Genomic DNA, 127,374 nt, shown 5'->3' on the forward strand with positions numbered 1-127,374 from the left:
GAACTCCAAAGGCAGAAGAATTGGACCAGGGGGTCCAATTCTATGAGCTCCCCAAAAAGGCACCCCTATCCTTCATTATTTCCTATGGAAGGAAGGCATTTTAAAAAGTGTGCGGTCCCTTTAAATGTGATGGCCAGAACTCCCTTTGGAGTTCAGTGATGCTTGTCACACCCTTGCTCCTGGCTCCACCCCCAAAGTCCCCAGATATTTCTTGAGTTGGACTTGGCAGCCCTAATTGTCTGCATTGTAACTATCTGGAAAATGTGGTGGGGAATTGTTTCTATCGCAGCTTTTCTCTAATAAACCCAGCCAGCCCTATCTGTTCTGAATTTATACGCTCTGTTCAGTATTCCTCCTTAAAAAAAAAAAAAATCAGGCTCCTAGCCAGTCTTCTAACATGCTCTGCTTTTGAACCCCATGCAGGACAGACTGTTGCAAAAGCATCAGGCAGCAAATGGAGGACAGCAACACGCGACAGGTGTTATAATGGGGAAGGGGAGGAATGCTCTCCAATGGGAGAACAGATGTGTTACAAGTGCGCCTTTGTTTTCATTTGTGGAATGTTCATGGGGATGGATGAACCTCCAAGGCCAGGACCAAAGGGCAGAAAAACCCTCCATGACAGCTGCACTGTAAACAAAAACAGCGGCTGAAAGGGACTGAGAAATGGCTAACACGAGGCAGAGGAGGGGGTAAAGCGTGAATGGGTGCTGGTAATGAAAAGCATTCTGTGGGATTCCATCCAGGCTGGGGTTCCCAACGTGACAGTCCTAAGCTCTGCTCACAACCTGAGTTCGATCCCGGCGGAAGCTGGGTTCAGGTAGCCGGCTCGAGGTTGACTCAGCCTTCCATCCTTCCGAGGTCAGTAAAATGAGTACCCAGCTTGCTGGGGGGGGGGGGGGGAAGTGTAGATGACTGGGGAAAGCAATGGCAAACCACCCCGTAAAAAGTCTGCCGTGAAAACGTGAAAGCAACGTCACCCCAGAGTCAGAAACGACTGGTGGTCGCACAGGGGACTACCCTGACCTTTTTAATCGAAAGCAGACGAAAAGCCCGTAGCACCTTCAAAACCAGCACACCGATTGCAGCATAAATGTTGCAGAGGATGGGAGCTGGGTGAAAAGACATCGTGTTGTGGAGGATCGTTATTTCTATTGCACTGACAGCATACCGTGCCTTAGGACATGAGAGAAGCCGTGCTGGATCGGACAAGAATTCATCACATCCAGCATTCTTTTTCAAGCAGCAGCCAAGCAGAGAGCCAATTTGGTGTAGTGGTTAAGTGTGCAGACTCTTATCTGGAAGAACTGGGTTTCATTCCCCAATCCTTCACATGCACCTACTGGATTGACCTTGGGTCAGCCATATGTCTCCCAGAGTTGTCCTTGAAAGGGCAGCTTGTGGGAGAGCTCTCTCAGCCCCCCCCCCCACCTCACAGGATATCTGTTATGGGGGTAGGCTTCCCAACCCTCCCGCCCTGGCGGGGGACCCCAGGATTTCCAGCCTCTTCCCCCGCTCCCCAAAAAAACGGAAGCGGGGGGAGGGGGAAACGGCACCAAGGAGCATGGCGAGCCGCCCCATCCCAGAGCGGGCACCACCGCCACGACGCTGCCGCCCCCTCCCCGCCCACCGCAGCTGCTCCTCCGAGATGGGCCCAGGCTGAGCCCATCTCGGAGGAGCAGCCACGGCGAGCGGAGAAGAGGCAGCAGCTGCGCAGCGGCATCGCCCGCTCCGCCTCCGAGGCAAAACCAGAGAAGGGGAGGGCGGAGGCAGGCCAGGAGCATGGCGAGCCGTGAATCCGGGCCCTTCTAGGACCTGGACTCACAGCTCGCCACGCCCCCGGCCCGCCTCCACACACCCCTCCGATTCCACCGCAGCTGCTCCTCCGAGATGGGCCCAGCCTGAGCCCATCTCGGAGGAGCAGCCACGGCGAGCGGAGAAGAGGCGGCAGCCACGCAGCAGCGTCACCCGCTCCGAGACGGGGCAGCTCGCCACGCTCCCCTGCGCCGTTTCCCCCTCTTCCCCCTAGCTCCACCCCAGTGTCTCCTGGCTCCACCCCCAAAGTCCCCAGATATTTCTGGAGTTGGACTTGGCAACCCTATATGGGGGAGGAAAATAAAGGAGATTGTAAGCCGCTGAGAATCGGAGTGGAGGGCGGGGTGTAAATCCAATATCATCGCCATGTCCCTGAAGGCCTACAAGCAGAGCACGGAAATCAAGCTCCCCCTCTGCTCTTGCCTCCAAGGACTGGTATTCTGTGGATTACTTCTTCCAAACAAGGGGATTCCATCCAGGCCAGGGTCCCCAACATGGCACCCGTGGTCTCCATGGTGCCCAACAAGTGTTCATATAAAGTAGGTGGGGCCAGGTAACCCACTTGTCCAACAGGGCTTCTGACTGGCCACTGGAGAGTTGATTGACTGGGCAGATTGAACGGCAGCTGTTCCCCCTAAGCTGAGTTAGGGTGACCTAGCTCACAGTTCTTTTGCCTCCGGCTCACGCGTTTGTGTCTTCACTCAGGAAGGAGGGCCCCAGAGGAAACTAATTGATGCAGGAACTCACAACTTGAATGCCAGTAGCTCACAAAACAGAATTTTTGCTCACGAGACACCACAACTTAGAGAGTTGTGTTGACGCTTTCCAGTGTGTGTGTTTTTTTTAATTATTCCCCTTTCCCCCTGAACTTGGGCTTCCTCTGTACATGTGGCTCTGCCTCCTCCAGCACCCTTGCTGTGGTCGTCTCCACTTTCCGTAGCAGCCATTTTGTGGTTGCGCCCACTACCCAGAATTCCAAAAGTGCTCACAGGTTCAAAAACCTTCAGAGCACTGATCTAGGCTTTGGTTTTCAGAAGAACAAGGAGGAAATAACGGGTCCTTTCCCCAATAAGCCTACAGCCTGACTGATGCCATAGCAACAGATAGGGATGCCAGCCTCCAGGTGGGACCTGGGGATCCCCCTGTCACGAGCTGGGGCCAGGCCAGGCGAAGTCCAGGGGCAGTCCAAGGTCTGTAGCTGGTGAGCAAAGAGGGTTCAAAGTGCCAAAACCAAATCACAGTCCAGGTATTGCAGGTCAGAGGTCCAGAAGCTGAAGTCAGGGGGTCCAGAAGTCAAAGCCAACGTTAAGAGGTCCAGAAGCCGATGTGGATGCTAGAACGTCAGGTGAGTGACTAGTTGCTTCCACAAAGCCTTCTCCCAAAGCCCACAGCTATATAGCTGTCTGTTGCCCATTTGGACTAATTGCTGACTCAGAGGGCGGCCAGGATCCTGCTGAGACTCAAGCATCCTCACTCCTAGAAGGGCCAGGATCCTTTTAGAACTCAGGGCTCAGGGAGCGTCTTGCTCGTGAGCGTGCCGCCCTCCTCCGATCCCTGAGGTCCTGACGAAGGCGGTCACGCACACGAGCCACCCGAGAGGGCGAGGCAGGGGGGCTTGGATCTTCTCCAGTAGGAGGCAGGGGCACTGGTGCCGGTGGCAGGGGCACAGTTTCTTCTGCAGGGTCCCAAGCATCCATGACACCCCCTGGAATTACAACCCATCTGCAGACTACTGAGATCAGCTCCCCTGGAGAAAATGGCTGCTTTGAAGGCTGGGCTCTATGGTATTGTCCCTGCCCTCTCCTGGATCTACTTCTAACATCTCCAGATGTTTTCCATCACAGACTTGAGAACTCTAGGCTTTATACTCCACTGAGATCCCTGCCTTCCACAGACTCCATCCCTCAATCCCCAGGAGTTTTCCAACCTGGAACTGGCAGCCCTAGTCCCCATCTCCCTCTGGTGGTCGGGAGGACCTGGCAAATCTAGCAGCAGATGTTATTTGCTGCAGGGGTCATTTAGTAGAAAAAGAGGTTCTGGAGCTCATTAGCACAACTCATTTGCATGACTCATTTGCATATGCCACACAACCCTGACACCACCGGAAGGTGTACTAAGTTATATTAGCTCAGCATCTACCTTAAAATGCTTCTTGAATTATAACTATAATAATCTTCCTCCCATCATACTTTTAAAATGACTTTCTCCAATGTGGCCACAGTGGCATGATGAAGATTTCCATCTGTCTGCTTTCTATGTTTTGGTTATTTTCCCATTTTCTGTAGGGAAAATATTAGAAAGTTTGTCAAATCTTAAGAGTTCAGCAAAATTCTCACAGGGGGGTTGAACAAGAGAGCCCAGAAGCAAGTATTTTTTGGGGGGTGGGGGGTCGCAAGAAAGAAAGAAAGAGCACAGTAAAAATTTAGAGGTTCCAGCGCTCTGCTCCTGTGAGCGCTTGCCCAAAACAAGGCCTGATTTGCTGCAATAGTTACAAAAATAAGAGTGAAAGATCACTGGAAAATACTAAACTCAAAGAGGAATTAGTGCCCAAAACGCACTCAACTAAACAAAAGTTGAGTCCAGTGGCACCTTTAGGAACAACAACATTTTATCTGGGTGGAAAACTTGCAGGATCCACAACAGAGTTTCTCTGGGTACCGTTTTGGCTTTGTTAATCTGTTGCTTGGCTTCATCGGGAAGATATCTTAGTTCCAAAAAGGTTTGTTGTAAATTCCTAAGGTCTTATCAATCTGCTTCATCCACTCTTAGCTATATTAACTGCCAGAGCTCTTTTGGGTAAAAAAGAAAAGAAAAGAAAAAAGCCCAGCAGGAACTCACTTGCATATTAGGCCACACCCCTGACATCACCATTGTTTCACACAGGGATTTTTTTTTTTGTAGAAAAAGCCCAGCAGGAATTTATTAGCCTATTAAGCCACACCCCTGATGCAAAACTAGCCAGAACTGCATTTCTGTGCATTCCTGCTCAAAACAAGCCCTGTGCTAGTTACTTATGCATGTTAACTCCAATTGGCTCTTATTGGCAACACCCTCCTCACCCACCACCTATATGTAATGGTGACCTCAAGGGCATTTTTTGTCACAGGGACTCCTTTGCATATTAGGCCACATATTAGGCCCCTGATGTAGTCAATCCTCCAAGAGTATACAGTAGGCCCTGGAAAAAGAGCCCTGCAAACTCTTGAAGGATTGGCTAAGTAAGAGGAGCACAGGACTTGTTTTGAGCAGGAATGCCTAATAGGGTTGCCAATCCCCAGGTGGGGGCAGGGGATCCCCTGGTTTGGAGGCCCTCCACCCGCTTCAGGGTCGTTAGAAAGCGGGGGGAGGGGAGGGAAATGTCTGCTGGGTACTCTTATTCCCTATGGAGATTTATTCCCATAGAAAATAATGGAGAATTGATCTGCGGGTATCTGGGGCTCTGGGGGGGCTGTTTTTTGAAGTAGATGCACCAAATTTTCAGTACAGCATCTAGTGCCTCTCCCCAAAGTATCCTCCAAGTTTCAAAATGATTGGACCACGGGGTCCAATTCTATGAGCCCCAAAAGAAGGTGCTCCTATCCTTCATTATTTCCTATGGAAGGAAGGCGTTGAAAAGGTGTGCCTTCCCTTTAAATGTGATGGCCAGAACTCCCTTTGGAGTTCAATGATGCTTGTCACAGTCTTGATTTTGGCCCCACCCCTAATGTCTCCTGGCATCACCCCCAAAGTCTCCTGGCTCCACCCCCAAGTCCCCAGATATTTCTTAAATTGGACTTGGCAACCCTAATGCCTAATATGCAAAGGAGTTCCTGCTACAAAAAAAAACCCTGGCTCTCTGGATGTATTTGAAGAACTGTGTGTGCCTGCAAAAGCTTATACCTAGAAAAAAACTTCATTGGTCTTAAAAGTGCCACCAAACTCGAAGTTCGTTCTGTGCTTCAGACCAAACACAGCTGTGGTTGCTATCAAACACACTAGCTCTGTTCAACTCCGTTGCATTGACTTAATTCCAAATAAACAAGCAGATTACACTGTCTTCCCTTCTCCTCTGCTTTATCCTCACAACAACCTTGTGAGGCAGGTTAGACTGCGAGTGCGTGAGTGGCAGAGTGTGGATTCAAACCTGGGTCTCTGAGATTCAGCACTCTGACCACTGCACCGTGCTCTCATCAAATACTGTCCTTAATTACGTAATTTACTTATTAAGAGCCCCATGGCACAGAGTGTTAAAGGTGCAGTACTGCAGCCCTAAGCTCTGCTCGTGACCTGAGTTTGATCCTTGGTAGAAGCTGGGTTTTCAGGCAGCCGGCTCGAGGTTGACTCAGCCTTCCATCTTTCCGAGGTGGGTCAAGTGAGTACCCAGCTTGCTGGGGGGAAAGTGTAGATGACTGGGGAAGGCAATGGCAAACCACCCCATAAAAAGTCTGCCGTGAAAACGTCGTGAAAGCAATGTCACCCCAGAGTCGAAAACGACTGGTGCTTGCACAGGGGACCTTTCCTTTCCTTTTCTAATTTGTTTTGGAGAGAGATGTAGGAAACGTTTTTCAAATGTTGCGGTGTGTATATGCCACAAATCGTCGAGTTTTAATGCCCCCACCCAGTAACTCTCTAGAAGAGAAATATTTGGCAGGGGGAGGGAAATGCAGCTGGATTGTAGACACATGTCTAAATGCGCACACATGGCCAGCAAATGCTGATGCACGGCTTTCCTCTTCCCTTCCCGCTATGACCACTTCATATCATAAATAATAAATGTGACTGAATGTGTGTGAATTTCAGTTCCTCAAATAACAAGTACAACCCAATCCGGGATGAGACTAAACGTTACTCTCAAGAGAAAACTGTTCTGGACAATTTATATGCTGATCTACGGTTGCTAACTTCCAGGTGATGGCTGGAGATCTCCTGTGATTACAACTGATCTCCAAGTGACAGAGATCGGTTCACATGGAGAAAATGGCCAGTTTGGAAGGTGGACGCAATGGTGTCGTGTCCTATTGAAGTTCCTCCCCATCCACCCCACCCCTTCTCGGTCTCCACTCCCAAAATCTTCAGGTATTTTCCAGCCTGGAGCTGGCAACCCCATTTATATCAGAAGCCAGTTCAGGAGAGGCAACATAAATACAATATACGTCGCAAACAGCAGCTGGAATATCCCAGATGTGGCTGAACTCATCAGAGCTAGGAGGCTAAGCAGAATCAGCCATGGTTAGCACCAGTGTTCCCTCTAAGCTGAGTCAGCATGAGCTAGCTCACAGATTTTTAGCCTCCAGCTCATACCTTTTTGTCCTAGCTCAGGAAAAATGGCCCCAGAGCACAATAATTTATGCAACCGCACCACTTTAATGCCAGCAACTCACAAAGTAGAATTTTTGCGAGGAAGAGGAAGGAGGAGGAGGAGGTGGATATTGGATTTATATCCCGCCCTCCACTCCGAGTCTCAGAGCAGCTCACAATCTCCTTTATCTTCCTCTCCCACAACAAACACCCTGTGAGGTAGGTGGGGCTGAGAGAGCTCTCCCAGAACCTGCCCTTTCAAGGACAACTCTTGCAAGAGCTATGACTGACCCAAGGCCATTCCAGCAACTGCAAGTAGAGGAGTGGGGAATCAAACCCAGATAAGAGTCTACACACTTAACCACTACATCAAAATGGCTCTCACACATGGACTCTGCAGCTTAGGGGGAAGACTTGTTAGCACTTGGATGGAAGGCTGCTTTGCATAAAGCAGAAATGACATATGACTTTCCCATTTTTGCCATGAAAACCCATTGACAGGCTGCCATAAATTGGATTGGTGGGGCTGTGCCTCAATGGCAGGCATCTGCTGGGCCTGCAGAAGGTCCCAGGTTCAATCCCTGGCATCTCCAGAAAAAAAGATCCGGCAGCAGGTGATGTGAAAGACCTCTGCCTGAGACCTCTCCCAGCCAGATTGGACAATACTGACTTGGATAGACCACGGATCTGATTCAGTATAAGGCAGCTTCCCGTGTTCATGGGTTCCAATTTGACGCCACTTAAGTACACAGTAAACAGGGAAAAATCTCAAAACAGGTGAGGTCGCCAAATACCTACTGGCCATTAAGAAGAGGGAAATAACCTGGCCTGAACATGTCCCTTAACTAAGATCCGATCTGTCAAAACCAGGGCTTTTTTCAGTGTGGAGAAAGCCCAGCAGGAACTCATTTGCATATTAGGCAACACTTCACAACACCACCATTGTTTTGCACTGGCTTGCTGTCAGGGGTGTGGCTTAATATGCAAATGAGTTCCTGCTGTTCCCCCCCAGCAAAAGCCCTGCAGGAACTCATTTGCATATTAAGTCACACACCCCTGACACTAAGCCAGCCAGAACTGCATTCCTGTGCGTTCTTGCTAAAAAAAAGAAAAAAGCCCCGTTTTTGCAATTCGGAGTTAAACATGATCGCGGCTTGCTCCTTGTTATATAGAACAGGCTGCGGATGTTAAAGGGGCTCCTGCTAGTTCAAATTGGTACATCGTAGGCCCTGGGGTGTATGCACTATCAGGCAATCAGAAGGTGATGTGGGGCCGTGATGGGTTTTCTCAGTCAGTCGTAGCCCCTCACCTGTATTTAGAACAAATACCCTCTCTCACTTGCTGCACATTTGGGGCCTGCTATTAGGATTTTTTTATAGACCCCGTGGCACACAGTGGTAAAGATGCAGTACTGCAGTCTGAATTCTCTGCTCACGACCTGAGTTCGATCCCGGTAGAAGCTGGTTTCAAGTAGCTGGCTCACATTGACTCAGCCTTCCATCCTTCTGAGGTTAGTCAAATGAGTCCCCAGCTTGCTGGGAGGGAAGTGTAGATGACTGGGGAAAGCAATGGCAAACCACCCTGTAAAAAGTCTGCAGTGAAAACGTTGTGAAAGCAACGTCGCCCCAGAGTTGGAAACGATTGGTGCTTGCACAGGGGACTACCTTGACCTTTTTATTAGGATTTTTAGGGTAATAAAGCTATAAGGGTAAAGGACAGAGGAAGCCATGCCCAGTGGTGCTTTAGATCCAGGTGGGCAGCCACGTTGGTCTGAAGCAGTAGAACAAAGTAGGAGTAAAGTGGCACCTTTAAAGACCAACACAGTTTTATTCAGAACGTAAGCTTTCGCACGCATGCATACTTCTTCAGACAAAGGAACCAGGTACAGTGAGCAGAATTACATATAGTTGGTGGGCAGCGGTTAAGAATTCAAAGTGATATGGTTAGGATCCAATGGCAAAATAGTGAAATAAACAAACTGAAAGAACATTTTGTCTGGAATAGCATTTGCGTGGGAAACCAATCAAAGGTAATAAAAGCTGCTTGTTAATTGCTCTATCGCTACAAGTCAAAGTTAAACAAAAGGACTCGTTTTAATTCTCCCAGGCCCTGGCTGATGAGGATGGGCAAGGTGGGTAAGTCTGAAAACTTTTATTTGTGGTCTGCTTTAGGCTTGGTCAGATGGAGCACAGAACGATGTGGCAAAGTGCCAAGATGGTGGAAGACTAGGGTTGCCAAATCCAATTCAAGAAATATCTGGGGACTTTGGGGGTGGAGCCAGGAGACATTAGGGGTGGAGCCAAGATCAAGGCTGTGACAAGCATAATTGAACTCCAAATGGAGTTCTGGCCATCACATTTAAAGGGACGGCACACCTTTTCAATTCCTTCCATAGGAAATAATGAAGGATAGGGGCACCTTCCTTGGGGGCTCACAGAATTGGACCCCTTGATCCAATCTTTTTGAAACTCGGGGGGTATTTTGGGGAGAGGCACTAGATGCTATACTGAAAAATTGGTGCCTCTACCCCAAAAAGCAGCCCCCCCAGAGCCCCAGATACCCGTGGATCAATTCTCCATGATTTTCGATGGGAATAAATCTCCATAGGGAATAATAGAGTTCCCAGCAGATATTTCCCTCCCCTCCCCCCGCTTTATGTTGACCCTGAAGCAGGGGGAAGCCCTCCAAACCGGGGGATCCCCTGCCCCCACCTGGGGATTGGCAACCCTATGAAAGACTGTACTTCTTCCTTCTGCAGATGGGTGCTGTGAGGCCAAGCGTCCTGCTTTCCCCTCATGGGTTAACATGAATATTAGAGGGCCTAGTCTGGCTCGCAGGTGTTCCTTCCCCTACCGTTCTGGTCGTACCATCTGTCTCAAAGCCAGACTCAAGGATGTGATAACTGGTTAATCCTAGCGACCTGTTCTCAGTCGTATAACCAGATGGGAGGGGGGGGGGGAAGGAACAGTTGCCAACATCGGCAGGATCCAAGAGACCACCTGATGCTAAACAGTAGAAAAGCTATAATAAGGGTAAAGGACAGAGGAAGCCACGCTATGCCCAAGGTAGCTTGCCTAAACATGTTATGCTTAATTGCAATAGACTGCAGCCTATTCAACACTTGATGCTATTTTTGGGGATGTTATGCTGCAAGAAGGTTTGCCATCCAATATCAAGTAGCACACATTTAAGACCAACAAAAGTTTATTCAAGGTATGCGCTTTCACGTGCAGGCAAACTGTATCCAACTGACTATCCTCATCCCACCACATTTCTGAAATGCCTGTAATGTCTATGTTCCCCTCGGACACTAAGCATTCCAGCTCCCCCCATTTTATTTTTGACACTTCTAGCATTTGCATATCAACATCTCTAATTCCCCAGACATATTAGGCCTGCAGCCTTCCTCCTGTGGCCTGTAGGCAGTCAATATTATCTGTCAGTGGCCAGTTCTGATCTACTTCCTTCTACAACAGCAACACCTACCTCCTTCAACTTCGGCATCCTGGTTCTTTCTTGGGACAAGAGGAGGCCTGTTTGTTCCAAAAAGCAACCCAGTGCCCAACAAACCTAAACCCTTCCTCCCTACGCAGTGCCGGATTAAACCCTGTGGAGGCCCCTAGCCAGTCAAAATCTTGGGGGGCCCCTCGCAAATTATCTCAAAAGTCAAAGTGCCCACTCCACCGCCCACGGCCCCCGCTGCAGCCAGCAGGCATGCTCTCCAAAGCCCCTTTGACAAAGCTGTGGGGGAGAGGCAGAGAGAGGCAAACTTGGCAACAGTGCCAGCAGTAGCCGCACCACACAAGTTGGGCAAAGAGTGGCTCAGTTTCTGGCTGCATGTGCAGGCTGGGAGGGCTGCATGCAGGGGGGAAAGTGGGGGGGGACCAGCCCGGGGCCCCTAAAGTAGGGCTGCCAAGCCACTGGGCCAGACAGGGGTTCTCCCCCCCGGAGGTTCCCAACCCGCCAGCCCACATTGGGCCAGTGAGAGGAACCTCCCTCAACGTTGCAGGCACAATGACGTCACCCGGAAGTGACGTCATTGTGCTGGTGACACTGCGCACCGGCTGCTCTAGGCATTTCTAGGAAAACTCTGGTTTTCCCAGATGCTCTAGCAATTTGTGAGGGAAAACTCTATGGTACCATAGAGTTTTTCCCTCCCAAATTGCTAGAGCATCTGGGAAAAACATAGAGTATTCCTGGAAACGCCTAGAGCGGCCGGCATGCAGAGTCGCTGGCACAATGACATCACTTCCGGGTGCCGTCATCATGTCTAGAGCAAGTTGGGCCAGAGGCCGTGGAGGACTTGGCAACCCTACCCTAAAGGCGGTACCCTACTTGGCCCTGTCCCTACACCATCATCTCACTCAAGTTTTTTTTTGAGCAGGAATGCACAGGAACACAGCTCCAGCTGGCTTGGCATCAGGGGGTGTGGTCTAATATATAACTGAGTTCCTGCTGGGCTTTTTCTACGTGATCTCATCCATTCACTGAAACTCCTAATTTGTGCTTGTCTAGCCAACCCTGCACGTGGAACAGGCATCACTCTGCAAAGGCTACCTTAGAGGCCGTGGCCTTGAGTCTTAGCAGGCCTAATTTTTGCCTCCAGGATCACACAACTACATTCATGGGTTGGTGCCAACATGTACTGTGACCACGTGGCTCCTCTCCAGCACTGTCTACCAGCCAATCCAGACCACGTATAATATCTACTACCTTCACACCAGGCAGGCAAGTCACCATGTGGTCAGTATGCAACCCAACGAAATTGCCTAAGGTTCGAATCACTATCAAGAGTTCCCCTTCTTCCCTGCCCAGAGATGGTTCCTTGGTGTGAGAGGATACCTGCTCCCCAACTTTAGAAGGGGTCCCCTCTGAGGGAACATTCCTCCTTTCTTCAACACACTGCCCTGTTCCCCCATCTTCCCACCATTCTTGGAGTAGGACGCATCTAACAAGTCCGCAAGAGTCTTATCGGTGTGCCTGTCTCTGCTTCTCCACATCAGATATCTTAGCCTTGAGGGTGCAAACTTGTTCCCTAACCAGGAACTCCTTGCACCGAGCACACACCCATGACTTCTGTCCAGCTCACAAATAGTCATGTTTTCAGTGCAATACACTGGATAGTCCTCAACCCCCTGCTTGCATTCCATCTTTTGCTCTTTTTAAAATCCCCTTTGAAATAAATTTCCTATTTATGTAGATGTGCGTGTGAAAAAGCATGCTTACTCTTTTAGGGATGTGAAGAGACTAGTGCCCTAGCTTCCACCCTCTCCTGCTGCTGAACTTGCATATCCGCTAAACTCACCAGTTTATTCCCTTGTTCCAGACACTTTGTCAGTGCAGCTGGGACACTCTGGCACTGGTAGGGTTGCCAAGTCCAATTCAAGAAATATCGGAGGACTTTGGGAGTGGAGCCAGGAGACATTGGGGGCGGAGCCAGGAGCAAGGGTGTGACAAGCACAATTGAACTTCAAAGGGAGTTCTGGTCATCACATTTTAAAGGGACCACGCTCCTATTTAAATGCCTTCCTTCCATAGGTAAAAATGAAGGATGGGGCACATTCTTTTGGGGCTCATAGAATTGGAACCCCTGGTCCAATCTTTTTGAAACTTGGGGGGTATTTTGGGGAGAGGCACTGGATGCTATACTGAAAATTTGGGGTTTCTACCTAAAAAAAACAGCCTCCCCCAGAGCTCCAGATACCCATGGATCAATTCTACATTATTTCCTATGGGAATGTCTCCATAGGGAATCATGGAGTGCCCAGCAGACATTTCCCTCCCCCCTGTTTTCTGATGACCCTGAAGCGGGGGGAGGGCCTCCAAACCGGGGAATCCCCTGCCCCTACCTGGGGATTGGCAGCCCTAGGCACTGGAGTGGGGCCTGCTAGGATAACTGAAGTGTGGGTGGAGACTCTGAGTTCCTTCACCAATTTTTCTGCTGAAAGGCATTTTGTGATGGCACCCAAATCTCTATTCCATTTCCTTTTTACATCTGGTGCTGAGCAAACCATACTGGCTTCCTCTTGAGTACAGGATCCGTTTCAAGGTGCTGGTCCTTATCTTTAATGCCCTTTATGGCCTGGGGCCTGCATATCTTCAGGACTGCCCGTATGAGCATCCCCCACCCCCCGGCTTTGAGATCATCCACACAACGTCTTCTTATGATCCCTGGTCCTAAGGACGCCCAATTGGCCTCAACGAGGGCCAGGGCCTTTTCAGTCTGGGCCCCTACCTGGTGGAATTAGCTCCTGTTGGAGATCCAAGCCCTGCAGGACTTATCTAGGTTTCACAGGGCCTGTATGATGGAACTCTTCTGCCAGGCTTTTAATTGATCTAATGGGCGCCCACTGAAATCCTTGCCTCCCCCAGCACCTTACCATCTTTGTGCTTAGGCTGTGCCATTGTGGTTGGAGATACTGTGCCAAAACACTCTACCCATTGAGCTGAAGCTATACCAGCTGTTTGAACTGTGGTGTTAGGCTGTGCCAATCGTTTGAGTTACGGTCTTTTCTATTTAAGCTGCATGTATTATATTTACGAGATAATTTACTCTTGATATGTTTAATTGATGCCTTATTTATTGATATGTTTTGATATGTTTACTTTATGCCTTATTTATTGTTACTGTAAAGTTTTAATGTTGTAAGCCACCCTGAGCCTGCTTTGCGGGATAGGGCGAGGTGTAAATTGCAAATTAAGTTAAATTTTACACGTTTGAAAATTCATACAGCGTCATCATGTCTGTCCCAATGCTGTTCCCCCCCTGCAGGATTGCCAACCTCCAGTGTGGGCCTGCAGATCTTCCAAAATTACAACTGATCTCCGGCAGAAAAGGGCCAGAGTCCAGAAACACCTTAAAGACTAACACTATAGTCTTGATATGCTCTGCAGTATAACATAGAGTTTAAGAAAAAAAGTCCTAGAGTAACATCACCCCCCTACCGAGTTCCATCCCAGAGGAACTGCTTCCCCAGACTCTGGCCCTAAATTTCCAGGAATTTCCTAAAGCACAGCTGGGAATACTATCCATTACTTCATGGCTACATGAAGCTAACTCCACTGCAACCTCCATCCCACTCAAGCAAACAAGTATCCAGTTAGAGCCTCTGGGGGTACTGGTGGATGAACTTGGGGCCTTCTGCATGCCAGGCAGATGCTCTACCACTAAGCCACAGCCCCTTTTCCTGAGAGGATGTACTGTCCCTCTAGGACTTCTATTTATTCTAGACTCTATGGTACACTTAGGGTTGCCAATCCCCAGGTGGGGGCAGGAGATCTCCCAGTTTGGAGGTCCTCCCTCCCCCCTGCTTCAGGGTCATCAGAAAGCAGGGGGGGAATGTCTGCTGGGCATGCCATTATTCCCTGTGGAGACTGATTCCCATAGGGCATAATGGAGAATTGATCAGCAGGTATCTGGGGCTCTGGAGGGGCTGTTTTTTTTTGAGGCAGAGGCACCAATTTTTCAGCATAACATCCAATGCCTCTCTCCAAAATATCCTCCAGATTTCAAGAGGATTGGACCAGGGGGTCCAATTCTATGAGCCCCCCCAAAAAGGTGCCCCTATCCTTCATTAGTTCCAATGGAGGGAAGGTATTTAAAAGGTGTGTGGTCCCTTTAAACGTGATGGCCAGAACTCCCTTTGGAGTTCATTTATGCTTGTCACAACTTGCTCCTGGCTCCACCCCCAAAGTTCCCAGATATTTCTTGAATTGGACTTGGCAACCCTAGGTACACTGGAGAGTACGCCCTTTGAAGCTGCCATTTTCTCACAGAACATATCCCGTGAATCGTAATGTAATTCATAATATACATATATATTCAAATATTCCTAGGCTGTTGCCCAAGGCTGGTTCAAGATATTTTGTCACACCAAAAAAGAATACCCAGCCTCACGCAAGCAGTCACTTGGGTGGCTTGGGCAGAGAACTGCCCTAGCTGTGCCAGTCTCTGGCATCTATGTCTTTAAAAATAAGAACCCTTTCTTTGAGACCGCACCCTCTTTAAAGAGGTTTGCTTGGCCAGTTCTTATTTGACGGGCCTTTTGCTACAGCCACAGTGCGTTTCAACTGGCAACTTATTTTGTGATTTCCATGTTTGCTTTAGTGAATTTTATATGCCTGTTAATGAACTGCGTGTGGGCTGCCCCTGGCTGAATGGCAAGGTAAACATTTGTGGAACTAGCAATTACACATGCGAAAACCTTCTGCCTTCCAACTCTGCCTTGCTGGAAGCCTAAATGGATTTGAACTGTCCTAACTTATCCTGCCCGCCTTGAAATCTGAGGGGTTTGGCTTAGCATGGAGGCTAAAGATTTTCTTCACTGAATTATTAGCACCTCATGGCATTCTCAAAGTTCCTTAGAGAATGCCATGAAGAGAAATCTAGTTGGCAGCATTGATAGTACATTGAAAACACTGGGAGTTATAGAAGACCCAGGAAATGTATTCATCTTCTAAGTATGTTTATAACTCCATTAGAAACAAAAACCAAAGAGAATCTCGTAACTCTAAAGAGGGGCTCATTTTACCTCACAGCAGGAGTCCAGCGTCTTGTCTGGAGCGGAGCATAGATGTTCTGCCTCACAGTGTATTAATTCAGAAACCACCAGACTTCTATATCATAAAACAGCACTCTTGTTCCCATTACTGCCAAAAGTTGTAGTCTAACTGTTTCTGGAAAAGCTCACTTTCTCAGTGCACTGGTAGACTACCGCTCGGAAATGCTTAAGGGGGTTTGGTCACGATTGCACCCCTCACAAATGACATTAAAAAAATAACACGTCTTTATTGGAGCTGAGCTCAAGGATGTTATCGAGATGCAAAGCAGCCAATTATCAGCGGGACTCTTTTTACAACCATCCTATAAAAGTAGATTTTAGGAAAGCAAAGATCTCCTGTGTTAGTCCCTTCAAAAATTATTCAGTCGCTCCGCTGGTACAACTTCCCCACGGAAATTAAATATAAAAACTGAAAGAGAAGAATTGCTGGAGAGTTAAAACATTTCAAAGGAGATTATCGTCTCTGTATTTGATAGGTGCTAAGCTGGTGCTCTAGTGTTGTTTTAATAAAGCAAATTAAAATACTTTTTTAAAAACTGTACTCCACCCCCCCTACAGTTAGATGCATATAGTGCTTTTATCAGTCTCTTTCAGAGGCTGGGTTCTGGGTGGTCCCTGCTCTTAGAACAGGAGTGGCCAAACTGTGGCTTGGGAGCCACATGTGGCTCTTTCACACATATTGAAGCCCCCACTGCCCCACTGGCCAGTTTGGAGAAGGCATTTCTCTCTTTAAATCCCTTATCGAAGCCAAGCCAGCCACCCGCTTGGAGAATGCATTTAAAGTTGCTTTCTTTCCCCTTCCCCATCTATTTGCTTTCCTTCCTTCCTTCCTCCCGCCCTCCGTCCCTCCCTTCCTTCCGGCTCTCAAACATCTGACGTTTTGTTTGGCCACCCCATTTTAGAAGAAGGCAGGTGAATACCAGAGATAGTCCTTTTAGTGTGTGTGGTACCAGGGCTCTCTCCCCACACAACTTTGCCTGGCACCAAAACTGCAGTCTTTTTGACACCGAAGCTTTGGAACAACCACCCTCCCTCTGTTACAGTGTTATTTTGTTTTATTGCTGATTTAATGACAGTTTAATCTGCTGCCATTGTTTCATGGTTAGGCTTTATGGTTAACCACTATGCTACAACATTAATTGCTGTGATACTGTTGGCATTCCCTGATTTTGCCCAGAAAGGCCTTCTTGGAGGCATTGGTGGTGGATATTTATTTATCAGATTTATGAATCACCCATCCCTGCAGTATTACGGCTGTGGGCGTTGTACAACAAGAAATAAAAACATCAAAACTTAAACAAACGGTTTAAAACAATTATTTACAGTCTAAAATAGGTGAGAGCCTGTGATTTCGGCTGCAGACTGCCAGTCCCTTTGTGGGCAGGGAGGAAGAGGATGGGACACACACAGAGAGCCAAAGAGGGTGATGATGATGATGATATCGGATTTATATCCCACCTTCCACTCTGAATCTCGGAGCTCTCAGAATCTCAGACCTCTGCCAGAGCTATGGCTGACCCAAGGCCATTCCAGCAGCTGCAAGTGGAGGAGGGGGGAATCAAACCCGGTTCTCCTAGATAAGAGTCACACACTTAACCACTACACCAAACTGGCTCCCTTCTCTGTATTTGATAGGTGCTAAGCTGGTGCTTAAGTGTTGCTTTAATAAAGCAAATTAGAATAGCCCGTTGCTGTCCTCAACCAAAGGCCCAGTGCCTTACAGGCCCTGCGGAATTGTTGAACCTGCAGGTAGGGTTGCCAATCCCCAGGTGGGGGCAGGGGATCCCTCACTTTGGAGGCCCTCCCCCCGCTTCAGGGTCACCAGAAAGCAAGGGGGGATGTCTGTTGGGCACTCCATTATTCCTTATGGAGACCAATTCACATAGGGAATGGAGAATTGGTCCTTAGGTATCTGGGGCTCTGGGGGGGCTGTTTTTTGAGGTAGAGGCACCAAATTTTCAGCATAGCACCCTGTGGCTCTCCTCAAAACACTGTCCATGTTTCAAAACGATTGGACTAGGGGGACCAATTCTATGCGCCCCCAAAGAAGGTGCCCCTATCCTTCATTCTTTCCAATGGAGGGAAAGCATTTAATTTATTTATTTATTTATTTATTTGGGATTTATATCCCGCCCTTCCCACGAATGGCTCAGGGCGGCTTCCAACAATTAATCAAACTTAAAAGTAAACAATTTCAAATATAAAACAGTTAAATAATTTAAGCAGTTAAAACATTAAAACAGAGTAATTCAGTTTCCTATGAACAGATGGCTGGCAAGTTTCCTCAAGTTGTTATCCTAGCTAAATGTAGGCTAGGTATAGGCTAGCCGGAAGAGGGTCGTCTTACAGGCCCTGCGGAACTGCGCCAAGTCCCGCAGGGCCCTCACCTCTTCCGGCAGCTGATTCCACCATACGGGGGCCATAACGGAGAAAGCCCTTTCCCTGGTGGCTTTCAGACGGGCTTCTTTTGGCCCGGGGATAGTGAGGAGATTTTGTGTTCCTGACCTCAGTGCTCTCTGGGGAACATGTGGGGAGAGACGGTCCTTCAGGTAGGCAGGTCCCAGGCCATATAGGGCTTTAAAGGTAATAACCAGCACCTTGTACCGGACTCGGTATATCACTGGAAGCCAGTGCAGAGTCCGGAGACCCGGCTGGATGTGTTCCCACTTTGGGAGACCCAATAACAGCCGGGCCGCGGCATTCTGCACCAGCTGCAGTTTCCGGGTCCGAGACAAGGGCAGCCCCATGTAGAGGGCGTTGCAGTAGTCCAACCTTGAGGTGACCGTAGCATGGATCACTGTTGCTAGGTCGTCGCGCTCCAGAAAGGGGGCCAGCTGCCTTGCCCGTCTAAGATGAAAAAATGCAGACTTGGCAGCGGCTGCTATCTGAGCCTCCATCTTTAAAGAAGGCTCCAACAGCACCCCCAAGCTCCTGACACTGTCCGCCGCAGTCCTTTTAAATGCGATGGACAGAACTTCCTTCAGAGTTCAATTATGCTTGTCACAACTTTGCTCCTGGCCCCAAAGTCTCCTGGCTCCACCCCCAAAGTTCCCAGATATTTCTCAAATAGGACTTGGCAACCTTACCCGCAGGGCCCTGATAGAATTCGGCAGAGAGTTCCATCAGGTTGGGGGACAAGTAGTTCCAAGATCCTCTGCTGTGTTTACCGTCGCAAGGGTCTCTGTGAGACACAAAACAGTTGGCGTTTTTTTGTGTGCCTCCTAGGACTTGCTCCCAGTGTTGCAAATGCAGACATAGGGACAGGCTGGAAGGGAGGGAAGTGCAGATGGAAAGTGGGAGGGGGTAAAGGGGGGGCTGACAACAAGATCTGAGCTGAATTGCAACATTTTGGAAACAACATATTTATGACACACTTGCACCCACACACCTATCTGTCTGTCTGTATTCTCCTTTTCATCCACAAGCCTCCACGAGAGATACACAGTTTATCTCCTGCCCAAACAGTGACAGGACTCAGGCCTGCATCCTGTGCATTCAGATCATCCATATCCAACAGAAAAGGAAAGGTCCCCTGTGCAAGCAGCAGTCGTTTCAGACTCTGGGGTGACGTTGCTTTCACAACGTTTTCACGGCAGACTTTACGGGGTGGTTTGCCATTGCCTTCCCCAGTCATCTACACTTTCCCCCTAGCAAGCGGGGGACTAATTTGACCGACCTTGGAAGGATGGAAGGCTGAGTCAACCTTGAGCCGGCTACCTGAAAACCTAGCTACCGCCGGGGATCGAACTCGGGTCGTGAGCAGAGATTAGGACTGCAGTACTGCAGCTTTAACACTCTGTGCCACGGGGCTCATATATCCAAGGAGGGGAAGGCATTTAAAAGCAGCATGCCCCTTTAATGTGATGTCCAGAATTGCCTTCAGAGTTCAACCATGCTTGTCACAACCTTGCTCCACCCCCAAAGTCCCTAAATATTTCCTGAGTCGGACCTGGCAACCCTAAGTAGACATGACTGAACCAGCACAAGGGGCGGTTTCTACATTATATGTAAGCCCTAAAGCAGGGGTCCTCAAACTACGGCCCGCGGGCCAGATGCGGCCCGCTGAAGACGTTTATGCGGCCCGCCGGGTTATGGCAAAATCAGACCGGAAGTGACGTTCGACCTAAACTCGCGTTAGCAACGCACACTTCCGGCACTGGGCTGAGGCAGCGGAGACAGAGTGTGAGGTGATACCGAGGTGAGGTGAGTTCCCAGGCTGGGGTGTGTGGTGTGGGGAAGGGAGAGAGATGCAGAAGATGGAGAACTGACGGCCCGCGGCCTTGTACAGTAACAGCAGTCCGGCCCTCCAACAGTCTGAGGGACAGTGAACTGGCCCCCTATTTAAAAAGTTTGAGGACCCCTGCCCTAAAGTGTGCTTTACTGCCCATAATGAAGCACAATTTGTCCTCCCCAAGAACTAGGGTTGCCACGTCCGATTCAAGAAATATCTGGGGACTCTGGGGGCGGAGCCAGGAGCAAGGTTGTGACAAGCACAACTGAACTCTGAAGGGAGTTCTGGCCATCACATTTAAAGCGACTGTGCTCCTTTAAAATGCCTTCCTTCCATAAGAAACAATGCAGGATGGGGAAACCTTTTTGGGAGTTCAAAGAATTGGACCCTCCTGGAGTGTTTTGAGGGGAGGCCCCAGATACAGCCCCTAAGGAGCCCCAGATACCCACAGATCAATTATCCATTATACCCTATGGGAATTGATCTCCATGAGGTATAATGGAGTGCCCAGCAGACATTCCTCCCCCTTGCTTTCTGATAACCCTGAAGCAGGGGGAAGGTCTCCAAACCGGGAGATCCCCTGCTCCCCACTGGGGATAATACAAAAGTATAAAAAGTAACAACTGTTGATACAAGTCTTGGCTTGCTACTCCATATTTTGAAACAATTTATTATCAAAATTATTAAAAAGCACCACACACTAGATGCCAGATTTTAACAACATTGGCAAAATTACAATAGAAGGTTGATGTTACAGCAACAGCAGCAGCAGTGGATTGCCTAGGTTACTACCCGTTTCATTTGCCTTCTTCAGGCTGCAGTACACTAGGTAAAGCCTTGAATTTTGAGGTGGTCACCGCACCTCAAAAAGGATGTTATAGCATTGGAAAAAGTGCAGAAAAGGGCAACTAGAATGATTAAAGGTGTGGAACACTTTCCCTATGAAGAAAGGTTAAAACGCTTGGGGCTCTTTAGCTTGGAGAAACATCGACTGCGGGGTGACATGATAGAGGTTTACAAGATAATGCACGGGATGGAAAAAGTAGAGAAAGAAGTACTTTTCTCCCTTTCTCACAATACAAGAACTCGTGGGCATTCGATGAAATTGCAGAGCAGTCAGGTTAAAACAGATAAAAGGAAGTACTTCTTCACCCAAAGGGTGATTAACATGTGGAATTCACTGCCACAGGTGGTGGCAGCTACAAGCATAGCCAGCTTTAAGAGGGAAATGGATACAAATATGGAGCAGAGGTCCATCAGTGGTTATTAGCCACAGTACATATATATATTTATATGTGTGTGTGTGTATGTGTGTATATGTATATATATGTGTGTGTGCGTGTGTATATATACACACACAAACAAACATATATTGGCCACTGTGTGACACAGAGTGTTGGACTGGATGGGCCATTGGCCTGATCTAACATGGCTTCTCTTATGTTCTTATTCAATAATGGAATGCCCAGTGTTTCCTTCAAATTTATATTTAGACACTCTCCAGCTTTTACAATTGTTGTATAGACAGTTGTGGTTGGAGTCTTCCATTAGGGGTTACCCTTTGTCAGATTCATAATGTCTCTGTGCTAAGCTCAGGGGATTGGCAACCCTACTGGCAAGAAACGGTTTGAGTCTGAACTGGATGTGCTGCAGCATCCATGTTGAAATGGTAGCATTCGTCATACCACCATACCAGGTTTACAGCCGTTTCCCCAGTGTGGTGCCCATAGGCACCATGGTGCCTGCTGCTCCCTTTTCTTTTGTTTGCCAAGTATTTTTAGAAACTGGGTAGGGCTATATGTGGCTTTTGCCTAGTAAGGCTTCTGATTGACCACTGGAAATGGCTCTGCAATTTTTTTAAAAGGTTGCTTTGGCAACAGCTGCCACCACAGCCCAATGATCTTCACTGCGGGACCGAAGGCAAGCTGCAGCAGCCATTTTGTGGCTGGCTCCACCTCCCATGGCAGCCATTTTGTGGATGTGCTCACCTCAGTGTATCAGAATTCCAAAGGTGCTTGCAGGCTCAAAAAGGTTTGGGACTCCTCGTTTGCACAAATGCATTTTTATTGACCTTTGGGTAACACAGTCAATATTTAAATACTTATGTTAAGTAATGTATTATCACATTGCCTTTAAGTTTGCTGGCTGTTGCTATTGTTGTGAGAATCTCTCAGGTTTGGGCCAGAAAATCTAAGCTACACTACACTTTAGCAGGGGTGTCGAACTCATTTGTTATGAGGGCCGGATCTGACATAAATGAGACCTTGTTGGGCTGGACCATGCTGGGTTGGGCTGAGCCATGTCGGGCCGGGCCACGTGTGTACCTATTTAAGATTTGGTAGCAGAGATATAAATTTTATAAAGAGCACAAACACAAATATATATTTTCTAAAAAACTTTAAACATGCTTAAAACGTTAGCACTCATTGGTCTTAAATATGTTTTCTTTGTATTTATCCCATGGGATCCAGGGAACTGGGCAAAGGAATCTCTGGCCCCTTCCTTCCTTCCCCGGGGGACTGGGGGGAGGAGCCTCAGCCAATAGAAGGAAGAGAGGCTTGGCTCAGTAGCTCTGGGGGAGGGACGGTGGCTCAGTGAGGGAGGGACGGTGGCTCAGTGGTAGAGCATCTGCTTGGGAAGCAGAAGGTCCCAGGTTCAATCCCCGGCATCTCCAAAAAAGGGTCCAGGCAAATAGGTGTGAAAAACCTCAGCTTGAGACCCTGGAGAGCCGCTGGCAGTCTGAGAAGACAATACTGACTTTGATGGACCAAGGGTCTGATTCAGTATAAGGCAGCTTCATATGTTCATATGCTGTGCAATTGAGAGAGCCTGGCAAAACAAGCTATTCCTCCTCCTTCCTCCCCAAGGGAGGAGCCTCAGCCAACGGAGAAAATAGAGGTTTTGCTCTGTAGCTCCTGTGCAGTTGAGCAAGCCATGCAAAGCAAGCTGTGCCTGAAGAAGGAAGGGAGATATACAGAGAATGAAACAGATGACAGCCAGTTGCTGGGGGGGGGGGAGGCTGACAGGAGCCTTCTAAGGGCCCGACTCAGCCCCGAACTGCATGTTTGACACCCCTGCTTTACAAGTTTAAAACAAGGGCCTGCAACAGACACTCACAGATCGAACAAACTCCCAGAGAGCAATGGGCTCATTTCTCTCTCTTCCCCAGACACACACCCACATTCCTCCTCCATGGGAAAGGCACCAGAGGGAAGCATAAATGTCAATGTAATTTGCAGATCACATACACAGACCTTTCTGACCCAAGTGACTAAATTACCCAAAGATCCCGCTAGGAAGGACAAGCTCTTCACACTCCCCGTTTGCCATGAGTTGATAACAGCTAGGCCTGGCTTATCTCAAAGCCTAGAATAACAATAACGAAACCAAGTGTGAACTGTGGGCTTGTAATCTGTGGGTGCCAACCAATTTGTTTGTAAAAGGAAAATGTATATGTTGCACTCCAGGGAACATCCTCTAGGGCAGGAACTGTTCTTTTTATCAAAGAGAAACCATCGCTGTTGTAATTTATGTCCTTATACTACGTTGTGAAACTATTGATCTTGAAGGTATAAATTGGAATGGTCGGCCTTTATTCAGGCCAGACCTTAGAGAGGTAACCATTATCCTGAGGTTACCTGAGCTGCCCAAAAATTCTTGCCTAGGTGGGGAGGGGAAAACTCTGCTCAGTTTAGTTTCTATCTTAGGGGAATTCTGTAAAGTGTGTCTTGTAGCCTGGCAAGTATCACCTTGGCAATTTGCCTAGAAATGGTGAAGGTTAGCGGATATCAGCGTTTTAAGAAAGTAATAGTTTGTTTTCTTGTACACACCACCATGGGTGATTTTTACTTCAACACGTTTAGTTAGCTTAGGGAACTCAAGCACACGCTCGCCTTGCTAAGGGCCCACAAGAGCACAAAGAATCGATCCCTTTTGTCGGGCTCCCGTTTTTCCATTTGTATGTTATACCCAAAGTTTTCAGCCCATTTTATCAAATAAATTCTTTCGCACGTTCATCTTCTATCTCAACAAGAGTTTATACGTTTAGGGTAACTTTTGTTATTGTGCCCTGAATTAAGAGTGTGTTTGTGTGTCTATACACAACTCCCTTCCTCTAAGTAGAAAACTAGCATACCATGAAACAGGCTAGGTTAAATTTTCTGCTTGCAGGGAATTTGAGCTAATTTTTAGCACCAGGGAACATTTTAAAAATGCCACCTCCACTTGCAGTCTTACCTGGTGCAATCCATCCTACCACTTAAGGATTCTACCACATCATTCCACTTCAAAAATATTCCTTTCCACTTCAACCCTCCTTTATTTATGTGTGTTTCTACTTGTGTGGTTTTATTCGTTCTGTTATGTAAAAAAAAAATAATCAAATACTCTGGTAGCCTTCGTAGTATTTGGTTACATACTCCCGAATTTTCTGGTGCATAGCCGTGTTGGCCAGAAACCGCAGAACAAAAGTTGAGTCAAGCGGCACCTTTAAGACCAACAGTTTTATTCGAGGTATAACTTTTCATGTGCACGAACACTTTTTCAGATGAGGAGAATCTCCCGGTGGATTGTGCCCCCAAGTTCACTGTATCCAAAGAAATGTGTGCGCACATGAAGGCTTATATCAGGGGTGGCCAAACTGTGGCTCGGGAGCCTCATGTGGCTCTCTCACACGTATTGTGTGGCTCTCAAAGCCCCCGCTGCCCCATCGGCCAGATTGGAGAAAGCATTTATCTCTTAAAATTACTTCTCGAAGCCAAGCCTTTTTTCTATAGACCAGGGGTGGCCAACGGTAGCTCTCCAGATGTTTTTTGTCTACAACTCCCATTAGCCCCAGCCATTGGTCATGCTGGCTGGGGCTGATGGGAGTTGTAGGCAAAAAACATCTGGAGAACTACCGTTGGCCACCCCTGCTATAGCCTACTTTTTTTGTATAATGTTTGGAGAATGAATTTAAAGAAAGTTGCTTCCTTTCCACCTCTCCCTCCCCGCTACCAATTTGCCTGCCTTCTTTTTGGCTCTCAAACCTCTGACATTCTTGTGGCTCTCGAACATTTCAGTGTTTATTCTATGTGGCTCTTATGTTAAGCAAGTTTGGCTACCCCTGGCTTATACTTCGCATAAAACTTTGTTGGTCTTAAAAGGCGCCACTGGACACAAAACTTGGTTCACCCGAATTTTCTGTGCGGCTTGGTTCTTTGCTTAAAATAATGCAAGTGAGCACAGCGTTTCTTTGCACAATGTTACTGATAAAGCTTCAGTTTAAATCTTTGATGAGGACGGCCTCTGAAGCTGCTCTGATATAACAGGAGCTGGAGGAGGCTGTTAATCCTGCTTAATTACACTTCTGTTCATTTGCACCTCGTGGGGGGGGGGGGGAAAGGGCAGCTCCCAGCTGAACGTCACAGTAAGCGCTCGCTTACTGTGAACGTAACCCCTAAATTTAATAACTGAGTTTGATTCGGTGAGGATTTGTGTGTCTTTGTGTGAGTAGGAACGATTACCAAACAAAGAACTGCACAAGAAACATTTGCCTATTCTTATTTGTGTGTCTGTCTTTCCAGTACTCGGGAAACAAAGCGTTCGATAGGCTTTCAACCGAGACTGCCCTCAGAGAAATGGTTGGAATGAGCTTCTGAGCTCAGCGTAGAGGCAGATCCGCAAACCCCTCTTCTCACAGAAACTTGGGAATGCAGCTTGTTGGGGCCTCCTGGGTTTTTTTCCAAATAATTCAAAGGTATTAATAACCCGGGCACTGCCCCCGCCGCCCACCCGCTCTGTGCTACAAATGAGATCTCCCTTCCTGTTACTTTGACCTTGTAAGCAGCCCAAGCCTCATCCAGTTCCTACTGCGGGTGTACACTGTTGGCACAGCTGTCGTCTCTTCAAATGGCTGCAGTGCCTTTCTGGCTCTATGGTTGGGGGGGGGGGGGAGGCTTTTCCCTTCTTCCAGTAAACAATGTTGGGAATGGCTTTTAGATAACAGCCATCTGCAGATGTACACTGGAGACATACAGTCACTAGTTCACACTTTTAACATGGAATACGTTCTGGCCTGGGGACTGTGGACTCTAGGCAGAAACTCACGACCAGGTTTCCCTCAGGGGTCAGAAACCTTTTATAGAGAAAGAGCCAAAATTCAGAAAAAGAGACCAACAAAGAGCTGGTACAAAAAAAAAAATTAAAAAGCCCAGCTGCAGAACTTAAAATATACAATCTAACATTAATGATTACTGACATGTGGATTAATAAATCCATTAACATTTCTGCAGCCCAAACGCTGCTTATTATTTATTAGGAAGCGGCGCACACAAGGTCTTTCAATGAGTCCTATAGATAGGAGCACCATGGGCAATTGTTTTAGTGGTTTTTTGATTCTATGTGACTTTTGGACTTATGATATTGTTTGATTTAATACTGAATTTGATTTAATGTTGATTTAATATTTAATGCTGAAAGCTGCCCTGAGCCCACTTGCGGGATAGGGCGGGGTATAAATTGAAAAAGTAAAACAAATCAAATTAATTAGATTAGTGCACTGACATAAAACTGCACACGGGTCATGCTCGGAATTAGAAGAAGAAGATGAAGATATTGGATTTATATCCCGCCCTCCACTCCGAAGAGTCTCAGAGCGGCTCACAATCTCTTTTACCTTCCTCCCCCACAACAGACACCCTGTGAGGTAGATGAAGATATTGGATTTATATCCCGCCCTCCACTCCGAAGAGTCTCAGAGCGGCTCACAATCTCCTTTCCCTTCCTCCCCCACAACAGACACCTGTGAGGTGGGTGGGGCTGGAGAGGGCTCTCACAGCAGCTGCCCTTTCAAGGACAACTCCTACCAGAGCTATGGCTGACCCAAGGCCATTCCAGCAGGTGCAGGTGGAGGAGTGGGGAATCAAACCCGGTTCTCCCAGATAAGAGTCCACACACTTAACCACTACACCAAACTGGCGAATTACTACACCAAATTACTAGCAACTCTTCACCTCGATCATCTCCCTTTCCTGTAAGGCATCTGCAAGAAGTCCCAAAGTATCTTTGCTTCGCCATTCCCTTCCTTCCAGTGTTCATTACTCTAGCGCAGGGGTGGCCAAACTGCAGCTCAGAAGCCACACGTGGCTCTTTGACACATATTGTGTGGCTCTCAAAGCTCCCACCGCCCCATCAGCCAGCTTGGAGAAGGCATTTCTCTCCTTAATTCACTTCTCCGAGCTGGTGGCTTGGAGAATGCATTTAAAGTCGCTTTCTTTCCACCTCCACCCATCTATTTTCCTTCCTTCCTTCTTCCCTCCCTCCCGGCTCTCAAACATCTGACGTTCGTGTTTTGTGGCTCTCAAATATCTATTTATTCTATGTAGCTCTTATGTTAAGTAAGTTTGACCACCCATGGCCTACCATCTTGCTAGGGTTGCCAGCCTCCAGGTGGGGCCTAGAGAGCTCCTGCTTTTACAACTGATCTCCAGCTGGCAGAGATCAGCTCCCCTGGAGAAAAGGGCTGCTTGGAAGGGTGGACTCTGTGGCATTGTACTATGCTGAGGCTCCTCCCCTCCCAAACCCCACTTCTCCAGGTATTTTCCAACCCAGTCTCCAAGTATTTTCCAGCACAGACCTGGCAACGCTACATCCTGGCAGCACTTCCAGTATTTTTTAGCATCAAGATTTCATTTTCTGTTTAAACAGCCACCCTTCTTTATCATGCACACCAATGTGTATGCACAGATAAATGAACAATACTCTGGAAATGGCTGAAGGGACAAAAGGTTTAAGGAATACAATGATAACAAATAGGGGGTTCCTTGGATATCGCCCTAGGGTGGGGAGCGGATTACAAATCCCCAATTTATCTCAAGGTGGATGGGGGGAGGAGAAATAACTGATCTTTAAAGCAAAAAGGAGCATTGGGCTGGTGGGGGCTGGGCCCTCCCCTTGTGGGCTACTCACTTATCTCTAGCCTCCCCCCCCCCACCTTCATCCCAAAGCCAGAGCACTCCCTGGGGAGACAGATAAATGGAGGAGTTATCTGAAAAGGGTCAAGCCAAAGGGTACCTTAAGGGCCAGAGGAGCTACCCAAAGGCCCAGCCCAGCATCCGGTTTCCCATAGCGACTGACCAGATGTCCCTGCAAAGAAGAACAGGAAAGCCATTCTGTTGCCCCCATCAGGACTTGTAGTCTGAGATAACTTGTAGGGAGCATAAAACTTAGGAGAGAACAATGCTGCAAGTTCCTTTGGTTCCCAGGAAGGAGAAAAGTGGGGTACAGACCCATAGATATATGAATGGATTTGTCTAACTGCCTCTTAAAGTCACCTTGTGTGCGCAATCATTCACATAACTCGCAACAGTGAGTTCCACAAGGTAACAGCGTATCACATGAAGCGCTTTCTTTTGTTTGTCCTGAGGGAAATGCTTAACAGTTGCTTTTTTTTAGGTGCTCAAAAATTTTAACGTTTTCCTGGTTTGGCATCTCCTGTTCGTTTGCCTGAGGCGATCAGCCTTCTCTCCTTGTGGTTGGGGGGAAATCAACTAATGGATCCGCTGCCCTCAAAAATTAATGTTTGGAAATATGAGGTAAAGCAAGCCCCTTGACCGAAGTGTGACCACTGCTTCAGTCAGAAGAAACATATTTTTAAATTACAGCAGCCTGAGATTGCCCAACTGGCAACATAGCGACTGACCAAATGCCCCTGCAAAGAAGAACAGGAAAGCCATGCTGTTCCATACTCAATAGCCCTACCAAATTTTAATCAAGGTGAGCTGGAAGTGTCACCCACAGCCGAATTTAGAAGCTACAAATAATTGCACATTTTAATTTTTTTACTCCGTTTTGTACCCTGCCTTTCTCCTCAGTGGAGACCAATATTCCCTCTAAACTGAGTTTTTGTCGTAGCTCAGGAAAAATGGCCCCACAGCAAACTGATTTATGCAGCAGCCAAATTGCTCACTCACAACTTTTAAAGCCGACAGCTCATAAAGCAGAATGTTTGCTCACAAAACTCTACAGCTTAGAGGCAGTATTGGTGGAAACGCAAGTTCATAAGGCGCAATCCTGAGCACGTTTACACAGAAGTGTGTTCTGCTCAATGCGACTTGCTCCCAAAAGAGCACGCCGAAGACTGCTCATTTACCCTGTGACACTACGTGTATTTACTCAGAAGGAAATCCCATTGTGTACACTGCAAAAACCACATGGTAGAAAAACTGTTATAGTCCTCTTGACAGCAGGTACTAGAAAAAGATAAACATATGTTCCAGTAGCTTGTTCACACACACACAGAGCCCAAGCCTGCTGTGCTTCTCTGCTCAATGAAAAGGCCCACTGGGAAGGGATTAAGGCAGAAGAAGAAGATATTGGATTTATATCCCGCCCTCCACTCAGAAGATTCTCAGAGCGGCTCACAATCTCCTTTACCTTCCTCCCCCACAACAGACACCCTGTGAGGTAGATGAAGATGTTGGATTTATATCCCGCCCTCCACTCCGAAGAGTCTCAGAGCGGCTCACAATCTCCTTTACCTTCCTCCCCCACAACAAACACCCTGTGAGGTGGGTGGGGCTGGAGAGGGCTCTCACAACAGCAGCCCTTTCGAGGACAACCTCTGCCAGAGCTATGGCTGACCCAAGACCATGCTAGCAGGTGCAAGTGGAGGAGTGGGGAATCAAACCCGGTTCTCCCAGATAAGAGTGCGCACACTTAACCACTACACCAAACTGGCTTAAAGCAGGGGTGGCGAATTCAGGCCCGAGGGCTGTAAATTGCTGGGCTGAGCTGAACCACACCGTGGTCTCCCTGGGGGCCCAGCTGGCTGGCAAGGATTGTGGGGCCCAGCCATTCTTTCTTTCCCCCTTTATTTCCTTTTATTTCCCTTTCTTCCTCCCATTTCATTTCCCTTTCTCCCCCCGTCCCCCGTAGCCTAAGTGGTGGGCATTGTGAAGGACTGCTGCTGGGGTATGTGGGTGCCTTTAAAGATCTGCTGGGAGCAGTTGCAGTTTTCGCATGAAGGGAGTGAGGGGCAGCAGGGGTAGGGTGGGAGCCAGCTACCACCAGTTCAGTTTGCACTTCATTGTCACAGATGGTGTGGCCTAATATGCTAATGAGTGTGACATAATATGCTAATATTAGGGGATGTGGTCTAATATGCTGGGCTTTTTCTACAAAAAATGCCCTGGAGTTCCTGCTGGGCTTTTTCTACAAAACCGTGCTGGACTTTTTCTACAAAAAATGTCCTGGACCTAGGCATTTCCCTAGGGCAGCGGGTCGAGTGTGTGTATGTTTCAAATTAGGCTCTCCCCACATAACTACAAATAGAAAAAACTATTATTTGCATTAATTTTGCCGACCTGAATCGTTCTCCCTCAGCGGAGCATTGTTTTTTAAGCTGATAATTTTTTATGGCCCATGAATAAATATCCGAATGGCCCTTGGCAGAAAAAAGGTCCCCCACCCCTGGATCAAAGTGCTCATAGCACTGCAGGTTTTAAGCGGCTTTCGCATGAGTGTGCAGAAAAGTGGCCCCCTGCAGAAGCAACGGTGAGTGTGGCGTCAACCAAGAGGGATTGTCACTTGCCCACCCGTCCCCTCAGTGCTGTCCATCCCTGCAGGGCCACGCTGCACTCCAAGGTTGGCAAATAACCCTCCACCCTGACAGTCTTAGGCACCACTCAATCCAAAAGATCGAACCAGCTTGGTGTGATGGTTGGACCAGGTTCGAATCCTTTCTCTACCACGGAAGCTGGCTGGGTGGCCCCAGGCAAGTCACACCCTCTCAGCCGACCCTACCTCACAGGATTATTGTAAGGATAAAAGAGGCCAAAACACTGTATGTTTTGGGTCCCCATTGGGGTGAAAGGCAGAATACAAATATTTCTAAAGCGAAAATGAAACGCAGCAATTGTTGGTTCATACGCCTTGTCTCCTTCTCCCTTTGCATAGGGGTAGGAAAGGTCCCCTGTGCAAGCACCAGTCGTTTCCGACTGTGGGGTGATGTTGCTTTCACAACGTTTTTATGGGGTGGTTTGCCATTGCCTTCCCCAGTCATCTACCCTTTCCCCCCAGCAAGCTGGGAACTCATTTTATGGACCTCGGAAGGATGGAAGGCCGAGTCAACCTCGAGCCAACTACCTGAACCAGCTTTCACTGGGATCCAACTCAGGTTATGAGCAAAGCAAAACGAGGCTCTTTTGCATAGGGGTTACTGATGTAACAAACACAAATTTGAGCAGACTTCGGAGGATGGTGGAAGACAGGAGGGCCTGCCGTGACTGTCCATGGGGTTGCAAAGAGTTACTCGACTGTGCGACTGAACAACAGGGCTCAGATATTTAGGAATTCTTGGTACCTAGGGCTGCCACCTGGAAATTAGGCAGGTGGAACCTAAGGAGGGTGGGATTTAAGGTGGGGATTTCAGCAGGGAATAATGCAACAAGAGTCCACCTTCCAAAGCGGCCATTTTCTCCAGGCAAACTGATCTCTCTTGGCAGAAGAGGAAGCCCTGTTCAGCAGCCATTCTGGAGTCACACAGGCTTTTGCACTGCCCCCTTACCCATTTTGGAAGAGCCCCGTGGCGCAGAGTGTTAAAGCTGCAGTACTGCAGTCCTAAGCTCTGCTCACAACCTGAGTTCGATCCCTGGCGGAAGCTGGGTTTTCAGGTTGCCGGCTCGAGGTTGACTCAGGCTTCCATCCTTCCGAGGTCAGTCAAATGAGTCCCCAGCTTGCTGGGGGGAAAGTGTAGATGACTGGGGAAGGCAATGGCAAAAGTCTGCCGTGAAAACGCTGTGAAAGCAACATCACCCCAGAGTCGGAAACGACTAGCACTTGCATAGGGGACCTTTCCTTTTTCTCTCTTACCCATTTTAAGGTTGCAGCGGTTATATTCTGCTCGGGAAGTGAACTGCTCCATTGGGGGGGGGGGGGCGTTATTAGAGGGAACATTGTTTAAATCCGAGATCTCCAGTCACCACCTGGTGGTTGGCAACTCCACGTGGAATACCTACAACTGGTTGCGACTCCTAAACTACACAACCAACCAGCGAATCTTCGCTCACTTCCTCGCCAGCCAGCCAGCTAGCTCTGCAAACGACACTGAACTCGAGATTGCAGGTGGAAGAGCCGCTGACCCATTTCGGTGGCGGGGGGGGGGTAGGCGGTTTGGGAAGCGAGAGGGGGAGAGAAAAGCAAGGCTGCAGCTTGCAAGGAACCGCCCGCCGTCCCTCCCTCCGAACAAGAAGCCCGGGCCACGCGGCTCCCTGCTGCGACCTCCTCGCCTCTCCAAAATATATTGTCCATCTCTCAACTGTATGCGCCGCCCGGAGACCCGGCTCTGAAGGGAAACGCCAGGCGTGCGACAGAAAGGCGAAGATCTCGATGCACCGGGGAGGATTCGATTTCGAGTCAACCCGGGCAACAATACCGGGCTGCACATGTGCCTACTTCTCCGCGTTTACTAAAAATTTTTTGTTTAAATTTAAAAAAAAAACCCTTTCCCAGAAACCGCCTGGCTGCAAATCCTAGTAAAAAGCTTTCTTTCTGCCCAAAGAGGGAGGCTCTGGAGAGGCCAGGCGCGCCGCGATGCAAGAGGAGCCCCCGGGCGCGCATTTTTGGAAGCAGCAGCAGCTCCCGCAAAAGCCATTTGCTTTCTCCTCCAACCCACGTGCGTCAACGACCTCCTCGGCGCGCGTCCCCGCTCGCGCACGCGCAAGGGCGGCCTACTTTCCCTTCGCCCAGCGGCGCCGAGCGCGCGAGCGTTCTAAGCCCCGCCTACTTCTCTCTCGCCCGATGTGTGTTGCTACAGTATACAGTCGTCGTCGGCAAGTGTAGGGTTAAATTCGAGAGGCGTGCGCCTGCGCTCAGGACTTGCCCTTTTTTTAAAAAAAGTGTTTTACAGTATACTCTGCGCGCGCGCAGGCTCTCGCTGTCCTTCACTGTCGGGGGTGGAGGAATGTACGCGCTTGCGCAGTTAATCCAAAAACCTTCTCGTGTACCCTAGGGAAGGAGGGGATTCATACGCTTGCGCAGTTATTCAGCATGCATTTTCTTTTATACTCGATGGAGGACTTGTACACTTGCGCAGATAGGGTCAGAGAGAAATTTATGCGCGTGCGTATTAACCCCTACCTGCGCACATACACACGGCGAGCAAAGTGAGTTTTGCGCACGCGCCTTGGAGTATCTGGGGCCCGCCAGCAATGAGAGAGGGGTGAGGGGGGGGGAAGGACTACCTTTCCTGCGCTTGCGCAGGATTCCCTCTCGCGCGCACTGGAGGAAGGCGGAGGAGGGAAAGTTCCGCGCATGCGCCTCGCGACAGCCCTCTGCCGGGAGTGGAAGGAACACCCTTTTCCGCGCTTGCGCAGGATTCCCTCTCGCGCGCGCTGGAGGCAGGCGGAGGAGGGAAAGTTCCGCGCATGCGCCCTCGCGACAGCCTTCTGCCTGTGGTGGCCGCGGGAGGAGAAGGAGGAGTGAAGGAAGGAGGAGGAGGGGGGGTGGAAAGCGGAGAGCTTTTCTGCGCGTGCGCACAGCTCGCTCGCCTCTCGCCAGAAGCAGCAAGAGGAGGAGGCGGAGGCTCTGGTTGTGTGGAGATCGCGTGAGGGGAGCCCAGGCGCCGCCACCGACCCGAGAGGCCGACCGCGGGGCGAGCGAAGGAAGGAAGGGAGGGCAAGGCCAGGCCAGGCCTCGCGGAGGAGGCGGACTCGAGCAAGCCCGCTCTGAGGCGAGGCGAGGCTCCCGCTCGGCTCCCAGCCCTCCCTCGCGCGCGCGCTCTCTCTCTCCCTCCCCCTCCCTTCCTCTCCCCTCCAACATGTCGGCGCCGGCGGCCAAAGTCAGCAAGAAGGAGCTCAACTCCAACCACGACGGGGCCGACGAGATCTCAGGTGGGCGAGGCGGGGGGAGCGAGAGAGAGAGAGAGCGGCGCGCCCCCCGCTCCACCCCTCCCCCTCCCTCCCTCCCTCCGCTGAGGCGGGCGCCGCCGCCATCTTCCCCCAGCAGCCACCATCACCGGAGGCGGGAAGGGACGCGGGCCGGATGTGCAGGCCGCGGCGGCAGCAGCAGCAGGAGGAGGCCATGTTCGGCGTCCCTTTTGTCTTCTGCGCCCGCTGCCCTTTTCTTCCCGCCTCGCGCGGAGAGGAGCGGACCCGCCCTGCCGCGGCCCCTTTTATTGTGCTTTTGGTGGGGGGGGCGCCACCGCCATGATTGCCTCCGCCGCATGGTTGGCTCGATGCTGCTGCTGCAGCCTGGCCGCCGAGGCCTGCCTGGGGTGGCGGAGGCGCTTTTCGGGGGGGGGAGAAGGAGGGGCTTTTTTAAAAAAAGGGCATCGCAGGGTTGGAGGCGCGCGCTCTTCTCTCTCCCCCCCCCCCTTTTCTAACTTGGCTTGGGTGACACTTTGCAAGCCGTCTCGCCGCCACGTGCGGGCCTGAATTCGGTTTTGCGAAAGGGAGGGAGATTTTTCTACGGTTCGGTTTTTGCAAAAGGGAGGGGGATTTTAAAAAATAAGTAATTGCAAATCGCCGCTGAATTATGGTTTGGTGAGTTTTTTTTTTAAAACCAGTATGTCGCGTTTTTTTTTAATTTAAAAAAAACAAATGCATTAAAGAAAATGCATGCCTTTGATAGTGAGGAAAATAGTTGGCTGTTTTTCTTTTCGAACTTCGTTGCTTGTAAACTGTCCCCCCCCACACACACACATACACGCGCGCGCGGACTGGCTGGAACAAGCGTGCAAAGACTCATCGCGGGTGCACGTGTGTTCCTTTCGTTTTTAAAATTTGCTTTTTAAGGAAAGCTTTCTGGTGGAATGACTTCTAGGGTAATTGTGTGTAGATCCTTATATATGCCAGCCGAATTCCCAAACAAGCTTGCAAAGGATTGCAATTGTTGTAGTTAGTGTCCGGATGAGCCGGATAAAGCTCGAGGGCTTGTGGAATCGCGCCTTTTAGCTATTTAAATAGCCTGGTCTTGTCCTTTTCATTTGTCCCAAACTTACACTGAACATACTGCTTAACTGCCTGTGTTTTAAGGTTTGAAGATTCATGCTGGTTAGGCTTGTCACAGTTCAGTACACGTTTTCTTTTATTATAGGTAGTTGAGTGAAGTTGTGCTGAACTTTAAAGAGTTCCAAGTTTCCTTCTAAATCGTTTTATATCAGTGCTGGCAGTGGTGGTCATATGGGAGGAGAGGAATGGATCAGGTTAAAACCCTTTTAATGGGTTGTCTAAAATACGGCAATATTATAAACTGAGAGAAAGTTCTCTAGCGTTTCTTGACTGCATATTATGAGGAGCAGATGTTTTTCAGAAAATTTAAACCAAGTCTATGTATAATTTGTTGGAAGTGTTATGCACCGCAGAGTTCAAAGTTTAATTCAGATAAAATAAGAGTACTCAAGATTATGATCTAACTAATAAACTAGCATGTTTCCCTCTGAGACAGGGATTGGGAGACAACAACTTTATTCTCAGGGGAGAGTTTGAAGATTATATTTAATTGAACTGGAGAGGTTTTTTTATTCCATTCATAACCATATTCAAAATTAGTATTATTTGCATTGAATTGTGCCATAAACTCCCTTGAGCCTGCCATAAGAATATAACTGATAATGTTTTTGTTTTGTTTTCAGACAAAGAGCAACAGGAAGCAATTGAACATATTGATGAAGTACAGAATGAAATAGACAGGTAATCTATTCACATTTCTTGTATGGAAGTTAAATAGGTTATGCTGCAGTAATGTGGTGATTCAAAAATACCTGATGATCTGATTGAAAAGCCGTTGTTGACTGTGCCCGTGTTCTAATTATGAGGAGAGTTGTAATCGAAGTAGTTTCTGAACATAAGATATATGCCAAAACGTAGATCTTAGTTGAAAAAAAATAAGCAAACTTTAAACGCAAGTGTTTAGTTTGGATAGGCATTGTTATAGTGATAATAGTGCCTAATAGAACCAAAAGTAGACGGTACAAAACAAAATTGAAATGTTAGCTGTAAATTTAAGCTACGGTCCTTAAGTTGTTAGTAGTTTTACAAAGCCTTAGGCTAAATGAAAGAGCCACTTTATACAGAGGCAAATAAGTGCTTTGTGCAGTCCTAGTGAGGTCAGTCCTGAATGACCTTGATGGTGAAGTGAAACTTCCAAAGGTTTTGGAAGTCTGATCCAAGACCCCTTAGTCAGAGAAGCCAACAAGTCAAATGAGGGTTGTATGCAGACAAATGAAGTCTGCTGCTGATTTTATAAACTTTTCAATAAAGTGAGTAGACGACTTGAAGCACAATCTGTGATGTGGAACCTGTTATGCAGTAGAATAGCTTGAGTGAAATTAGCAGCATGGCAAGTTTTGCCTATCTGATCAGAGAACATGGTGTAACTATACTTATAGAGTGCTGTATTCCTCAACAGGGGCAGATTGTAGGATTCTTGTTAGTGGAATCATATGCAGGAGTTCGTAGCATTAGGTGTTGCAGTTAAGGTTTGCTTGTTTCAGCATAATTTTGGGGAGCCTACATTACCCTGTGTGAGTAGTCAAATAAGGAACAGAGTTCAACTGGCATCAAGATAAATCATAATTAAATAGTTCAGAATAGATGGCATGGTTATTGAGTTCTAGTTGTGCTAGCTTGTCATCCTAGGAAAATTGCACATTCTAATTATTTAAATCTAACCTTGAGTTTCTCCTGCTTTGATGCCTCTGTAAGCTTTCTACCACCATGCTATGTCTGGCTTTTATCATTGCAGACTGAATGAACAAGCCAGTGAGGAAATTTTGAAAGTAGAACAGAAATACAACAAACTCCGCCAACCATTCTTCCAGAAGAGGTCAGAATTGATCGCCAAAATCCCAAATTTTTGGGTAACAACATTTGTCAACCACCCACAAGGTAAACAGATGTCAATATATATATTGAATATAATCATCTAATTTGCAAAGTAGTTGTTGTTTATTAATAATGCAGATTTCAGCAGCATAGAACTTTAATTCAGTATCCTAACCAAGGCATCCTGCATAAATAACATTTAGGGGTTAAATTCTTTGCGTCCATTATTTTTACTTATGTCCATAAATAATTTGTAATTAATTTTGATACATAGTCTGAAAGTTACTCATTCTGTAGTGGCTGTGGAATAACTTGGTAGTAGAGAGAATGTATAATTAAAATATTAAATGAGCTTTTGACCAATACTCCCTTTAAGCTGCAGAGTCTTGTGAGCAAAAATTCTAGTTTGTGAGCTACTGGCATTAAAGTTGTGAGCTACTGCATAAATTAGTTTGCTCTAGCACCATTTTTCCTGAGCAAAGACAAAAATGTGTGAGCTAGCTCATGCTATCTCAGCTTAGAGGGAAAACTGCTTTTGATTGTTGCATAACATGATGCATTCCATTGCCTTTTAGAAGAATCCCCCTGAACCAAATTTTGTTGCAATCCATGTAAAACTAGTTAGGGAGAATAAGGTACACTTTATGGGGGGAGGGACGGTGGCTCAGTGGTAGAGCATCTGCTTGGGAAGCAGAAGGTCCCAGGTTCAATCCCTGGCATCTCCAAAAAAGGGTCCAGGCAAATAGGTGTGAAAAACCTCAGAGACCCTGGAGAGCCACTGCCAGTCTGAGAAGACAATACTGACTTTAATGGACCAAGGGTCTGGTTCAGTATAAGGCAGCTTCATATGTTCATATATGTTCATATGCTACATAAAGCACATGTAGAACAGTTTTATGATGGACATCTCATAATTCTGCTTTAGTATCTGCACTGTTGGGGGAAGAAGATGAAGAAGCACTGCATTATTTGACCAGAGTTGAGGTGACGGAGTTTGAAGACATCAAATCAGGTTACAGAATAGATTTTGTAAGTGTTGGTGCAACGCATTATTCTTGCATGTCTCTGCATGGTTGGGAGAAAAAAAATGTTCCTTCTTGATACATACCTTTGACAATCTGCATGATGTTGAGCAGTATCTACATTCTTAATCTTGTGTTTTCTTTGCCACAGTATTTTGATGAAAATCCATATTTTGAAAATAAGATGCTCTCCAAAGAGTTTCACCTGAATGAGAGTGGGGACCCATCATCAAAATCCAGTGAAATCAAATGGAAATCTGGAAAGGTATGCATCTGTTTAGCGTGGTATGTTTCCTTCCAGGTTTTTGATTCTGGCTACTGATTGGTTATCCTCTCTGGCTGGAATTTGTTGCTGCTTGGTGGATATTGAGCGGGGCTGCATTCCCCAAGGAAATTTGGTGTTTTCTTATTAAATCCACTACATGAATCACAAACATTGCTTTTGAGTTAGGGCAGGTTAAGTATGTTTCAAATAAGATATTGTTGGAGAGGCGGGGATGTTCCTCTATGGCTGTTTTCTAAATTTCTCGTGGCAAGTAATTCTTCAAATTGGGTTAATTGAACTGCTTCAATTCAGTTATGAAAAGTTCCAGTGAAGTTCACTCTTATTGTTCAAAGTTTACTATTTGCTAAGAGTTGTCTGGAAGTCAACAGTAAAAAACAGTTGCTGTTTTCACAATACTGTTATGGGCAGAGAGCTAGAAATAATTGCTGAATGAATTAGATCTGTAAGATTCCTCTTAATGTGGCTTAACAAGTACCCGTGGGCATTTCAGTGGCCCCGTTAAAGGCAGTGGGACTACTTCAGTATGGCCAATATTCCAGAGAACTTCACAGCTACCTTTCCATGCTTTAGGATCACGTTTCTGTGGCCTGCTCTGTCTGGGAAAGTTGGTTTTGCGCTATAGCATGAGGTTCTGTTTCTCAAAGCAGGGTAGTTCTCTGCAATAAATGCCTTGAGGGGTAACCTCTGACGTGGGGGGGTGGATAGCAGTCATGAAGGTGAAAAGTGCACACTTTGGAAGAGAAGTTTAAACATTCTGTGCGTTCCCATTTCAGGATCTGACAAAGCGTTCAGCCCAGACACAGAACAAAGCCAGCAGAAAGAGGCAGCATGAAGAACCAGAAAGCTTCTTTACCTGGTTCACTGACCATTCTGATGCAGGAGCTGATGAGCTAGGCGAGGTCATTAAAGATGACATCTGGCCAAATCCATTGCAGTACTATTTGGTAAGAGTCTTCAATAAGCTCACTGCATTTGAAGCTCTTCTTATAGGCAGGTTACTGAGATTACGCTAATTTCGAGTGTCTGTTTCAAATAAGGTTCCTGATATGGATGACGAAGAAGGCGAAGGAGAGGAGGACGATGATGACGATGAAGAGGAGGAAGGACTGGAGGACATCGATGAGGAAGGTGATGAAGATGAGGGTGAAGAAGATGAAGATGATGATGAGGGTGAAGAAGGAGAGGTTAGAAACTTAAAGCTGTACTCTTGTAGTGACCCAGGTGGCAGAGGCTGCTCAGTAAATGGAGCAGAACTGGCTACAAGATAAGAAACAGCATCCCACTGCATGGATCACAAACATTGCCGTTTGGGATGCTTCTGAGTTAGGGCAGGTTAAGTGTGCTTTAAAACTCCAAATTATTTAGAGTTTAGGGCAGCATCGCTCATAAGACCCCAAAAAAATCACACACGCACGCGTGGTTTTACTAGTTTAACTGCTTGTGTGTGGCTTTGTAATTCCTGAAGCATTTATAAGCTGAAAAAAACTTCTAGTTGTAGGGGAGGGTCATATCTCTTGAGTGGAGATGACGCTGTACTTTTTGAAGCAAGACTTAGAGCCAGCATGTGAATTTGTAGGTGGCACAGTCTGATCTAATTGAATTGGGCTGCCTGGTTCTGGTATATTTTAGAGAAGCCTGATTGGTGGGGTTTGGGGTTAGATTCTGGAAGTTAGTCTAGTTGAAAGATTTCAGAAAAGTGAGGGGGGTTGTAGAAGGTTGTAGAATGCTGTCGGAGGGGGGGTGGGGGCGGAGAGTTAGCAATGAATTTTTAATTCTCCTTGATGAAGGTAGTAAACAGTATTCTAAAGTAACTTCTCTTTCAACAGGAGGATGAAGGAGAAGATGACTGAACACTGATGGATTCCAACCACCCTCTATCCCTTTCCTTCTCCCCCCCCCCCTTCAGTCCCTGGGAGCAAGTTACCGTCTATTCCCCTCTCCTTTTGTGCTCAGTCGCCTTGTTCTCTTGAGGTCTTTTTTTCTCTCCTCTTCACCATGGTTCACAAAATTTTTGGAGAAAATACCTTTAGCAGAATACAGTGGAAAAGAATCTCTACTCATTTCAATTTTTTTATCCCTCTGTTTTGAAACAAACTGTTAAATCAACACACGCCGTGTTCTGTGGGGAAGAAAGAGAACCTTCTGCTCCCTTCACTCTGCTGGAAGCTGAAGAGCGCTAGGCCCCTGTGTAGTAGTGCATAGAATCTAGCTTTTTCCTTCTTTCTCTGTATATTGGGCTCGGAGATTACACTGTGTCTCTATGTGAATATGGACAGTTAGCATTTACCAACATGTATCTGTCTTCTCTCTTGTTTAAAAAAAAACCGAAAAAGCTAAAAAAAGGGGTTATAGACAGGGTAAGCGAGGGTGGGTTTCAGATGTTTGGGGTGGGTTAAGTGGGCATTTTGAAAAAAACATGACTTCTCCTTTGGCATGTTTAATTGTGATGTTTAGACAAACATCCTTGCAGTTTAAGATGACACTTTTAAAAATAAAATTCTCTCCTAATGATGACTTTTGAGCCCTGCCACTTGATGGAGAATCAGCAGAAACCTGTAGGATCTTTATTTGGAATTGACATTCTCTATTGTAATTTTGTTCTTTGTTTTTTTTTCCAATTTTTTTTTTGTTTCACTGGAAAAGAAAAGATGCTCAGTTTTAAACGTTAAAAAGTGTACAAGTTGCTTTGTTACAATAAAACTTAATGTGTACACCAGGGGGCTGATAGTCTTCACTGAAGAAGCATGCCTTTGACCCAGAACCTTTAGTTTGGTTTCGCAGTGTAAAGATGTTCCATTCGTACTAAAGATATATATATATTGCAGGAAAGACAACGATTAAAAAAGCAACGTCCACATGTATATAAAAATCATTGCAGTTTCTTCCCTTAACCTAACCAAGCCTCAGTCCCTCGTGTGCAGCCGAATGCTTTCCAAGGTTTACGTTATATGAGGAAGGCTTCAACGGTTTAGGCAGAAGAGGCATTTGCCTGCCTAGCCTTCCCCCAGCTTCTACAGAGCTCACTTGGGACTTGTTTTCTCCGTCAGTGCAGAAGATAGCCAAGCTAAGCTCTGTTTCAATTAGTTCTCCGAATTTGGCCCTCAGTCATTTTTGGGACTGAGTAGAGGCTGAGGACCTGTTTTGAGATCTGGTAGAAGTGGTAACTTCAGAAATCATATTTGATGTAGGTGGAATTAACTGTAACTTCATCTTATTGGTATCAATAAAGATCATCACTGGATTGGCACATGTTAAATGGGTGTTGGTCCTTCAGAGTCTCTCTTGCATTTTGGCCTCTCTTCCTCAGTGGTGGTTTATGGCTGAGTTTTGGTTTTAAATGCTTGTTCTTCCAACACGTTCTAATCCTAGTTGATCGTGGAGAAATCTTCACTGCTCCTTGAGAAGTATGTGAATAAAAGCTTCCATATAGAGTAAGAAGTGAGAAACATTATAACACAGCTGAGCAAGAATATGTACAAATAGGTCAGCAGAAAATATTTCCATGCCATGTTCTAGATGCATGTCGAAAGGGAAATCTAAGTGCTTGGTTTTAACACAGTATTTTACTCTAGAAATGTAATGTGTAGAAATGCATCTGCAGCTATTTAGATCAGTAAAAGGCAGCATTCATCAGTCTACTAAAAAGTGAATATTGGAATAGAGTAGTTTTATACAGATCATTTGTATGGGCTTTTGAATTAGCTGTGGCTGTGAATTAGCGTGTTGTACTGAAAAGTGAGGAACTGATTTCCCCCTCCACTTGTCAACAGGTTGTAGCAAAAACTGCTTTTGACCTCATTTAGCAACTTGGCAACGTTGCTCTTCTATTGTAAGAACTTTGAAATGCAGGCATCTTGAGAGTTCCAAAACATTCCTTAACTGAGAGTAACACAGGATCAGACTGTTAAGGTATGGTTTTTTAAACATACCCTGTCAGGAAGGCCATTGGCAGCAAGCTGACATGTTTGCAATCCCGAATCTTCTAATGGAATAAAATTCATTTTTTGAATTTGGAGGAGGATTATTTACATAATGTTTAAAAGCCATGCAGTTAGTCTCAGTTTATGAGCTAGACTAGAGTAGGACTCCTCTTGCTCTCCTGTTGCAGACCAATATGGCTCCCCCCTGAAATAGTCCGTGTCTTTTGTTACTCAAGAGGCAGTCTCCTATTTAATTGGGGGAAATTAGCTTAAAAGGAGACAAAAAGTGAGAGGAGGTAACTGGGATTTTCCACTTTGGAAAGGGTTTTACTGAAATGGGTATTAAAGGGCAAAGCACAAATACAGAAAAACTAGCTAAGAGGAAATCTGAGAAAATGGAGCAAAGAAATCTGTTTTGCAAGTTTTTTTGAGGGGGAAGGGTGTCCCAGAACACACACACTACTAGGGCAGCGGGGCTGGTCCAGTTATACAGCAAAATGCTCAAGCTTTTTGGAGATGAGCAATGATTTTAGAAAACCTTGATGGAGTTTACCTGAGGTGGACCATAGGTATTAATGGTGCTTGGTGATCCTTAAGTATTGGACAGGAAAACTTAAGTTTTGTGAATAGTACTAAGTTGCATAATTAAGGTAAATGGGTGCAGGATGAGGAGACCTGTCTTTCCTAAGCTCTTTAGGGTGGGAAAGGAGCTCAGTGGGTCAGCCACTCTCCCATGCTCTTCTAAACTAGGTGTCCTCTTATCCTGGCTAGCATCCATTTTGTGTGTTTAGCCCAAGCAGTGCATTGAAACTTACAATATTTGAGCATAGGACAGGTATTTATGGGTTTTCTGTCTGAAAACTGCCCCATAGTGAGAATCTCACTGGTAAGACTTTTAGAGGAGTTAAAACCTGACAAATTTCAGATGTCAGAAGCTAGGGAGGTGTACATGGAGGATTGTGATGTGTTTTTTTTTGTGTACATGGAGGATTGTGATGTTTTTTTTAAACAAAATTTGAGATCTGAATTTTAAAATGATCCATTTTATGCAGTCTTATTTTCCCCAACATAAAATTCCATGGTAGCTAGGACAGGGTGGGTTTTTTTCATAGAACTCATAGTTTAAATTTTGCTCTGGTTGAGACATTGGTTCTCATTTCCACCACAAGGACTGGTGAAGGTGCAGAAATGTCTCCGGGTAAGGAGAGTGTGGAGCAATCGAATGTTATGCCAGTAAAAAGGTTCCAGCTCTGTAAAGTAACTGGTAAGCATATGCAATTCAGTTCAGTTTTAAAATTTCCAGGCTAAATTTCGGCTTCAAAAATACTGAGAAATTTGCTTATTTAATTGCTTGAAGACTAGTTGGTCTCTGCATCCAATGCTCCCTTTAAGCAAGTAAAGGTAGTCCCCTGTCCAAGCACCAGTCGTTTCCGACTCTGGCGACGTCGCGTCACGACATTTTCACAGTAGACTTTTTACAGGGTGGTTTGCCATTGCCTTCCCCAGTCGTCTACACTTTCCCCCCCAGCAAGCTGGGGACTCTCCTTTATAAACACCTTTATTTCTTCAGTAACAAGAAGTACTGGAGAAATAAAGTTTATAAAGGTGATTTCAAATGGCAATGGCTGGTGAATTACAATAGCAGGTGTGATCTCACTGTTGGTAATGAGAAGGGAAACCTAGGTCTCAATTCCATCCTGGAAGATGCAAAGAAATTGACCTAACAAACCACAACATTCCGTTTCTGACCTAAGAGAAGCAGTGCTCTTACAAAGGAATTTCCAAGGGACATTTGAGAGATTGCTGAAATACCATTGATAATGAAGTTCAAGACGATACCTCTTCCTGGACTGAACTGAGCCCTAGTTTTCCTGTCGTCTTATCAATGTGTGCGATGATCTTTTGGCATCTGAAATCACTCTACTCTTCCAAAATAGAAGGCCAATCCAAGTGTTCAAATTCCTAAAGAGGAACCAAGTGACATCTATGTCAGATCTGGGCCTTGTAACGAATGAGTTTGATACCTCTGGCTTAGAGGGAGCATTGGATGCAGAGACCAACTAGTTTTTGGAAATTCACCTTGAAAACATACCTAGTCACAAGCAATTAAAGAGGGTCTTTTTGAAAGAAAAATCCAGATAGGAACAGAGAAATCCAGTCTCTTCTTTTTTTTTAAAGCAGCTTTTCAGAGTAAACCAAGATTATTTCCTCAATGTACATTGTGCTGGTCAGAAGAATCCATCCTCCCTCCAAAGAAGACGTGTGCTTTTGTACAAAAGTTTATACCTGGAATAAAATGTTGGTCTTGAAGCTGCATTTATGGACTCCATTTTTTCCTCTTCCCCCTCCCTCCCCAAAAGAGGAGGACCAGTCCCAGAGAAGGAAGCAGAAGCTCTGTGTGTGAGTGAGGGGTGGGGGGGAGGGCTTATTTTTATATCTCTCCTGCAGGATGCAGCCACAGAGCTCTGTGTCTGTGCGAGTAAGAGAGAGATTGAGGGAGATGGGAGGGAGGCTAGAGGCAGGAAGCAAAGAGTGAGATGGGGAGGAAAAGCAAGCTACCATGCAGCTGAAGTAGCAGCCTTGGAAAAGAGCAGAAGGAAGTTGCGTGAGAGAGGGGTGGGCCAGATTTGTTCCACAGGCTGCATGTTTGACACCCCTGCTCTAAGCGGGAGGGACGGTGGCTCAGTGGTAGAGCATCTGCTTGGTAAGCAGAAGGTCCCAGGTTCAATCCCTGGCATCTCCAACTAAAAAGGGTCCAGGCAAATAGGTGAGAAAAACCTCAGCTTGAGACCCTGGAGAGCCACTACCAGTCTGAGTAGACAATGCTGATTTTGATGGACCGAGGGTCTGATTCAGTAGAAGGCAGCTTCATATGTAAGTTGTAGAGTCTTGTGAGCAAAAATTCTACTTTGTAAGCTACTGCATAAATTATTGTTCTCTGGGGGCATCCTTCCTGAGCGAAGACAAAAATTTGTGAGCCGGAGGCTAAAAAACTGAGCTAACTCAGCATAGAGGGAACCCCGCCCTTCCTATGGCTTTTGGTTGATTTAATGTAATGGAAGCAGCAGCCAATGACAAGAAAATATCATTTGCCAAAAGCTGCAGTTAATAAAATGACTTGTTAGCATGACCCTTGAAAGGTAGGTGCCTCGTACATTCCAAATCTCGCAAGCAGCTTCTGCCAAGTAACCGCACAGAGCCTTTGTAAAGCGAATATGTGCTGAATGCTTTTGCCCTGGGCAAGGTAGCAAATACTGCTAGAACCTGTTCCTTAAGAAGGAGAGCAGAGGGGCCTTGTGTCCCAGCCCTCTTGTTAAAGATGCTGCTTAGAGCTTAGGTTTTCTGATGACCTGTACTGAGTACATCTCTTTCTGGCTGGCATCTTGATGGAACTCTCTGGAGCAAGTGATGCTCTATTCTTGATGCTTGGAGAGGGGGGCAACAGCAGGAGGACTTCTAGTGTCGTAGCCCCACTGATGGACCTCCTGATGACACTGTGTTGGACAGGATGGGCGATTGGCCTGATCCAACATGGCTTCTCTTATGTTCTCATAGATGGAACTCTCTGTGTGGGGCAGTGATGCTCTGTATTCTTGGTGCTGGGGGGCGGGCAACAGCAGGAGGGCTTCTAGTATCGTGGCCCCACTGATGGACCTCCTGATGACACTGTGTTGGACAGGATGGGCGATTGGCCTGATCCAACATGGCTTCTCTTATGTTCTCATAGATGGAACTCTCTGTGTGGGGCAGTGATGCTCTGTATTCTTGGTGCTGGGGGGCGGGCAACAGTAGGAGGGTTTCTAGTGTCGTGGCCCCACGATGGACCTCCTGATGACACTGTGTTGGACAGGATGGGCGATTGGCCTGATCCAACATGGCTTCTCTTATGTTCTCATAGATGGAACTCTCTGTGTGGGGCAGTGATGCTCTGTATTCTTGGTGCTGGGGGGCGGGCAACAGTAGGAGGGTTTCTAGTGTCGTGGCCCCACGATGGACCTCCTGATGATACTGTGTTGGACAGGATGGGTGATTGGCCTGATCCAACATGGCTTCTCTTATGTTCTCATAGATGGAACTCTCTGTGTGGGGCAGTGATGCTCTGTATTCTTGGTGCTGCAGGGGGGCAACAGCAGGAGGGCTTCTAGTATCGTGGCCCCACTGATGGACCTCCTGATGACACTGTGTTGGACAGGATGGGTGATTGGACTGATCCAACATGGCTTCTCTTATGTTCTCATAGATGGAACTCTCTGTGTGGGGCAGTGACACTCTATATTCTTGGTGCTGGGGGGGGGGGGGCAACAGTAGGAGGGCTTCTAGTGTCCTGGCCCCAGTGATGGAACTAATGGCACCTGGTTGTGTTTGGGGGGTTTTTTGGCCACTGTGTGACACAGTGTTGGACTGGACGGACCACTGGCCTGATCCAGCTTGGCTTCCCTTAGGTTCTTATGTTCTGGATTCCTTTCTTGTAAGTGAAACCCAAACAGGACCAATGCTACTTGTGTAAGCATCAGCTCCCAAGCCATTAAAATCCTCAATATTAGTATAATTTTTTCAGTGGCATAGTGTTGCTTCTGCATTATCGGGTGAGCCTTCCATCTGCCCAGTGAGGCAAGTCAGTATTATCCCATGTCGCAGGAGAGGCAGTGAAGCTTAACTAAGGTCCCTTTCTGAGTTTGTGGGATAGGTGACATTGGAACCCGGGATCAAATAGGTCAGGCCGCCTCATCACTCAGTTAGTGGTGATGTTCTGCTTACACACTTAAAGAGAATGTTGTTTCAAGGGGTGTCAGTCAGCAGCATTCCAAGCCCTTTGGCTTAAATGAGAAGGACAGCTGGTCTGTACGGTTGCTGATTAGAGAGCCAGGCTAGGATCTGTGAGACCCAGGTTCAAATCCCCACTCGCATCCATGAAGCTTATGGGGTGATCTTGGGCCACTTGCTCCCTTCAACCAAATCTACCAGCAGGGTTGTGAAAATAAAATAGAGACGGGGAAAATACTGTATATATACAGATCCTGAAGATGCCATATTTCTCTGAAGAATAACTTTTTTTACAAAATTCCAACTCAAGAGTGCCAGTGGGGTGTGATGGGCATGTTTGAAATGGGATTCATGTATTTCTCACAATTAAGACTGCTTTCATCCTGGGCTGTGTTCAAATTCACCTGTAGCTACAGAAGCTCACTGGGTGCTTTGGAAGCAATCCTGCCTAGCCTGAAAGGCATGAGAGTACCCTTCAGATGGCAAAACAGAGCAAATGCAATGCTCCGTTACTGTTTTAGGCACATGAACATAAGAGAGGCCATGTTGGATCAGGCCAATGGCCCATCCAGTCCAACACTCTGTGTCACAGAAGAACAGAAGAGAAGCCATGTTGGATCAGGCCAATGGCCCCTCCAGTCCAACACTCTGTGTCACACAGTGGCCAATATATGTGTGTGTGTGTATCTATCTATCTATAGATACACACACACACACACACACATATATACACACACTGTGGCTAACAGCCACTGATGGACCTCTGCTCCATATTTTTATCCAATCCCCTCTTAAAGCTGGCTATGCTCGTAGCCGCCGCCACCTCCTGTGGCAGTGAATTCCACGTTAATCACCCTTTGGGTGAAGAAGTACAGGTATTTCCTTTTATCCATTTTAACCTGACTGCTCAGCAATTTCAGTGAATGCCGACGAGTTCTCGTATTGTGAGAAGGGAGAAAAGTACTTCTTTCTCTACTTTCTCCATCCCATGCATAATCTTGTAAACCTCTTATTACGTTTCGACGTTTCTCCAAGCTAAAGAGCCCCAAGCATTTTAATCTTTCTTCATAGGGAAAGTGTTCCAAACCTTTAATCATTCTAGTTGCCCTTTTCTGCACTTTTTCCAATGCTATAATATCCTTTTTGAGGTGAGGTGGAGTACACAGTACTCCAAATGAGGCCGCACCATCGATTTATACAGGGGCATTATGATACTGGCTGATTTGTTTTCAATTCCCTTCCTAATAATTTCCCAGCATGGCGTTGGCCTTTTTAATTGCAATCGCACACTGTCTTGACGTTTTCGGTGAGTTATCTACGACGACCCCAAGATCTCTCTCTTGGTCAGTCAATTTTGATTGATTCAAGAGATACCCTCACATAGGCAGCAAAAAAAAAGTGTGCCGAGATCTGGTCAGATCTCAGAAGTTCAGCAGGGTCAATTCTGGCACGTTCTTGCTTGAGTCCAATAGTACCTTTAAGACTAACAGAGTTTAATTTTGGGTAAGATAGAAGTGTGCATGTACATGAAAGATATCTGAAGAAATGCGAATGCACGCAAAAGCTCATAGCCAGAATTAAACTTTGTTGGTCTTAAAGGTGTCCCTTAAAGGTCTTAAAGGAACGAGACTTTATTTTGTAGCTTCAGACCGGGGGTGACCAAATGTGATTAGCATAAGAGCCACGCAGAATAAATGTCAGCTATTTGAAAGCAGGAAGGCAGGCAGGAAAATAGATGCGGAGGAGAGATGCAAAGAAAGCAACTTTAACTTTAAATGCATTTTCCAGGCCTTCTCTTATGGGGGCTTCAAGAGCCACACAATATATGTGAAAGAGCCACATGTGGCTTCAGAGCTACAGTTTGGCCAGTCTTGCTTCAGACTAACATGGCTACCCACCTGAACCCTATAAATACAATTGGGTTTAACTTCCAAGTAAACATGGCATAGGATCGGGCAAGATTTCTTTAATCATTTGACAGCCCTAATGATGATATGAATTCTTCATAACCATTAATATACCCAAGAGCCTTGACCTAGATAGCTCAGGCAAGCCCAAGCTCGTCAGATCGCAGAAGCTAGGCAGGGTCAATTCTGGCAAGTACTTAGATGGGAGACCTAGGAATACCAGAGGGGGAGGCAGGGGCAGGCTTTATTCAGCCACCTCTCTGAATATCCTCCAGGCCCCAAAGAGGGATCAGTCACCAGAGGTTAACATGACTTCCAAGTGCAGGCACACACCCGCACACAATTCAAAAATACAAAATAAAATAAATACACCGAAGAGCGTGGTTCTTTGAAGATCTTAAGAAATTTAAACTCTGACATGGAACTCTGGATCAGTGTTCCTTCTAAGCTGAGTCAGTGTGAGCTAGCTCACAGTTTTTAGGTCTCCAGCTCACACCTTTTTGTCTTTGCTCGGGAAGGATGCTCCCAGAGCAACCAAACCAAATTGTTAGCCAAATTGTTTGCTCACAACTTTAATGCCAGTAGCTCACAAAGTAGACTTTTTGTTCACAAGACTCCACAGTTTAGGGGGAACATTGCTCTGGATTATGATGAACCTAGCTAAATTTCTCTAATTGGAGAAAGGTAAAAGGTAAAGGTAGTCCCCTGTGCAAGCATCAGTCGTTTCTGACTCTGGGGTGACGTCGCATCACAACGTTTTCACGGCAGACTTTTTGTTACGGGGTGGTTTGCTATTGCCTTCCTCAGTCATCTACACTTTCCCCCCAGCAAGCTGGATACTCCTTTGACCGATCTCGGAAGGATGGAAGGCTGAGTCAACCTGGAGCCAGCTACCTGAACCTAGCTTCTACCAGGATCGAACTCAGGTCATGAGCAGAGAGCTCGGACTGCAGTACTGCAGCGTTACAACTCTGCACCACAGGGCTCTACTAATACTAGTGATAAAAGTAAAGTGATGCAAGCACCAGTCGTTTCCGACTCTGGGGTGACATTGCATCACGACATTTTCACGGCAGACTTTTTGTTACGGGGTGGTTTGCCATTGCCTTCCCTTGTCATCTACACGCCCCCCTCAGCAAGCTGGGGACTCATATAGGGCACTACACATTTTAGTTGCTACTGTTGCTGTCCCTCCAGGAGAGGGCAGGCATCAAATGTTGCTTAGAATCTTGTTCTAGGAAACTTCTCCATGTTCCTAGAGAAAGAAGAAAGAAGGGATTAAAAACCAAGGGATTCACAGTGCAGTCCTAAACACGCTTCCCCGGGAAAAAGCCCCACTGAGGAGTCTTCAGTGGCTTCTGTGTAAACCTGTTTAGGACTGCTCTGGAAAGGAAAGGTCCCCTATGCAAGCACCTGTCATTTCCGACTCTGGGGTGACGCTGCCTTCATAACGTTTTCACGGCAGACTTTTTACAGGACGGTTTGCCATCGCCATCGCCTTCCCCCAGTCATTTACACTTTCCCCCCAGCAAGCTGGGGACTCAGTTTACCGACCTGGGAACATAAGAACATAAGAGAAGCCATGCTGGATCAGGCCAACGGCCCATCCAGTCCAACACTCTGTGTCACACAGTGGCAAAAAATTTTATATATACACACACACTGTGGCTAATATCCACTGATGGACCTGTGCTCCATAGTTTTATCTAAACCCCTCTTGAAGGTGGCTATACTTGTGGCCGCCACCACCTCCTGTGGCAGTGAATTCCACATGTTAATCACCCTTTGGGTGAAGAAGTACTTCCTTTTATCCGTTTTAACCTGTCTGCTCAGCAATTTCATCGAATGCCCACGAGTTCTTGTATTGTGAGAAAGGGAGAAAAGTACTTCTTTCTCTACTTTCTCCATCCCATGCATTATCTTGCAAACCTCTATCATGTCACCCCGCAGTCGACGTTTCTCCAAGCTAAAGAGCCCCAAGCGTTTCCCCAAGGGAAGGCTGGAAGGCTGAGTCAACCTCGAGCCGGCCACCTGAAACCTTCGCTTCCACCGCGGATCGAACTCAGGTTGTAAACAGAACTGAGGACAGCAGTACTGCACCTTTAACACTCTGCGCCGCGGGCTCCGCAAAAGGGGGCTTTAAAGGCATCCTCTGTGCAAGGGAGCCGAGCAGGGCGCCGGTTTCTGCCGCGGAGCCCCGTTCCCGCTCAGGGCCGGCAGGGGGCGCTGGAGCTCAGGCCGGTCCCGCCGAGGTCCGTCCAAGGAATCCGTCGGAGTTTGAAAAAGTTTGCGGCGGCTCCGGCGGCGAAGGGCTCGGCCGGAGAGCCACGCCTGGGGCGCTCGCAGCAATGGCGGCCGGAGAGATCCAGCAGGTGAGAGGCGAGGAGGGGAGGGGGCTGCGGGTCTGGGTTGCCAGCTTCGCATGCATGCATGCCCCGGGTGGGGTCGCAACCAGCTACCTCTGCCGGGTGAGGCTTCATCTCGGGTGGGTGGGTGGTGGTGGTGGTGGTGTAGGAAGAGAGAAACGTCTCCTTCACGCATGCATGGGGCGCGTTCGCGCTTCACTAAAGAATGCATTTTGCAACTGGGGTTTTACTGTGCAAGAATTGCAAGAAGCCAGCTGCAAAACACATTCTTGAGTGTAGTGCAGGGGTGGCCAACGGTAGCTCTCCAGATGTTTTTTTGCCTACAACTCCCATCAGCTCCAGCCAGCTTGGCCAATGGCTGGGGCTGATGGGAGTTGTAGGCAAAAAAAAAAACATCCGGAGAGCTACCGTCGGCCACCCCTGGTGTAGTGTGAAGCAATGTTCCCTCGAAGCTGCAGAGCCTTGTGAGCGAAAATTCTACGTTGGGAGCTGCTGACATGAAAGCGGTGGGCTCCTGCATCAATGAGTGTGCGCTGGGTTCCTCCTTCCTGAGGTAAGACAAAAAAGTGTGAGTGGGAGACTAAAAAGCTGTGAGCTAGCTCACGCTGACTCGGAGGAAACACTGGTGTGAACGCAGCCGTGCTCAGCAATGCAGTTGCAATCCCGCGACTCTTTGCAAGTGGGGGGTTTTTTTTGCATCCACACAGTCAAATCCAGTTGCAAAGTGCATTGAAAACGATTGAAAGGGAGTCAGTCGGTTAGTGTGAGTGAAAGCGGGGAGGGGGGAGAAGAGGCACTGCTCATATTCTCAAGGCTTCTGGAGGTGGATTTAAACGGGAGAACCTACAAGTAAGTTACTACACTGCGATATCTCTCTCCCCCCCCACACACACACACTATCAGTGCAACAGGGGTGCCAGTATGTATGATATAGTGATAGAGGTGTTGGAAGGCTGGGGGGCTTTCAAATCCCGGTTTAAGGGCGTGCATTTTTGGACCATTTGCTTCTTTTTTCGTTTAAACTAGCCTACCTGGCAGGGCTGTTGTGATTATTAAATGGAAGCCCCAGACACCGCTCTGGGAGGAAGGGGGTGGGGATGAGAGACACCAACCAACGACGGGCTCAGGTCTTAGCAAATCTTTACGTTCCCCAGTATCCTTGAGAAGGCTCAAGACCCCACAGAGATGAGGTGGGGAGAAGCTCAAAATCTCCAGTTGGTAATGGGGAGGTATTTGCAAATTTAGGTTAGGTTGATGTAGGGCAGGGGTGGCCAAACTGCGGCTCAGGAACCACATGTGGCTCTTTCACGCATATCATGTGGCTCTTGAAGCCTTCGCCACCCCATCAGCTGGCTTGCAGAAGGCATCTGTCTCTTTAAATCACTTCGCCAAGCCAGCCAGCAGCTTGGGGAATGCATTTAAAGGCTGCTTTCTTTCCACCTCTCACCCCCAGCCTGTCTTCCTCCCTCCCTCTCAGACATCTGCCATTTATTCTCTGTGGCTCTTACGTTAAGCAAGTTTGGCCACCCCAGCTGTAGGATGTAAACAGAATCCAAGATGGAGGCTGCTGGGATTTGGGTTTTCAGCTGGGGGGGTGGGGGAGGTGCCAGGGGAAGGTGTTTTGGGAAAAGGAGGAAGCTTGGAGGGGATGTGATGTCACTCTAGGGACATGGGTGCCCAGACTGTGGCTCGGAAGCCACATGTGGATCTTTCCTACATATTGTGTGGCTCACAAAGCCCCCACAACCAGCTTGGAGAAGGCATTCCTTTCTTTAAATCACTTGCTTGGAGAATGTATTTAAAGTTAAAGTATCATCTATCCATCCATCCATCCATCCATCTTCTCCTTCCTTCCTTGCTGCTCTCAAACACCTGACATTTATTCTATGTGCCTCTTACATTAAGCAAATTTGGCCACCCCTATTCTAGAAACTTAATTTTCTCATAGATGCTATGGCAGGGGTGGCCACACTTGCTGAATGTAAGAGGCACATAGAATAAATGTTTGATGTTTGAGAGCCACAACACAGGAAGGAAGGAAGGAAATAGATGGGGGAGAGAAAACAACTTTAACTTTAAATGCATTCTCCAACCTGCTGGTTTGCTTGGCTTGGAGAAGTGATTTAAACAGACAAATGCCTTCTCCACGCTGACTGACAAGGGGGCTTCAAGAGCCACACAGCATGTGTGAAAGAGCCACATGTGGGTCCTGAGCTATGGTATCCCATGGATGTGGAGTCTGCCTTCCAAAGCTGCCTTTTTCTTCAGGGCAAACTGATCTCAGTCGTCTGGAAATGAGGGGCAGGGGCACCTTTAAGACCAACCAAGTTCTATTCCGGGTATAATGAGCTTTTTTGTGCGTGCACACTAGCAACAAGGTGTGGTTCTAGGAGAAATCCAGGTTCCACATGGAGATTGACACTCCTGGCTGGCATTGAAAAGCAGACCGACATGGCTACGCACCAGGATCTACCTGTAAGGGGGGTACAAGTCTCTTCAGCCAGTTTGGTGTAGTGGTTAAGTGTGTGGACTCTTATCTGGGAGAACCGGGTTTGATTCCCCACTCCTCCACTTGCAGCTGCTAGCATGGCCTTGGGTTAGCCATAGCCCTGGCAGAAGTTGTCCTTGAAAGGGCAGCTGCTGTAAGAGCTCTCTTAGCCCCACCCACCTCACAGGGTGTCTGTTGTGGGGGAGGAAAGTAAAGGAGATTGTAAGCTGCTCTGAGACTCTTCGGAGTGGAGGGTGGGATATAAATCCAATATCTTCTTCTTCGTCGTCGTCTTCTTTTTCTTGGAATTGCCGGCAAAAGCCTGTAAGATGTTCAAGAACCAATCCTTGTTCCTCTGCAGCCCAATCCGTCCCTCATTGCTGTCTTTTTTTGTGGGTTTAACGATTGCTGGCTGTGTTCTCTTTCTCTAATTATTTGAGATTTTTGTATCTTTTGACTTGCGGGAGCTTTTCTGTGGTTGAGCATGTCTGCGGAAAAAAAGACGTGAACGTACCTAAGCAGACTGTGAGGCCATCTAACTCATTATGGTATATTCTCTGTGAGAGTTGGTGTGGTGTAGTGGTTAGAGCAGGGGTGGCCAAACTTGCTTAATGTAAGCGCCGCATAGAATAAACATCAGATGTTTGAGAGCTGCAAGGGAGGGAGGAAAGAAAAAGTGGAAAGAAAAGAAATGGAGGGAGGGAGAGGTGGAAAGAAAGCAACGTTAACTTTAAATGCATTCTCCAAGCTGCCAGCTGGCTTGGCTTGGCGAAGTGATTTAAAGAGACAAAGACCTTCTCCAAGCTGGCCAATGGGGCAGTGGGGCCTTTGAGAACTGCACAATGTGTGTGAATGAGCCACAAGTGACTCGTAAGCACAACTTGGCCACCCGTGGGCTAAAGCACAGTCCTTCGAAGCCTTAAAGAGAGCAATCGAAGCCTTAAAGAGAGCAATCAAACTCAGCATTCCCGAGTCCCGCAGCCTTTCCTCATAGGGCTTGGTCTCCAGGCCCCTCAGCACTAGAAATACTTGCCTTTGGCCTTGCCCTCCCTCAAAGGGACCCCAGGTGGAATCAGAGGCCCTTTCCCAGTTTCCCACTGGTTTATCTATTTCAGAAATTAGCTGTGGTATAGAAAAAAACTAGCCAAGCTCTATTTCGAAAGAAGCTTTGGCTTCGTCTCCGACTTAGAAGTCACAGCCTCGGTGCCCTCTGCCTCCTGAGTTTGGGAATGTGTGGATTTGGCAGTTGATTTAAAAATACTGCAGACAGCCATATAAATCCATTAAAAATGTAGAAATAGTCATTTTATAAGGATGACATATCTGGGATGTATCTGGGAGAACCGGGTTTCTTCCGCCACTCCTTCACTTGCAGCTGCTGGAATGGCCTTGGGTCAGCCATAGCTCTCTCAGGAGTTGTCCTTGAAAGGGCAGCTGCTGTGAGAGCCCTCTCAGCCCCACCCACCTCACAGGGTGTCTTTTGTGTGGGGAGAAGATAGAGGAGATTGTAAGCCGCTCAGAGAGAAGGGCGGGGTATAAATATGCAGTCTTCTTCTTCTTCATAATATCTAGCATTTTGATAGTGCTCTTAAAGATGGTCGCTAGCCACATTGCCAAAATGGGCAGATCGTATGTAGCGGACCATATTTCATGTCTATTTTTGGAATAGCATTTCCGTTGTTCAAAGTATGTAACACAGATCTTTCTGTGTTCTAAACAGCAGCCCTGTAAGGTAGGCCACTATCATCTCCATGTTGCGAGTAGGAGGCTAATTGAGGCAAAGAGAGAATAGCCTCCCAGTGGCTTGGTGGCAGGGGTGAAGTTTGTAAGGGCAGCCTTGCCATTCACATAGACACAGCATATCGCCAGCTTCTGTGATCTGGCTTCGAGTTCTGCAAAATTGTTCTTCGGACGTGATGGGAAAGGAAGAGAAGGGAGGACTGAGCACAGCATCGCATGTGTCTGCAGTCTATTGCAGTCAAATATGTTAATTCAGGATGCTTTACATGAGGTTTAGTTGTGGGATCCCAAAGGTAAAGCCACTTTCGAGCCTAACCTACCTCACAGGGTTGTTCTGAAGATTAAGTGGAGGAGTAGGGTTGCCAATCCCCAGTTGGGAACTGGAGAACAAGCGTAGGCACCGTGTCCCACTGACTCCTGTGATAGAATTAGTCCTTGACAAACCAATACAAAAAAAAAATATAGAAATAATATCCAAAAAAGCTGACAGGCAAAAGCAGTCTATTTTCCCCTGTTTCGCTGTAAGCTTTATCTAAGCCATTGCTTATTCCTATAACAAAATACGAAAAACATTATTTTAATACAATATTACAAAAATGCAACTTTAGGTAACCCATTGGTTAAAACCTCTTTTTCACCCACCGCTTTTCACATCAACTTCCACTCTCAGAAAGCATATCATTGCAGTACTTTCAAGAATCAATTTCTGTGTGTCTACCCAAACAAACCTTTACTAAATGGGAACCCACAAGTTTGCTTCATTTAGTAAAAGTTTGTTTGGGTGGACATACAGAAATTGATTACTGCGAAACAGGGGAAAATAGAACGATTTTGCCTGTCGGCTTTTTTCCCCTTTTGGGAACTAATCTGTGATTTTAGAAAATTTTCATACCCTTGAGGTTGTGACTTACTACTTAATAAATAATACAATATTTTGGGACATAAAATTTGGATATTATTTCTATATTTTTTTTGATTGGTTTGTCAAGGACAAATTCTATCACAGGAGTCAGTGGGGCACAGTGCCTTCGCTTGTTCTCCGGTTCCACACCCTGTGTGACACTTTTCTGGTTGCCCAATCCCCAGTTGGGGGCAAAGAATCTCCTGGTTTGGAGGCCCTTCCCCGCTTCAGGGTCATCAGAAAGCCAAGGGGAGGGGAATATCTGCTGGGCACTCCATTATACCCTATGGAGACCAAATCCCATGGAGTATAACGGGAAATTGGTCTGTGGGTATCTGCGGCTCTGAGGTAGAGGCACCAGACTTTCAGCATTGTATCCAGTGCCTCTCCTCAAAACACCCCCCCCCCCCCAAGTTTCAAAAAGATTGTACCAGGCAGTCTAATTCCATGAGCCCCAAAGGAGGTGCCACAACCTCCATTATTTCCAAGTGGAGGGAAGGAATTTAAAAAGTGTGCAGTCCCTTTAAATGTGATGGCCAGAACTCCCTTCGGAGTTCAATTGTGCTTGTCCCACCCACCCTTGCTCTTGACTCCACCCCCAAAGTCTCCTGGCTCTGCCTCCAAAGTCCCCAGATATTTCTTGAATTGCACTTGGCAACCCTATGGAGGAGAGAACAGTCATTTGTGTCACCTAGTTTTGCCAACTCCGGGCTCAGAAATACTTGGCGGTTTGGGGGTGGAGCCTGGGAGGGCCAGGTCGTTTCTGACTCTGGGGTGACATTGCTTTCACAACATTTTCACGGTAGACTTTTTACGGGGTGGTTTGCCATTGCCTTCCCCAGTCATCTACGCTTTCCCCCAGCAAGCTGGGGACTCATTTGACCGACCTCGGAAGGATGGAAGGCTGAGTCAACCTGGAGCCGGCTACCTGAACCAGCTTCCACTGGGATCGAACTCAGGTGAACAGAGGGCTCCGACTGCAATACTGCAGCTTTACCAAACTGCGCCATGGGACTCTTAAAAGCTGCAGTACTACAGTCCTAAGCTCTGCTCATGACCTGAGTTTGATCCCTGGCGAAAGCTGGGTTTTCAGGTAGCTGGCTTGAGGTTGACTCAGCCTTCTATCCTTCTGAGGTCGGTAAAATGAATCCCCAGCTTACCGGGGAAAGTGTAGATGACTGGGAAAGGCAATGGCAAACCACCCTGTAAAAAGTCTCCCATGAAAACGTGAAAGCAACGTCACCCCAGAGTCGGAAATGACTGGTGCTTGCACAGGGGACCTTTCCTTTCCTTTCCTTTCCTGGGAGGGTGAGGTTTGGGGAGGGGAGGGAACTCAGTAGGGTATAACGCCTTCTAAAGCAGCCATTGTCTCCAGGAGAAGTGGAACAAATGTTAAAAAGGTTAAGGTAGTCTCCTGTCAAGCACCAGTCAAGCATCATGACGTTTTCATGGCAGACTTTTTATGGGGTGGTTTGCCATTGCCTTCCCCAGTCATCTGCACTTTCCCCCCAGCAAGCTGGGTCGTCATTTTACCGACCTCAGAAGGATGGAAGGCTCAGTCAACCTTGAGCCAGCTACCTGAACTCAGCTTCCGCCAGGATCGAACTCAGGTCGTGAGCAGAGGGCTTGCTGCTAAACAGATAATCTAGATTTCCAGTCCTGCCTGGAGGTTGTCATTCCAAAGTTGCACTTAGTAGCTGGAAGGAAGGGTGTGATAAAAGGAACTAAATTGCGGGGTGTGTGGGGGGGAACCTGTTTGTTAAAATAAGGACTGAGTGATGGAAGTCTGCATGAAAGATAAAATTTCTACCTGGATAGCAATGTGAGCCCTTAGGAACAAGACCAAAAAGATTTCATTCATTCATTTATATCCCACCTTTTCTTGAGGTTCAAGGTTGCTTAGTTAAAAGACATTTCCAGTTAAAACCAAAAGTAAGATAGCAAAACCTTAAATCTCTCCTCCCTCCCCCCACAAATGCCTAAACGCAAGCTTTTGGGCGTCAGGGAAGGGTACGTGTCCCTTTTCATTCTAAAAGCTGCAAATGATAGGGGGAAGGGTGTGCTTGGTACAAAAGAAAGGGCAGCTTAAAGGCCAATCTAATCAAGAGAGTCATGAATCCGCCAAGAGGGGTGTCCACTCCCAGCCCTCCATATCTATGCATAGTGGGGTTAACAAGATAAAGTTTGAAGGGAGATGTCTGCAAAAATTGCTTTGGGGGGGGGATCAAAATAGAGATCAGCTCTAGGTTCCTGGCTTTCATGTTTTTTGGCAGGGAGAAGTAGTTCTGGAGGAAATGCTTCTGCTCTCTTGTCCTGGAAAGTGTTGGCAGTCGTGCTTTCTTTGTTTCAGTTCTAAGGAGCCATTTCCTGACTTTGCCCGGAAACCCCCCTCCCCACATAACCTTTTTACAATGTTATTCTTCCCCCCCTCCCATAGCTATCATACCTTTAAAAAGGCTGCTAAAGCCCCTCTTGTAACAGCACACCTGACCCAAAATACATCGTGTATAACCTTTTCCTATTCTGTATAATCTTCTCTCTCTGCTGGGGATAATTTTGGAAAGAGTTTTTTTTTTTTTTTAAGAAGTGTGACTCTTTTGTGTTGATTGTTCTGGCTTGGGATAGCCAAATTTGCTTAACCTAAGAGCCACAAAGAATGAACATCAGATATTTGAAAGATGCAAGACATGAACATTAGATGTTTGAGAACAGCAAGATAGGAAGGAGGAAAGGAGGAAAGAAAGCAAATAGATAGAGAGAGGGAGAGGTGGAAAGAAAGCAACGTAAATGCATTCTCCAAGCCACCGGCTAGCTTGGCTTAGAGACGTTTAGAGATAGAAATGCCTCCTCCAAACCAGCCGATGGGGGCTTCGTGAGTCACACAATACATGTGAAAGAGCCACATGTGGCTCCTGAGCCACAGTTTGGCCACCCCTGTTCTGTCTGGGAAAAAGTCAGGCAAAGTAAAGCACTTTTAAGAGACATGGCTTTGTGTGGGCGTAGCAGTCCTATGCATACCTACTCCACGTATACCATGGACATTAAAGGACTCTGAGGAGGGGGCCATGGCTCAGACCCTCTGCTGGCATACAGAAGGTCCCAGGTTCAATCTCTGTAGAGTTGCCAGGTCCCCTCCCCCTTGGGCACTGGTGGGGGATGGGGGAGGTAGACTTGCTAGGCTGTGATGTAAATGTGTCCCTGATCCCTCTCTCCTTGAGGAATGAGGGGGAAAGGGAATGAATTAACAGAAGGGACTCCTTTTCTTTTTTCTTGTGGCTTTTATTTACCAGATCACTTTTTCTCTGGCGGGGGACAATCAGTATGAATTAGGAAAGGGAAAGGTCCCCTGTGCAAGCACCAGTCGTTTCCGACTTTGGGGTGACTGTTGCTTTCACGACGTTTTCACGGCAGACTTTTTAACGGGGTAGTTTGCCGTTGCCTTCCCCAGTCATCTACGCTTCCCCCCCCCCCCCCCAGCAAGCTGGGAACTCATTTTACCGACTTCGGAAGGATGGAAGGCTTGAGCCGGCTACCTGAAAACCCAGCTTCCGCCAGGGATCGAACTCAGGTTGTGAGCAGAGCTTAGGACTGCCGCTTTAACACTCTGTGCCACGGGGCTAGTCCGTGATATAAATGTGCCCCTGATCCTTGAGGAATGCGGGGGAAAGGAAGTGAATTGACAGGAGGCACTCCTTTTCTTGTTTCTTGTGGCTTTTATTTACCAGATCACTTTTTCTCTGGCAGGGGACAATCAGTATGAATGAGGAGATCGTCACAAAGGTGTCCCAAACGCACGATGAATCCCTTCCAAACCTGCAAACTTCCAGTCTTTAGTTCTCACCTGATATGCTTTTGAATTTCTGAACCTTGGTTAATACTTAGCCAGGATACTCGGTGTCCTGCACAAGACATTTGGCAGCGACAGGCTTTGATTTTTCCCGCTCTGGGTCTTTGGCTCAGCTCCTGGACTTCTTACTCATTAGGGTGAGAACTTCCTGAAGTCCTGGTGTTAAATGAAAGCCGCTTTATCCTGTTTCCTGTTCTGGCAGCTAACCTTTCTGGGATGGGAACAAAGTCTGAGTCCACCTTGAAGACCAGCAAAGTTTTATTCTGGGAGTCAACTTTTGTGTGCATGCACAGTCCTTCACTTCTGAAGAAGTGTGCGCACACGGAAGCTTATACCCAGAATTAAATTGTGATGGTCTTAAAAGCGCCACTGGACTCAAACTTAATTTCGCTGCTTCAGACCAACACGGCTACCCACCTGAATCTAGCAGCCATGATGTATCTGAAGAAGTGTGCATGCACACAAAAAGCTTATGCCCAGAATTATGCTCGGTTGGTCTTAAAAAGTGCCACTGGACTCAAACTTGGTTCTGCTGAACAAAGCAGGAGTCAAGTGGCCCCTTTAAGACCAACCCATTTTTATTTAGAACGTAAGCTTTCGCGTGCTCTTAAGCACACTTCGTCAGACGAGGAATCCAGCACAATGAGCAAAGCCATACATAGCTGAGCAGAGCCACACAGAGCTGGTAGGCAGTGGCCCAGAATGCAACATGGTTCAGATTTAAGAACCGATGACAGTGAAGTGAAATTATCTGGTAGGCAGTGGTTTAGAATGTAAAATGGTACAATGACAGAATAGTAAAATTAACAAATTGAGCCAACCTTTGATCTGAGTAGCATGAGCATGCGAAAGCAACAAAACAGCAATATGCACATCAACACAGCTACCAACCTGAATCTATCTAGGATGGGTTAGTTCAGAATTCTGAGGCTCCAATTAGTCCTTTTTTAAGAAAAAATATGATAAGTTTATTTTAAAAATTCCAAGTTATACAGAACTTTGTTGGATGAAGTAGTATCAAGTGGATTAATTCCACACAACAAAATTCTACTGTGCACAAAGTACTATGATATATATAAATATCTTATTAAGGATAAATTAACTGATAACTGGGCTAGAAGTTTTGACCCTTAAGATAAGAATAATGCCTTGCTCCATCCCAAGCCAAACGAAAGGGAATACTTAAATAAAAAGAGAAAGAGGGGATACTGTAAGTTAGAAAGAATTTAGTGAGAGAAATTGAAGGTAAGTTGTGTTAATAGATAAGTCTTTAAGGGATTTTTAAACAAGTTTTTTCCCTAGATGTTCTATACCAGGGGTCCTCAACCTTTTAAAGCCTGTGGGCACCTTTGGAATTCTGACATGGGGGGGTAGAAAGGAAAGGTCCCCCATGCGAGCACCAGTCATTTCTGACTCTGGGGTGATGTTGCTGTCACAACGTTTTCACAGCAGACTTTTTATGGGGTGGTTTGCCATTGCCTTCCCCAGTCATCTACACTTTCCCCCCAGCAAGCTGGGTACTCGTTTTACCTACCTCGGAAGGATGGAAGACTGAGTCAACCTCGAGCTGGCTACCTGAAAACCCAGTTTCCGCCGGGGATCGAACTCAGGTCATGAGCAGAGCAGTGCTGCAGCTTTAACACTCTGCGCCATGGGGGGGGGGGGGTTGGATGCAGCCATAAAATAGCTGGTGCAGGAGGCGGGTCCACACCCACCCACCCACCCAGAAGAAGCCCAGGAGCATGGGAGAAGAGAGATAACAAATAAAATACAATAGGAAAGAGAGATGAGGAAGAATAAAACAAACATTGTTTCAGTGCAGCTGCCATGACAATGTTATCTTGATCTGCATAGCCAAACAGATCTTCAGTGGCCAACCTGTCCTCACCCACCATCTAGGAGCACTTGGTGGGTGAGTGCCAAGAAAGGTACTGGCAGGCACCATGATGCCCCCGGGCACCACACTGGGGACCCCCCGTTCTATACAAAGTGTATATGTTCAGAGCCAGTTTGGCATAGTGGTTAAGTGTGCGGACTCTTACCTGGGAGAACCGGGTTTGATTCCCCACTCCTCTGCTTGCAGCTGCTGGCATGGCCTTGGGTCAGCCATAGCTCTCGTAGGAGTTGTCCTTGAAGGAGCAGCTGCTGTGAGAGCTCTCAGCCCCATCTACCTCACAGGGTGTCTGTTGTAGGGTGGGGGGGGAGGTAAAGGAGATTTAGAGAGAAGGGTGGGGTATAAATCTTCAGTCTTCTTCTTCTTCTGTATTGGGAAATGTGAAGGAGTCTTCTGCATAAAATAAAGCTGCAAAATAAGATTTTTGTTAAAGCTACCAAATGATCAGCAAGTAAAACCTATGACTAGAATCCACTGGAAATTTCCAGTGATGGAAGAGAATTCCTTCAGCAGAAAGCAATATTTTTACTTCCGCCTCTTCCCGTGAACCGCAGAATGACCCCCAAAATGACCCCCAAAATGGGGCTTGGGTGAGGAACAGGAGACCCTCCCCAGAATAGTACAAGCAGGAATTTGCTAAAAATCACTGCTCCATCTGTCTGTTGAAACCCTTTGCTGGATCCAGTCCTACTTGTGGCAGTGCACCTGAGCTGCCCCCCCTACCCCCAGAGAGCCTATAATTTACAACTTTCCTAATTGAAATTGGGCCCCACTGATTTTAATCGTTTTTGATAGATTGAACAAACATTTAAATTATGGCCCTAGCGAATTTTTTTTTTAAGGTGAGCAGTTTTCACTGCTGTATGGGGTAGTTAAAGATTAATACTGTTTACCCATTCTTATACGAAGGAGTATGGGTCCGAGCCCCGTGGTGCAGAGTGATAAAGCTGCAGTACTGCTGTCGGAGCCCTCTGCTCACGACCTGAGTTCGATCCCAGCGGAAGCTGGTTCAGGTATCCGGCTCCAGGTTGACTTGGACTTCCATCTTTCTGAGGTCGGTCAAATGAGTCCCCAGCTTGCTGGGGGAGAAGCGTAGATGACTGGGGAAGGCAATGGCAAACCACCCCGTGAAAAGTGCCATAAAAATGTTGTGAAAGCAGCGTCAGCCCAGAGTTGAAAACGACTGGTGCTTGCACAGGGGACTACCTTTACCTTTATATGAGTTCGATTCTCCCCCTGCCCCATGCTCTGGTACAAACAGTGTGGTTGTCATTTGAAATGCAACCAGCTGTTGTCCGGCGGTCAGAAATTATTGCTGTTCCAGAAATAAAGACTGACTAAATGAGGGATCCCCAGCCTTTTTGAGCCTTTGGAATTCTGACACAACATGGTGGATGCTGCCACAAAATGGCTGCCATAGGGGACACAACCAGCTACAAAACGGCTGCCGCAGCTGACCATCAGTAACATGGTGAAGATCATTGTGATGAGGTGGCAAGTGCTGCCAAAGCACCATTTTTAAACATCTGCACAGCCAATCGCATCTCCAGTGACCAGTCAGAAGGACTGTTTGCACAGCCAGTTTGCACTCTTAAACAACCAACTGCATGTATTTCAGCCCACAATAACTGACCCTCTCGTCTGATGAAGTGTGCTTAGAGAGCACACGAAAGCTTACATTCTCAATAAAACTTGGATGGTCTTAAAGATGCACTTGACTCCTGCTTTGTTCAACTGCTTCAGACCAACACGGCTGCCCTCTTGGATCTAGTCAGAAGGATTGTTGGGTGAAAGCCCCATTCCACTCCTTCCCCAAACACTTGGTGGGCACCAAGGAAGGTGCTGGTAGGTGCCAAGGTGCCCATGGACATCATGCTGGGATCCTCTGGCCTAGAACTTGGGTCCATGTTAAAATAACATTGATCTTCATTCTGTAGTTATGGAAGTTTCCTCAATGGGAGATGATGGCCGGTCTTCAGCGATGAGCGTAAGAAAATATCAAGTACCCTTCAGTTTTCTTAAGAAAGGGCAACTGTTTCTGCTTGTTCTTCTTCCACTGAGACCCCTGAATTATTCTTGCTGGGGGTCTGCAATAGGGAAGGGGAATTGGTGGAAATGACACCCCTCTTAAAGAACCCTGGCTTTGAAGGCTGAATCATTTTAGAACAAATCAGAACTTTTGACTGGGGAGAAGGCACAGACATGTTAACAGATCCAAAGTCCGGAAGAACCAGCCAGCAGCTTGGAGAATGCATTTAAAATTAAAGTTGCTTTCTTTCTATGTCTCCCTCTGTCCTCATCCCCCATCTATTTTCCTCCTTCTCTCCCTCCCTTTCTCTCTCAAACATCTCACACATTTGATGTTTATTTTGTGTAGCTCTTACGTTAAGCAAGTTTGGCCACCCCTGCACTAGGGGGTTAGGGTCTGAATTAGCTCCAGTTGCTAGCAGCTTTCCAGGATCTTGGTCAGAGAGAGCTTTCTTAGGACCTCCTACCTGAGATCCTTTTAAGCAGAGACAGCACTTTCTACATGCAGAGGAAGTGTGTACCATGGCCCTTCACAGGAAGCCATTGCAAGAGAGCAAAAGTTATCGCCCCTTAAAGCACTGCTTTGGTCTGTAGGGCACTGTATCATCCTTGTCCTTCTTTCTTGTTGGTGTTGGACCGATTGTAGGGCAGCCGTCTCCAGCAGTTGAACAAACGGGTGAACTTCATGGATCCAGGTTTCCAGCAGAAACTGGAAGACGAGAAGGAACTCATCCGCCGGGCCATCCAGAAGGAGCTGAAGATGAAGGAAGGGGCGGAAAACCTGCGGCGGGTGACCACCGACAAGAAGAACCTGGTGCATGTGGAGAATGTCTTGAAATCTTCCAACCGCAAACTGGAGCGGCTACACTGGGAACTGCGAGAGCTCAACGCCCGGATAGTAGCCACTGAGAAAGAGGAGACGATAACAGGTGGGTGAATTAGATATTGAATTATATACAACACACACACAATAATTGGAAACTAAATTTACATATCACAAAAACAGAAAAATAGAAGAGTGATAGCAGTTAATTAAAATCAGCAGGCGGTTTAACACTAGCAGAGAGGAGTTTAAAGCCAATGGGCTGTAGCGGTTGGATGAAGATCTGGAAGACCTGGCTTCGAATCCCTGCTCTGCCATGGGGCTCATGGGGGTGGCTTTGGGCTAGTCACACACTCTCAGCCCAACCAACCTAGCAGAGTTGTTGTGAGGATAAAACGGGGGAGAAGGAGATGATATAATCTGTTTTGAAGAAAGAGACTGGTTTTATACCCCACCCTTCTGTCTCAGAGCATCTTGCAATCTCCTTTCCCTTCTCCTTCCCACAGTAGGCACCCTGTGAGGTAGGTGGGGCTGAGAGAACTGCTCTGAGAGAACTTGTGACTGACCCAAGATCACTCCAGGAGTTGCATGTGAAGGAGTGGGGAATCAAACCCAGTTCTCCCAGATAAGAATCTGTGCACTTAACCACTACACCGGTGGTGGCCAAACTGCAGCTGGGCTCTTTCACACATGTTGTGTGGCTCTCAAAGCCCCACCATCCCATTGGCCAGCTTGGAGAAGGCATTTGTCTCTTGTCTAAGCCAAGCCAGCTGGCAGCTTGGACAATGTATTTAAAGTTGCTTTATTTCCACTGCTCCCCCCCATCTTTTTGCCTTCCTTCCTTTCTTGCTGATCTTAAACATCTGACATTTATGTCTCGCAACTCTCAAAAATCTGACATTTGTTCTATGTGGCTTTTAACGTTAAACATGTTTGGCCACCCCTGTGCTACACCAAACTGGCTCTCGTAGGTCCGTATTGAGGAGAAAAGCAGAGTACAAATGAAGTAGTTAAATTAAAAAATAGCGTAACGTAACGAATAACTCAGATTAAAACCAGCAAAAGCTATAACAAATAAGCTTCTCATGTTAATAAAAAAAAAAAAGGCACAAGAGTTTTGTATTTGTCTGCTGTAGTTGGAAGATGGGATGATTCTTGGAAGGTTTGTCCCTTCATTTAAAAGAAGATATGTAGAAAGAATGGACTAGTCAGTGGTTGAAAGAGCAATCCAGCCTGCAAGAAATAAAGAGAACGGTGAGCAAAACAGGCTTCACCCACCCCTGGCTCACTCCCTCCCACGTGCTTTCCTACTCAAGTCTGCATTTAGTGTCTGGTGGGTTTTCAATGTAGGATGCTTTAGAAACCAGTATGTTTGGAGAGCTGGAACTGAATACAATAAGACTGAAGGACTGTATTTGTCTGGGGAGATAACTGTTCTGCTGGTGGGTCCCAGAGGACTACTGAGAATCTTGCTGGCTCCTGTCTTCATAGCCCCACATCTCTATGGCCTCGAAATTGTTTGCATGAGAAGAAGGAGGGAATGTTGTTTCTAACCTAGTGTACAGGCTGTTTCTTTCTGCTACTGTTTTGTCTGATGGGTGGGTTTTAAAAGAATCATTTGGTTTTGCTGTTATCGGAGTCCCCCTAGAGAATCCCTTTGAGCGTGTGATTATCTTATGTAATACATACATAAGCTGGCTTTTATAGGAAGAACTTGGCAAAATGCCCATCCTAGGGACGTCAGAGCTCTTCTGGAACAGACCAGAGCATCCTCTCCATCCCGCTGTGCAACCAGATGGCCGCTAAAGCTGAAAAGGAGAACCGTCCTCTGTCGCCGCAGCTGGCAACTGGCATCCAGAGGATTGCTGCCTCTGAAACAGAGATCTTGTATAGCCATCATGGCCGATAGACATCAACCCTTCCTCCTCCGTGAACCGACCTCTTTAAAAGTCAGCGGTCATCGCTTTACTACATGGTAGTGAGTTCTACAAATTAATTGCAGATTGTCTGGAAAAGGCTGTCCTGAATCTCTCTGTGAGCTGGTTTTGGCATCCTTCCACCTCTGGCGCTCTAGATGATCACCTAAGTTCCCCTGATGAATGGACCAGCCCTGTTTGGGAGCTCAGCGTTTGGTGGTAGAACACATGCCTTGCATGCAGAAGATGCCAGATTGCTACCAGTGAAAAAGAATCTAGCAAGTGTGGAGAAAGATTTTTCTTTCCCCCCCTTGCTCTGGAGGGCCAGATCCTAGGTGGACATCAAGCCATTGGAAGAAAAAGCTAGGACCATAAAAACTGCATGAAGAAACATCCAGCAACCAGCACTGATATCCATGGAACAGTTATAGGGCAAGAAACAGACCGTAAGAACAGCTTAAAAAGATGCAGCCCTACAATTGAAAGTCTAAGATAAAGCAGGGTTTTCTTGACATCAAAAGGACAGTACAGTTGGGCCACTAGATGAACCTCAAGAGGTGAGGTGCATTCCAAGGATGAGGTGTCACCACTGAAAAAGCCCGGTCTGCCTCCTTTACCTTTGATGGTTGGAGGGAGAGATGCATCTAAACTGGCAGGCTAGACTGTTGTTTCTTTAAAACGTTTATAGCCCGCTGCCCAGCTGTTTGCTTCCGAGGCAGTGTCCAACAATGAACATTAAAGCAATTAAAATACTACACTAAAATATCAGTATGCTCACCTTGGAAGTTCAAGTGATGAGAAGCCATAAAACTGAAACATGCTGACATGAAGAACCTGTATACAGAAAGGCCCGTGAAAAAGAGTCTCCGAGAGCAGTCTCTGGGATTGAGTTCCCATTACCTTAGCCCAAGAGTCTTCAGTTCCTGGGTTCAGTCTAGGGTTGATAGGTGCCCCCTGGGGATGAGGGGGAAGGGTGGCCAGATTCAGGCAGAGGAAACTCCTGGAGTTTTTGGGATGGATCCTGGAGAGGACAAGGAGCTCAGGTGGGTACAGGTGCTCCTCCAGAGCAAAATGATTTCTGTAGTCTGGAGATGAGGGGTAATTCTGGGGGATCCCCAGGTCCCACCTGGAGGCTCACATCCTCAAACTGGCAGCTCTTCGGGGGCTTGTGTCCCAGCAGATGGGTCCTGACGGAAACCCCAGAAATAGCTGCCCGTTTGAGGTTGTTCCTTTTTGGAGGGACCCGCTGCTGAAGCAAAGCAGACTGGCAAGGTGAGGTCACTGAGGAGTCCTTTTTAGCCCAGGCAGGATGTGGCTTGTCCTCTTCCTGACACGAGTCTGATGTGCATTCTGAGCAGTGGCCCCAGCTGGGTGTTCAAGCTGGGTCTGGAAAGACTGAAGACCAGTTAACCTTTAAACTAGGGGTGGGGAACCATTTTTCTGCCAAGGGCCGTATGGATATTTATAACATCATTTGCGGGCCATACAGAATTATCAACTTAAAAAACAGTGCTCTGCCGAGGGAGACTGATTCAGGCCAGCAAAATTAATGCAAATAATTGTTTTTCTATTTGAAGACGTGTGGGGAGAGCCTAATCTGGCACACACACATCCGGCTCACCACCCTATGCAAACGCATAGCTTCAGGGCTTTTTTTGTAGAAAAAGTCCAGCAGGAACTCAGTAGCATATTAGACCACATCCCCTAATATTAGAAGAAGAAGAAGAAGATATTGGATTTATATCCCGCCCTCCACTCCGAAGAGTCTCAGAGCGGCTCACAATCTCCTTTACCTTCCTCCCCCACAACAAACACCCTGTGAGGTGGGCGGGGCTGGAGAGGGCTCTCACAGCAGCTGCCTTTTCAAGGACAACTTCTGCCAGAGCTATGGCTGACCCAAGGCCATGCTAGCAGGTGCAAGTGGAGGAGTGGGGCATCAAACCCGGTTCTCCCAGATAAGAGTCCGCACACTTAACCACTACACCAAACTGGTCCGCACACTTAACCACTACACCAAACTGGTCCGCACACTTAACCACTACACCAAACTTAGCATATTAGGCCACGCCATCTGGGATAATCAAGTGCAAACTGAACTGTGACAGTAACTTTTCCAGGCCCTGCAGCAATTCTGGCCGGCCGGCCAGGCCCCAGGGAGGTTGCCGCACAGTACATCTGGGCCCTGTGATCCCTGCCTGGCCCTGGGGAGGCTGCTGCACAGTGCGGCTGGGCCCCACAATCCTCACTGGCCAGCCAGGCCCCAGGGAGGCTGCCACATGTCTCGGTTCAGTCCAGCAGTCCTCGAGGGCCACACCAAGTGATCTTGGGACAGAGGTTCCCCACTCCTGCTTTAAACTCTGACCAAATAGGCAGCATCGAACTAGATGAGCTTGGTGGTTTGGCTCGTTCACAGACACTGAATAATGCACTTTTCTGTCCACTCTGAATGCACTTTTGTGATTGTTTGCTGGTGGATTTTGCCGTTTCACCAAATAAATTCCAGTTCCAAAGTGCATTGAAGGTGGCTCGAAAGTGCGTTATTCATCATGCGTGAAAGTAAATCTCAGCTTTGTACGTTCGGTTTCAAGGCTAACCACTGTAGGTAGAGTAGATGCGTGTCTTGGATGCGGGCAAGGGTCGTTTTGTAGAAAAATAGGTGGCAGAGCTCATCAGCATAACTCATTAGCATATGCCGCCCTGATGCGCGAAAGCAACCTGATGCGAGAAAGGAGAGCCCTGGGCGAGCGAGGCCTGCTTGGGCTGGCTAGAGATCCAGCCAGCCCGAGCAGGCCTTGCTTGCCTGAGGCTCTCCTGGGCCACCCCCCCCCCCCAGTCAAAAGGCCAGCAAGCCACCCGCCACCGGAAATCACATAAGAAGTGGGGAAAGGCTGGCACAGTCTTCTCCAGGGGTTAATGAGGGCTGCTGGGGGCCTGGCAAAACCCCTGCTGGCTGGCTGGCTTCCTGCTCTCCTAATCCAGGAATTGTTGTGCAGCTGCACCTCCTATTCAATGGACAAGTTAGGTGGGGAGAAGGAGGGGGAACCCCCAGAAAGGTTCAGAAGCTGCGCTCCTGTGAGCTCCTGCTGAATCTGAGGCCTGGATGTGGGTCCGGGAATGCGGTTAGAGAATTAACCTGTAGCCATTAACTATAGGGAAGAGTTTTGCTTTTGATCCCCTTGTTTTGGATAGCACGAAGTAAGACAACATAATGGGATGTCTGACTTGGCTTGCACAGATGGAAACGTGTCCCCGGATCCTTGCCTCTGGGAGAGGAACCCAAACCCCGTGGCGAAGAGAATAGAGGCTCTGAAGAAACAGCTTCACATCGAACTGAAGGTGAAGCAGGGAGCAGAGAACATGATCCAGATGTATTCTAGCGCCCCAAAGGTGAGTCCCACTGTCTAGAAGAGACCAAAGTGAATGCCGTGGCAGATCTTTACTGGATGTTGATTTTTTAAAAAGTGTTTTAATTAAAATGGCTCTTAGTTTTGCAGTGGTGCAGTTTTGGCACTATAAATTTGAACAAATGTTCATCAGCTGCTGCTTTGGAGAGTCCATCTAGCTTCTAAAACGGTAAAGGTAGTCCCCTGTGCAAGCACCAGTCATTTCCAACTCTGGGGTGATGTCGCATCATGACGTTTTCCTGGCAGACTTTTTGGTATGGGGCGGTTTGCCATTGCCTTCCCCAGTCATCTGCACTTTACCCCCCAGCAAGCTGGGTACTCATTTCACTGACCTCGGAAGGATGGAAGGCTGAGTCAACCTCGGGCCGGCTACCTGAACCCAGCTTCTGCCGGGATCGAACTCAGGTCATGAGCAGAGAGCTTGGACTGCAGTGGTGCAGCTTTACCACTCTGTGCCAGAGGGCTCCTAATCTAGCTTCTAATAGTAAGCGAATAGAATTTTGGCAGGATAGAAGTGAAATACATCGGTATCTTTACGACATTCTTGTGGGTACGTCGGGCCTGGCACAGCATCTCTGCGAGGTTATCTTGGTTTGAGCCTGATAACCTTTGCCACTCCTGGCTGTGGGGGAGAGAGGAAATCCTGCTGGGCTTGTGGACTGAGTCCTGGGTTGATGCTTGGTTGCCCCAGACCTGGGGGGATAGAGGGAAGTTCTGGTAGAGGAGCTCCTACTGCATGGTCTTCAGAGGCAGCCTCTGAAACAGATGTTCTAGGGGCATCTACCCTACAGGGGTCTCCTGGAGTGCCCTGGTCTCCCTAGGCTCTTTCTATGAGGCTGGTATTTGGATGGCTGACCTCTAAGGAATACCAGGGGCATGGCGTAGAGGCAGGCAACAACCAACCACCTCTGGAAGTCTCTTAATTAAATTTAAATCTAATTTAATTTTGCTATTTATATCCCACCCTGTCCCGCAAGAGAGGGCCAGTTTGGTGCAGCGCAGAAGTGCGCGAACTCTTATCTGGGAGAACTGGGTTTGATTCCCCACTCCTCCACTTGCACCTGCTGAGATGGCCTTGGGTCAGCCATAGCTTTCATAGAAGCTGTCCTTGAAAGGGCAGCTACTCTGAGAGCTCTCTCAGCTCCACCTACCTCACAGGGTGTTTGTTGGGGGGGGGAAGGTAGAGGAGATTGTGACCGCTATGAGACTCTGAAATTGAGAGTATAGGGCGGGATATAAATCCAAAATCATCATCATCATCTTCTTACAGCATTGAGAGCATTACGATAACAATAAATGAAGCATATCAACAAAATTAAGCTATCTTATAAATATAAAACATAGGGATTAAAACGAAGGACCATAGTTCAGACAACTGGCACAGCCTGAGTCTACCGTTCAAACTGTTGGTACAGCTTCAGCTCATTGGCACGGCTTTGGCACAACTTCAGATAATTGACTCCACTTAGAACTGTAATTCAAATACTCGGCACAATTTAGGCACGACTTAGGCACATAGATAATAAGGTGCTGGGGGAAGTGAAGATTTCAGAGGACACCTGGTAGATCAGTTAAAAGCCTGGCAGAAGAACTCCATCTTGCAGGCACTGTGAAACTTAGATAAGTCCCACAGGACCCAGATTTCCAGTGAGAGCTCATTCCACCAGGTAGGGGCCCAGACCGAAAAGGCCCTGGCCCTTGTTGAGGCCAAGGCGTCCTTAGGACCAGGGATCATTAGAAGATGTTGTGTGGGTGATCTCAAAGCCTGGAGGAGGGGCCTCATATGGGAAGAGGCTTTCCTTAAAAACAAGTCTAATTCACCATCTAGTGGTGCATAACACTAAAAGTGCTAGAACTTTTGGCTGCCAGACAGTCTTAGGATCTCCTGGCTATTACTACACCTATTGCCATACAATTATTATTATTATCCTCTGAGGCTTTCAAGTCAGAGTCAAGAGCCAGCTCAGTGGGGTCATGAGAAAGGGCACCCTGTCTCTGCCTGTTCTAGGAGCCTGTCCTCGAGTTCCACATGGCCAAGAGGACCTCTGCTGCCTTTTTCTTCCCAGGAACGGAAGCTGCTGGCCACCGCTCAACAGATGCTCCAGGACAGCAAGACCAAGATCGAGCTGATCCGGATGCAGATTGTGAAGGCGTCTCAGTGCCCAGGTGGCGGGGAGGATGGAGTGGATCCCGCAGGTCAAGTTGGATCCCGCAAAACCTTCCTTGGACAAGGGAGGTTGTGAAAGCCTTGCCTTCAAAACGCCACACTTTTTGAATAAACAATTTTATTAGTAACATATGGTAGCAAAACTATATCTACAACTTATAAAAACTTAAAAAAAAGAACAAATTTTTCTACCCCATATCTTACTTTTCCCCCACCCCTCCCCCCGTTACTTGACCCCCACCAGTGTTATTTACTTAAAGGAAACAAATATTAAAGGTACCCTTAACTATTAAACCCCCCCCCAAAAAAGTTATATTCTTATTTTTAAAAAACTTAATCATTATCAAAGATTGCCCAATGTCCTTTTATTTTCCACTCTTTTTCTACGTATCTTCTGAACTTCTTCCACTCCAACTTAAAAAGTTCCAAATCGTAGTCTCTTAATTTTCTTGTTAATTTGTCCATTTCACTCCATGACATAACTTTTGTAATCCAATCCCATTTCTCTGGTATTTTTTCTTGCTTCCACAGCTGCGCATACAGTGTCCTAGCAGCTGAGAGCAAGTACCATATTAAAGTTCTGTCTTCTTTTGGAACGCCACATTGTTTTACTCACGTTTGGCTCAGAGGGGAAAGAAAGAAGCCTTGACCCCATGGCCGACCCTAGACTGTCTGGCACGCTAGGCAAGACTAACACCTGCCCCACCCCGCACTGAGTCACATGGGGTGGGGGCACCAAATTAGGTGCCCCCAGCAGGCTGGCGCCCTAGGCAATCACCTAGTTTGCCTAGCGGCAGGGCCGGCCCTGCCTGACCCCTCTCTAAATGGAGGCAAATATGCTTTTTTAAAAGAGGGCATGACAAAGAAATTTAACATAATCGCTGTCTTCTACTTATGAGGAGGGGTAAGTCTCCGTGAAGAGCATTACAGACCCACTCTTCAACAGCTGGAACTCTTGTTTGGCATCCCTTTAGATGGTGGGGTAATGGCGTCACCAGACGCTGATGGCATCCATTTCAGCCTGTCTTGGCAGCCCTGGGCTGATAGAAACTTGCTTTAAAGAGCAGGCAGTGTGGAATTCTCAGGATGCAGAATTCTGTGCCTCCCCAACCTGTAATTACACAACAGACGCCCTGTGAGGTGGGTGGGGCTGAGAGAGCTCTCACAGCAGCTGCCCTTTCAAGGACAGCTCCTGTGATAGCTATGGAGAACCCAAGGCCATTCCAGCAGGTGCAAGTGGAGGAGTGGGGAATCAAACCCCGTTCTCCCAGATTGGAGTCTGCACGCTTAACCACTACACCAAACTGGCTCTCTGTCTAGAACAGGGGTGGCCAAACTGTGGCTCGGGAACCACATGTGGCTCTTTCACACATATTGTGTGGCTCTTTAAGCCCCCACTGCCCCATCAGCCAGCTTGGAGAATACTTTTTTTCTTTAAATTACCTCTTTAATAAGTGCATTGGAGAATGCGTTTAAACTTAAAGTTGCTTTCTTTCCAGCTCTCCCTCCATCCTGTCTCCTCCTTCCTTCCTTCCTTCCTTCCTTCCTTCCTTCCTTCCTTCCTTCCTTCCTTCCTTCCTTCCTTCCTTCCTTCCTTCCTTCCTTCCTTCCTTCCTTCCTTCCTTGTCTTGCAGCTCTCAAATATCTGACATTTATTCCATGTGGCTCTTACGCTAATCAAGTTTGGCCACCCCTGATCTAAAAGAAGGATCAGCGTTTGTTCCCCACTTTTCACTGCTGATACGAGTATCAAAGCAGGTTACAATCACCTTTCCTTCCTCTCCCCACAACCCCGTGAAATAGGTGGGGCTGAGAGAACGTGACTGGCCCAGGGTCACCCAGCAGATTTCGTGGGTGGGAGATGGGGTTCATCAACCTGGTTCATCAAGCCAGATCCAAGTCCGCCGCTCTTCCCCGCTACGCCGTGCTGGCTCTGACCCCAGGTGTTGCACAGCTGACCTTGTTTCCTTGTTCGTCTCTGCAGTGAGGAACGGAGGCACCATCAGCCTGCTGGACCTGCGTCTGGAAGAGCTCCGGCATCGCCTGCGGATTGAAACCGCAGTAGCTGAAGGGGCCAAAAACGTGGTGAAAATTCTGGGCAGCAGGCGTGTGCAGGACCGTAAAGTTTTGGCAGAGGTAGGCAAGGTTGACCCCTGATTTCCTCTTGGCTTTGCTTAGATCTGGTAGAATTACATGAGTGCAAGGTTGCCAGCGGGAGGGAGAGGTTGCAAGAGGACAGCGTCCTGGGAGAAGAATTAAAAAGAAAAATAAGACCTCAACTACTTACAGGAAAGTCTGACCGTAGAGCTTCTGACTATTCCTAGGTCTACCCGGTAGCTCTAGCATAGGGTTGCCAGACTTCCTCCAGGGGTGGGGAAACTCTCGCTTTTGCAGGAAATCCCACCCCGAACTGACTTGAAAGGCGATATGATGACCTCACTCGGAAGTGACTTCTGGGTGATGTCATTATTGGCATGCATGGCTGAAAATCCTTGAAAGGACCCAGGATCCCTCTGCAACTTTGCAACCGTACTAGACTAGCTCCATGGCCAGAACTTCCTGTAAGTAGCTGAGGCCTTATTTTCCATTATAATTTTTCTCCCCTGGATGATCATACATGCGCGCACACACGCACACACACCAGCCCTAATTTCTGCCTGTCAATCAACCAAACATGGCTGCAATTTCCTAGAGGTCTCCCTGCACAAGGGGGCAAATGGGAAACCTGCTCCAAGTGTGTGTTGCATTAAAAGAAAAAGCTATCTACTGCAGGGGGGTGTCAAACATGCAGTTCGGGGGCCAAATCAGGCCCCCAGAGGGCTCCTATCAGGCCCTCAAGCAACTGGCTGTTATCTGCTTCCTTCTCTTCTCTTGCTTCCTTCTGCATCACCGCTTGCTTTGCCAGGCTTGCTCAGTCGCACAGGAGCTACAGAGCAAAGCCTCTATTTCTCCATTGGCTGAGGCTCCTCCTTTGGGGAGGAAGGGGGAGAAGCAGAGTTTGCTTTGCCAGGCTCTCTCAATTGCATAGCAGAACTACTGAGCCAAGCCTCTCTTCTTTCTATTGGCTGAGGCTCCGCCCCCCCCCCCCCCCCAAGTCCCCCAGGGAAGGAAGAAGAGAGCCAGAACTTCATTTGCCCAGTTCCCTGGATCCCATGGGAGAAATACAAAGAAAGCACCTTTAAGACCAGCAAGTGCTAATGCTTTAAGCGTGTTTTAAGTTTTTTTTTTTTTTAAATTTTATTCTGTTGTGTCCTTTGTAAAGTTTATATCTCTGCTACCTAATCTTAACTAGGTATACACATGGCTCAGCTTGACATGGCCTGGTCCCACAAAGTCTCATTTATGTCTGATCCAGCCATCATAACAAATGAGTTCCACACCCCTGGTCTACGGAGATGTCGGCAGTGCAGCCTTAGAGTGCCGGCAGTGGAGGTCCTGAATGCCTAGATTTTGGTTTTGTTCTTACCCTTTTCCTTGTTCCAGGCTCAGGCTTGCTTGCAAGAATCTGCGCAGAAAATCGACTTGCTGCGCCTCTCCCTGGAGCAACTTCTGGGCGAACTTTCCCCGGATCATCCCAAGAGAGCACTCATAAAGCAGGAGCTGGTGAACACATTCTGTCTGGGCACTCAGCAGGGCGGTGGGCAGCCCGTCACGACTCTGATCAAGCCCACGGCCCTTACAGGTACCCCTTCCGTTTCGGGTGATTTGGGAGAGGTTGGGCATCTGTGCTGGCTCAGCATCCTCCATGCCTGCAGTTGTTCTGGCTGAAACAAGCGCCACAGGATCAAGTGGTCACACTAGAAGCTAGGAGACGAGGGTTCAAATCTCTGTTCAGGTGTGAGACCTCCTGGCTGACTTTGGACTAGGGGGCAAATTTGGCCACCCACAAGGGTGGCCAAACTGCGGCTCAGGAAAACCACATGTGACTTTTTCACACATGTTGTGTGGCTCTTGAAGCCCCCACCGCCCCATCAACCAGCTTGGAGATGACATTTGTTTCTTAAAATCACTTCTCCAAGCCAAGTCAACCAGCAGCTTGGAGAATGCATTTAAAGTTGCTTTCTTTCTACCTCTCTCTTCTCCATCTCCCTTTCTCCCTTCCTTCCTCCCTTCCTTCCTCCCTTCCTTCCTCCCTCCCTCCCTTCCTTCCTTCCTTCCTTCCTTCCTTCCTTCCTTCCTTCCTTCCTTCCTTCCTTCCTTCCTTCCTTCCTTCCTTCCTTCCTTCCTTCCTTCCTTCCTTCCTTCCTTCCATCTGATGTTCGTATCTTGTGGCTCTCAAACATCTGACGTTTATTCTATGTGGCTGTTACATTAAGCAAGCTTGGCCTAGCCTCTTTTCCCCTTGCTCTTCACCTCCTGCACAGATTTGTTAGCATAAAATTGGAGAGAGCTCCGTGGATGAAGAGTACGTCTAAAAAAAGGCCTTTTTATTCTTGGTTTGATAGTATAAACAATAGAAGAAAAAAACAGATCCATCTATAAATATATAAGACCGTCGGAAGAGCCCTGCTGGATCGGACCAACAGTCCATCTAATATAGCATCCTGTCTCATCCAATGGCTAAACAGTTACTGTAGAGGGCAAACAACAGGGCATAGAGGCTGAGGCCTTCCTGTGATGTTGCCTCCTGGCACGGGGATTCAGAGGCTGACTGCCTTTGAATGTGGCAGTTCCCTTTAGTCACTGTGGCTAGTGGCCATTCTGTCCTCCATTCTGTGCCTTTGGCCATTGCTTCGTTCCCTGGCAGTGAATTCCACATTTTAATCACTTGTTGTACTGTAAATTTCCATCCTTTGTATGTGAGCGTGATAAGTGAGAATCCGCTCATTGCGTCCGATGAGAGCCAAAAGCCAGGAAAATTTTCATTAGAATAAAAAAAACTGGTTAGTCTCTGCAGTGCTGCAGCAGATTTACAGGGTTACACGATCCAGGATTATTCTCCAAAGCAGAGCAGATCCTGCAAACTATTAGAAGACCATCAGCTCCTACTGATGAGACATCAGCTAACCATCCCGGGCTTTTCACCAGCAGTTTGCATAGCAAAGGGATGGCCCACAGCTAAAGAAAGATGAATTTCCAAGGAGTTCACCTTGTTAGTGTGTTGCAGCCCCCCAGTCTTAATGGCACCTGAAAAGCTACCCAATGTGTTGGGGCCGAACACCTCCTGAAGAAGAGCCCATTTGTCATGCATGTGTATGGGCAAAGTGCTTTCAAGACGCTTCCCACTTACGGTGGCCCTGTGAATTGTTGTTGTCGTTCAGTTGCACAGTCGAGTCCGACTCTCTGCGACCCCATGGACAAAGTCACGCCAGGCCCTCCTGTCATCCACCATCCTCCGAAGTCTGCTCAAATTCGTGTTTGTTACATCAGTAACGCTGTCCAGCCATCTCATCTTTTGCCGTCCTCTTCTTCTTTTGCCTTCTGTCTTTCCCAGCATCAGGGCCTTCTCCAGGGAGTGCTCCCTTCTCATTTGGTGGCCAAAGTATTTGAGCTTCAGCTTCAGCATTTGCCCTTCCCGGGAACAGTCTGGGTTGGATCTTCTTGACTCTTGTCTTCTTAGAATGTGACCCAGGTACAAGAGCCTCAGTTTAGGCATTTTGGCTTCTGGGGAAAGTTCAGGCTTTATATGATCTAGAATCCACTGATTTGTCTTTTTGGAGGTCCACCCATATGCAGTTGCTTCACCACTGTGATTTTATCCATTAACCAAGCAAATTCCCTGCAACCATATCTCATAGCTTGGTAGCATCTCTAGCTTCCAATTGTCTGCAAATAAGATTGATGCTGAGCCTTGCCTCGTAGGGAAATTGAAGAAACACTGTCGCCGTTGAAACTATATAACATCTAAGAGACTTAGCACCAAATTATCCTGACTGTTTTAATTACTGAATGTGTATTTTTATAATACGTATGGATTTTAATTGTTTGTTGTGATTTTATACCGCGAGCCACCTTGAGCCTGCCTCGGCAGGGAGGGCAGGATATAAATCAAATAAAGTATAAGTATAAGATTATCGCAGCTATGAACTTTAAATATAAAGTATTTTTAGGCACCTGGACATCATTATAACCTAAAAGGCACATCAGTGGTGTAAGCTGTATATTTTTCTTTTAAAAAGGTAAAGGTAGTCCTCTGTGCAAGCGCTGGGTTGTTACCGACCCATGGGGTGACGTCGCATCATGACGTTTTCTTGGCAGACTTTTTGTTATGGGCTGGTTTGCCATCGCCTTTCCCAGTCATCTCCACTCCCCGCCCCCCCAGCAAGCTGGGTCCTCATTTTACTGACCTTGGAAGGATGGAAGGCTGAGTCAGCCTTGAGCCGGCTACCTGAACCCAGCTTACAGTATCTTTTATCCCCTTCTGAATTATAGTACAATACTATGAGAATGTTCACCATCAATGAAGAGAGTTCTACTAGCTGTTTGGGCCTTTTTGGGTTCCCAACCTTTTTGAGGCTACAAGCGCTTCTGGAATTTTGAGAGGGGAATGGTGAGTGCCACTCCAAAATGGGTACCACAGAAGGTGGAGTTAAACCCAAAATGGCTCCCTCTAAAGGTGGAGCCAAATGCTTTGAGTCCTGGGTACTGGAGAAAAACAGGGTAGAAATGCTTTACATTGATCCATCAGTGGGCCTTCCGTACTCTGGTTTTATGACACAACGAGGTGATTGGATGGGCTTTGGGCAGCGTTTAAACCTCATGTGTTCCGTGAACATGCTGACATTTTGCCACTCGAGTCATCTTCCTTCTCTTGTCTCCCTCCCCTCCCCTTCCCTCCACCCGTCTTCGACGGCATTTCTCAGGGATGCTGGAAGTGCGCTTGATGGGCTGCCAGGACCTTCTGGAAAGGGTGCCAGGCCGTTCCCGAGTGGCCAGCTCCATGCCCATCTTCGGGAGCCCCACTGATTTGAAGCCCTTGACTCGGACGTGGGCTGGTGTGAACATCCACGGCCGTGGGGCTGCCACAAAACACGTTCGGAATGAGGAACTGGGCAGTAAGTTTGCTGGTTCCGGTTGGGTTTGCTTGGCGGTGTCTGTTCTGAGTTCGCGGCTGGCTGATTGGTGATGAGTTTTCAGGGGGTGGCGTGATGTACTGTCAGGGAAGGAGGCAAAAGCAAGAGGTGTTGCAACCTGGGTGAGGATAGCAACAGGTAACCAGTTCCAGGTTGGGAACTATCTGGATATTTTGGAGGTGACACCTGCAGAGAGGGAGATTTGGGGAGGAGAGGGACTTCAGTGGGATATAGTGCCAGAGAGTCCACCTTCTAAAGTGACCATTTTCTCCAGTTTTAGTTTCGTGGTTTTTGTTGCCTGGAGATCAGTTGTCATCAGTGCTTCCTTTAAGCTGAATTAGTGTGAGCTAGCTCACAGTTTTTTAGCCTCTGGCTCATGCATTTTTGTCTTAACTCAGCCCCAGAGCAAGCTAATTTATGCAGCAGCCTGCAACTTTTAAGACCAGTAGCTCACAAAGCAGAATTTTTGCTCACAAGACTCCACAGCTTAGAGGGAGTATTGGTTGTAATAGTGGGAGAGCTCCAGTCACCACCTGGAGGTTGGCAGCTTTAGCAGCAGCAGTAGAGGGCTTTGGCCTCTGTTCCCTACTTTGTGGGCCTTTGCGGGGGGCATTTGATCAGCCACTGTAGGGAAAATGGGGTGCTGGATAAGATGGGCCATTCATTTGATTCAGCAGGGCCTTCTGTATAGGAGAAATTCAGTGTTCCTTCCAGGCTTTGAGTGGTAATTCTGGCTTAGGTTTGTTGGCAAAAGGAGAGAGCATACACCTGAGCTCCACTGTTTTTGTTTTTTCCCCCTTCCCATTTCACTATTTTGTTACTATTTACAGAAATATCTTTATCCCACCTGTGTGTCCAAAGTTCACAAAGGCAATAAATACAAGGGGTGTGGGGGGGATAATGTAAAATAACTTGCAAAACACTCACCTGCTGTAAAACTAAACAGGGCTCCCAAGAGGCATCTGTGGGCATAACATGATAGAAACAAGACACAACAGGAAAAGTGAATACAGTATATATATTCTGTACAGTTGGCAGCAAGTGATCAATCTTTACATAACGTTGTCCCCCCAAGCTTTTTACAGCGGTTGGCCATCAAACAGAAAGCAAGCGATGGAGTCAGGCAGATCTTGGTTAAAAAAATAAAGCTGGTCCCTTGCGGTTTGTCATTGCCTTGGAAGGATGAGCCAACCTTGAGCTGGCTACCTGAACCCAGCTTCCACCGGGATCGAACTCAGGTCGTGAGCAGAGCTTAGGACTGCAGTACTGCAGACCTTGGTAGCACATTCCATAACTTGGGGTCGCTACTAGCAGTGTCCCCTCTAAGCTGAGTTAGCGTGAGCTAGCTCACTGATTTTTAGCCTCCGGCTCACACATTTTTGTCTTAGCTCAGGAAGGATGACCCCAGAGCACAATAATTTTTGCAGTAGCTCACAACTTTAATGCCGGTAGCTCACAGCTTTAATACACAAAGTAGAATTTTTGCTCACAAGACTGCAGCTTAGAGGGAATATTGGTCACTACTAATGAGGCCCTGTCTCTTTGAATAGTGGCAGGTGGCGGGGAGCTAAACCAGATAATCTCAGTGTTTAGTTTGAGGACTGTCAAGGGTGTGGAAGAGTTAAGAGGACAGATTTCCAGACCTTCTGAGGGCCCAGCTAGCCAGGCAAGGCATCTGGCGAGTGATTTTACCTGCAGTCACTGGTATAAATTCAAGGTGAGGAACCTTGGCCTCCATCTCACCTCCGTCTCACCTACCCTATAGACTATTGTTAGCATGAGGGCAGGTACACTGTCCTTCTGAGCACATTATGAGGAACGGAGGGCTGGATTTGTGAAAACGGAACGGGGGGAATTACAGTCCTCATAGCAACACATGAGTGACTGGCTGCGAAGAGACAAAATAGGCACTAACAGCAAATTTTGCTTTCCGTAGGACAGAACTAGGGGTTGAGTAGGGTGAGGGCGTCTTTATCTGGAGGCCATGGTACCTTTTGGGCAGTCTTGCCTGTGGGGTTTTTGTTCCCCATCCTTTCTCCAAAAAGTTTAGGGTGGTATATGTGATTTCTCCTCTCCCCTTTTATCTGCATAACAATCCTGTGAGGTAGGTTAATCTGAGAGTAAGTTAGTCTGAGATTGCGGGTTGGGTCCAAAGAGCTTCATGGATGGTTGAGCTCTCAAAACTGGAGCTCTCAAGACCAATGTTCCCTCTAAGCTACGGAGTCTTGTGAGCAAAAATTCTACTTTGTGAGCTACTGGCATTAAAGTGGTGAGCTACTGCATAAATTAACTTGCTCTGAACGAAGACAAAAATGTATGAGCTGGAGGCTAAAAAATTGTGAGCTAGCTCACACTAACTCAGCTTGGAACACTGCTCAAGACCTAGTTAGGTCCATCAACTGCAAAGCTGTGTGAACTCATAATGGTCAGCTTTTGGTGGGGGAGGGCAAGATATCCTTCATCTCTCACCGGACTGCTGCATTACTGAATCTTAAGAATAGCTAAAGTGTGACTTGCCAGTACTGTTTGTGTAAGATGGGTGATGGGCCCAGAATGTTCCTCACTGCTTCTGGACTGTTCAGTTTGGTTTTCTCCAACAGCCCCAACTGCATCTACCATATTTTTCGGACGATTAGACGCACCGGAGCATAAGATGCACCTTCCTCCTGGGGGGCAATCTGATGCTTTTTCCTCCAATCCGGCGCTTCCCCGGCTCCTGCTTGCCTGGTTCCATCTTCTTCAGGCAAGCGTGGGATCGCTCCACGTGGCCCCAGCGCTTTGCAAGCGCCGGCCGCGGAGGGGGCAGCGTGCTTCCTACTTCCCTGTGTTCCTGCCTTCAGCTGTGATGTTTAAAGCAAGCGCTGAGGTCGCTCCCTCCCCCCTCCGACCCCAGCGCTTGCTTTAAACATCACAGCTGAAGGCAGGAACACAGGGAAGTAGGAAGCACGCTGCCCCCTCCGCGGCCGGCGCTTGCAAAGCGCTGGGGCCACGTGGAGCGATCCCACGCTTGCCTGAAGAAGATGGAGCCAGGCAAGCAGGCGCCGGGGACGTGCCGGATTGGAGGAAGAGGCAGCGGATCGCCCCCTCGCCCCCCGAAGGTACGTACCTTCGGACCATAAGACGCACACACTTTCCCCCCCACTTTTTTTGGAGGGGGAAAGTGCGTCTTATGGTCCAAAAAATACAGTAATTCTTGGGTCTCCTCCTGAGGGAGATAGGCCTTCTAAGATCTGCTGTGTAACCTTCCCTACCTTCCTTCCCTGGTGCAGGTGAAGTTCTTGCTCTGCTCAAGGTGGACAACAAAGTGGTCGGGCACACGAACTGGGGACCAGTGAACAACCAAGCTTGGGACCAAACCTTTATCATTGAACTGGATCGAGTAAGCACATGTGTATTTCTGGACTCCCACAATTAGAGATTCTTTAAGTTTTGAATCCCTTTAAATGGACCGCCATAGATCTTGCATTGAAGTTATTCTATTTGTAGATTGCCCACGGGAGAACCCAGATGTGCAGAGAAATAGCCGTTCCACTCTAGAGAAAGTATTCCCCATGTTGTGGTGCCACATATGCTATTTGGCCCAAAGCTAGTGAGTTTAATGGCTGTGTAGCGATTTGAATCCAGGTTGCTTGTGACAGAGGGCCTTTTCACACTTACCGGTGGAAACCAGAAGGGAGTCAGTATTGTGCTGCCTTGCAGTAATCCGAGACAGGGATGGGAGTTTTCAGACACATGTTTTTTTTTCCCAGTAGGGTTTCGTGATTGAAGCAAGCCATTTCACACTGTTCCGCTTTTATCTCGCTTCCACCAGCACCAGCCGTTTTTGCCTGCCAGCTCACGATCTCCAGCTTATTTTTTTTTTTTGGAACGTCGGGCAAAGATTGCTATAGCGCTATAGCGACGTATCACAACAGCACCACCATAGAGATGGCTAGGCTCCATTGAGATAAGTTACCAGGTTTCAGCAGCGGCGATCTCTGGCATCTTAATGGAACCCAGGCATCCCTATGGTGATGCTGTTGTGATACGTCGCTATAGCGCTATAGCAATCTTAGCCTGACGTTCAAAAAAAAAAAAAGCCAGAGATCGTGCGCCGGCGGGTGAAAAGGGGCACGAAAACTGCTCCCGGATTAGATACTGGACATTTCACACAGCGCCCCATAGCGATTTCAACCCGGAAGGAGGGGTTGAAAACTGGAAGAAGCTGCTCTTTGTTAGTAACGCATCAGGCATGCCTCACTACCAGGACAGCACGGGACTGTGTGAAAAGGTGACAGTGTTCCGGTAGCAGCCAGTTACTGAGTCGGGTCTGTCTGAAATGCCAGCAGAAACCCATTACTGTTCAGTAACGGACCAGCTTCCATACTGGAATACATAGGCTGTGTGAAAAAGTTCAGAGTTCAGTACTCTTATCAGAGGTGAGCATTTTGGGGGGGGGGGTTGGGCTGTGGGCCACAACCATGTCTGTGCCTGCGTGTGAAACGAACGTGCGGCTGCTCTTGTTTTGTTGCACGGAAAGCGTGCTGGCAGGCTGCTTGTTTCGGAGGCCACAAAAGTGGGTGGAGTGAGACCCAAGGGGGGGCCTTCTCTGCTGCTCTTCTCAGCACTTGACCCTCACACCACGCCCCCTTTTTTCAGTGTACATCAGCCCACTGCCCAGTGCTGGTCTCCAGTGAACAGCTTCCAAATTGTTGAGCAGCTCTTGGTCTACCAAAAAAAAAATCTCCTGTGGGTGAAATAAGGCTCGATTGCCTACCTTTGGATTACATCAGGCTGACCCTTATGCTTTCTGTTCTCTTGCTCTCATGTTACTGTCTGTCTCTGTCTTTCCACACCCCTCCTTGGGTCTCTGGCCCTCTGCAAACACAGTATTGCCATCTCTGGTCCATTATTGTGGCTTCTGTCTTTCTGTGCTCTCCGTTGTTCAGTTTGCTTCATGTTCCAGCACTTGTCCAGCTGCTCTTGTTGCTGTACTTCAAATGCCCATTTAAAAAGCAGTCACCTCTTTTACTATCACTTGCTAAGCGACTTACCTTTACTGCTTTCCTGGTACTGTTTTCCTGGGGCACAAGCTGGGCTTTTTTTGTAGCAGGAACTCCTTTGCATATTAGGCCACACTCCCAATGTAGCCAATCCTCCAAGAGCTTACAGTAGGCCCTGTAAGAAGAGCCTGTAAGCTCCAGGGTTGGCTACATCAGGGGTGTGTGGCCTAATATGCAAAGGAGTTCCTGCTCCAAAAAAAGCCCTGGGCACAAGCATTGGACAAGGAGAGAAGGGGCACCCGTTAATTCCATTCACTTGTAGGGCAGATTTGGCTTAAGGGCTGCCAGTTGCCGACCTGCTTCTTTGTGAGTAACCGAATAACATTCTCCATGTTTTCCCCTCCTCTGCAGTCCCGGGAGCTGGAGATCTCGGTATATTGGCGCGACTGGAGAGAACTGTGTGCAGTGAAATACTTGCGCTTGGATGACTTCCTCGATAATGAACGCCACGGCATGTGCCTCTCCCTTGAACCTCAAGGGCTGCTTTTTGCAGAGGTAAGGAGATGCTTGTGCTTTCAACACTTTCTTTCAGTTTGCAGTTCCGGGAATGGTCTTGGGCACAAGATTCATCTGCTGCTGAAGCTTCGCAGGTTTGGCCCCATAAGCTGCCTTGAAAGGAAGCTGTCTGGGAAACACAGGCAAACAGTTGGGAAGGAACAGGGTGAAATTGTAATGCCAAGAATATATTAAATGGGGCGTTTTAGCAGTTTTTAATACCTTATCTTCAACTCAAGAGTGAAGCATAATAAAACTCTCTTCATTGTATCCAGAAGATCTCAGGTTTAGTTCCTGGTATAGCCAGTCAGAGAATTTCAGGTAACAGGGCTAATATGCCAGATGCTGTCTAGATAGAACTGAAGTTCTGTTGGATGATAAAAAAGGGTTATCTTTCCAGACCTCTCATTACTTTTTACTCTGTCCTTCTTAAGGAGTTCAAAGTAGCATGCATGGCTCTCCCTCTATATTTGATCCATAAAAAACCCTATGAAAGAGAATTACTAGTCCCCAGTAACCCACTGAGCTTCATGACTTAGTGGGAGAACTTTGTCCAACACTAGCCACTGTGTAGATCCACTAGACTGGATCTAGCTGGAGTTGCATTACCTTCAAAAGATGTAGTTGCAGTTTCGGAGGGAGGATAATTAGACAGGTTGCTTCATTTGGATGTTGCAGTCTTATTTGTGGCAGATAGTGAATTCATAACCTGGTTAAGTTGGGTTGGCGAATGTATGCCTCCTTGAAGATCTGGCCACAGTTATCCATGCTTGAATAGCATCCTTGCTTGACTACTGCAGCACACTCTACGTTGGGCTGCCCTTGAAGGCTGTTTGGAAACTACATTTGATGCTAAAAACAGAATCCCCAAGTAGGAGAAAGTCTTAACTTGTTCAATACCAAACCCATTAATTGGCCATTGTAATAAGCACAATCTCCTGTTTTTGGTGAAGACTAAAATCTTGGCTTTCTGGAAATTGATTACCACACTTTTTCACAGGCAGTAATTGGAAAAGATTTGCAAGGTCCCTTGTAGACCAACTCTGATGCAGGACAAAATGATGGCATCATCTGCATAGAGCAGGACCCGACCACTAATCTCAGCTAATTTTATTGGGTGGCAGCAGTCATCAGAAATTGATGCTAGATAATTTAAGAACAAATTAAATGAAAAAAGGAGCTAGTAAACCATCCCTGTCTTTCCCAAGTTAAATGAGTTTGTTAGATGTCCTTCATACCCACAATGCACTTGGGCAGTCAGTCCAAATATAAGCATTGTATGAGCCTTAAACGCCTTTTATCAATAGTCATTTGGCTAAGTTTATTCCACAACTTGGAGCAATTTATAGAATCAAAGGCTCCTTGAGGTCAGTGAAGCCCCCGTGTAACTGCTCCTCTCTTAACAGATGGATATTTATCAACCAAGAGATGTAGGATTAAACAATGGTCATGCGTTAGGGTTGCCTGGTCCAACTGAAGAAATATCTGGGGACCTTGAATAAAACTTTGCTGTTAAAGGTGCCACTGGACTCTAACTTTCTTCTATGTTTCTAAGTATAACTTGAAGGGTTGGTGGGAGTTTTGTATGTGTGTGTTTTTAAAGTTTGAACAGATTGAGACCTGTATGCCTAAAAGGGCCGTCTGTCTTGAGGATCTTTATCAAAAGAATTTTAGACTTCAGGCCTTCTCTTTGTTGTTGGCTGGTGTTTTAAACTCTTGAGATTCCACTTTAATTTTTTGTTGTGTGCTGCCATTCTATAATGCGGTGGTTTATTTCTCACTGTTTTATTTGCTGCCATTTATTGCTGTGATGATTAGTTGTGATCTTTCTTTTTGCAAATTGGGAAGCTCATTTGCTGTGAGGTGACTTATTAATAGTTAGAAGTAAAAATAGATTAATTCATAGAGAGATAATATATATCAGAGGGTGGCCATTGGTAGCTCTCCAGATGTTTTTTGCCTACAACTCCCATCAGCCCCAGCCAGCATGGCTGCTGGCTGGGGCTGATGGGAGATGTAGGCAAAAAACATCTGGAAAGCTACCGTTGGCCACCCCTAATATATATATATCATTCCCCCCCCCCCACTCCTTCCCACTGTTCCTTTACAGGTAACATTCAACAACCCTGTGATTGAGAGGCGCTCCAAGCTGCAACGTCAGAAGCGCATTTTTCCCAAACAAAAAGGTTAGTGCGGGCTTGGTGGGACAGGCAACTCCATCTGTTTGTATGCCTGAGTCACGGGTTCAAGGGTGGAAAATGGTCAGTAAAATGGATAAAAGTCAGTTTTTTCATCTTGGTAATGAATTAGTCTTTTTTTCTTAAAGTGGTCAGTAAAATCAGTATTTCTTTGTTTCCATGAATGCAATTTGTGGAGGTTTTTTTTTTTTTTGTTACTGCACCTTGGGGGAAACATCATGACTTCCCAGTGAGAAGACAGATATTTTTCAGTATGTAATTATTTTTAAAAGGGAATTCCTTTTGGCTTAAATTTTGTATGATAATAAAAACATGGCCTTCATTTAAAAAAATCAATGAAAAGGTGTGTGATGGCTGCGTTTGGGCATGGTGGGGGCCAGATAATAATAATTTTTAATGAAGTCCCAGTTTTTCTTTTAAAACGCCGATTTATTGACAGGTTGAAATTAAATTGTTCAGTAATTTATCCATTTTTTGTCAGTATTTGGCCAGATTTTTTTTGGAATTTTTGGTCAGTAAAATGAGTAATATTTGACCCTTTGACTAGTTTTCACCCCTGCTGGTTCCTCATTTATTTCATTTGATTTTTATCCTGCCCCTTCCCTAACAATTGGGGCTCAAGGCAGTTAGCAACATCAACATAAAGCATAAATACAAAAACAAATGTTCTGTGAAACAATTTATCACACCGGCATGACAATCAGAGAAGCTGATAGTAGGCTCAATAAGGGTGCCTGAACAGAGTGCCTGGAAGAATAAAATCCCTCTTACAGGTTCTGCAGAACCCAGAGAGGTTGTTCAAGGCATGTGTCTTTTCGGACAGAACATTCCACCAGGCTGGAGCCATGATAAAAAAAACCCTCAGTTTGGTGTAGTGGTGAAATGTGCGGACTCTGTCTGGGAGAACTGGGTTTGATTCCCCACTCTTCCATCTGCACCTGCTGGTATGACCTTGGGTCAGTTATAACTCTCTCAGAGCTGTTCTCTCAAGAGCAGTTTCTGTCAGAGCTCTCTCAGCCCCACCTACCTCACAGGGTGTCTGTTATGAGGAGGGGAAGGAAAAGGGGATTGTAAGCCGCTCTGAGACTCCCAAGTGAAAGTGAGTTATAAATCCAATCTCATCTTCTTTTCTTGTTCCACTCAAAGTTAAACAAACTACCGGGCCGCATGTTTGACACTCCTGATGTAGACAGTGTGAGGGAGGGGTGGTAAACTGGTGAGAAAAAGCTGGTGAACGTTGGGTTTGTTAGGACTTTAGTTAAGTGCACACTTTTCATCTTTGCACATGGCATGCGTTCTTCCTCCTCTGAGGAATCACAGGTGTTCTGAGCTCAGTTCACCTGCTTTGGTTGAGCACTGCACATTTTCTCCATATATGGCCTGCAGAATTAACCGGTATTCAGCACCAACAAGAAGTCTTGTGGAAGGCAAATCATGCAGTGAGGCACTGAGAATCATGATGCCTCAGCCTACCACAGAGTGCTGCTCTTGAACTTGGGCAGTACTAGGCATTGCTACTCTGTTAGATTCATGAGCAGACTCTCTGAGTAACCCACAGGCCAAATGGCCAGTAGCAACTGTTTTCCCATGATGCCTTTCAACAGTTAACTGTCAAAGACAACTTCTAGAAGCTAAACTTGGCGTCTCCAAATCCAGGCCAAAGCCTTTTGTGGGCTGCGGTAGCACAAGAACAAAAAAACCCTGCGTTGCAGCATTATTGTCAGATCAACTTATCTTTTGATCTTTGACCACCAGTTGAGAGGGGTACAAGCTTTTTTTCTTCTTGGTAAAAATGTCTGTTCTCAGGGGCTGCTGAGAAAAGGAGGCATTGGGGAACAAAATTACCACAGATTTGGGCAAAGTGCACTTGTGGTATTAAGTCCGTTGGCCCCTTTATTGGAGTAGAGGGGAGAGAAGTAGGACTTTGGGCCCGTTATTACTTCTTCTTACCAAAACTTCCACATGTCCCTGTGAGCCAACTACAGTCATCAGGCAGTCATCCGTTGGCTACTCCACTGCTTGGGGTGATCCGTCTGGCATCAGCCAGAGCCCAGACCTTTTCTGTCATGATTCCTGCTCTGTGGATTGGGCTCCCTGAAGAGGTGAGGGGACCTCCCACCTTGGCGATCTTGAGGGGGGCACTGCAACGCCTGCCTGTTTGCCAGGGCTTTTGTGGGGATTTGAATTGGCAGCCATCTTTTTCGGGGAGGGGAAAGGAAGAGATTTGGGTGTGGGTTTTTTTGTTTTATTTTTGAACTGAACATGTTTTTAACTATTATTGTAAGCGGCTTTGAACGACAAGGAAAAGTGGGATATAAATGTTTAAATACATAAATAACAACTATCACCCAGGGTTTCTGTGAGGATAAAACAGGGGTGGGGGTCATATATGCCTCATTGAATCTCCTTTCAAGAGATGAAGGGTGAAATATAAAGCTGAACAGTGGAATTTTAAGAAGACGATGGTAAACTACTGAATACTAGTAAAACACTGAATCCCAGTACCGGGAGGCAACATCGGGGAAGGCCTCGGCCTCTCTGCCCTGTTGTTGGCCCTTCGAAGGAACTGGTTGGCCTCTGTGTGAGACAGGATGCTGGACTAGATGGACCATTGGTCTGATTCATCAGGGCTCTCCTGATGTTCTTATTCAGAGAGAGACAAAATTATAGGCCTAGTTGTGTTAACAAGTCATGTGGCTTGTTTTCCAAAAGATGTTTGATGGTGTTTGTGGGAAAGCCCTTTTGTGGAGGGTTGCTGGGTCATAAGAACATAAGAGAAGCCATGTTGGATCAGGCCAATGGCCCATCCAGTCCAACACTCTGTGTCACACAGTGGCCAAATTTTTTTTTATATATACACACACACACACTGTGGCTAATAGCCACTGATGGACCTCTCCTCCATATTTTTATCTAACCCCCTCTTGAAGGTGGCTATGCTTGTGGCCGCCACCACCTCCTGTGGCAGTGAATTCCACATGTTAATCACCCTTTGGGTGAAGAAGTACTTCCTTTTATCCGTTTTAACCTGTCTGCTCAGCAATTTCATTGAATGCCCACGAGTTCTTGTATTGTGAGAAAAGGAGAAAAGTACTTCTTTCTCTACTTTCTCCATCCCATGCATTATCTTGTAAACCTCTATCATGTCACCCCACAGTCGACGTTTCTCCAAGCTAAAGAATCCCAAGCATTTCAACCTTTCTTCATAGGGAAACCTTTCTTCATAGGGAAAGTGACAGCCCTGCTTCTTAAAGAAATCTATTGATGCTGAGTCTGGCCTGACCTGACTGTGCCCCATTTGAGGCGAGTGGTTTCAGAAAATCATGCCCTAGAATCCTCCAGAACACAATAAACTGTCATACTCCGCTGTGCAGGGTTCTCTGATAGCTGAATTGTTGTGGGCAAAAATTGTCTTGATGCATGATAGAGGCCACGTCCAAATGGTGATCTTAGTGTGTTCCTAAAGATTAGTTTCTTGGGAACCACAGAGTGAGCAAAGATCCCAGGTAATTTCAAGGCATGGCAGTTTTAAACCAGTTTCCTGAGCTTGTGTGTTTTGATTTCCACAGGGAAAGAGTTCCTCCGGGCCTCTCAGATGAATATCAACATTGCCACGTGGGGGCGTCTGATGATGAGTATCTTACCACCTTGCAGTTCTCTGAACACCGTGAGCCCCCCTTTTCGGGCTTCCCCTCGCACGGGCCTGGCTTCCGTAGCCCCTTCCCAGAGCCAAACAGAACTGGTGTCTGCACTGGATGGGTAAGCAAATATGTTCTGATCACTGTCAGCAAATTACCGCAGTTACCAATGAAGATAATTGCGCTCGAAAACAAAAAAATGGGCTTACTATGTTTCGGGCGTTGTAAATAAATACATTTCATTGCATGGAACGGGGGAGTTGGAAGATCAAACAATATCATAACGATGAGGGGTGAATGACAAGGATCAGAGAAGCCCAGGTTCAAATCCCTAGTTAACCCAGCTTGCTGGGTGACTTTGGGCTACTTATCCTATCTCAGCCTAACTTAACTAATGGGGATTGTTCTGTGGGTAAAGTGGAAGAGAAGAGGGCTATAAATTATGAGAAACAGGTAGGGCGAAAAGATATATGGAACACAGAATTCTCAACCGTATTCAGAGCTTTTTATATAGAGTCAGATCACTGGTTCATTTACCTCAGTATGGTCTAGTCTGAGTGGCAGCTGTTCTCGAAGGCCTTGAGCAGAGAAGGGTCTTTGCCATCACTTGTTTCCCATGATCCTTTGGCTGGAGAAGCCACAGCCTGAAACTGGGACCTTTTGCATGCAAGCCAGGCCTCTACTGTAGATCTGCAGCTCTCCCCATGGAGAGATACTGGTTCTGAGAGAGAAAGCACATTTGAATTTCCCCCTCTGAGCTCTGCATTTGGAGGCTACAGACCCTACTGTTCAATCATCTATATGGTGACTGGCAGTTGGGTAGAGTCAGATTTATTTGTGAAGCTGAGGGTTAAAAGTCCTTACCCCTCCCCATTCATCTTTTGACGCCATTTGGTCTCCTCTGAGTTAACATATTGATGAATGAAATACCCAGGGGTGGAATTCTAGCAGGAGCCCCTTTGCATATTAGGCCACCCCCCCCTCCCGACATAGCCAATCCTTCAAGAGCTTACAAGGCTTTTTTTTTTTTGTAAGCTCTTGGAGGATTGGCTACATCAGAGGGGTGTGGCCTAATACGCAAAGAAGTTCCTTCTAGAATTCCACCCCTGGAAATCCTTAACATGGCCGACTGGCCTTTCCAACAATTAGAAGTTTCTCGTTCTTCTTCCTCTCAAGAAGGTGATGAGGATTTGGCAGAATTCAAAAACGTTTAGATTTGATGGCAGCTTAGTCAAGTGTTAATTTGAACCAGTGGTCAGCTTTTGTTTAGTTCAGAATAGCAACTCGGCTGCTTTGAAAGGCTGGCTTTTCTTTGCCTCTAAGGGTTCAATGGAATACTCTTCAGGAGAACTGTGCCTGGATCTCCTGAGGCTAATTAAGCAATGAAAAGCTACTTTGGGGGGAATAGACCTAGGAGATAAAGAAGACGGGCATCCATGTTGTCTCTGTGGTTGTTGCAGTTGACGCTGCGTGATGTACATTGTGACCAGTGTTCCCTCTAAGCTGAGTTAGTGTGAGCTAGTTCAGTTTTTTAGCCTCCAGCTTACACATTTCCATCTTAGCTCAGGAAAAATGGCCCCAGAGCAAACTAAATTAAAGCAGTAGCTCACAACTTTAATGTCAGTAGCTCACAAAGTGGAATTTTTGCACGCAAGGCTCCACGGCTTAGAGGGAACATTGATTGTGACATCTGCCTGCAGGACTTTGGAAGAAAGATCTCCCCCAAACACGTCTCCCAAATGCAGCGACTGCCCGGTGGCTAAACTGACCTTCGACGCTGAGCCACCTCCGAAGCCACCCCGCCTCTTCCTGCAGCCTTCTCCCCAAAAGTTGGAACAGCTTCCTGTAGCTTCTTTGGTAATATGAAGGCATCTGATGTCCGGTCAGGTTTCTATGGAGAACTTGTGGTCACCTTCTTGCCAGTTTTGGCGTTGTGAATTCTTGGAGATTTGGAAGTAGAGCCTTGGGGAGGCGGGGGGGAGCAAAGCATAAATCTGATTCCATAGAGTCCACCTTCCAAAGCAGCCATTTTCCCCCATTTTTTCTGCCTTAATGGTAATCCATAATAAAAAACCCCATCAATGAAACTATTAACACTATTCTAATAAAGTATTTATTACAAGAAAATAATAATGGCGTAGTTTTCTTGTAACTAATACTTTGTTAGAATATTGTTAATAGTTAAACTCTGACATTTTTTCTGTTATAGCTTTGCTCTTACTCAAGGAGTCCCCTTTTCCTTCGTGTTAATGGTAATCCAGGCACAGTTCAAAGTACTGTGCTGATTCCAAATCCCCCAGTGAGAGTGCCAGACTAGACATAATGTGATATTTTCCCTCGCTCCCTTGTAAACTGGGGGAAGGTGGTTTTTTTGGGGGGGGGTTGAGTTTTGATGTTGTTTTTTTTGTAGGAAACAAAGTCTGTGGGCGAGGAGATCTTGAGCCACTCCCAGCATGGTATAGTGGTTAAGAGCTGCAGCCTCTAATCTGGAGAGCCGGGTTTGATTCCCCACTCTTCCATATAAGGCCTGCTGGGTGACCTTGGGCCAGTCACAGTTCTGTCAGAGTTCTCTCAGTCCCACCTGCCTCACAAGGTGTCTGTTGTGGGGAGAGGAAGGGAAGGTGACTGTAGGCCGCTTTGAGACTCCTTAAAAGGTAGAGAAAAGCAGGGAATAAAAAACTTCTCTTCTTTTATCCACCGATGCACAGGCTGCACAACCTCACTTGGATAATTTACGCTACTTGTGCCTTATATCACCATCTGACTTGACTTTAAACTTACTGTTAATGGTTTTTAATAATTAATTTATAGCAGGGGTGGCCAACGGTAGCTCTCCAGATGTTTTTTTGCCTACAACTCCCATTAGCCCCAGCCATTGGCCATTGGCCATGCTGGCTGGGGCTGATGGGAGTTGTAGGCAAAAAACATCTGGAGAGCTACCGTTGGCCGCCCCTGATTTATAGTATTGTTTTAACAATGTTGTTACCTTCCCTGAGCCCTTCTGTGCAGAGGAAGGTGGGCTACAAGTCTAATAAAATAAATAGGTGAAATGGTGGGTGCATCAGTGGGAGGGAAAAATGGGGAGACTTTTGGCTGGGGTGGATTCAAAGGCTACTTTGGTTGCTGCAGTTTTTTTTTTTTCATATATTATAGGAGGTAGAAAATGATTTTAAGATTATTGTTTAACCTGATTTCTGCAGTTTCTAATAGGGGGGGCAACAGTAGCTCTCCAGATGTTTTTTGCCTACAACTCCCATCAGCTCCAGCCATTGGCCATGCTGACTGGGGCTGATGGGAGTTGTAGGCAAAAAACATCTGGAGAGCTACCATTGGCCACCCCTGTGGGCACTACTCAGAACCTATAGATTAAATTAGTAGCATCTTAAGGTGGGCTGGCAGAAAAATCCTTTAGGCATGATAAGACAAAGGAGCGGCCGGACTTTAGCTTCCTTGTATGCTTTATGCATGAAGAGGTTGGGTCATATCTTCCCTCTGTAAGGCTGAGCTTGAACCCAGGTCTCCCTAATCAAGGCCTTGACCCTCTGTAAGATATTGCCTTTTTAGTTCGAGCATGGATGTGTATCTTTTTTACTCAGCAAGAACAGGACAGTGTTTTTTTCACTTTGAAATATCTAGCCCTCATGGGAGATGTGTAAGGGAAACGGAAAGTGTGTCTTCTGGCTGAGGAAGAAATTTGCTTTCTTGAGGGCATTCTTACAAGGGCTTATCTCTCTCTTTTTTCCTGGAATGTTCTTTTCTAATCCCTTCAAGAAAGGCCCAAAGTGGATCTGAATAACTTGGGCTGCTTTTTGCTCTGGCGGAACTTTAGCAGCCTTTTACTTCAGCGATGACCCACGATGGTTTTCCTTTTCCTGCTTTTACAGTCTCTCAAAAAGCTACACCTCGACGAAAGACCTCTTGGCCGAGAAGCGGCTGGTCGGGCTTCTTTGAGGTGAGTTTCACAATCAGAGAGGGTTGTCATCCAAAGTGGAGACGAGAAGGGGGAAAATAGCACACGTGTGTAAAGTACTGTGAAGTCACAGCCGACTTCTGGTGACCCGGGCAAGGGGTTTTGAAGGGAAGTGAGAAGCAGAGGTAGTTTGCTCTTGCCTTCCTCTGCAGAGTCTTCCATGGTGGTCTGCCATCCAACTACTGACCCTGCATAGCTTCCAAGATCTCACAAGATGGGGTATACTATACCATTCCACATCCCTAATAATGGCATAGACCAGGGGTGGCCAAACTGTGGCTCGAGAGCCACATGTGGCTCTTTTACACATATTGTGTAAAAGAAGCCCTCACCACCCCGTTGGCTAGCTTGGAAAAGGCATTTGTCTCTTTAAATCACTTATCTGAGCCAAGCCAGGCGGAGGCTTGGAGAATGCAGTTAAAGTTGCTTTCTTTCAACTTTTCCCTCCCCCATCTTCCTTCTTTCCTTCCTTCCTTCCTTTGATGTTCACGTTTCATGGCTCTCAAATATCTGACATTTATTCTATGTGGCTCTTACGTTAAGCAAGTTTGGCCACCCCTGGCATAGACCTTCATGTATATTGGATCTGATCCAGTTACTTCCTTTCTGTTGCACCTTTCTCTGCTGGAGAATCAGCTCAGAAGCACCAAGAGGGAGAGCAGAACATACCCTGTACTCCATTGGGGCAAATGTTGGTGCTGTTGTTGTTGGTTTTTTTAAATTTTGTTGTTTTTTGAGTAATTTGACTAAATGCAAAGCTCCGGAGGACTCCTCTTTACCTTTTCAGACTCCACTGAAGAAACGTTTGGGTTCTAGAACGGCCCCCTTCTCCTTCCTTTGCTGTTCTGTTGAGTTTTCTTGCAGCTTTTTAAGAATGAGGACTTCAGAGGCAGGGTGCCACAGCATTCAGTGCTTCCAGTATTGCACCTGATAACAGATTTGGATGATTGTTTCCCTACTGATGGCCCTCTTTAGCCAAGGATAATGAGGCTTTTTGTCTGCCTTTTGCATTAGGATTGTTTTGGACCATGCTTTTAGCAGTCTAATTTTCTTTCCCCCCCACCCTCAGCTGAGGCTCCCCACCAAGTTCCTGGAATTTACTCCAGAGTTTCCTTGGTAACAGCTTGTGGTCCACAAAATGTTCTAGGGCATCTGTCAGCCTTAACTGTGCGTTCTCTCTTTTTTCCTTTCCCTCCAGCACTCGTTCATTTGTAACGTTGGTTGGTGTTCTGCACTGATGCTTCTTCCTTGCCTCTTTTGATGCACTCCCTTCCGTTCTCCGGTCCCTTTTAGATCTATTCTTGGTCACTCTTCTTTCTTTTTTTGACTTTCAGAGCCTTTTTTTCTCCTCCTCCTTCTCTGTTGAAGACTGCCCTAACCCTGACTCGGTTTTACTTCCCGGGGCGTTTTCGTTGCAAGCCGCCTCAGTCATGCTTTTCTCCGCCAACAGGAAGAAAACCATCCAACTCGAGGACTTCTGCTGTCTTGCCATGCTGGGTCGGGGCCACTTTGGAAAGGTGAAGTCTGAGAACGTGCATTGCTCTTTTCTGTTAGGAAGGCGTGTTAGTCTGCTTGGTTCACACAGGCAGGGAGCATAAGGTGGTGGACTGGACTCCCATTGTTTCAGACTGTGGGTGGGGTTGGTTCCACTTCGAACTGTCCTTGCCGCAAACAGAAAGCCAGCTCAGCAAGGAGAAAGCAGGTCCTGCCCCCTTCTCTTGACTTTGCTGCACTATTTTCTGTTTGCAGGGAACATGGGGGAGTGGAGGAGCTGGTTTTTATAGTTGTTTGTTATACCCTGCTTTTCTCTACCCTGAGGAGTCTCAAAGTGGCTTTCAATTGCCTTCCCTCCCTCTCCCTCCAACAGACACCTTGTGAGGTCGGTGGGGTTGGGAAAGTTTGAAGAGAACTGTGACTGACCCGAGGTCACCCAGCAGGCTTCATGTGGAGGAGGAGTGGGAAATCAAAGCTGGTTCTCTAGATTAGAGGCCGCTGCTCTTAATCACCACACCAAGGTGGCTCTGATCTTCAGTCCACCCTCCCCCTGCTATTCCTGCATGTGTGAACCAGACCTGACCCAGTAGTTCCATCACAGCAAATTTTCATATTTGTAGAGCTCTGTGTGTGTAGAAGCCATGCCATAAGGCAAGAATTTCAAATTGCAGAGTTACTATTTCCTCTTCCACCAAAAGGAAAAATGGTAGTTCTGGTAGAATTTTGAGGAGGAGGAAAATAGCTGCATCAGTAACTTAAGTGCTAAAGGGGAGGGCTTGAGAACCAGTTTGGTGTAGTGGTTAAGTGTGTGGACTCTTATCTGGGAGAACTGGGTTTGATTCCCCACTCCTCCATTTGCAGCTGCTGGAATGGCGTTGGGTCAGCCATAACTCGCAGACTGTCCTTGAAAGGGCAGCTTCTGGAGACCTCTCTCAGCCCCACCCACCTTACAGGGCGTATGTTGTGGGGGGAGAAGATAAAGGAGATTGTAAGCCGCTCTGAGACTCTGATTCAGAGAGAAGGGCGGGTTTTAAATCTACCGTCGTCTTATTCTTCTTCAGTGGTAGAGGGTCTCCTTGGCATGCAGAAGATCCCACGTTCAATCCCCAGCATCTCCAATTAAGAAGGACCAGACAGTGGGTGTTGTCAAAGACTTCTTCCTGAGACCCTGGAGAACTGCTGCCAGTCTGAATAGAGTAGACAGGGCTGACTTGACGAACCAAGGGTTACATTCAGTATAAGGCAGCTTCATGTGTTGATGTGTAAAGCTCTGAAAGGAAGCTTTGAAGAAGCCTAGCCTGTTAAAAGAATCTGATCGGTGGGTTGTCCCCCCCCCCCCACACCCTCGATGGAATTTCTATGTGCAGCTTGTTGAGAAACCACATGGTTCAGAACCTTGGTCTGTAGGCAAGCGTGGGGTGGGGTGGGGGACACCACCACCACCACTGGGATTTCTTAAAACACTCCACTTCGGACACGACAAAAATGTTGGTTTCTTCTGAGCAAGGAAATCTTCAACGTTGTCTTTGCATATGAAGGAAGGGTGGAATTGGGGGTGGGTGGGGTAGATTTGGGCAGCCAGAACTTCAATCCAGAGGATAGGACAGGGTTTAGCCAGTGGTTACTGCAGCGTAGAACTGTTGCGGTGAAGGGGAGTCTGCCAAAATCCTGCACAGTTCCATTCCAGAAAAAAAGGGAGAAGAAGGCTGCAGATTTATACCCCGTCCTTCTCTCTGAATCAGAGACTCAGAATGGCTTACAATCTCCTATATCTTCTCCCCCCCCCCCACAACAGATACCCTGTGAGGTGGGTGGGGCTGAGAGGGCTCTCCCAGAAGCTGCCCTTGAACTCCTACGAGAATTATGGCTGACTCAAGGCCATTCCAGCAGGTGCAAGTGGAGGAGTGGGGAATCAAACCCGGTTCTCCCAGATAAGAGTCCGCACTCTTCACCACTACACCAAACTGGCTCTCCATCATGCCAAGAGCTCTGGGGGATTTGGGGCTTGTTATTTTAGCTTTGGTTTTAGCTGTTAAATTTAACTGCTATTTAACTGTTATCATTCACTGTCTTGAACTACAAGGAAAGGCAGGGTATAAACGTCGTCTCTTTCAGGTGTTGCTGGCGCAGCACAAGGCGACGGGCAAGCTGTATGCCATCAAAGCCCTGAAGAAGCATGACATCCTCAGCCGGGATGAGATGGACAGGTGAGAGTTTGCCCAAACCTGGTATTGTAGCTGCTGGCCCAGCAAGATCCAAGCTTGGAGACCTGATCAGCATGCTGGATAGCATGAGTTTCAGCCACAGTCGAGATCTGAGGGAGACCAGGGCTTTTCTTGCAGAAAAAGCCCAGCAGGAGCTCATTTGCATATCAGGCCACACCTCCTGACATCACCATTGTTTCGCAAGGGGCTTTTTTGGAGAGAAAGCCTAGCAGGAACTCATTTGCATATCAAGCCACACCTCCTGAGATCACCATTGTTTCGCACAGGGTTTTTTTGGGTAGGAGAAGCCTAGCAGGAACTCATTTGCATATTAGGCCACACCTCTCAACATCACCATTGTTTCGCACAGGGCTTTTTTTGGTAGAAGACGCCTAGCAAGAACTCATTTGCATATTAGGCCACACCTCCTGACGTCACCATTGTTTCACACAGGGCTTTTTTGGTAGAAGAAGCCCAGCAGGTGCTCATTTGCCTATTAAGCCACACCCCCTGATGCCAAGCCAGCCACAACTGCATTCCTGTGCTTTCCTGCTCAGAAAAAGCCCTTAGAGAGAAAATGGATTCGTTGCCGTCAAGCCGACCTCATAGTCAAGAAAACTTATTTGCGGCTTGTCTACATTGGGAAGCCCACCACTTGTGATCAGATGATGAATCTGACATGGTAGTACAAAGTGAGCATTCAAACCATTTCTCCTCTCTGCAAGCTCCACAGCAACGGCGTGTGTTCTTGTTAACGAGATGTAATGCATTACCACCTGCTATCCTATTTGGTAGATTTAACAGGATTGAGTACTCTAATAGACACTGTCTTTGTAATTCCAAGTGTATTGAAACTATTTCCCATGTATTACTGAACGGTCCTCTTTATGATGATATTTGTTGTATATACTTGAAAGATATCTTAGCAGATATGTCGGGCTGTGCTGATTCAGGTAGAGTCCACAAACTTTTAAATGACACTTGCGCTGAGGTAACTTTAATGGTGGCTAGATTTCTCCAACAGGCCATGGAAATACGACAGAGAATGGTTCTGGAATGACCACATTTTATTTGTTTTAATTATTTAATTTGGCTAAACTCTACTCATATATATTTTACTTATTTTATGTATTTTAGCTCTCTATGTACTCTATAATCTAGGATTTTATATTATTTATATTGCTATTTTACTGCTAAATCTGCCAATAAAGGCTTGCTTTTTGCATTTATTATTTGCATTCAAACCACAGTTTGTGCTAACTGGTTTGGCATGTCTGCATTGGCAAACCCTAGTTGGGGCCACTGTAGAAGGCCAATGCACCTCAAGACTAGCATGCTGAGCAGACCAGTAGCTCTGGACTGGAATTTGCCTGTGCATTTTGAGCCTCAAACTATGGTTCAGGTTTGTAAGTCTGGCTCAGCAGAATCTATGGTACGATGTTGGAAATCAGCCAATCATATTAGAAGAAGAAGAAGATATTGGATTTATATCCCGCCCTCCACTCCGAAGAGTCTCAGAGCGGCTCACAATCTCCTTTACCTTCCTCCCCCACAACAGACACCCTGTGAGGTGGGTGGGGCTGGAGAGGGCTCTCACAGCAGCTGCCCTTTCAAGGACAACCTCTGCCAGAGCTATGGCTGACCCAAGGCCATTCCAGCAGGTGCAAGTGGAGGAGTGGGGAATCAAACCCGGTTCTCCGAGATATGAATCCGCACACTTAACCACTACACCAAACTGGCTCTCCAGTTAAAAGTACCTTAGCTGGGTTTTGCAGTGCTACTCAGGAAACACAGAATTCTGCAACTCCAACATTTTACTTAGGGGGAAAAATATGTATTTCTTGTCATCATACTTATTGGCGGGGGTGGGGGGGAAGTAATTCAGGTTTTGGCCTCCTGACACTGTCCCGTTTTATTCCCGGCAGCTTGAATTGCGAGAAGCGAATCTTCGAAGTGGTCAATTCTTCCGGCCACCCTTTCCTGGTGAACATGTTTGCTTGCTTCCAGACCCCCAGTCACGCTTGTTTTGTGATGGAATACACCCCCGGGGGGGACCTCATGATGCGCATTCATTCCGACGTCTTTTCAGAGCACATGACACGGTGAGTTGTCTTGATTACTTTCTAAATATTGCCACCGATGTGAGATCTTTGGCAACACAAAAAAACAGTGCGTCATCTGCTCTGGACTTCCAGATGTCAGGTTGCAGTCTGTCTATTCCTTTTTTCCTGATGGCAGCAGCTTCTTCGTTTATTAGGGAACCTCTGATTTATGAAGTCAATTGTACCCTGCCATTCTCTATAGTCAAGACACAAAGTAGCTTCCATTGTTTTCCTCTCCTCCATTTTGTTCTCACAACAATCCCGTGAGGTAGTTTAGGCTGAGAGTATGATTGGCCCAAGGTCACCCAGAAAGCTTCCATGGCTGAATGGGGATTCGAACCTGGGTCTTTCAGATACAGACTGTATCCAAACAAGTGCACATGCCCACAAAAGCTTATTCCTTGAATAAAATTTTGTTGGTCTTAAAGGTGCCTGACTGGGCTCAGAGTTTTGTTCCACAATAACTAACGTTAACTGATAAAATGGCAAAAACAGCCATTATCGTAAAATTTCCAGCATGCTATAAAATCAGAGCAAATACAGGACAGGCATAATAAAACATCATGAAAAGAGCTATAAAACCAAAGACTAGCATCACCACAACAATACATCATTTAAAAGAACTAGCTGTGAAACGGCTAAGAAAATTAAATTCAACCCACAAAAGTAGCCAGTAAATACTTGGGAGAATACCTCAGTATTTTTTTGGAGGGGCAGCTAAAATTCACCAGGTTTGTGGCAGGCAAAGTGCCTTCAAGAAAGGAGTTTTGTGCTGCAGCAGAGAAGGTCCCTATGTTTGGTGGCCCCTCAGTTCTCCCTGTACCACACTTCCTGTGGTCGAGTGTGCCCCTTGACCCAAATAAGGAAGACACTTAGAAGTACCTGTGAAGGGGAGAGTACTAAATACGTTTATTAATAAACAGAGTGCTGGATGCATCAGTTAAAAGCCATCAGAAGCCAAGCAGCTATCTGAGGGTTTGTTTTTTTTTAGCAGGAACTCCTTTGCATATTAGGCCACACACCCCTGATGTAGCCAATCTTTTAAGAGCTTACTGGGCTCTTAGTACAGGGCCTGCTGTAAGCTCCAGGAGGATTGGCTACATCAGAGAGGTATGGCATGCAAAGGAGTTCCTGCTACAAAAAAAGCCTTGCTTAATGACATAATAAAAAAAATTATACAAAGCATACAGTATTCGTTATTTCAGGTAAAATCCCTTTTGACCTGGTCAAGTTCTATTGGACATTCAAAAGTTGGGATGTCCTCTACAATTAACGTCTTGTTGATAATTTGCAGAAGAAATATTTCTGTTGACCCCTTTAAAACAACATGTATAATTAATCTGTGGAGGTGTTGTCTTTTCAAGGACAGTATTTTGTCTATACCAAGTCAAGTTTATCTCACCCTCAGGCAGCCACATTCCATAGCATATTGTGTGCTTTTGTGAGACTAAAGTTTTGAATTCTCAAAATCAAGAGCCTACAGGCTTCACCTCTCCCCCATATGGTAACCATGCAGGGAAGAGGTCTAAAGACCTTGGGGGGCCATTCAAGCCATTATTACTTTTAACTAGCAGAAACCTTAGGAGAAATGAACAAATTATTATTCTCACTTTTCTTAACCAAGCCAAATTTAGAAGAGAGACCTAAATATATACGTGTGTGTATTAATAGCCTTAGCCTTAATTCTAAATATCAAAGATATCATATTCTAATCTATGTCTGTTTTTCTTAAAAGTCTTCCTTAACTTTATAACTCCTTTGCATATTAGGCCACACACCCCTGATGGAGCCAATCCTCCAAGACCTTACAGGGCTCTTAGGACAGGGCCTACTGTAAGCTCAGGAGGATTGGCTACATCAGTGTCAAGATCCCTTGCCATGTTCTGTTTTGTTATACTATTTTAAGCTGCTTGCTTGCTTTGCAGATATTGTGTCTAGCTAGTATCGAAACTAAGCCGGACCCCACGGATACGCCAGTTCCAGCTGGCTCTCAAGGTTAAGAGATACCTCATGGTGTATGTAACTGTTTCTTTGATTTTCTTTTGAGAACTAATTGTCTTGCTAAGGCACAATTTCTTGCTTGAATTCTGGCAGGGCAATAACAGTTACTGATAAAGAGATATAACCTGAGTACATGCTACCCCCTCATAAGAACATAAGAGAAGCCATGTTGGATCAGGCCAATGCCCCATCCAGTCTAACACTCTGTGTCACACAGTGGCCAAAAAACCCAGGCGCCATCAGGAGGTCCATCGGTGGGGCCAGGACACTAGAAGCCCTCTCACTGTTGCCCCCCCCCCCCCCCCAGCACCAAGAATACAGAGCATCACTTGCCCCAGACAGAGAGTTCCAACAATACACTGTGGCTAATAGCCACTGAGGGACCTCTGCTCCACATGTTGATCCAATCCGTTCTTGAAGCTGTCTATGTTTGTAGCCCCCACCACCTCCTGTGGCAGCGAATTCCCTCCTCAGTTTGGACACTTTCCTTTGAAGTGTCTGTCATCTATCATTCAGAATAAATGCTTATCCTGATCACATGGAGGGTGTCTTTTATTGAAGACAGCAGCAGAGCTCACAATCTTGTGTGTGGCCTCATATGCAAAGGAGTCCCTGCTACTTCCCAGTGGAAGAAAACACCTCAAAGCCTCTCCATGTAACAAAAATGAATACTCCTTCTTATTCCTACTTATCCAGTATTTACTCGTAACAAACACAGGGCTTACAGTGGTAACCAAACATAATATAAACAAGCATATTTGTACAACCCAAAATCCCTCCGGAACCAAAAGCACACGCTGCTCCTATTGTATGATGGATCAATGTCCTATAGAAAAAATATGGAGCTGTGATACAAGTCCGACAATATCAAAGACCAGTCCAATATTGTTTCCAGTGCAGAGAGGCTACTTCTTGGGACCGTCTTCTTTGTTGTCGATTCAGCAGGTAAGTGGGGCTTCTTTTAAATTTTGTCTCACTTTCATGGCTTTGTTTTCATTTCTCCCTGGAATGCCTGCAAATTGTCTTCACATCCTTCTGAAATGGCGTTCATTTCAGAAGGCTGTGAAGACGTTTCAGAAGGATGTGAAGACAATTTGTAGGCGTTCCAGGGACAAATGAAAACAAAGCCACGAAAGTGAGACAAAATTTAAAAGAAGCCCCACTTACCTGCTGCATCGACAACAAAGAAGACGGTCCCAAGAAGAAGACAAAATTTAAAAGAAGTCCCACTTACCTGCTGCATCGACAACAAAGAAGACGGTCCCAAGAAGAAGACAAAATTTAAAAGAAGTCCCACTTACCTGCTGCATCGACAACAAAGAAGACGGTCCCAAGAAGAAGAGTCTCTGCACTCGAAACGATATTGGGCTGGTCTTGCATATTGTCGGACTTGTATCACAGCTCCATATTTTTTCTGTGGAACGTTGATCCATCATACAGTAGGAGCAGCGTGTGCTTTCGGTTCCGGAGGGATTTTGGGTTGTATAAATATGTTTGTTTCTATTATGTTTGGTTACCACTGTAAGCCCTGTGTTTGTTACGAGTAAATACTGGATAAGTAGAAATAATGAGTATTGTTTTTGTTACACGGAGAGGCTTTGAGGTGTTTTCTTTCACAGTAACCTCCGTGATCCCGGCTTTGATTGCCATGCTAGTTCCCAGGGCTGCTGTGAGGATAAAATCATAGAATCATAGTGTTGGACGGGACCTCCAGGGTCATTTAGTCTAACCCCCTGCGCAATGCATGGCGGAGGAGAGCAATGTAAGCGGCTCTGGGTCCACTGGAGAGAAAAGCTGGGTCTAAATAAATAACTCCAATAAATAATATCTGCTTGATAGGGTTTTTATTTTTTTAAAAAATAACGTAGTGAGAATCAGGAAGCCCCTGGGCAAGCTTCTCACCATATGTCAGCCCACATCTATAAGGTGAGGAAAAGTCTGCCTTAAAGGGCTGTTTGCTGCAAGGATTATGACGAGTGAATGAGGAGGGGGGCCATGGCTCAATGGGGGAGGGTTTGCTTTGTGGGCAGAAGCCCCCAGGTTCAGTCTCCAGTGAAAGGATCTGGCGGTACATGAAACGGAAGCCTCTGCTTGGGACCCTGGAGAGGCTCTGCCAGCCTGAGGAGATGATACTGACTTTGATGGACCAGCAGTCTGGTGCAGTGTAAGGCAGTTTTTCACGTTTTCATGTAACGTATGTGAAATGGACACCGTTGCAGTTGTCACAGATTTTAGCATGGCGCCACATGGGACAGGAGGGCTTGCGGGATTGCCTGGTGGCCACTTACGTGCTGAACTCTTGCTTTTGTAGGTTCTACTCTGCTTGTGTGGTCTTGGGCCTCCAGTTCCTGCATGACAAGAAGATAATTTATAGGTAAGTCTGTTAGGTTTATCCAAGGAATCGAGGGAAAGGGTCTGAGATGGGGGAATCGTACAGCGAGGCTTGGGTCAGCCGTAGCTCTCGCAAGAGTTGTCCTTGAAAGGGCAGCTGCTGTGAGTGCCCTCTCAGCCCCACCCACCTCTCAGGGTGTCTGTTGTGGGGGGAGAAGATATAGGACAGGGGTGGCCAAGGGTAGCTCTCCAGATGTTTTTTTCCTACAGCCATGCGGGCTGGGGCTGATGGGAGTTGTAGACAAAAAAACATCTGGAGAGCTACCCTTGGCCACCCCTGACATAGGAGATTGTAAGCCGCTCTGAGGCCGTTTTCCCACTGACCTTACTCCGGAGCGACGTCCCTCTTCACCGCGCAGCGTCTGCGCGGATTTCCCACCAACTGCTGCGCCCAACCAGGAAGTGCCGCGGCTTTTGCGTTGCAGATGTAAACCGCTAAAAACCAGTTTACATCTGCGACACAAAAGCCGCGGCTCTTCCTGGTTGTGCGCAGCAGTTGGTGGGAAATCCGCGCAGACGCTGCGCGGTGAAGAGGGACGTCGCTCTGGAGTAAGGTCAGTGGGAAAATGGCCTGAGTCTCTGATTCAGAGAGAAGGGCAGGGTATAAATCTGCAATTCTTATTATTATTATTCTTTTCCCAAGTTGAAATAAACCTCCATCTTTGGTTTGGTCTCTTAAATATCATTCATTTTAAGTTTAAGTTGCTGATATTGGATTTATATCCCACCCTATACTCCGAATCTGAGTCTCAGCCATCACATTTACCTCCCTCCCCACAACAGACACAGTGTGAGGTAGGTGGGGCTGAGAGAGCTCTCCCAGAAGCTGCGCTTTCAAGGACAACTCTGTGAGAGCTATGGCTGCCCCAAGTCCATTCCAGCAGCTGCAAGTGGAGGAGTGGGGAATCAAACCCAGTTCTCCCAGATAAAAGTCTGTGCACTTAACCACTACGCCAAACTGGCTCTCCTGCTAATTCTGTTCTAATTTTTTAATGGTGGGGGTGTTGGTTGCTGGAATTGGAGTTGTACTCTGTTCCAATGCCTTACTTTAGATTGTTTTAATTATTTCTTTATCAGGGAATTTTGGAAACTGGCTCAGGAATCACCCCAGCTAAGAACATAGGACACACACATTTTATTAGATTTGTATTTCTCCCTTCTCCCGGAATGAATCTCGGGATGGCTAACAATATAACAGTACAATAAAACCATAATTTCAATAAAACAAATTTAAAACTCAGCACACAGCTTTTAACATAACAAATCAATAGCGTCACTGGTAGAGTCCACCAAATACATTAGCGGAATGCTTGGTGGAATAACCCTTGTCTTACATGCCCTGTGGAACGCAGACAAGTCCCAGAGGTTTCTATGCATATGTATATACTCTTTTTCTTTGCAAAGTTCTTCCTAAATTTTCCTCTCCCCATAACCAGGGGCTGTGCTCATCTTCTCTGTATCTCTCCAACTTGAGGGCAGACGCTGCCGAAGCTGGCCCGGGGAACATATATTGCAAAGAAATGAATGGAATAGCCAGCCATGCTTCTCTAGATGCAAGGCAAATGGATGGTCTTTGCAGCCACAGTTTGGAAGTGTCATTTTGTACGTCGGTCTCCCCTCAAAATCAACTTGCAAACTCCAGCTGGTCCGCTATAGGAATGGGAACAAGCCACATTTTTGCAGTTCAGTTTGTGGTTTGTGCAGACCTGGCGCTTAGGGTTCTGGCGCTTCAGGCCGAGCCCTGCGCCCCTGCCCTCTCCCGGGCATGCGCGGCCCAATGAAGTCACCAGGATTAACGTCATCAGGCTGTGCACGCTTCGCGCGAGCACTCAGCCCGACTCCCTCCCGCTTCAAAGGGAGGCGGGAAGAGGCTGCGTCCTTTCTTGCCTTTTCCCGGCTCCCTCTGAAGCGGGAGAGGGCTGGGCAAGAGATGGTCAGGTCAGTGGGGAGGGGGCGCCTGCCCCCACCCCTGCAGCAAAGTGGTGCTCTAGGCGGCTGCCTGCTTCACCGACTCCCACGCACCAGCCGTGGGTTTGTGACTGAACAGCAGCCAAACCTCATATTGATATGTTGGTTTGTGAACCAAAACAGTTCATGTTGGCCCGTGAGCCATTTAAAGTTTAACCCCCTGTGGCTTTTCACAGGGAGCAGAAAGCAGGAGGTTCCAGACAGCTGAGCAGGGATTGAGAAGGTGGGAGGGCGCACCTTTCAAGTTCTGTCTGTACTGGGGTTGCCAGCTGCCAGGTGGTGGCTGGATATCTCCTTCGAATACAGCTGCTTCCTAGACAACAGAGATCAGTTCGCCTCTGACTGTGGAGTTTCCCCTCAACCACTCTACCCTGGTTCCCAGGCATTTATATTAAATATCTTGGGAAAATGTTGGACGCTTTATGTGGTTATTTCAATACCAGATAAATTAATTTCAAGGAGTCCCGTTGAGTTGCCTCGTTGAACTATTTTAATCTAGCGGAATTATTTTCAGGCAAGCCCAGAATACCACGCGTTGCTGTAATAAATGTTAACCAAGCATGAGTAACTGTAATCAGGTCATCCTTTACCAAGTATGGGCACAGTTTAGCAAACCATCTGGAGCTAGTAAAAAGTGTTTTGTGTCACGGATTCTACCAGACTAATTAATGTAACCTTCCGTAGAGCTTTAAAAGCCCAGCATTAAATGCTAATTTCTTAAACACAAAGGTTGAGCACTGAGGTAATTGATTCCAGATAGTTGGAGCCACCACTGAGAAGACCCTGCTCTGCATCATCACACCATCACAACCCTACTTTGAACATGTATTTTATTTGCAGTAATCAAGGGTGGAATTCTAGCAGGAGCTCCTTGGCATATCAGGCCACACACCCCTGATGTAGCCAATCCTCCAAGAGCTTACAAAAAAGAGCCTTGTAAACTCTTGTTGGCTACTTCAGAGGTGTGTGGCCTAATATGCCAAGAAGCTCTTGCTAGAATTCCAAGCTCTTGGAAGATTGGCTACATCAGGGGTGTGTGGCCTAATATGCAAAGGAGCTCCTGCTAGAATTCCAAGCTCTTGGAGGATTGGCTACATCAGGAGTGTGTGGCCTAATATGCCAAGAAGCTCTTGCTAGAATTCCAAGTTCTTGGAAGATTGGCTACATCAGGGGTGTGTGGCCTAATATGCAAAGGAGCTCTTGCTAGAATTTCAAGCTCTTGGAGGACTGGCTACATCGGGGGTGTGTGGCCTAATATGCAAAGAAGCTCTTGCTAGAATTCCAAGCTCTTGGAGGATTGGCTACATCAGGGGTGCGTGGCCTGATGTGCAAAGGAGCTCCTGCTAGAATTCCACCCCTGGCAGTAATCGTGATAGATAACACACAGGCTTCTTCTGTCTCTAGTATCACCTTTTCAGCCTTAGGCACAAACAGCAGGCTAATGAATTTGTGGACAACGCCTTTCCCCTGAATTTTGCCCTGTTTCTTTTCCCCATCTGCAGGGACCTAAAGTTGGATAATCTGCTCTTAGATGTGCGGGGCTTTGTGAAGATTGCCGATTTTGGACTTTGTAAGGAAGGTGAGTAATCTTGGCCATGCCTGCACCAGCTGTTCACCCTCTGATCTTGGTTAATGTTGAGCATTTGTCTCGCGACGCCTGTATGTAGTTTCCTGAGAAAATGTGTGGATCTGCATTGGGTACAACCAATGTTCCCTCTCAGCTGAGTTCATGTGAGCTAGCTCACAGTTTTTTAGCCTCTGGCTCACACATTTTTGTCTTAGCTCAGCCTGCTCCGGAAGGATAGCCCCTGAGTACACTTAATTTGTGTAGCAGCTCACAACTTTACTGCCAGTAGCTCACAAAGCAGAATTTTTGCTCACAGGATTCCACAGCTTAGAAGGAACATCGGACAACATTACTTAACTTGGGGACAACATTACTTAACTCAATAAGGAGGTTGTCCGGTTGGCGAATGACACCGAAACTGTTCAGGGTTGAGAAAATCCTAAACATACTAAGAACCATTCCACGTAGATCCCTTTTAAACTGAGTGACCAGCCCTTCTGTGGAAGTGCTTAGTGTGATTTACGGAATGTAGAGTCTTAGCTAGCTTTCATTTAAAAAAGAAAAACCAAGTTTCTAGCTCCTGCTGATGGCAGAGATGAACTTAAAAGAGCTTGAACCATTCCCCTTGGGGCTTTACAGTGGCCTCACAGCTAGACCTGCATCGCTAGATATTTCTATGGCCTGCTGGAAATGCCTGGGCCCATGCATGCATGGGTGGATATCTGATCCAACATGGCTTCTCTTATGTCTGGAGCAGTGATGCTCTGTCTTCTTGGGGGGCAACAGTGGGAGGGCTTCTGGAGTTCTGGCCCTGCTGGTGGATCTCCTGAGGGCTCCTGGGTTTTGGCCACTGTGTGCCGCAGAGTGTTGGACTGGATGGGCCACTGGGCTAATCTAACATGGCTTCTCTTATGTATACCTGCCAGAAATCCTGTATCCTGAAGGGAAAGGGGAGCAGGCAAGGCAGGGCCCGCACTCTCCCCACAAAATCAATGACCAGGCGGGAGGAGGCAAAACTGGGATGGCTGCCCTTTTTGCAGGGGGCTGTAACAGAAGGAGCCATGCTGCTGGCAGAGCCCGAAAGTGAGGAGAGCCTTTCTGGCCACACTCAGCAGGCCTTTCTCAAGCAAGTCATCTTGGTTGGCTTGAGCCCACCTTCCAGATCATTTTGGGAAGCAGGGAAAATGGGAGCGCCTGGCAGGCTTAGAGGCCATAGCTGCTGTCTCCATGCCCGAAGCCCATCTTCACAGGTAGGTTCTTAGCGCTGGGGAGAGACTCAAGAATTTCCAGAAACCGGGGAGAGGGGGAACATCAATGTTGCGCCTGAACCAGCATCTCTCTTCATGACTGGAAGCAACAGAATCAAGGATGCAAAGGGAAGCCAGGCATGCAGCTTCACATACAGCAGGGGTCCCCAGTGTGGTGCCCGTGGGCACCGCAGAGTGCCTCCCGGCTGTTTTCGGCGAGTAGGTGGAACCAGGTGTGGCACTTCACCCAGCAGATCTTATGCTGGGCCATTGGAGATTTGATTGGCCAGGCATATGACAACAATGCTGTTTTAATCACTCCTCTTTCCCGTTGTATTTTTAAATCCAGGTGGGCAGCCGTGTTGGTCTGAAGCAACAGAACAAAGCAGGAATCCAGTAGCACCTCTAAGACCAACATGTAAGCTTTCGTGTGCATGCATACTTCTTCAGACGTTGGAGCGGGGTGCAGTGAGCAGAGTTACATATAGCTGGCGAGCAGTGGTTAAGCGTGCAAAGTGGCACGAAGTTAGACTCCAGTGGCAAAATAACTTTGTACCACTTTGCATTCGTAACCACGCTCCACCAGCTATAAGTAGCTCAGCTCGCTGTACCCCATTCCGTTGTCTGAAGAAGTCTGCATACACACAGAAGCTTACATTCTGAATAAAGCTTACATTTGTTGGTCTTAAAGGCGCTACTAGATTCCTACTATGTTCTAGTGTAATTTTTAAAATTATCCCTCTTCTCCCCTGTACTTAGGCTTCCTGTGTGTGATTGGCTCTGGGGGTAGCCATTTTGTGGTCGTACCCACCACTCTGTGTCAGAATTCCAAAGGTGTCAGTCAGCTCGAAAAGTTTGGGGAACCCAGGTGTTCGGACCAAAGTATTTAGCGTTTGTTGGAGTAGGGATTGTGCCAAGTTTTGGGATTTTCTGTGCAGAGACCACCCAGCCTGCAGGCGGTGGCTCTGGCTAGATCTTCCTGGTGTATTAAAATGGCTTCCTCTTTTCAACCTTCTAGGAATGGGCTTTGGCGACCGGACCAGCACCTTCTGCGGCACCCCGGAGTTTCTGGCTCCAGAAGTGCTGACAGATCCCTCCTACACCCGGGCAGTGGACTGGTGGGGGCTGGGCGTGCTCATTTTCGAGATGCTGGTTGGTGAGGTGTGTGTGAAACTTGTGTCAAAGCTTTTCTTGCAAAATTATCCTGGCCTCCCTGTGAGAACACAAGCATCCTAGCAGAGGAAGACCAGGAAATCACTTATTATTTTTTAAAACAAGTTGTAAACCTTGAATGAAAGGGAAGTCTGTCTACCCACTCTAGGACAGTCTGGTGTGAGAGGCAGTTCGGTATAGTGGTTAAGTGAGCGGACTCTTACCTGGGAGAACTGGGTTTGATTCCCACTCCTCCACTTGCAGCTGCTGGGGATGGGTCAGCCATAGCTCTCGTAGGAGTTGTCTTTGAAAGGGCATCTTCTGTCAGAGCTCTCTCAGTCCCACCCATCTCACAGGGTGTCTGTTGTTGGGGAGGAAGATAAAGGAGCTTGCGAGCTGCTCTGAGATTCAGGGGGGAAGGCAAGATATAAATCCAATGTCGTCTTCTTCTCCCCACCGGTAACCGAGAGGCTGGTAGGAACATTCTAACCAAGAGGCTGGTGAGAGCCAGTTTGGTGTAGTGGTTCAGTGCACGGACTCTTATCTGGGAGAACCGGGTTTGATTCCCTACTCCTCCACTTGCAGCTGCTGGAATGGCCTGGGGTCAGCCATAGCTGACAGGAGTTGTCCTTGAAAGGGCAGCTGCTGTAAGAGCTCTCTCAGCCCCACCCACCTCACAGAGTGTCTGTTGCATGTGTGTGTGTGTGTGGGGGGGAGATAAAGAAGATTGTGACCGCTCTAAAACTCTTGAGATTCAGATTATAGGGCGGAATATAAATCCAATATCATCATCATCTTCTCTTCCTTTCCTCCAGTCTCCATTCCCCGGTGACAATGAAGAGGAGGTTTTTGACAGTATTGTCAATGAAGATGTCCGTTACCCACGATTCCTTTCTACAGAGACTATCTCCATAATCCGAAAGGTATGGTCTCCCCCGCCCCCACTGCCCCAAATATGGCACCTTCTTTTTTTTTCCAAATTAAAGGTTTTATTGAGTTTGTTATAGGGAAGGGGAAAGGGAAGGTTTTACAGGGAAATAAGAGAAAACAGGGGAGGAGGAATAGTACAAGCACGTCTCTTGACTACATTTTCTTTCTCATTACATATACATCTGATTCAATCATCATTTCATCTATATATTGTTTACAATTAATATTTTCTATTTTGTCTCTTATAACACTTCTACCTTTCTAAAATTCTTATTTTGGCTTACAAGTACACATTTCTTATAATTGCATCATCTTATTTCAATATATTATACAGTACTCACTCCTTATCTTATATATTCTTTAGGTACAAATATACTACTTCTTAGTTGTCTCAGTTTCCATCCTGCACTTATACTGCACCTAACCAATCATACTGTGGTTGTCAAACCTTATTGTCTTGTACATTTCCTTCTCATAGTTTTAAAGAAAGCAAGTCCATTTCAGCTGTTTCTAAAAGTTTCCGAACAAAATCTTTTTGCTTAGGTATCTTTTGCGTTTCCCACTGTTTTGCATATATTATTCTTGCTGCAGTTACTGCATGGATCGAGAATTTAGTTATCTGTTCGGGGAGCGAATCTTGGCAAATATTCAACACGTACATCTCAGGTTTATGCTGCAAATTAGTCTTTAAAATTTTCTGTACACAACTGTGAATTTGTTTCCAATAATTTTTCGCTAAGTCACAATACCACCACATGTGATAAAATGATCCCTTTGGTTTTTGACACTTCCAACACTTATTTGAAACATCTGAGTGCATCTTCACCGGTTTTTCTGGTGTGATATACCATCTATAAAACAACTTGTAGAAATTTTCTTTGAAAGTAACTGATCTTGTAATCTTAATATTTTCTTTCCATACTCTTTCCCGGGTAACTAAGTCAATATTATAACCCATATTTTGTGCCCATTTCACCATATTATCTTTTAGTATTTCATCCTGCATTTTCATAGTTAATAGATAATTATAATTTGTTAAATCATTTTTTCCTCTAGTCCTGTTATAATTTGTTCCAATTCATTTTTCCAAATTGATCAAACATGGCAATTCTGGTGGGCCTCCTGGCACCCATTTACTTCTTTCTCAAAGCATATTGCTAGTCTTGGCTTTCCTCTGCTTCAGTGGAATAGGAGGAGCTTCAGATGAGCTCTGGAGGCATCAGAAAGGGCCGCCTCCAATGTTTTCTGATTGGCCGCAGCCCTCCATTACAGCCGTTTTCTGACTGGCTCCATTCCTCCAGGGCAGCCATTTTGTAGTGGGGCCTGCCTGCCAGTTCTTAAAATCCCAGAAGTGCCTACAGGCTCACCAAGATCAAAGACCCCCTCCTAAAGGAGATGTGAGTTTTCCCTTTTACTCTTCTGTTGCGCCTTCAGAGAGGTGGTCTCATACATCCCCCCGTTCATATCAGTGGGACTTGCTGGTGGATTGTGCCCGGTGAATCATATCTGTGCCTCTCTGATGCACTCACCCGCTATTGAAGGTGCTGCTAGTCTCTGTGTCAGGCTCTGTAACTTTATCATACTGAAATTATAGAATACTAACCAAATGGACTCTCCATACTAACCCACAGCCTTTTGTTATACTGTTATATTGTAGCTAGCATGCATATCAAAGGGGGGACGTTTGAAGTGCTAACTTTGTTTAGGTTGTAAAAGGAGCAAAGGAATGTGACTGTTAATAGATACCACTGCTGGCCAGCATCTTCCCAGAGGCAAAGAGATAAGCAGAAGCTCTCGTGTGAAAGTTTGCACCTTCACTCCCTGTTGTTTTGAGAATAGTGTCTTTGTTTAGATATTGCTTTGATGTAGATTCCATAAGACTTAAGAGACACCCATTCCCAGGTATTAGTCTCAACTTTTGTTTCCAGCTATGAGTTTCCAATAAAGTATTACATTGTCTCAATGAATACAGCCTTGAGTCTCCATCGCCTGACACTCTGCTGTTATCCTTGTGGGAACAACATTTGTATTTTATCATTTCCTGCAGCTCCTCCGGAAGTGTCCAGAGCGGCGCCTTGGAGCCGGAGCATCAGATGCCGAGGAGATTAAGATCCAGCCCTTTTTCAAGGTAGGGTGTCGCCTCCGTCTCATAATGGAGCAAGCAGCTTCTGTTTCTTTGGTGATCCGCCAAACCCAGCACAGTTCTACTGCTGAACAAAGAGGTTTTGACTTCTTGAGCATGACCCCCATGGGAGAATGCCTAGCAGGCAGGGCCGGTGCTGGGGCTTTTGCTGCCCCCGGCAAGGCTCCGCCTCCGCTCCTCCAGTGGGGAAGGGTCCCCAGAGCCTGCCCTGCAAGGCAAGGCAGCCTGGGAGTGAGGCCAAGCTGCCTCTTTCCACCACCAGAGTCTCAGGCAGGGGAAAGATGCCGCAGGCCAGCTAGCATGTGGGGAAGGGGTGCGCCATAAGCCATGTGGTGCCCTAGGCAGCCACCTACATGCCCTACTCCCACACACCGGCCTTGCTAGCAGGAGTCTCTGAAGAGCCACAGATCAGTGGTAGAGTTGCCAGCTATGGTTGGGAAATCCTTGGAGATTTGGGGGCGGAGCCTGGGGAAGGACTTCAGGGGAGCCAATCTCTGTTGGCTGGGACCAGCATTAATTCCAGCAAATCTCCAGCCACCACCTAAAGGTTTAGCAACGGACGTGAGAATTACAGAAAAGGAGCAAGGAGAAAAAAAAAGGCACGGCCCCCATGACAAGAAGTCCTATAGCAAATGGTTTAAGAGTCAATCACACTGGAAACCTTTGATCTACAAAAATTCCAGTGTTCACGCCTACAGAGCAGGGGTGGCCAAACTTGCTCAGCATAAGACCCACATAGAATAAACTTCAGATGTTTGAGAATGACAAGACATGAATGTCATACGTCTGAGAGCCACAAGACAGGAAGGAAGGGTGGGAAGAAAACAAAGAGAGGAGGGAGGGAGGGAAAGGTGGAAAGAAAGCAACTTTAAATGCATTCTCCAAGCCATCAGATAGCTTGGGTTGGATAAGTGATTCGAAGAGACCAGGGCTTTTTTGAGCAGGAACGCACGGGATTCCAGCTGGCTTGGCATCTGTGGTGTGTGGCCTAATATGCAAATGTGCCCTGAAAGAGACAAATGCCTTCTCCAAGCTGGCCAAGCCGGGGGCAGGGGGGCTTTGAGAGCCACATAATGTGTGTGAAAAAGCCACGGCCACCCCTGCTGTAGAGACATTCAGATAGATTTATGTACAAAAATTCACGGAACAGCCACAGGGTGGAACAGGTAAGATGTCAGGACGTCCTTAAAAAGTTCTGAACCTGCTTGGAACGTTGAAGAGTGAAGCGGTGCTGGATCAGTGAGAAGAAAGAATATAGTTTGGATAAAGCCTTCTACGAAAACGGGGTCCTAGATATTCTGGAAATACTCATTAAGCTGCATGGCTGTATGCCTGGAGTGTGAATTTTGTCTGGAGTGGAATCCTCTTCTTCTGTGGTTGGAACAGGACATGTCTTTCTGTGGACAGAGAGAAGCACCTTTGGATTCATCTATGAACTGTTTTTAAGGACTTTCTGACATATTACCTGTTCCACCCTGTGGTTGTTCCTTACCACCTGGAGATTGGCAACCTTAGTAGAGCCCAGGTTCGAATGTGGCACCTTCCTGTATGCAATCTTCAGTTAAAAGACAGCCAGTTTGGTGTAGGGATTAAGTGTGTGGACTCTGATCTGGGAGAACCAGGTTCGATTCCCCACTCCTCCGCCTTGGGTCAGTCACAGAGCTGTTCTGCTCAAGAGCAGTTCTGTCAGAGCTCTCTCAGCCCCGCTTGCCTCATGGGGTGTCTGTTGTGGGGACGGCAAGGGAAGGAGACTGGAAGCTGCTTTGAGACGCCTTCAGGTGGTGAAGGGTGGGGTATAAATCCAGTCTCTTCTTCAAAAGACCATGGACAGCAGAGCTGAGTGAGTGCTTGGAGAGCTGCTGTTGGTCAAAGTAGCGGGCTGGATAAATCAAGGATCTGACTTGGTATAAAGCAGCATCTGCCAAAATTACAGGGATGGGCCATAGCTTACTTGTAGAGTGGCTGCATGCAGAAGGTCCCAGGTTCAACCACCAGCATCCACATATGAAGGATCTTGTGAAGGAGAGACAGTTTGGTTAGAGCCCTCAAAGCCCCACCCACTTCACAGGGTGTCTGTTGTGGGGGGAGAAGACATAGGAGATGTCTTTGGGGAGGGACTGTGGCTCAGTGGTAGAGCATCTGCTTGGGAAGCAGAAGGTCCCAGGTTCAATCCCTGGCATCTCCAAAAAAAGGTCCAGGCAAATAGGTGTGAAAAACCTCAGCTTGAGACCTTGGAGAGCCGCTGCCAGTCTGAGAAGACAATACTGACTTTGATGGACCAAAGGTCTGATTCAGTATAAGGCAGCTTCGTATGTTCATATATGTTCATATGATTGTAAGCCACTCTGAGTCTCTGATTCAGAGAGAAGGGCGGGGTATAAATCTGCAATTCTTATTTTTCTTCTTCTAGCTGAGCTGGAAAGGACCCTATTTTGGGATACCTTAGAGAGCTTCTATCAGTTAAAGAAAAGAGTTAGAGAGGTCACCCAGTCTCAATTGACATTTGCGCAGCTCAGAGGAAGGGGGCATGCTTTGGAGACAGAGAGCTGGACAGACTACTGGACTCTTCCTGTTTTGGACATCTCCAAGTGTTTGGCCATCTCTGAGTCTGGATTTTGCTTGCACGTGTTCTGGTATTAAGCAACAGAATCCTTTTCTCTCCTGTTCTCTGGGACCGATTTCCCACTCGCCTTATGCCGCTCTCACTCTCCTCTGCGGGGCTTCTGTTGGATTTCACACTATCTGCCCCGGGGGCTGCAACTCACTCCGCCTCTTTCGTGCAGCAAACAAGATCCTCTAAAAACCAGTTTCTGTTTGCCGCACGAAAAAGGCGAAGCTAGTTGCAGCCAAGGCAGATAGTGTGAAATCCGACAGAAGCCCCACAGAAAGAGGCGCATGAGTGGCGTAAGGCTAGTGGGGAATCGGTCTGGGACTCTGTTCTGGTTGCGGGTTAATTGAGTGGTTTAATTTTCCAGGAGATCGATTGGGATGCCCTCTTTGCCAAGACCATAAAGCCCCCGTTTGTGCCCACTTTGAAAGGTGCCACCGACATCAGCAACTTCGACCAGGAGTTCACCTCCCAGAAGGCCGTCTTGACCCCACCCGATGACCTCCCAGTCCTTACGCCAGAGCAGCAGGCCGTCTTCAAGGACTTCGATTTTGTCTCCCGACACCTCTTAGAGGCCTGATCTGGCATGGCTGAAGGCCCCTCTCTTCTTTGCTGCTGGAGGAAAGACTCAGGCACTGGCTGGGTATAATGAAGTTTGCAAAATGCTCATGAATGCACACGAAGGCTTGTTGGGAACAGAATGACGTTTTCCAGCACAGATGGGGAGAAAATATTTTTACCCGGAGAACTTTGCCTTCTGCACGGCCTCAAAGTATTTTTACCTGGAGACCTTCACTTTCTGCACAACTTAGGCCAGCTCACTGTGCTCTGCTGGAAAGCGTAGGGCAATTAAAAAACATTGTTTGGAAACAAGGCTGCTGATGCTGTGACAGCATTGTGGCAGAAGCAGGAGTCCTCAGACCACCTCCTGCTACTGTTTGGTCCAAAGTAGAACTTTTGAAACTCTCTCCACATGGTGTTCTAAAGCTTCTTGGAAGTTTGATTTCGGACGAGGTGGCGATATTAAAGGGACAGGAAGCACAATGGCACTGAAGTCTCCCCAAAAATCCTCACCATGTCCAAAGCCACCCAAAATACCCCACCCACACACACACCTGTGTACAAACACAAGCATCTTCAGGAAAGATCTGGCAAGCTTTCTCAGAGATAGACAGTTGGCAGGTCCAGATGACGCTTGGCTTCGCTCTCCAAGCGTTGTGTTAGATGAAGTCTACAAAAAAAGCTAGGATGGCGGAGGAGCTGTTGAATCGAAGGCTGCTCATCTCTCCTCTGATGGAATGTTTTCAAGACAAAAAGGAGAGCTCTCGGGGCGATTCCCAAGTGTGCAGTTGACTTATGCGGCAGGCAGGACAGCTGTGCGTTGGGCTCCTGTTAATGTTGGGCGCTGTGGAGTTGAATGCGATTTTTTGTTGTTGTCAGTGCTCAGATGTTGGAGAGAAAGTCGCACCTATGAACCTTTCACGTGCGCGTGGAATGTCTGCTGCAAGTTTACATTTGTAGAGAGATTGTGAATCAGCCCTGAGGCTTAGTCAGGGCAAAGACTCTCAATCGTTGCTTAGTCATATAATGGTTTTCTTATGAAGAGTGTATTAAAATTTCACAGCTTTTGCTGCGAAAGCTGCTGCGTTTCCACTGCCTACCCATCCTTTTGATTATTCTAGCACCCTTAAATACCTTATTAACACTCCCTATTATATTTTTAAGGATGTATCCGTATCCAGCACATGGGTTTCTTCCCCATTTTGTCAGTAAAGATGTCACCGCAACGAACGTGCTTCAATCAGACTTCTGTTTCCGTGCAATTCCTTTACAGCTCGGGCTATATCTGTTTCATAGGACAGGGATGCTTTATATTAAAGAGAAAATGAAATGTTTGGTAAATACCAACCTGGACAGGCAACGTCTGGTTTAGTATCTCTGAGAGATGCATGCAACATATGCCTTCAGACGCCTTCTGTGATTTGCTATTTAAGATTAAATTGCTTTGAATGTGAACTTGGGAGCAGAATGTCTTTTCTGTGGGATGCTGCTGCCGTAGGAGCTGGATGGGGGGGGCCCTTTCTTCAGTTTGGCTTCAGAGAGCCAGTTTGGTGTAGTGGTTAAGTGTGTGGACTCTTATCGGGAGAACCGGGTTTGATTCCCCACTCCTCCACTTACACCTGCTGGAATGGCCTTGGGTCAGCCATGGCTCTCACAGAGTCGTCCTTGAAAGGGCACTTCTGAGAGAGCTCTCTCAGCCCCACCTACCTCACAGGGTGTCTGTTGTGGGGGAAGAAGATAAAGGAGACTGTAAGCCACTCTCTGATTCAGAAAGAAGGGCGGGCGGAGTATAAATCTGCAGTCGTCATCGTCTTCATCATCCTGTTTTTCTTTCCGCCTGGCTTGCTGGCAAGAAAACCTTCCTCCAAGACCAAGTTCAGGCTCCAAACCACCAGCTGTGATTGTGGAAGCCACCCATGTTCGCTGCCCTGAGGTCTTTGGAGTTCACGTGCAATAAAACTCATCAGCAAAAGTCCCGTTTCAGTGCTACCGTGAGCCATCTGGAGAGAACCAAATCGGGAGGGAAGAAACATAACAATGCCACAGTTTTAAATTAAAGCCTTTAATGATTTAATAGCATGGAGTGTCAGGGTTTCAAACTGCATTTGTTCCTTTTGTGCTGCTAGGCAAGATTTAAGGCAATAATAGTCATGAATTGTGCATCTCCTCTCCTGCTAACTGCACTTTGAAGTGGTTGCAGCATCCAGGCAGCCTTTTCCGAAACTGCAAAAGAACACTAGAACAAAGTAGGGGTCACCTTTAAGATCAACAAAGTTTTATTCAGAATGGAAGCTTTCGGGCGCATGCACACTTCTTCAGATGAGGAATCAGGTACAGTGAGCAGAGCTACATAGAGTTGGCAGGCAGTGGTTTAGAATGCAAAATGGTACAGATTTAAAATCCAATGACAGAATAGTAAAATTGACAAACTGAGTAAACCTTTGACCCGGGTAGCAGCAGCGTGAGAAACCAATAAAACAGTAACATGTCAAAACGTGAGAATGTCTGCTAATTGCTCTATTGTTTATAAGCCTGGGCGTTACTTTCTCGGAGAAACTTCTGAGAAAGAAATGCCCTCATTTTGGTCCAGGCTTATAAACAATAGAGCGATTAGCAGACATTCACACGTTACTGTTTTATTGGTTTCTCAAGCTCATGCTATCCAGATCAAAGGTTTACACAATTTGTTAATTTTGCTATTGTGTCATTGGATTTTAAATCTGTACCATTTTACATTCTAAACCACTGCCTACCAGCTATAAGTAGCTCTGCTCACTGTACCCGATTCCTCGTCTGAAGAAGTGTGCATGCACGTATGAAAGCTTACATTCTGAATAAAACTTCGTTGGTCTTAGAGGTGCCACTTGACTCCTACTTGGTTCTACTGCTTCAGACCAGTACGGCTGCCCACTTGGATCTATCTGCAAAAGAGCAGTGTTAAGCAGTGTTCTCCCCTCCAGACTGATAAACCAGCTGCAAAAACTGACCCACTCGCTGATCGTTTGGGTACTCTCCAAGTCTGCTTGAGTTTGCGACAATCTGAGCCTTGTCTGTGCTGTAGCCATTGCGACTTTCCCTTTGGGGGCACGAAACTTCAACTCATCTGGGGGCCAAGATACAGGCACCTACCCTCCTAGGGCTTCTTTTCCTGCCCACTCTGGGATGAAACTCGAGATCTAAGATTAGGGGGGAGAAAACCCTCCCCCAAGCACCTGCCTGTCACAATGAACTGGAGTGTAATCAAAGCAGAAAGTTTTGAATTGGGTGCTGGAGCAAAGGCAGTGTGTAAGAGAAACAGCACCAAGCACCAGTTATAGAACAGAGAGCTGTAAGGGACCTCAGGGGTCATCTAGCTCAACCCCATGCACAGCGCAGGAAATTCACAACTATCTCCCCCCCCCCTCCAGTGACCCCTGCTCTATGCTTAGAGGTTTAATGGAGCTGAGATAGAGCTGGGGCATACTCTTTCAGTCATCTTATACTGATAATCACGCACCTGAAAAGAAGATGACTGCAGATTTATACGCCGCCCTTCTCTCTGAATCAGAGACTCAGACCGGCTTACAATCTCCTCTATCTTCTCCCCACCACAACAGACACCCTGTGAGGTAGGTGGAGCTGAGAGGGCTCTCACAGCAGCTGCCCTTTCAAGAACAACTCCTGCGAGAGCTATGGCTGACCCAAGGCCGTTCCAGCAGGTGCAACTGGAGGAGGAATCAAACCCTGTTCTCCTAGATAAGAGTCTGCACACTTAACCACTACACCAAACTGGCTCTCTACAAAAACACTGGCTTAACTCTGGAACCAGCTGTTTCTTGCAAGTATTTATAGCTAGCGCTAATTTCCAAGCTGCTGCCTGCGAAGGCACAAAATGCGGTCACCTGAATGCAGAGCTTGGTCACTGGAAAGTCACCATTTGCATGCATTAGTCCCTTAATTTAAGGAAAGTTCACACCACATATTACCTAGCTGGATGAGATGGAAAAAGTGGCTGTTTCCTTGCTGTCATGCAGCCGTTTTGGTCTCCCCACCACCACGACCACCACACTCGCCTCCTGGGAGAAGAAAGATTCTTGCTGCTTGCAACAAAGGGGCAGGGAGACAGAAGATCTCAAGCTTCTTTGACGATCGCCCTTTTGGAATTCCAAAACCGCTGCACAAGGATTGTCTTCCCAGAGCAGTGCTAGATCCCTTCTCCCCACGCGCCAATCTGCACTTTAATTATAATTGAGATTGGGAGTTGTATAAACAAAGCCCAACTGGGTCTTTTGAGGGGAGGAATTGTGTGCACAGGAATCTGATTTGGACCTGATTTAGACTGGGAAGGAAAGGAGTGGAAGCCTCTAAAGATAAAGGTAGTCTCCTCTGCAAGTACCAGTCACTAGAGCGACGCCGCATCACGACATTTTCATGGCAGACTTTTTACGGAGTGGTTTGCCATTGCCTTCCCCGGTCATCTATACTTTCCTCCCAGCAAGCTGGGCACTCATTTTACCGACTTCGGAAGGACGGAAGGCTGAGTCAACCTCAAGCCGGCTACCTGAACCCAGCTTCCGCTGGGATCGAACTCAGGTTGTGAGAAGAGAACTTGGACTACACTACTGCAGCTTTCCCACTCTGAGCCATGGGGCTCCTGATGCTGAAGCCTCTGGCCTACCCTAAAACCGGCTTCATGGCCTGAAATTAGTAAACTAAATACAGACGTGCGCAGGCTAAGGTTTGAGATGTGGCACAGCAGTCCTCTTTTAGAATTTCAAAAGGCTGCCCCTGAATCCGTTGTATGCGGCAGGCTTAATGGGTTCTATATTTGATCTGCAACACAATGCTGGTTTCTTCAAGCGTGCCCAGCGCCGCGTGTGCCAGCACCCTTTCTGGAAGAGTTGCCCCAGGAAAGGGTTAGTACAGCTTATTCCTCTTTTCGTTGTGACACTGAAGCTTTAAGGGTGGGGGGAAGGGGACCTAGTCCTTCAAGGGCTTCTCCTGGAAGCTGATTTAACCTTTTCAAGTTTTCTTTCCAAGGCTAGGTCGGGAGCACTCCCGCCGCCACCTCTTAATCAAAATCTTTTAGAGGGAAAAAAACCCACTGATTTTAAGAGACACTGCAAAAATAAAAATCAGTCCTCGACTTTTGGTCAAAACGTGGTTCTGATATTAAAAGTTTAAGCGCGAGTCGTTCATTTCTGCTGGTTTAAGGCACAATGTAAAAGCAAGAAGGAACACTGTGGGACCCCACACTGACACCTCGTATGCTGCGGTTAACAGATCCTGTAGGGCTCTGAACTACTGATTTGCAACGCACTGCAAAATGGTCCAAGGTTAAGGGGAAACCCTGGTTGCTCGTAACGCGTAGCCCTCTCGCTAGGGCTACGGGAGACTTTATGGGCCCACCGCTGCTTGCTGATGTGTTAAGTAAAGAAAGAAGTCCTTTTCTCCCTTTCTCACAATACAAGAACTCGTGGGCATTCGATGAAATTGCTGAGCAGCCAGGTTAAACGGATAAAAGGAAGTACTTCTTCACCCAAAGGGTGATTAACATGTGGAATTCACTGCCACAGGAGGTGGTGGCGGCCACAAGCATAGCCACCTTCAAGAGGGGTTTAGATAAAAATATGGAGCAGAGGTCCATCAGTGGCTATTAGCCACAAAAAAAAATTTTTTGCCACTGTGTGACACAGAGTGTTGGACTGGATGGGCCATTGGCCTGATCTAACATGGCTTCTCTTATGTTCTTATGTTCTTAACCACAGACTGAAGGAAGCCTGCATCTCAGTTGCGCTGGTCTTGAGACATCATAAACAACCCAGGTTTCTTCAGAAGAACAAACCAGGAAGTCATTCCAAGTCACGCCGTCAGAAACCTAAAAAGTCTCTGTTCAGAACCAACCAGGGTTTTGCGTTTCCTGCATCTGAGAGAAGCGGCTTGCTCTTAACCTTCCAACCAAGACTAAAGGGCTGAAGTCTGGTTCAGGCAGCATAACAAATGGAGGACTTCCTCCTTTCCAGTTCAATGCCAGTCTTGGCCCAGCCCTGCCTGTGAATTGGAGGACTTCCTGGTTTGGCCTTAGAAGACCACAGTGAGGTCTGTTGATGACGTCTCAGTTCCAGTAGGGGTCCCCAACCTCCCATGGCACCTTTGGAATTCTGACACGAGGTAATGGGCACGACCACAAAATGGCTGCCATGGGAGGCGGAGCCAGCCACAAAATGACCGCTGCAGCTTCCTCTCAGTCCAGTGAAGACGGTTGTGCTGTGGTGGCAGCAGCTGCCCAAACAACATTTTTTTTAAATCTGAACAGTCAAATCTCCAGTGGCCAATCAGAAGTGTAGCTGGGCCCCCTGGCTCACCCACTTTCTAAAATGTAATGAGGACAACCACAAAATGGTTGCCATGGGAGGCGGAGCCAGCCACAAAATGGCCGCTGCAGCTTCCTTTTAGTCCAGTGAAGATGGTTGTGCTGTGGTGACGGCAGCTGCCAAAACAACATTTTAAAAAATCTGCACAGCCAATCAAATCTCCACTGGCCAATCAGAAGAGCAGCTGGGCCACCTGGTCCGCCCATTTGCTAAAAACCCATAGCGGGAACTAAGACAGGTGTCTACTGTCACCAATTTGCCCGCAGGGGAGCCCTGCAAAACAACAACACCCCCACTACAAATCCTAGGTTTCCAGTCAGGTTAAGAGTCAAAGCCAACCGTTTTTTTGTTTTCACATGCTGGGTTACGCACTGGAAATTATTGCCTGACACTTCAATGTTGCTGTTTTTAAAAAATGAAACGGATCCATTCTTGCATAGGGAAACTGGACCCTTTGGCGAGAACACCCACATATTCAGGGACCACAAGGAGCTGGGGTTTTTGTCCTGTGGTTCTCTAGAAGCAGCAGCAGCTGGCCGGCGTGCTCCTTCCCCCCCCACCCCCACAATACATAAAAGCACTTTGTGTCGACAACAAAGGAGTTTCTTGTTCACAACTAGCGTCCCCTCGGGCTGTGCTGAAAACAGCTCCCAGCTCTTTTAACCTCTCTGTGCAACAGTGCCCTTGGGAGGTCTCACTCCCGAAGCTGCAGAGAGCAGGACTCTGGCGAAAGCTTGTGGAGTGCTTGGCCCAAAGACAGCGATCTCTTTGCAGCTTAGGCTCTCTCGGGGGCCCTGTCGCCTCACACGGTGTCCCCATCCCCCTGGAAATACAGATTCTCCCAGGTGACCAGGCGGCAAGCGCAGAAGAACTTCCAGAGATTGCGGAAGATGCCCTGGTCGAAGGGGTTCTCCTCTTTGCACTGTTTCAGATAGGAGATCCGGTGGCGGGACATGAATTCCCACGTGGTGGTGTTGCACGAGACCAGGTACAGGTGCGAAACCAGCAGCAGCGAGACCACGATGGTGAAGACGACAATCACAAAGAAGGAGAGGAGGAGGAGAAGGTTGTGCCGAAGCCACAACCAGGACAGCTCAAAGTTCAGGCCGGACCTTGGGTTTAAGAAGGGAAAAGGAGCCATTTGAAGCACCAAACCAGACACATGAAGCTGCCCGACACTGAAACAAACCATTGGTCCATCAAGGTCAATATCAGACTGGCAGCTGCACTCCAGGGTCAAAGTCCTGGTCCTGTTAACTGGAGATGCTGGGGATTGAACCTGGGATCTTCTGCATGCCAAGCAGAGGGCTCCTCCACTGAACTACAGCCCCTCCGCGTATCGCTTTGCATTTAGAAGAGTTGCATTTCTACCCTGCCCTCCAGTCAGAGTGGCTTACGATCGTCTTCCTTTCCTCTTCCCACAACAGACACCCTTGTGAGGCAGGTGGGGCTGAGAGAGCTCTAAGGGAACCGCTCTCGAGAGAACTGTGACTGGCCCAAGGTCACCCAGCTGACTGCATGTGGAGGGAATCAAACCAGGTTCTCCAGATTAGAATCCACTGCCCTTAACCACTACAATGGGATGGCCAAACTTATTTGATGTAAGAGCCACATGGAAGGAAGGAAGGAAGGAAGGAAGGAAGGAAGGAAGGAAGGAAGGAAGGAAGGAAGGAAGGAAGGAAGGAAGATGGGAGTAGGGGGAAGGAAGGTGGAAAGAAAGCAACTTTAAATGCATTCTCCAAGCCCCTGGCTGACTTGCATTGATTGGTTATATGTTACTGCCTTCTTGTGATGTAAAACTTGCTATGAGAGCCAGTTTGGTGCAATGGTTAAGTATGCAGACTCTTATCTGGGAGAACCGGGTTTGATTCCCCGCTCTTCCACATGCACCTGCTGATGCGAGTTCAGTCACCAGTTCTCACAGAGCTGTACTGCTCAAGAGCAGTTCTGTCAGAGCTCTCTCAACCCCACCTGCTTCACAGAGTGTCTGTTGTGGGGAGGGTAAGGGAAAGGAGATTGTAAGCCACTCTGAGATTCTTTCGGGCAGTGAAGGGCAAACTCTTCTCTTCTATCAAAGATGAACAATGTCACAGTGTCAGCACCTTGCACTTTCTTAGGAACAAATGCTTTCCTTGGTGAATAAAAGTTTCTTCTCCAGCTGTTAGTAGTGATTTGGACCCCTTCTTTGAACCCAGCTGAAATACGTAATTGCCCGGTCAGTGACCGAACACCATTTTCACATACAGAAAGTCCCAGCTTCTATTCCCAGCATATCCAGGTCAACTAACTGGCAGGGAGAGAGAGAGAGAGAGACCTTTTTTTGCCACATACCCAGGAAGCCCTGCTGCCAGTCAATACTAACTTTTGTGGAGCAACAGTCTGACTCATGTGTAAAGCACTGCTGTGTGCTGAGAGCCCCCCCTTTGTCACAGACCACACAGTTCTGGGCTCTGTCAGGAAATGACAGAGAATCAGGCTGTGCGGTTCTTTATATCAGGAGTCACCAGGGATGGAATTCTAGCAGGAGCTCCTTGGCATATTAGGCCACCCAACCCAGATGTAGCCAATCCTCCAACAGCTTACAAGGCTCTTTTTTGTAAGATCTCGGAGGATTGGCTACATCAGGGGTGGGTGGCCTAATATGCAAAGGAGCTCCTGCTAGAATTCCACCCCTGGGAGTCGCCAACCTTTTCTGAGCCTGTGGGCACCTTTGGGATTCTGAAACAGGGTGACCACAAAATGGGGGCTGCAGGAGGCGGAGCCACAGAAATACAGGAAGCCCAAGTGCAGGGGAGAAGAGGGGTCATTCACAGGGAAAGAGGAGTGAGGGAGTGGTGGCGATGCCAACTGAAAAAACACAATTTTCATACGCACAGCCGATCAGATCTGCAGTGGCCAATCAAAAGTTGGGCTGGCCAACAGCCCCACACTGCCCCACCCACTTTCTAAAAATACTTGGTGGGTGCCAGGAAAGGCAATGGCGGGCCCCCCGAACTTACATTTTCCTCAAGGTTTTTTGGACAGGGGCTTTCCCCCTTCCCCAACGAAAGATGCCTGAGCCCATTCTGCCTCTCCTGTACTTACCAGGCCACCTGAAGGGCCCACAGCAGAACCACCAGCTGGACAGCCAAGTAGACGACAAAAAGGGGGTGGTTCCTCTCCCCCACGCAGTTCTCGATCCAGGGGCAGTGGTGGTCATAGCGACGGACGCAGTGCTGACATGCCTGACAATGCCTCGCTCTCATTGGCTGCTACAGAACAGCAACGGGCAAGGAGAAAGGAGGGAAGTTTAATCACTAGTTTACAAAAGGGATTCTCGCAAGTCAGAAGACTTCCCTTCCCTATCATATCTAAGAGCGTGGAGGTGGTTCTCTTCTCCATTTTAACCCTAACGACAGCCCTATAAGGTAGGTTGAGGGGGTGTGCAAAGGACCGCCCCAAGGCCACCTAGAGAGCTCCATGCCCAAATGGAGATTTGAACTCAGAACACCAGTCCTTGTCCTGTATATAACCACTACATTGCCTTTATGCATACTAACATGACATGCCTAGTTTGGTGTAGTGGTTAAGCGAGCAGACTGTTATCTGGGAGAACTAGGTTTGATTCCCCACTCCTCCACTTGCAGCTGCTGGAGTGGCCTTGGGTCAGCCATAGCTCTCGCAGGAGTTGTCCTTGCAAGGGCAGCTTCTGGGAGAGCTCTCTCAGCCCCACCCATCTCACAGGGTGTCTGTTGTGGGGGCGGGGTGGAGGTAAAGGAGATTCTGAGACTGAGATTCAGAGTGGAGGGCAGGATATAAATCCAATGCCTTCTTATCTTCTTCTTATGCCTCCAAAGTGTTACTTCAGTAAGCGGCCTTAGAATGCTTTTGAACGGTGACTGGCTGCAATAATGGGCAAGAGAAGACGCAGCGACGCACAGAGCCTAGCACAATTATGACAACCCCGCTTTCAAAGCCCTGCTTAGCCCCCCCTTGGCCCCACTGCTCACTCTGCATAACCTACCGCACCAGGTCGATGAGAGGATAAAATGGAGACGTGGCAATAGATGGATACCACTTTGAACTCCTCACTAGAAGGATGGGGTATGAGAACTGAAAGGCCTTGCCCCAAAGTAACTACATTGGCACAGGAGTCTAC

The 127,374-nt window shown here is 47.2% G+C and overlaps 3 protein-coding genes across 4 annotated transcripts in view; 2 read left to right on the top strand and 1 right to left on the bottom strand.

Moving 5' to 3' along the window:
• Positions 1–33,308: 33,308 nt before the first annotated feature.
• On the top strand, positions 33,309–40,710 carry SET (SET nuclear proto-oncogene). 2 transcript variants are annotated; one of them, XM_060251804.1, is made up of 8 exons: positions 33,309–33,752; positions 35,495–35,552; positions 36,607–36,749; positions 37,612–37,715; positions 37,860–37,973; positions 38,768–38,938; positions 39,032–39,178; positions 39,821–40,710. In XM_060251804.1, the coding sequence occupies exons 1-8, from the start codon at positions 33,680–33,682 to the stop codon at positions 39,842–39,844; spliced, it is 834 nt and encodes a 277-aa protein (XP_060107787.1). In that variant the 5' UTR covers positions 33,309–33,679; the 3' UTR covers positions 39,845–40,710. The 2 variants fall into 2 exon arrangements, with proteins under 2 accessions (XP_060107787.1, XP_060107788.1); XM_060251805.1 differs by having other exon boundaries at positions 33,319–33,752; positions 39,032–39,122.
• A 10,183-nt stretch (positions 40,711–50,893) lies between these two features.
• PKN3 (protein kinase N3) lies at positions 50,894–118,338 on the top strand. Its single transcript, XM_060251061.1, has 22 exons — positions 50,894–50,957; positions 64,496–64,778; positions 69,824–69,975; positions 72,059–72,188; positions 74,144–74,295; positions 75,643–75,841; positions 78,963–79,154; positions 82,442–82,551; positions 84,566–84,709; positions 86,820–86,895; positions 90,477–90,666; positions 92,246–92,402; positions 94,430–94,497; positions 95,966–96,032; positions 98,125–98,216; positions 100,139–100,315; positions 104,628–104,690; positions 108,178–108,254; positions 110,508–110,650; positions 111,457–111,564; positions 113,619–113,699; positions 116,690–118,338. Exons 1-22 carry the CDS (start codon positions 50,934–50,936, stop codon positions 116,900–116,902), a joined length of 2,898 nt encoding a protein of 965 aa, XP_060107044.1. The 5' UTR covers positions 50,894–50,933; the 3' UTR covers positions 116,903–118,338.
• Positions 118,339–123,557: 5,219 nt separating this feature from the next.
• The window catches only part of ZDHHC12 (zinc finger DHHC-type palmitoyltransferase 12), a 13,312-nt gene continuing 9,495 nt past the window's right edge, over positions 123,558–127,374 (bottom strand). The window contains exons 4-5 of the mRNA XM_060250782.1: positions 126,321–126,487; positions 123,558–124,348 (exon numbers count right to left, since the gene is read on the bottom strand). Coding sequence (XP_060106765.1) covers positions 124,039–124,348; positions 126,321–126,487 — 477 coding nt within the window. The 3' untranslated portion in view covers positions 123,558–124,038. The remainder of the gene's footprint in view (positions 124,349–126,320; positions 126,488–127,374) is intronic.

The sequence above is a fragment of the Heteronotia binoei genome, chromosome 12, assembly GCF_032191835.1.
Source record: "Heteronotia binoei isolate CCM8104 ecotype False Entrance Well chromosome 12, APGP_CSIRO_Hbin_v1, whole genome shotgun sequence".
Classification (NCBI taxonomy): Eukaryota; Metazoa; Chordata; class Lepidosauria; order Squamata; family Gekkonidae; genus Heteronotia; species Heteronotia binoei.

What these genes read in the sequence shown, in the direction of transcription:
- SET (XM_060251804.1), top strand. Translation starts at nt 33,680, where the DNA reads ATGTCGGCGCCGGCGGCCAAAGTCAGCAAGAAGGAGCTCAACTCCAAC. An exon ending in CGGGGCCGACGAGATCTCAG is followed by an intron (nt 33,753 to 35,494) that starts GTGGGCGAGGCG and finishes TTTTGTTTTCAG; the next exon opens with ACAAAGAGCAACAGGAAGCA. An exon ending in CAGGTTACAGAATAGATTTT is followed by an intron (nt 37,716 to 37,859) that starts GTAAGTGTTGGT and finishes TCTTTGCCACAG; the next exon opens with TATTTTGATGAAAATCCATA.
- PKN3 (XM_060251061.1), top strand. Translation starts at nt 50,934, where the DNA reads ATGGCGGCCGGAGAGATCCAGCAG. An exon ending in CTATCTCCATAATCCGAAAG is followed by an intron (nt 111,565 to 113,618) that starts GTATGGTCTCCC and finishes CATTTCCTGCAG; the next exon opens with CTCCTCCGGAAGTGTCCAGA. An exon ending in AGATCCAGCCCTTTTTCAAG is followed by an intron (nt 113,700 to 116,689) that starts GTAGGGTGTCGC and finishes TTAATTTTCCAG; the next exon opens with GAGATCGATTGGGATGCCCT.